Raw genomic sequence first — 144,179 nt, forward strand, 5'->3', positions numbered from 1 at the left:
AACCCAAACACAATCAGTAGCTTACTGATGCTCATGCTTGGGTGATACCTACGGGAAAGAACTGCTTAACCATTCAGCTCAGGGGTTGAACACATCACTCTCTGCCCTGCAGCCATGGAGAGACCCTAGAAGCTGGCTGTAAAACAAAGATGTGGGTATTTGTAGATTATTTAGAATGTAAAGAAAACATTGATAAGGAAGTAAGACAGGGAAGCAAAAGCAGCCAATTAAGGGTGCACCATCTAACCAGCTACCACCTTGCACACCCGGAGCTTAGTCCCACTGGGGACCCTCTGACATAGCGTGGGAACTGAAGTATTTATTCACCAATTCCCCTGTCAGTCATTGGTTGAGGCTGCACCCAAGGAGCACTCATTTCCTTGGCTTCAGGGACCAGTAAAAGCCCTCAGGAAAAAATGCAGTCACTGGAAGATTGAAGCCAGGCACTGGGCACCAAAGTGGAAAGCGAGAGGGATGTGAGCAGGCTACTAAATCTCTGCCATAGACACAGGCCTTCTATTAACTTTTGAAACTTCCTAACTTATTTTAAGTTAATATGGCTCACGTAAAACAACAACATATTTAAAGATTATGGAAAGGTGCAACTATTTAAAAAAAAAAAAAAAACTGGTTTCCTCCCAGCCTCTCAGTCCTATTCTCAGGGCTAACCATTTTTTACAGATTCTTTTTTTCTGTATATAGAACCTAGGTATTTAAACACATACGCACCCACAAAAGTTGGATATCCTTTTTTGCTACACAAATAAGGTCATAGTGACATAATTTCCTGTGGTTTGCTTTCTTCAGATAATAATATACCTGGGACATCCTTGAATATTAATACCTCTATATTTATATTTGCCTCAAACTTTTTTAATGGATACTAATATGAACATATCACTTAGCCTATTCCCTCTTGGCAAATATTTAGGTATTTGTTCCAATTTTTTTTGCTATCAAAGACCATGCTGCAACTTTGTTTGTAATATATACATATGTATACATACATATATATGTAAATATAAGATTATACAATGAACACGATATATACATGATAAATTCCTAGAAGTGAAATTTCTCAAAGAATACACATATTTTAAAATCTGACAAATCAGGGCACCTGAGTGGCTCAGTGGCTGAGCATCTGTCTTTGGCTCAAGTTGTGATCCCAGGGTCCCGGGATCAAGTCCCACATCAGGATCCCCTAAGGGAGCCTGCTTCTTCCTCTGCCTGTGTCTCTGCCTCTCTCTCTGTGTGTGTGTCATGAATAAATAAATAAAATCTTTAAAAACATAAAATCTTTAAAAACAAAATAAAATCTTTAAAAAACAAAAAAAATAAAATCTTTAAAAACATAAAATAAAATTTGACAAATCATGCCAAAGTAACCCCTAAACAACATTTCAGCAATTTACACTTCTACCAACAGTGCACAAATACATGTGCATTTCCTTTATAACCCACACTGGAAATGGTCACATTTTTTAATCTTTAGCAAATTAATAGGTTAAAATAGTATATCACTGTCTTACTTTGTGCCATCTTTTATTATAAGTGAGGTTACTCGATTATGTTCCTTTGCAACTTCACATACATCTTTCTAATATCCTGTTAGCCTTTTCCCTAATGTTTTGTAAGTACTGTTTATAAGAAAATACTTTCCACATTTGTATTTTGTTTTTATTGTTGATTATGGCTTTTTTTGCTGTATGAAAGTATAATATATCTGTGTTTTCAAATTCAATATTTTTATGTTCTGGGTTTTTGTTTCACAGTGTTATCTTCCTCAAAATTATTAAAAACAAATTCGACCATTAGTTCTCTAGAACATTTACAGTGTGATTTTTATATTTAAGTTTTTTTATATTTAAGTTTTTAATCTTTTCGGTGTAAGATGTAAAGTAGAAATATGGTTGCAAACATTTTTTTCCAATGACTATCTAGTGGTGTCTAATCAGATCTTTTGCTAAATATCTTTTATTCATAATCAATTACCAAATGGATTTAATTCTATTTTCTAGAGTATCCATTCTGTTTTAAATATTATAGGTCTATAATACAGTTTATTATCTGATAAGACTTGTCCTTTCTCTAATTACTAGCACTTCCCCATTTTTTTCCAAATGAACTGTAGTATTTTGTCAAGATCACAAAAAAGTTGGTATTTTATTGGAACTACTTGAATATCTCGATTAACTTAGAGAAAATTGTCATATAATATTCAGTCTCCTTATAGGATAATAAAATTTATTTTTCCATTTATTAGTGTTCTTCATGTCCCTAGCAAAGTTTGTTTTGTTGAATCATGCTTTTGTACCTCAGAGGCAGAAAGTTAAAAGACAATAATTATTCTCAATTATAGCAAACTATCATGTTCTGCTCATGAGAAAACTTAAGGCTTTCTTCATGTATTTCTGGCACCTTCCTTGCTGAATTTATTTCTAGGTAGTTAATTTAAATACATTCATAGCCTTGGTAAATGAGTTTTTTTATCCCATTATATTTATATAATTGTTCTAATTGTTTCTATGTTAACGATGTATTTTTCTGTATTAACTACATACATAACTACCTATCGGATTCTTTTATTGTACCTAAGACGTTTGTCCCCTAATTTATTCTTTTGGATTTCCAAAAAAATTATATCAGCTATAAATAATGACTTTTGAAGTCTACTATTTACACATTAATTCTTTTTCTTGTCTAATTGCATTTTCTAGTCCTTTTAAAATGTTAAGCAAAAATAATGATTATTGGCAATTTGTCTTGTTCCTGACTTCAATAAAAATGCTTCTAATATTTAAAGAGCCAAATTCCAATAAAATGAAATTTCTCAAAGAATATACACACATATATAGCCAAATTCATTACTAAGAATGATGCTATTTTAGGGTATCCCCAGGTGGCTCAGCGGTTTAGCGCCACCTTCAGCCCAGGGCCTGATCCTGAAAACCGAGGATCGAGTCCCACATCGGGCTCCCTGCATGGAGCCTGCTTCTCCCTCTGCCTGTGTCTCTGCCTATCTCTTTCTCTCTCTCTCTCTTTCTGTGTCTCTCATGAATAAATAAATAAAATCTTTAAAAAAAAGAATGATGGGGATCCCTGGGTGGCGCAGCGGTTTGGCGCCTGCCTTTGGCCCAGGGCGCGATCCTGGAGACCCGGGATCGAATCCCACATCGGGCTCCCGGTGCATGGAGCCTGCTTCTCCCTCCGCCTGTGTCTCTGCCTCTCTCTCTCTCTCTGTGACTATCATAAAAAAAAAAAAAAAAAAAAAAAAAAAAAAAGAATGATGGATGCTATTTTAAACTAAAATATATATTTGTATCACATTAAGGGAAAATTCATCTATTTCAACCATAAAAAGATGTTGAATCGGAAAAGTTTAGTTTTTCAAATTTCTTTTCATTGTTTTTAAATGTCTTTTCTCTTTTACCTATTTATATGGCAAATTATATTAACAGACTTCCTAATAATAAATTATCCTGGCATTTCCTGGATTGAAACAATTTAATCATATTCTTTTACCATTACTTGGATTCCATGTGTTGTATTTTATTTAAGAGAATGTTTTTAATTCACTAATAAAGCTTAAGGATTTCTTCCCTTTTTATGCTTTCCTTGAAAAATCTTAGGATCAGTGTTACACTTTTTCTGAAAGCTAGCAGAAGTGATAGTTTCCATTTTAAGAGTTAATCTTACACCAGCAAAGGAGTCTCTACAGGCCACATGATTCCTCTTGACATGACCTCAAGTATGAATATGGTCATAGTTCAACTTCAAAATATGTACTAAGCACCTATGTCTATGTAAAACTGTGCAAGTGGGAATTTGGCTCTTGAAATTAGTATTCAAAGAAAAAAATCTCACATGCTACTATATCAAAGTGTTGAAAGCGATTTTCCAGTTGTCTTGAAATTTAAACTAAAGCCCAAAGTAGAAAAAAAACAATTATGCATATAGTAGATACACAAACAATATACACCCTTGAAATACTTACTACAAGATAGAAAAAGTGGGGTTGTGACCCAAAGCCAGGCTTATAAGAGAACTCAAGATGTTTGAAATGAATACTGAGGCACTGAAATAAAAAACTGTCAACTGAGTCAGCAGTTTGGTGGCATTCCCCCAGCTTTCCTCATAGGTGACCTCTCCCAGGCTAAGTGAGAAAGGAGCTTCAAGAAAATCTTTTGTAGAGAATGGGTGTTGTTTTCCAAAGAAGGCACTGACACATTAACCTCCAACAGAGATGCTGAGCTGCGGGGACTCTCCAGTGTCCCTGGATAAGAGCTGAGCCTGGGGTAATTCCCAGGAGATACTAACAACATCCCCAAGGTGAAGATAAAAACTTGTGTAGACCATAGTGACAAGAAAAGGCAATAGAGTGGTTTATCCTTCCAGAATTTGGTCAAACAAGGATGTTATCCTCTCCTCTGAACTAAGGGTCACCTCATTAGCTACTATCTTGAAAGGTTTCTGCTGAAGGAGACTACCTGCCAGAGCAGAACAACACCAGCAGAATGAGGCTGGCAATATACAATCTTAAACAGGAGCTAAGATTTCTTAAGAGCTCAGCTAGAGAATGGATTTCCAACACTGAGCATCAGTGAGGTGCTAGAAATCTCCAAAGAACCCCTCCAAAACTTCCCAGAATGAGGGAGCCAACTTTCAGCTATCTGTCACTTGCAAGACACCACAACCAGATTTCATCTCCACCCATCAAGTCCAGCGTTGCCCTTTTAATTCTCATCTCATCCTTGCCCTAGCTCAAGAGGAACTAGGAGATAAACAGGAGATAAACAGGAGTAGATGATGAGTAAGGCAGAGTAATAGTAAAAGAACAAAACACCATATATCGTGCCCTGTTGGTCCACAGATTTTTGCATAGGGCTGAGGCTTGGTGGGAAGTGGAGGAAGGGAGAAATCTGGAACTGGAGGAAAGAATGAAATTGTGGTTTGAACTGGACTGGCCATTTTAATGCCTTAACAGGAGACAGCTCTAAAGCCAAAGGTGCCTGGAAAAGCTATGTGGTACAGCCAAAGTACTGCCAAGTTGTGAAGGAGACCCAACAGTTCATATCTGAAGGCAAAGGCACATGGCACAGTCAAAGGAATCCTTGAACATCTCTCTGGAGGGTTGACATCAGAGATTGACCCTTAGCTTTCACTAATTCCAACAGAACAAGCATTTCTTCCAGCACTGGAACAGATTGCAGCAATTTTCCTGAGCACGTGTGAAGTAGTTGGCAAAGTTTAGCAGCCCTGTTGTAGGAAAAATATGTACCCTTGAACACAAGAATCATACTTAGCGAGCAGGTTGCTCACACTATAAGAGGCATAGAGACACCCAGTCTGTGTGAGAGAACGAAAGATAAAAGATGATGGTCTCCCAAATGCTGTATACTCAGGACTAATTAAATGCAATGGTGAAAAAAAATAAAAAAATAAAAATATAAAAAATAAAAAATAATAAAAAATAATAAATGCAATGGTGAGCAGCATCACTTATTTGCCCTAGTTCAATCAATCACTCAGTCTCTCCCCACCCCACCCCACCCTACTCCCCCACCTCTGCATCTGGGTAGGTAAGAGTCATATGTGATTCAATTCCACTTACCTCTCTTTGAAAAGACCCAAAGGTTAGTAGCACAGGCCTCTCAATGAGTTCCCAGATAAGTGAGCGAAAAAACTATGTAAACAAACGTGTAGCAGGTCTTCTAGCAAAAGTCAGCTTAAGATCCAGAGGAGATACAAAGGATACATTCTGGCCTTCACCTTGAGGAAGACAGACTTCCTCAAAGAAATAAAGTGGTCTAGCCCAGCCCCACCACACTCAACAGGCAGTGCCAACCGCCCGGAGCAACATCTCTTCTTTCTGTTTACTTGGGTAACTATCACTTAAAATTGGTAGTAGCAAAAATAATACCTTTTATTTACAAAAAAAAAAAAAAAAAAAAAAAAAAACTTCTATGGCCCTTTCAAGGGGTTGGATGAGAAAATCCCCAAAGAGGTTGAGTCTTGCACCAAGGTATTAAAGTTGACACGTTTGGCAACCCAGTCTAGACCCAAGTGTGCTGATTCCACGCTCCACACCTCACTGCCTCTGAAGTAGAGAACCATTAATAAAAATTTGTAAAGCTTATTTCTTCTGGAATAATATTGTATTGACAGTAACTATAAGCAGGTACTGACATAACTATAAATAGGTTTTTGAAAGGAACTTGCAAAAATTCAAGGATTAGAAGTCCATAAACGGATGCTTATAGAAGCATAAGCCTGACATCAAAGACAACCACGTCTATGGGAATTTCAGGTCTTTTCTGGTTTCACCTTTATAATCGACAAATAAAAGTGTTAAGATATTTAAAGTATACACGAAAAAAAATAATAAAATAAAGTATACAGCATAATGATTTGACATACATGGGCATTGTGAAAGGTTCCTCTCATATAGTTAATTAACACATATTTATCTCTGTATGTGTGTGTGAAAACATTTAAGTTCTACCCTCTTAGCAAATTTCAATTACATAATACAGTGTTTTCAACCACAGCCACAATGTTGTACATTAGATCCTCAGACTTTATTCTACTTACGGCTGAAAATGTGTACCCCTTTATGAATCTCTCCTTATTTCCCTCATCCCCCCCCCCCCCCAGCCTTTGGCAACCATTAAATTTATGTGTAACTTAATTCTCAGCTCCAGAAACCTAGTTCAGAAGCACTATGGCAATTCCTTTCGTCTCTTGGAGTTGTTCCTCCAACCACATCAGATACGACGCCTGCCCTCTGACCTCCTGGATGCTTTACAGGACGCTTGAATGACTGACGTGATCCTGAGCTAGGATTCTCTCCTTAGTACGGACGTAGTGTAGTGTGACAAGGCTCTCACCTGGAAGTCAGGAAACTTTGATTCTAGCACAGACTCAGCCTTAGACTCTGCAAGTGATTCATGCAACTTCTTTGGGCCTTGGTTTTGCCACTTTTAAAACTGAATTAATAAGCCCCAACTAATGGGGGGAACTGGGTGGCTCAACTGGTTAAGTATCTGACTTGTTTTCCACTTGGGTCCTGATCTTATGGGTCATGGGATCGAGCCCTATATCGAGCCCAGCATGGGGCCCCACACTGGGCTCCACACTTGGGAGTGGGGGGTGCTGAGGGGAGTCTGCTTGAGATTCTCCCCTTTACCCCTCCCCCCCAGTTGCATACAAACACACACACAGACACACACACATTCTCTCTCTCTCAAATAAAAGAATCTTTTTAGAAATTGAATTATTGGGGCAGCTCAGGTGCCTCAGCGGTTTAGCACTGCCTTTGGCCTAGGGCGTGATCCTGGAGACCCAGGATCGAGTCCCACATCAGGCTCCCTGCATGGAGCCTGCTCCTCCCTCTGCCTGTGTCTCTGCCTCTCTCTCTCTCTCTCTCTCTCTCTCTCATTAATGAATAAATAGAATCTTTAAAAAAAATTGAATTATTTAAAAATAAATAAATAAGCCCCAACTAAGTTTTATCATGAGGATCTCAAAATCCAGATATCCCGCTGATATCTTCAAGGTATTGTCTTGCTTTCTTCAGGAACACAATGGGGAATCTGAGCAGGACTGTGCCAGCCTGGGAGCAGCATTTCATTCAAGGCCCAGGCAGGAGCACCATAGACAGACACACCCTTTGCCTCTTCAGCTGGCAATTGGCAGAAAGAGCCCTAGAAACCAGATTGTCTGACCCTACACCAACTACTCTGCCCACTCTCCTTCAAGCCCTTTGACAGGGCATATAAGGGTCCCCACTGATTGACCTTGATTTTCTTGTCTTGCTTTCAATCTGCATAATTTTAAGTTACACTTTTTAGCCTCCATACCCTGTCATATTCTTTTCTTACCACTCATATGCCTTTTCTAGCTCATTGCTTAAGATTGCCTAACAAAACCCTGATTGTTCTTTATAGCTCAGCTCAAATGACAGTTCTTTCACGAAATCATTCCTGATAGTCTCGAGGGTTGGCTCTCTTTCTTCATTATTTACTTATCTCAAAGCACTTACCACGTCTTGCTTTGTGTCACAATTGAGTGCCAACAGATTATAGATTCCTTGAAGTCCTTGGTTGTACCCAAGTACCCAAAAGAAAGCCTTCCACAAATAGTTTCAGTTCCAAGAACACGGCAACAATCAAGATAGACTACGCCATGCCAGAATAAAAAACACAAACCTCAACATTTCACTAGTTTTATCCAACAGAGTTATCAAAATCTTTTTTTTAAGATTTTATTTATTTATTCATGAGAGACACACAGAGAGAGAGAGAAAGAGAGAGGCAGAGACACAGGCAGAGGGAGAAGCAGGCTCCATGCAGGGATCCCAATGTAGGTTTTGATCCTGGGACTCCAGGATCACGCCCTGGGCCAAACGCAGGCGCTAAACCTCTGGGTCACCCAGGGATCCCCTCAAAATCTGATACTATATGTCCAATGTCCAATCCAAATTATTAGGGGAGCTCTGTCATCAATCTCTCAGGAACCAAGGCAGATCGAGGTTCTATCTCAACAAGGCTTCTCTGATCCTTAAGGCAGGGGCATGAATATAGAGAATCGATTGAGCCCTGGCTCTCAAATCTCCCACCCGGAGGTAACCCATGCCATTTCTTCTGACATTTCACAGGTTAAACCAAGTCACATGGCCACACTTACCTTTAGGGCAGGATAGAGAAGCGTGACCCTTCATTGTGTTTGCAAGAAAGAGGAAAATCAGAATATGGAAGAACACCTTAATGACACCACCATACACACCATGCTGTATATGTATCTCACCCTTGACTTTGACTCGTCTTGTTGCCTATGCCTGGATCATTCTGCTCACCCAGTTTCTCCCTTAATCTGAATAATCTCTTCTCATCCAGATATTTCCACTTAGAGTTCCCCTAAAGAATTTGTTGACCATAATAACCTCAACTTACAACCACCACCACTACCACCACCACCATCACTACCACCAAAGCTGGATAGGGTCCTTCTAATGTGCCCCAGTAGCACCTATAATTTTAAGGGATCATGGTCAGATTATACTGTAGTTTGGCTTTTTCCTTGACTCTTTCCCACTAGGCCAGAAATTGGCAAACTGCAGCCCAAGAGTAAAAAATGAAACAAAACAAAACAAAACAAAACCAGCCTGCTGCCATTTTTTAAAAATAAAGTTTTATTGGAATACCATCATGCCCAATCACCTACATGTTGGCCGTGGCTACTTTCACCCTGCAACAGAGGCATTGTAACAGAGACCACCAGGCTTCAAAACCCAAGATATTTACTATCTGGCCCTTTAAGAAAAAAAATTTCAACCCCTGCACTGGGCCATAAGCCCCTTGAGAACAGGGTTATATTTTCGGCACCTTTTGTATCTCAGCACCTAGCAGAACAACTTGTTCATAGGCATCCAATAAATGTTGTTTAAATAAAGAATAGGCTCATGAGTGTTCACCAAATTAAAATCAAGAACAAAGGACAAAGAAACGGGGAACAGAAAGCATCAGAACTTTACCTTTGGCAAAACAGACTCTCCGGATTCTCTGTTCCAGTGACACATCCTATCACCTTTTAGAAAATGAGTAAACACTGGGAACCAACATTAATCTTCTCAGTGCCGAGGCAACTAGAATTTTCCACAGCCTAGTTAGAACAAATTAAGCAACTGTGACACTTACGAAATGCTTTAAAATTACAAAATCACTAAATCCACATCCATTTGCTCTGTAGAATATTTCATTCTCTTTGATTAACAAATCTGACTTAAATGAGGTGCAGACCTTTTCACACAGTATTGTACAGCCTTCAAAAGTACCACAACGGGTATGAAGGGCCTCCAAGCTGAGTATCTAGGAGGTAACGTCAGTACAGTGGCTCAGAGCTTCCAGAAGTAAACACACGGTATCTGGGCCATGGTGATTTTACAGCACATGAAAAAAAAAAATCTTAAAATACAAGCAAATCTGGAAAGTACAGCATCCCGGCTTGTTTATAACAGCAATTTCAGCGAGTACAGATCCACAATTTATTTGCAAACAGATTAATTAATGTTTCAGCAGCTGTTTGCAGCCAGTCTGTGATCTCGCTGAGCACAGATGACACTTTTCTCCTCTTCTATTCCATAGGGGCGATTTTAGCAATGCTTAGATTAGGTTTTTACTGTATCAGCCCACATGATAAAATAAGTTGAGTCCTAAAGCAGCCAAGCTGGCTTTACAAGATTCCCAGGCCGCCACGTCTCTGGTGGGTCCCCCATGCCACCTTCCCTGGGCTTCCTTTTAATTATGGCCCCAAAATGCCAGTTTGCAAACAGATCTGCAAGATCAAAACCTGACATTTTTTAAAATTGTTTTTTCCTTCTACTTTTAGGTCCCTCAGGGTTGGAATTCAGCAATGTGTACCACTGGGTGTAATAAAAGCAAATGCTTGAATATTTTTCAGTAACCTGACAGAGAATAAACAAATGGGAGAACAAATGTTGAAGAGCCTACAAGTAACGCGCTGCATAAGCTAGGTGGATCGCTCCTGACAGAGCAATGCAGCTCTTCTGATTCTATTTCTCTTCTTGAAGGAAAAAGAAACAGAGAAGACAAGACAAAATCCCCAAAGCCTCACTAGGCTAAATTTCCTTATTCTCCTTTGAACAGACTACACAGATTTTGTTGACTAATTGAGATCAATCCCAGTTGTAAATCGCCTAGCTATCCTACAGCTTTAATTAAGCTACCAGAGGGAGCTGTTTATCAATTAACACTTGTTACAAATTATTAGTAATTATATGGACTTTGTGTATGCACCATAGCCTGCAAGACCAAAACTGCTTCCCGGTTGTTAGGGAAGCAAATTGAATAGCTAATGGGCTATTTGGGTGAAGGCACCAGTCATCCCCATAATTACAGGCCTCCTTTTTTGGCAGCAAGATTTAAGGTAAGTTCCAGCATCATCAGCAGTACTTGAATAAACACTGTAAATGTGTCTCTCATCAAGGCTTTCCCAGATCGTATTCACTAGTGGACTTCCTAAGATGGACTTTAGGTCTGTATTTACTTTTTGAGTAACAAACCTAATGAAGATGGGAGCATTAGGTAAAAGTTGATAATGTATTCAAGCATTAAAGCTACCTATTGCGGTATGCACTGCATTCTGTGATAATTTTAATTGGCTTAATTGAGATGCGCAAGCCTGATTAATGTTTAATTCCTTTATATTAAAAAAAAAGAGTCAAGTAGTTCGACATTTCTTCAATTATGTTAGATCTTTCTAGACTTCAAAGGAATGTTACATTAGACAGCTAGATACGGGGCGAACTGATTAAAGAATAAAGACTGCTCATTATAATCTAAGAGTACAAAATTGGTTTGTGTAGCCTTTGAAAGTCAAAATTATGAGCTAAAACTTGAGCTACAGTAATTAACCCAATTTATAGTCATTCTTGCTTATCTATTTGCTTATGATTAGTAATTTAAAATGATCCATGGGATTGATTTACAGATCTAAAACCCATCCAGGGACCCAAAACGTGTTGTTCATCATTCTTAAAAATGTTGGAGGAATAGATTTAGTAGCATTAGTAAACATCTATCACGCAGTGGAAAACACCAGCAGGAAAAGACTAGATGGTCAACTTCATTATTCCAAATGCAAAAAAAAAAAAAAAAAAAAGGCTAAAATATTTGTAAAATGTAATCTACTTACAAAAACATTTAGCTTAACTTGCACTTTCTGTGGTTCTCCAGAAAAAAACAAAGACAATGTAAAAAACTGTGGATTTCTAAAGGTGATCAACTCTTAATTCCTCTGATAAACGCATTTTTAAAAAGGAATATAGATGAAATTTTAATACGCTGTGGCATGAGTTTAATGACGTGTACCACAACTGCTTCTATGGGAGCCAGCCCTCTCTTTCACGTGCATTTTCCAAAACGCACATGGAATTCTAAATTCACTTTAGGAGATGGGATTACAGCAAGATTTGGGAGAAGTTGGGGCAGGAACCATTAGGGAATCAGTAGATAAAGTATATGTATATCTATCAGAAGTAAACATTCAGAGTGATTAGCACACTTGTTAAATTTTAAACATCTCCACCACCTCACTGATGCAGGGATATGAAAAACCGAAAGCCTTCCATTTGATCAGGGACACATAGCAATTGGGGCAGAAAGGAAATAGAATGCACACATCTTTTTGGCTTCTTTTATCTGTAGAAAATATAAACCACTTCATTAGGACCGAGTCTAGGGACTCCGAGCAAATCACACTTTCTAGGACCTTTACAATATTATGACTCTATGTATAAGTGAATGAGTTTGTAAAAGCATTTCCCGAAGTAGATTTCATGGGACACACATTTACCAAGATGCGCCATGAAAAGAAGATTATGCAGACAAATAAGTTTAGGAAATCTTGCACTATATCCTTCTCTTGAAATTACAATGCCTATTAGCATATTAACAGTTCTACATATTTCGCTAAAGAACATTTTTAATTGAATATCAGTAAATATCAGCCAACATTCTTAGCCCACAGAGATATTCTTAGTGTAATAATATGTATCGAAATAGAATACTGGTGCTTGCTTTTCCCAGAGTAGTGTTGATCACATATGTCCAAATAAATAAACTTCTCCCATCCCACCTATTTCACTGAGGGAACAAAACCATGTGCCACAGTAGAAAGCAGTAAGGTTTTATTCTCCAGTTGTTTCTGGCCCCTTACATTGACCTATATTTGGTATTCTATGTGGTGCATGTGCTAGAGTTCATGTACCTTAAACAGAGGCAAGAAATGTGTCCAGGAATTGGGGAAGAAAGGGTGAGTCATTTTTAAACTTCGTGAAAATATGAGTCCTAGACATTTCTTTTTTTTTACATTTTTATTTATTTATTTATTCATGAGAGACAGAGAGAGAGAGAGAGAGGCAGAGACAAAGTCAGAGAGAGAGGCAGGTTCCATGCAGGGAAATCGATGTGGGACTCCACCCCAGGACTCTAGGATCACGCCCTGGGCGAAAGGCAGGTGCTCAACCGCTAAGCCACCCAGGCATCCCCCTAGACATTTCTTACGGGCTAACCACACGCAAAATTAATAATTCCTTTCCCATTGCCCTGGGAACTGAATAAGCAAAAGGTAAGGCCCTACAGATCGAAAGAGAAATGATATAGGCATTTCTGTGTGTGTACACTCCCTAGCCATATCTGTTGACAGAGACTACAAGAAATGGCATCTCAATGTTGATGAACACCTCTAGCACCCAGATATTGGTTTCTAAGTGCCATTCCTCACTAAAGGGAATTAGGGCTCTGTGAAGAAACAACTAGTTCCAGGGCTGGGATAGGATATGTATAAGGTAAGCCTAGAACATCTTGCTATACCAAAGAGTGAGGAGTATTCAAAGACTAGTAAGAACACATTGGAGGACACAGAAGCCAGCTTCAAAGGGTTCTCTGCTAGCTCAATCTGGGTCAATCTAAACATCAAAATAATTAGAGTAACAAATTATAACCCATAGAATATAAGAGTATGTGAAACCATACAAACATCTATCAATCAGAAGGGAATCTTTCTTCTTCTTTGTGAGGGGAAGGGGGAAAGCTTTTCTTTAAAGTAAAATGCCAACTAATAAACATAGAAGGAATAAAGGAATCAAAGTCACCACTTGACAACTACCTTTGTGATACTTGTTTCAGGAAAGAATCATTAATGAATCCTGAAAACAGTAGGTTCTACTTTTTTTTAAGATTTTATTTATTTATTCATGAGAGACACAGAGAGAGAGGTAGAGACACAGGCAGAGGGAGAAGCAGGCTCCATGCAGGGAGCCCAATGTGGGACTCGATCCCAGGACTCCAGGATCACACCCTGAGCCGAGGGTATGCTCAACTGCTGAGCCACCCAGCCATCCCTGGTGGGTTCTTACTTCAATGAGAAATAAGATATCATAGTCTCAAAGCATTTTCCCACAAGATACTTATTAACAAAGGAAGAATAGTAACTTTATGGTGTAGAAATATGACCAAGTGATCAAAATTGACATTACTATTAATGAGACATTACCATTAATGTATCTGACATCAAGTGCCACCCAATATGATGCTCTGAGAGGCACACATTACTTCAGCTGTTTTCCTGCCCAAAATGTCTTTCTAATCATGAGGAAATTTCAAACAAACTCAAACTGAGGGAATTTTCCAAAAAATGACTAGCTTGTACTCTTCAAAAATATCAAAGTCATGATAAACTATTCCAGGTTAAAGAAAACTAAAAAGTCATGACAACTAAATGCAAGAAGTAATCTTGGATTGGATCTTGAATCAGATTTTTTTTTTCTTTTTGCCATAAAGGACGTTAATAGGATAATTGACAGAACTTGAATAGGGTTTCTTGATTAGGTAATAATACTAAATCCATGTTAATTTCCCGATTTTGAATTAGAGGGTAGTTAAGCAAGATAGTACCATTGTTTTTAGGAAATACACACTGAAATACATAGGATTATGTCTGTGACTTACTTTCACATGATTCAGAAAAAAAATGTGTGTAAGTGTGCATGCACACTCACATCTGGAAAGAGAATGAAGAAACATGGTAAAAAAAATATTAACATTTGAAGAATCTGGATGAAGGATATGTAAGAATGTACTGTTTTATAATTTTTCTATAAATCTGAAATTATTTCAGAATTCAAAATGAAATGAAGGGGGGAAAAGTTATGGCCCTGACAAGGAGTGATGGGAAAGAAGCCCTAGATTTGGGTGCTTAGCCAGCTACATGCAAGGCTGTTCGGCTGGATTCTCCAGGGAGGTGTCCCCTGATACTTGAAGGTTGTCCTAGCTGCTGGCTTATAAGGCCATCTTCCCCTCTGCCCTCCCAAACTGGCCCCCACCAAGCCCAGGTCCAAGTGGCTGCTACAGGACTCAACCCTAAAAATAACTCTGCACTTTCTTCCAAAAATACTTAGTTATAGGTATGTGTACCCAGGGCCACATGGCAATCCCAACTGCTGCTTGTGAGGCAAGGGAAATGAGGGCAGTGTAAAACTGTGGGTAAGCAGAGAGCAAAAGTCTTAGACTAACGGCTAAAAGGAAGAAAAAGGAAAGTCTTTGAGACTGCCCCAAAAACAAAAATTATTCTCTCCCTTTCAAAAGGCCACTGTGTTTTATAATGTGTCCTCTCACAGCAACAGCAGGCTGGGAAAACAAGAAAACCAAAGGAACCTGTAAGAAGGAAACAAGATGGCAATTACATGGAGTAGCTAAAATAATGGCACCCGAAAGAAAATGGGCACCAAAAAAATTAGAAATGGAGAAGTTTTGCCACTAGGACGCTTGAGTGCTCAGCAAAACAAGCTAACAATATAGGGCATTTACAATAGAGACATCTGCTAGGAGCAAATTATGGCAATAGCACAGACTCCTGGGACTGAATAATCTCCAGCTCCCTCTCCTTCCCACTTGCATCTTCATAGACTGAGTTAACCACAAGCACGTACACACATCACACACGGAGAATACAGATTTTTTGAGATTTTAAGCCTTTATAAATACTCTGCGTATTTAAGTTTTATTGTCTATTTTCCTATCAGTGGAATCTCTTTCTCTAAGAATGGTTACTGAGTAAGGACAGGATGTTGCTTATTAAGCAGATATCCCCAGAACTTCAAGAAAGGAGTAACGGGATGATCCCTAAGATGTGTACCAAGACCTCCAGGAAAAGTGCAGCTGGAGTGAGAGTAACATTGCTCTGTTAAGAAACACGTATGAATCAGAATCAAATTGGATTTAACTAGGAGAGGTGCGGGGATATAGAGCAACTAAAGAAGAAAAATTTTCTTGTTATGGTTTTGCTACTAAACCTTGGGAAGGCCTTGAATGGGTCATCCAAACATTCTTGGCTTCAACTCCTCTGGCCACTGAATGGAGAACTGGATACAGAAAGACAAGAGGTGGGGAGGCCAGTTAGGAGTCCATGGCTGTCATACAGGAGAGGAGGAACAGTAGCATGGGCCAGAGCAGTGACGCACAGGTGTCCCTATGCACAGATCTGTAGCACCTTCCTCAACTAAAGGCAAGAGGGAAATCAAGCCTATGCCTTAGACTCACTAAGCTGTTAATATCTGATTCATTCCCTCAGCATCTGGCACTAGGATTTGCTGTACTAGAGGCCAAGACCTGTGGTTGCCGATAGGACCTGCACAGTGGTAAGATGTCATCTCTGTACCCAGGGTGCTCACAGTCTGGCTGTGCACAGAGACAAGCCAATCAGCAATCATGGCGTGGTGGGATAAAGCTGTGGCTGGGGAGTTTGGGACTCAGGATTACAAATGAAGTCCAAGCAAGTGATCTTGGGAGAATCAGAGAGGACGTGCTGGAAGGGGTGATATGCAGGCTGAGATCTAAAGCATGTAAGTGAATCCCTCATTAAAGAGAAGTGGGCAAGATAGAGGAAGGGGAGATACAGGCAGACAGAAGAGCGGGGTGAAGGCTCAGAGAAGGGACAGAGATGGCAAAGGGCAGGAGCTGAAGGCAGCCTGGGGTGGAGAGGAGGGTGTCAAGGAGGAGTGAGTAGGCGGGAGCCTGCTAACCCAAGCTTCCAAGTTTGTATCCTGAAGGCAATGAGGAGGCCTGGAAAAGTTTCAGCAGTAAGAGAACAGTTGCTTGTTCAGTTAACAAATAATGACTGGGCACCTACCATGTGCCAAAGAAAGTTCTAGGTGCTGGGGAATTAGCGACTATGCAGGACCCAGTGAATGTAGACAACAATTACTTTGACTACCAAATGGAGAACTGAGTATAGAAGGACCAGAAGAGGGAAAGAGTGTCGGGGGTGGGGCAGTTAGGAGCTTATTTCTGTTTATTGGATGAGGACCAACACAGGTGTACTTTGTTTCATGGCACTTCCCTTTATTGTGCTTCCCGGATACTTTTTTTTTTTTTTTAACAAGTTGAAGCTCTGTGGCAATTCTGTGTCAAGCCAAGTCTACCGTCACCATTTTTCCAACAGCATTTGCCCACTTCGTGTCTCTGTGTCCCATTTTCATAATCCCTGCAATATTTCCAACTTTTCATTATCATATTTGCTATGGCGATCTGTGATCCGTGATTATAACTTGCTGAAAGCTCAGGTGATGGTTAGCATTTTCTAGCAATAGAGTATATGTTTTGATTAAGGTACGAACTTTTTTTTTAGACACAACGCTATTGCACACTTAACAGACTATGATATAGTCTAACCATAGCTAATAGGCACTGGGGAACCCCCCAAAATGCGTTTGACTTGCTTTATCACGGTGTTGGCTCTAAGTGGTCTGGCCCACACCTGCAGTGTCTCTAAGGTCTGCCTGTAGTAGCCTGGGCTGGGGTGGTGACAGCGCTGGCAACAATGTGGAAAACTTAGACGTCAAGGGGCCTAGGCTCCCCTAGCCAGGAGTTATTACCCCTGTGCCTAAAATTGGATAAGAACATTTGGTGATAAACAGCATTTAGCAGGCTACACACTTCATCCTTGAGGAGAGCAGACCCTTCAAGCCTCCGAGGGAAGCGTTAAATTACTGCTTTGACATCGAGCCCTCCATCAGGCACTTCACTAGGTTCGCCCATCCTTACCCAGGCAGACCATTATTAAAAGTACAGGAAATCAGAAAGAAAATCAGTCTGCCCGCCTCACCAGCCTCCCTCGTTGTATAAAAAGTCAATACAACTCAGAAAATGTCTGCTAAACATAACCTTTTTCTAAGTCACCAGAAATATTGTTGGCAGCTGCTGGTGACAACTTATTTCATTACATTCTAATGATGTAAACTGCTCCCTCAGGATGATTTAGCTTGCTGCAGACAAAATGCTTATTGCTTCTTTACTCGTGTAGAACACAAACGATTGCTGAGAAGCTCGAGCCCAGTATTCGGGATTTCAAGCTAACCTAACGGACCAGCAGCGTTCTGCGGAGAATAGAGGCGGTTTCACAGGAAGGCCTTTCAAAGGCCAAATTACCGCCACGCTGCATTCTACACGTGCAGGCTATTAATCCGGGTTTCATTCTGAAGCCCGGGACTTCGGAAGCCAAGGGAATTTCTTGGCCTGGTGCCAACCCTTCTCCAGCCAGAACTGGGTAATCAATAGATTCATTAGCCGGGGCTGCTGTGGGTAGCTCGTGGGAGGAGCTGCCTGCCTGGAGCCTGCATGCCGCCTCCAGCTGGTGGGGAGCTTCAAGGTAGCGATTTCTGAAGCTCTGCCAGGGGGCCGGGTGCTTCAGGATTTTCTGAGATGATTGTTAAAAGCAGGGGTTTGTTGGCCCTACCTGAGACCCGCCGAGTCAGAACCCCTGGGAGTCTGACCCGGGCATCTGTGCGTTTAACAAGCTCCCGGGGGAATGTGATGTGCAGCCAGGTGTGTCAGCATCTTTAAGGGACCACCTGGGCGAGCCCGAGTACGTCGAGCCAGGCCGTGTAGCCCGCAGACACGAAAGCATCCTGCTCGGGGTGTTCACCCAACCCCGTGGCTGAGCATCTCTTGCTACTCGGGCTCCAGCGTGCGGCCTACACTCCAGACGTGCCTCCTCTTGCCTCCGCCTGTGAGACCCCGGGCGGCTCTCGTAGCGCTCCTTGGCCACCCTTTTCTCAACTACAAAATAGGGATACCATCACAACCGACGGGGTTGTCTCAGGAATTTCAAAAGTTAATACACACGAGTACCTGACACGTACTTAGCAATCAACAGCTACCAGCTAGTTTCTATTTTTTCTGCCTTTATTCAGGTCTCACCTCTCCCCTCTTACTGGACAACCCTGTCTTTGGTTTCTTCCCCATACATCTCCACCCCACCCTCACATTTGCAAATCTCTGGATTCTGAATGGAAGCTTGCCCACAGGATCCAACCCTACCCTGTGGGGCCTCCAGAGGGCCACAAAACGCTCCCTGACACCTGGGAGGCACGATTCCTCTCCTGAGCGTCACCCCACACTGGTGCCCTCCATGCTCAGGCACTCAAGACAAGAGGAAATGCAAGGCGACACTCTTGGCCTGCCCTAGACACGGGAGCCTCTGAGCCTGTCCTGTTGCCTGTCCAGCAGTGAGGGGACTGCTACCACGAGGCGACCGGCCACAGGATTAATAACCTCATGTGGGTTAATGACCACATCTGGGCCAGGCTGTATGTTAAGGGCTTCATGCAAAAGCACCTGTGAGATACATACTGCTCTTCCCGATTTATGTCTGAAAAAAACTGAGGCTTGGAGAGGTTATGAAACTTGCCCGAGGTCACAGAGGTAGCAGCCAGGACCCTCATATGTGAAGCCAGACTCCAGCACTTATTTTTTAACCATTACACTAGGAATCCCAGACAGCTTGGTATATGTATGTGTATATGTACACATATATATTTTTTAATCAAAAAGTATTTGGCATTCCACATGGAAAGCTTGCTGCCTCAGACCAGCATTAGCTCAAGTCACGTCTTCTTACCTGTGAGAGACAATGCACCGTGAGGAAAAATACCAGGAAGGTGAGATATAGGTGGATGATTTGGGGTGAAGGTAAACTCTCTGAACCCCATTTTTCTTCATCAGTAAAACAGGGAGCTACCTCTCATGGTTGTATATGAAGATTAGACAATAAATGCAGAAATGCCTTAACACGGTATATTGCAACTGTTAGCAGTTACAATGATTCATTCCACTCTTATTTATTCAATTTTATTCAACATATTCATAGAACTATGTTCTAACTGATGGAGATGTAACTGTGAAGTCGACACAGCCGTCCTATCCATGTGGAGTTTAGAGTCTAGTAAAAAGGCAATCAGAAAATAAGGTAGTGGGTCGCCTGGGTGGCGCAGTCAGTTAAGCATCCAACTGTTGATTTCAGCTCAGGTCAGGATCTCAGGGCCATGGGATCAAGCCCTGCCTCGGGCTCTGCCCTGGGTGTGGAGTCTGCTTAAGAGTCTCTCTCCCCCTCTGCCCCTCCCCCACCCCACTCTTTTTCTCTCTCTACTGTAAACCAAAAAAAAAAAAAAAAAAAAAGAACAAAAGAAAGCAGGAGGTGCTGCATACACGACTCAACAAGGACACTAGTAGAATGACTACTCCTGACCTGTAAGGCGAGAACCTGTTTTCCTTCTTGGAAAAGGGAAAACCCACTTCAGGACCTGGAATGCACCAGGAAAGAAAGTGGGAAGAGATGATGGGAAGGTAAAGGACGGTCGGAGATATCTACTAGCATTTTGGTTGGATGTTGGTGCCTTTTCCTGGTGGGAGAAACAGTGGAAGAAATCATATTTGGAAGAAATGATTAAGTCGTTTTAGATGTGATGAGCCTGAGGGGCCTGTGGCTAGAGCACGCTGTCCACGGGGCAGCTGGATAAAAGGATCTGGAGCTCAAGAGATTGATTTTGCATGAAGTTATAGATTTGAAAGTCACTAGCATGTACTTAATACTTGAAAGCATAAAAGTTATTCAGAGTAAGAACAAGATGGTCTAGTTCAGGTAGAAAAAGAGGCTGCGAAAGGCTTTGGATTCTACTCCTCCCTGCTCTCACACGGACCTTATTCCATCACGTGTCCTATCCTCTTTTAATTGTTTTGTTAACTTCTCCCTTGCTACTTATGCCTTCTGTGGGCAATTAAATAAGCTAAGTCTTTATTATAAAAAAACCAAATAGCTTTTTTCTGTCCTGTAGCTCTCCCCAGTTTCAATCTCATTTACCCCCTGTCCTTCAGAACTAAACTTCTCTACAGGTAAATCTACAGTGGGAATCTCCAGTTCCCCACTTACCATTCACTTCTCAACCTACTCCAGTCTGGCTACTGCCTCTAGTCTCGCTAGGGAAGGACTCTCGCCAGGATCCCTCAGAACCTGTCTGTTGCTAAATCCAAAAGATACATCTTTGCCTTTATTTATCTCACTTGACTTCTCCATGGTTTTAGAGATTGGAAATGTCCATTCTCCCTCTTGTTTGGAATGCACTGGTCCCCTGGCCCCTTTAACATGACACTTCCTTGCTTGTCCTCTCCCCTGACTCCGTCCCACTCTACCTCTGTGCTGGCCTCTTCTTCCTCCATCTCTCTCAGATAATGCCATTCCTCAGGATGCTTTCCTCAGCCCTTTTGTTATTGTGCAAACACATTCCATCGCTTTCCCCAACCAGATATTTGAATCCATTCCCATGTTACTAGCTAGGATAGTCAGAATCCCAACTTTTTAACAGATGAGAAGGAAAAAATGATGACAGAAGCCACGAGTAATTTTTTTTTTTACATTGGGTTACAAGAAGTTACACTTATGTGATGGTTTATATGTTCTCTGAAAAGTAGCAGGTATCTGCAGAACATGTGGTAGATGGTGGTAGGGTCCGAGAGTTATTAGGAAAGAAGTCTTGAAATGTTGTGGAGGACTAGAAAGAAGGTTAAGTCAGGAAACGTAAATGGATAATTGAGAAATGCTGAGGTTCTAGTGAAAGCTGGGAAGGATGCTTTTTAAAGGTCTCCAATCTGCTAACACTTTCTCTAGCAATCTCAATACAAGCATGGAGAAGGCCATGAGTAGTTTGACCCAAGGTGGAACTTTCCAGGAAGGTTCTATAGAACCTACAAAAGGCCAATAAAGGGGCAAAGCAGTTAAAGATAGCAGCCAGAGAGTGGCAAAGTATTGGTCTGCAGAGATGTAAGCTGGGAAAAGAGAAACGTTTAAATAGGAGGGATTAGAGAATGAAAGTCTTAGTAAGTGTGGGGGCGCCTGGCTGGCTCAGTCAGAAGGGCCTGTAACTCTTGATTGCGGGGTCATGACTCTGAGCTCCACATTGGGTGTAGAGATCACTTAAATTAATTAAACTTTAAAAAAGAAAAAAAGAAAACCTTGATAAGCTTGAAGGAACAGCTGTAACTAATCATAACTGAACAGGCAAACTGGGAAGATTAGTGGGTCTGGTCAGAAAATTAGATCATGAATTTTATTATATCAGAGTTGGGACAGTTCTAGATGGTGACAAAGCCCAGAATATGGCCAAGGTAGTGGTTGATGATGAATACAGAAAATGGTCATTGGAGATGAGAGGTAAATTTATATCTGTGTAGGGGCCCAATTAAAATGTTGCTTGTACAAATTCGTCATCCCCCCACTCAGTGTTGTAGGCTTCTTCTGTGCTCTTTCCCGAAGCAATTCTATTATTGCCCTTATTCCACCATGCTCTACTTAGTATGGTCTCTGTTTATCCTCTACTTGTCTATGAGCTCTTCAGGGAAAGGTGTCAGATTGTCATCTTCCCACCCACCACAGTACACAAGGTCAATTAGCAAACAATGTTGAATGAATGAATAATTAGTAAAAAATGGTTTCAATGTGACTTCATAGCATTGTCCTCTTTCTCTAATTCCTGGCGTATTTCATTGTTTCTATCAATAAATAAAGATAACTATGCATTTCTTTTGTATTCATTGCTTTTTTTCACCGATAACATTTTTTTAACTTATTTTCTAAAGCTTTAGAGATGGAACCACGATCATTATTTTACCCTCAAATAATATTCCGTTATCACTTTTCCTCACATCAGAACCATGGCGAGGGCTTGGCTACTGTGGAAATGCAATCTTCAGATAGATCCTTCCTTGATATAGAATCATTATTTCATTCCATGAATGATTTATTAGTTGCCTACCGTATGTCAGCCAGGCCTGTAACAAGGCTCTGGGGATAGAATAGTGAACAAGACGATTACTTCCCTCAGTAAGATGTATAGACAGGTGAGGAAGCAGGATGATGGCCCAGCAATGGTTGTATCAGTCAAGATATGTTGCAGTAACCAACAATCCCAAAAATCTCACTGGCTAAAAGGCTACAGAGGTATATTTCTCCCATAGGACTATCTATCGTGTGTCTTGACAGCTCTCCACGACAGATGTCCTCCACATAGTGATTCACCATTGTGCCTCCATTATCAACGTGTGCTTTCAGAATTGCCACGGCAGAGGAAAAGAGAGAAGGATGTGAGCACAGGATAACTGTCAATTCTGCTCACAAATCAACCAAATCAAACCACGTGGCCACATCTAACTTCAAGAAGGTGAGAAGGTGCAATTCTCTCAGATGCTCAGAAGCAAAGAAACAGCTACTATTAGACAGTGGAAGTACCACTGCCACAGTGGCAATGCAGAAAGACAGATGCTATGGTAGGGTACTAGGGTCTTATAAGAGTTCTCGCAAGTCTTGAGGAGTCACGGAAGGCTTAATGGGGGACATAACATTTAAGCAGACACAAAGAAAGATAAATAAGAATTTAATAAGCTGAACAGATGGCGAAGGGAGGCAAAAGGATCGTTTTACGTAAAGAAAGCTTGGGAAGTCTATCCCCTAGCCTGGTCCTGCTAGTGCTCTAAAAGTTGCAGCCAATAACACAGATGTAAATGGTGAGGTAAGAAGAATCAGGGCTGGATGTATGTATGTATGTAGGAGCCCTACACACACACATACACATACACACACTCATACAATCATATATATTTTTTTAAAAAAAGAGGTATAGAATGGCTAAAATAAAAAACACAAGAAACAACAAATATTGGTAAGGATGTGGAGAAAAAGGAACCCCCATGCACTGTTAGAGTGAAAACTGGTACAGCTGACTGTGGAAAACAGTATGGAGGTTCCTCAAAAGTTAAAAAATAGAACTGCCCCAGGGTGCCTGGCTGGCTTAGTCAGTAGGGCATGCAACTCTTGATCATGAGGTTATGAATTCAAGCACCATGTTGGGTGTAGAGCTTACTTAAAAAATAGAACTGCCCTATGATCTGGTAATCACACTACTGGGTACTTTCCCGAAGACTACAAAAACATTTATTCAAAGGGATACATGCACTCCAACATTTATAGCAGCATTCTTTACAAGGCCAACATAGGGAGGTAGCCAAGTATCTAGTGATTGACGAATGGATAGAGATAGATGGATATTCTATCTAGAGATAGAGTAATAGAAATATTATTCAGCCATCACAAAAGAATGAGATCTCACCATTTGCAATGACATGGGTAGATCTAGTGAAATTTCTAAGTGAAATGTCAACCAGAGAAAGACAAATACCACATGATTTCATTCATAAGTGGAATTTAAAAAACAAATGAACAAAGTTAAAAAGAGAGAGACAAACCAAAAATCAGACTCTTAACTACGGAGAGCAAACAGAGGGTCACCAGAAGGGAGGTGGGTGGCGGGATGGGTGAAATAGGTGAAGGGGATTAAGAGTACACTTATTGTGGGGAGCACTGGGTCATGTACAGAACTGCTAAATCATTTTATTGTACTTCTGAAACTAATATAACACTATGTTTACTAGAATGAAAATAAACATTTTTAATGGAGAGGTGGAGAGAGGTGCCACTGGAGTTTTGATGAGAAGGCCTTCACCTCTAGGGACAAAAACACCATGAAGTGCAAAGGAATTCCAAAGTTTCAGAACAAAGCTCTGTGGAATCCACTGACAGGGACAAAGCTACTTTCCTAGCAACTGAGTCCAAGAGAGAGAAGTAACACTCTGATTATATATCCCAACCTCTTTTTCCTGATATCCCGCACCCTCAGAGCATCCTCTCTCCTGTACTCTTGTGTCAACCTCAAGTGGTTACTCTGAGGATCCAACAGCTTGAAGCTCATAGTTGCTTAGCACATAGTAAGATCTCAGTTAAGTCAGCTCTTACTCCGTGGCTCACACCGACTTAGGCACACTTCTTAAGCTGTACACTTTCACACCTCTCCGGTTGGGAAGAACCATCACCTCCATTTCACAGATGAGAAAACCATGAACGATGGTGCAATATCCCCAAGGATACACCACTAGTAGTGACAGGAGCCAAGAATTAAAGCTAGGATGGTCTTAATTTAGACGCTGCTTAAATGGTGTTTAAGTTACTACCAACAAAAGAACTGCCAAGTTCATTTAGAACGAGCAGGATACTATATTTGACTGAAATTTTCTTTATACTGGTATACACAGATGAAGCATTACGCAAGTATAAACCGGGAGCCAATCATAAAGCCCAATCAACACCGTGCGCAGCGATGGTGACCCTCTGGCGTAGACATCAAAGAGACACAGCTAAAATCTTCCAGTTTAATTTTAAAGTGTCCTCCTCATAATTCTATGACCCCTCCAAATTTTCATAGTTGGCTGGAAGCAACTCAACTCTCAGAGTCACAGATCTCTTTCACTCATCTGAACACACTTGTTAGTGCAGATTAGAACTTGTTAAAGATTAATTCTTAAAGCATCCTCAAGCTTCTTTTCCAACAAAAGAAACATCAATTATAGGCTCACACATAAACTTTGCCCCTTTCTTGAATACTTGCTGCCCTTTATAAATCTTAGATTTCTTCCCCTTGAGTATTCGTTCAAAGGAGAGATTTTATTGCCTCCAGGGGTTGTTAAACTGATTGCAATACTGCCTATTTAGAGCAGTTCAGTGGGAATTACGCTGGTTCAATGCTGTCAGACCTAGAATATAGCTGTCAAATAGCATTACAAGTAAAACACCCTTGATAAGAAATAATGACCAAATGTCAATCTGCTTTTCACTACCCTTACTACAGATTTCTGCCACACACACAAAAAAAAGCTATGTTTTACACATTATAGTAATAGCACATTTCTGATATTTCAGTTAAAATTCTAGCCGTGTTTTCAAGGACAAAAAAAAAATAGTTCCAAATGCACTCTGAGCTCAAAAATTGATGGAGGCATTTTTTTCCTTTTAATGAAATATTTGGCAATCTGTTTCAAAACTAACAAACTTTATTAATGCAAGTTAATATGATGTGTCTTAAACCATTTTTATATGTCAACTATATTTCAATTAAAAAAATTTTGTTTCAGGGCAGCCCCGGTGGCGCAGCGGTTTGGCGCCGCCTGCAGCCCGGGGTGTGATCCTGGGGGCCCGGGATCGAGTCCCGCGTCGGGCTCCCTGCATGGAGCCTGCTTCTTCCTCTGCCTGTGTCTCTGCCTCTCTCTCTCTCTCTCTCTCTCTCTCTCTGTCTATGAATAAATAAATTAAATCTTTAAAAAAAATAAAAAATAAAATAAATTTAAAATTTTTGTTTTGGCATTCATTCATTCATCCCACTGACATTTGTTGAGCTTCTAGGAATATGGCATTGCGCTGGCTGGTTATCAGGGTACACACATAAGGTTCCTTGTAAACCACTTTAATGGGTCTAGATTTAATCCTGCCAGTCCTGTGAGTAAATGAAAATTTTTAAGCATGATCAGATTTGATCTTTAGAAAGACTAATTTGGTTATAATATCATTCTCTTCTCTGTTCTTTTTCTTCATAGCACACTGATTATAATTCATAATCACATATAGGGTTATACCCATCTTCCCACTAAATTATAAAGCTATGCAACCCAGGTCATGTCTACTCTATTATTTTAGACACAGATCCCAGTACAATTACTCGCATAGAAACCATTTGGTAATTACTTCCAAGATAAAGTAAAAAAAAAACAAATTTATTGCAAGGGTCTGACATAGTATTTTAAAAGATCAGTAATACTGTTGTAGTTTATGGGCAGTTCATGGGAACCTAAAATAAAGCAGTGATATTGTGGCAAAATAAGACCCGAATGTATTATATATATATATATATATATATATATATATATATATATATATATATGTAGATGACATAGAAAAGTGTCTAGAATAACTCAAATTTCCAACCTGACCTAATGAGTATGGCTATGTTCAAATCAAAAAAGAAATATTTAAGAGTAAATGACCATTTATCAGCTATGTCCTGATGAAGTGTTTCTAAATTTTAGGTATTATAGAAGATACAATAAATACAAATAAAATGTAGTATGTAATCCCATAAAATGTGTTTATTATATCATTTTTAAATAACTTGGGGGGCACCTGGGTGGCTCAGTCGGTTAAGCATCTGACTTTGGCTCAAGTCATGATCTCCGAGTCCTGGGATCAAACTCAGCAGGGAGTCTGCTTCTCTCTCTCCCTCTGCCTCTGCCCCTCTTCCTTCTGCTTGTGCTCTCAAATAAGTAAAATCTTTAAAAAATAAAATAAAATAAATGAATTTTAAAGTACAGATAACTTAGTGATTTAATTAGTGATTTAATCCTTTCATCAATTCATGATCCAGTATCATACTGATAAGCAATTAATCCTTCCCCCTTTGACCCCACCCCCACTTTTATCCTCTCCATCAAGGAAAATTATTTTTAATCTGAAAGAATAGAGGATCAGTTCACTAATAAATTATGTCAAATCATTTCCTTTACTGAAAAAAGTTATGTCAGTACAATTGAAGAATATCATAATGCCCTAGATCTCAGAAAGATACTTGATTTGGTTTCCCAAACATTATTCACTTCCCCTTCATCCATTCTTTACTATACTTGTCATTCCACTGCTCAGAAACCTTTAATGGATCCTCCGCTGAATTTAAAATTACATTCAAATTCAGTAGCTCTGCAATGCCCGCTTTGAATCCGACCTGCCTTTCCAAATTATTTCACATACATGACTAATGTCACCCTACGAGCCAGTTTTGGTTTTTTCCCATCACAAGAAAATTAGTCTCATTACACTGTGATCATGGGGTGTTTTTTTTGTCTTTGACCAAAAAATAGACTGGTGGTTGTTTCACCAGACCTATTTCTCAAGGGCCTTTGCTATTTCTAAAAACCAAATTTATTCCTCCAAGCCCCACCCAAGAGGAAGAATTTTCCATTACTGAAAAATGTTAGTGTAATGGTTAATTTTATGTGTCAACTAGAGTAATATAATTACCAACAATAGCAAAAAGTGCAATAGGCTCCAGAGGAAATTCTAAAAGAGGTGTTCTATAAATAACAAGGATAACCTCATTAGAAGAGAGGTCTACATTTCCGAGATGACCATTTTGAAGGGACTTACATGTACCTAAGATTCTTTGACAGCTGCTAAAACATTGGTTTCTTTTCTTCAGAGTTTCCACTGGATTCTTAAAGTCTTTATTTTCTTTTTTACAAAGCTTTTACTTAACACAGATGGTTGGCTCCAGTTTGACACATTCTTCTCTTTCTTATTTCAATATTTACATTAGTTAAGGAACTTTTCAAATAGTGAAACACAACAAAATCAATATAGTCAGAAAAAGATTTTAATGTGTTCAATCTTCTCTATAAACAAACCAGAACGGAACAAGAAAATTTATTATGAGTCTTACAGAGTTTTTTCACTAGGACATTAACAAATAAATTGTTTTTAACTCTGATGTCAGTGTTAATTTTTTTTCCAAAGTTAAAACTCTAACATAATTAAGCATTCCTAACTTTTTTTGTGTTTTATTACTTTTAATCTGAAGACAAGAACATTTTCAAATAAGAAAAATATTTTTAACTGCAAAATAAAGCATAAAATACAGGAGATTTTCCTGTTAATGGAAATGTTATTCTCTTGAAGAAAATGTAACATCAGGCTTCCACTGTTACCTAGCCTCTCTTGAACATTCTACATAACTGGGAATAAAAAGAACAAGTACAGAATGGAAATGAGGGCATGAAACATAAAAATCTCAAAAGCTTTTAAAAATAAAAGGTTTTAAACATAAGGCAGGAGAAGAATGCTATTGTTGATTAAAGCAAATTACTTTCCTCATCACAGGAAATGAAATGCACAGCTTAGAAAAAAATGTTCCAGGTCTCTTTAACCACACTCCTGAGTTCCACTCACAGTTGCTTCCAGCAGTATGTCTCTTTTCTCACTTTGAGTATGTTGGGTCCATTATGACTCAGTGGTTTGGGTTTATTTGTTTATGTAATCTCTACACCCAACATGGTTCATGACCCGGAGATCAAGAGTTGCATGCTCTACCAACTGAGCCAGCCAGGTGCCCCACAACTGCATGCTTTCTGCCACCAGATCCCCAAGATCTGTTCTCCAATCTTTTCCTAATCTCTGGTCAACAACCTTCCCAAGCTCCACACCTTTATACTTTTAAGCAGAAAGCCTGTAGATGACCCCTGCCCCAACATTCTTGGAAGATGAGAGAAGTGGGGGTAATGGTAGAGAAAGATACCTTCAGATATAGAAAGCCCTTGTTTCCTCTCTCTCCCCTAGTTTATATAAATTTGAGCCCATTCTCCCCATCAACTCTAGCCGATCCCTCCTTATTCTCCCATTCCATCCATCCCACCTTGTCTGGGACTTCATGGCCTCCATTACCCTCCTTCTCCTAACCTCTTCCCTAACCTTGCCCTTTCCACTAGATCTTTTGCCTTGGCCTATGCAGATGTTCTCGATCTTGTTACTCCCTTTACCTATCACTCCTTTCCTTTAACTCCCAGAGAAATAGTCTACAGAGCTGTTTTCATGTCCTCAACTGGATTCGCTTATCAGTTCATCACAGTTGAACTTTTGCCTCCACCTGCAGCCCCGATACAGCACCTCTCCAAGACCGCTACTGTAATGGAGCCAGATCTAGTGTCTCCTTTGCAGTCTCCATCTCGTCTGAACTTTCTTTAACATCTGACTCATAGAAGATTCCTTTTATCTCAGAATTTCTGAACCTTATTTTTGTGCCCCTCTCACAGTCTGCTGAAGCCTGTGGGCTACTTGGAATATTATCCTCAAAGACATAAAATGAAATCGCTGGAATAACAAAGGAAACCAATTTATTGAAATACAGCTATAAAGATGTTTTCATTTGTGACATAGTACTGTGTACTGCTTTTTTAAAGCATTACATGAAAAGTCACTGGATCTAGTAACAACCATAATTTCAAAGTAGTGATGTAATATTCTCAACACCTTAATGTAGCACAAAAGCATCTGTAATTCCTATCAGTGAAATTCACAGGTACTATAAATACTACTATATTTACAAATTTAAAATTTTAAAAATATTTATAGTAAGTTCTATTTGATTTAAAGCTCTACATTTCATATTTAGGTCTTTTTTTTTTTACTTTTTTTTTTAAGATTTTATTTCTTCATTCGTGAGAGACACACACACACACACACTCCCTGTCTCACCAACTTTATCTCTAAAACAGTTGAATCTCTATTTCACATCAAATACAAAATTGAACTCAAGATGGATTAAAGACCTAAATATATTGGGGATTCCTGAGTGGCTCAGTGGTTTGGCACCTGCCTTTGGCCCAGGGTGTGATCCTGGAGTCCCGGGATCAAGTCCCACATCAGGCTCCCTGCATGGAGCCTGCTTCTCTCTCTGCTTCTCTCTGTGTGTGTTTTTGCTCCTTTTTTCCATTGGTTTGTTCTTATGTGTGAACCACATGATTTATCATAAAATAGCTTTGTACATGTCCCTTCTCTTTGTTATTCTTTTTCAAAAATATTTTAATCAGAACTCCATACATTTATAAATTAATAGACGGGGAGTTTGGTAGCTTTATAACGTCATCCCAGCATGTATAATCGCTCCATACATTGTGATCTTTTTTTGTTCCTTAACAGAGTTTAATTTTTTCTCTTTAAAGGACCTATGTATTAATTCCTAGATACTTTATTGTTTTATTGCAATTGTGAATAATATCTTCTTTTCCATCATATTTCTAGTCAGTTATTATTGGTACAGAGGAGCACTTTTGATTTTTTTTAATTGATATTATATCCAATAACATTGCTGAACTCTCTTGTCAGTTCTTACATGACTACTAAAATGCTGCTAGATTTTCTCTGTTGACAATTATATAATCCACAAGTGGTGACTGGTAGGTCTTTTACCTTTCCATTTTTTTTGCCTCATTTCTTTTCCTTATCTTATTCTATTGGTTAGAATCCCCAGTACAGTGTTGAATATTATAGTAATAAGAGACATCTTGTATTGTCCTGAATTTTTAAAAAAATCATCTTTGTTAAGTATATTTGTTGAAGGTTTCTGAAATGTGGTCTTTATTGTATCATATACACTTCTGTTGTCAGTTTTCTGGGACTTTAAGATTTTATTTATTTATTTGAGATAGAAAGAGAGCATGAACTGTGGGGAAAGGTGGGGCAGAGGGAGAAGCAGATTCCCCAGTGAGCAGGGAGCCTGACCCAGGGCTCAATCCCAGGACCCTGGGATCAGAACCTGAGCCAAAGGCAGATGCTTAACCAACTGAGCTACCCAGGTGCCTCTAAACATCTATTCTTAAAAAAAGTCTCAGAAAACTGCAGGGGCCTGGGACTTTTTTTCTGGGGGAAAGATCTTTGACTATCATTTCCAATTCCTTAGTCGTCTTTGGCTTATTCAAATTTTCTATTTGACATTCTATATTCTGGAAAAGTCTGTTTAGTTTTTTCCTTGGTTTTTAACTTTTTGGTGAATATGGGTCATAATATTCTTTAACAGTTTTCTAGTATCTTTAGTTTCTGTAACAGCTTCACCTTTACACTCCGTATTTTGCAAACTTTATCCTTTTCTGTTTTATCACCTCATCTATAAAATGGAGATAATGGTACCTTCCTCATAGAGTTCTTAAGAGGATAAAATTCATTAATAGGTATAAAAAGTTTATAATAATATGCAAGCATTAACAAGTTTAACAATACACTAAGCACTGTTAGCATTAACAGTGTTAGCTAACAGTGTTAGCTATTATTGTCTAGTTTATTGATATTTTCAGAGAACAAATTATTGGATTTATTGTCTCCAATTGGTGAAATTCTATTGCTTATTAAATTTGACCCTCAGTTTTGTGTTTTTTAAATTTTCTGTCCTTTTGATTATTTTTTCTTAGTGTATTTGACTTCTTTTTTTTTCCAACTTCCTGAGTTGACTAGTTCATCTAATTGTATTTTCTCTTCCGTTCTATTATGGCTATACAGTTCTTTCAAATCCTGTCTTGGTTATGTCTGGTAAATTACACTATGTAGTCTTTACATTGTCTTTCACTTCTATGTATTTTCTGAATTCCTTCATGATTATCTCCTTCTCAATGGTTTTCTGTTTTAAAAAAAATGATTCCTTATTTTAGTGCATCTGATCAAAGAAGATGGTTTGAATGGCATTGATGATTTGAACTTTACTGAGACTTGTGTTTGGTATATAGTAAAGTTTTTAAATATCCTATCCTTGCTAAAAAATAATTCGTACTCTCTTGAGAGTTTACATGTGTATGTACATATTGTTTACATGTATATGTACATATATTAGTTAAAGACTATCAATTATATTATTTATACCAGCTATTTTTGTTTTTTCCTGCTCAGTCTATCAGTTCTTGAAAGGAGTACATCAATATCTCCAATTATACTTCTTTTTTTCCTTTTTTCTTAAGATTTTATTTAAATTCAACTTAAGTAACAGTGTATTATTAGTTTCAGGAGTGGAATTTAGTGATTCATCACTTGCTTATAACTCCTAGTGCTCAATACATCAAATGCCCATCACCCAGTTACCCCATCCTCCCACCCACCCCCCCAACAACCCTGTTTGTTCCTTATAGTTAAGAGTTCCTAATGTTTTGCCTCCCTCTCTGTTTTTATATTTTATTTTTCCTTCCCTTCCCCATGTTCATCTGTTTTGTTTCTTAAATTGTCCAATTGTGATTTTTAATTAATCCATTTTTTCCCTCCATTGTTTGTCAATTCTTATCATTTCAATTTATTGTTCTTTTTACCAGTATACAATGCCCCTCTCTGACTCTAATGACATTTTTCACCTTAAATTCTATTCTTTAAATAGTGCTTTCGGAAGGCCTGGGTGGCTCAGGGGTTGAGTGTCTGCCTTTGGCCGGGAGAGTGATCCTGGAGTCCTGGGATCGAGTCCCGCATCCGGCTCCCTGCATGGAGCCTGCTACTCCCACTGCCTGTGTCTCTGCCTCTCTCTCTCTCTCTGTGTCTCTCATGAATAAATAAATAAATAAATAAATAAATAAATAAATAAATAAATCTTTCACGGAGGTCTTTTAAAAATTCCAGCTTGTTGTATCTTGTTCCCTGTGAAGACCCTGACACACTAATCTAGAAATTTGTATGTCAATCTTCCTTCTTTCTTAAAATTTACTTTATACTTTCTTCTTTTTTAAGATTTTGTTTATTTTAGAGAGAGAAACAGCATGAGTGGGGGAGGGGTAGCGGGAGAAGGAGAAGCAGACTCCCCGCTGAGCAGGGAGCCTAGCTGACAGGGAGCTTGACACAGGACTTGATCCCAGGACCCCAAGATCATGCATGACCTGAGCCAAATGCAGACGCTTAACCGGCTGAACCATTCAGGTGCCTACTCCTTCAATATTTTCTTATGGTAGTTCATGTTCCCCTAGGGAGCCAACTTACTGGTCAGCACTGTGCACTTTAAAGAGAGGAGCTAAATAAAGCCCAAAACCCAACTCATTCCCTTCTGTAAGAATGGGAATGGGGAAACTCTTCCACTGCACAGTGTCTGGCATTAAAATGTAGGTTTGGTCACTTCCCACTGCTGTTTGTTGTATCAAAGAACCATGTCTCACAAGAACCTCCACCCTGGTCTTTCTTATTACCTAGACCCTTGGTTTGGGTGGGTATAGGGCAATATAGAGATTTCTGGCTTTTGTTATCTGCTCTCATGCCTTGCCTGGCTCAAGTACAACTCTGATATTACTTCCCTACTCCTATCAGTAGCTGATCTAGTGATGCAATTTTCTTTTGATGATAAGGATGGTCATGACCTACTCAAGGCAATAAGGAGGAGGTAAAAAACTGGCACTACTGAAAAATTTTCCTCTGCCTCTTCCCTGTCGGTGGTTTACAATCTTCTTCTGCTCTGGGCCACCATTGCTTTCCTATTAAGGGGCTCAACTGCATTCTCTCTCCACAAAGATTCTCACAATTTTTATGTTGTTCTATCAGATCCAACAATCCTCTTCATGCTCTGTCACAGCTTCTATATTGAGTTCAGGAGAGGGAGAAATAGCTCATGTTACCTCACCACTACTTTCTCTTAATTATAAAGTATAACTCCCTTTTAAAAAGAGGAAGAGAACACATAACCATAGGATCCATATACCACATTATCCAGAGCCTCTGGCCTTACAGGGCAGTGTAATGGCTTCTCAAAGATGCAGCTGAAGGGATTCCACTTCCACTTTATATAGAAAGCTGGAAAAAGCATCACTACTACCTGAAAAGAAAAATCCAATAAAAGACAAAATCTTAACTTTTCTTAAACCTACTAAAGCTAAAAAAAAAAAAAAAAAAAAAAAAAAAAAAAAAAAAAAAAAACTAAAAATTGCATGGCAACCAAGTAGTCTGAAATACAAGGAAAGACAGACCTTCCTAAGGAGATAAAAACACAAATGTTAGCTCACTTGTGGCAAAGCATAGGAGAAGAGAATCAAGGCACCATACCAGAATATAAGTAGAATTCAACTAAAATTGTTAACAAATTGTTAAGCTGAGCATGCACTAGCATGAGTGTGTAGAATTACTTTTCTCTGCAGAAACAAAGAGTTCACACCATTCTTCTCCTCTGACATTAATTGTGTGCATTAGACAGGTTAAGGGCAGGGCAGAAGGCCAGGAAAAGCTTCCTTCAGCGATGCAGGCTAGGAACACACACACACACACACACACACACACAGGTACACAATTCTAAGCAAATCATATTCCAATTGCTAAAAAAAAAAAAAAAAGAGACAGAGAAAGAGAAAATGTAAAAGGCTAGAGAAAGATGCAGAAAAAAGACAAAATACACACTAAAGAAAAAAGATATGAGTTATAGCAGGCTGTTTGTTGTAAACTATATAATTAAGAAGACAAAATGGTGACATCTTTAAAATACTGAAAAGGAAAATAGCAAAAGGAAATACAAACAAACAACAAAAAAAAATGCCCTATATCCAGTGGAAAGATGTTTCTAACAAAAGCTGAGACAATTCATTGGCAGCAGACATCCACTCTAAGAAATATTTTTTAAAGTTTTTCAATAATAAGGAACGGGACATCAGAAACTTGAATCTATACAATGAAATTACATCTCCAGAGATTATTAAAATAAAGATAGGGCAGCCCGGGTGGCTCAGCAGTTTAGTGCCGCCTTCAGCTCAGGGCATGACCCTGGGGACCCAGGATTGAGTCCCACATCAGGCTCCCTGCAAGGAGCCTCCTTCTCCCTCTGCCTGTTTCTCTGCCTCTCTTCCTCTCTGTGTATACACTCTCATGAATAAATAAATAAAATCTTTAAAAAAAATAAAATAAAGATAAATGTAAAATATATTTTTCTCATTTTAATAGCACTAAAGATAACTGCCTAAATTTAAAATACTAATAATGAATTGAGGGTTCATCGCAAAGTATACATAGAAGTAAACTATAGGACAATGATTGCAGAAAAGACTGGAAGGAAAGAGGGACAGATTAGGAGTATGTTGTAAGGTTCTCATGCAATAGGTGAAACAGGATGAAACTATTTGAAGGTAGACTAATTAACTATGTACATTGTAAACACTTCGATGGCAAAAAAGAAATCTTTTAAAGAAGTATAAATAGTCTAACAATGATGTCAAAGCGGAATTTTTAAAAAAAATAATGCAAAAGCAGACAAAAAAAAAGAAGCAAAAATAATGGGACAAAAAAATCCACTAGCAAAATGGTATGTATAATTTCAACCATATACATTGTTACATTAAATGTAAACTACATAAATACATCATTTTAAAAACAGAGATGACCAAACAGTATAAAAAAGCAAAACCCAATCGCATGCTGTCTACAGGAAACTCACTTTAAACCTAAAAATGCAAACAGGTTAGGGGCACCTGGATGGCTCAGTCAGTTGAGCATCCAGGTCATGATCTTGGGGTCCTGAGATTGAAGCCCATGTTGGTCTCCAAGCTCAAGAAGTCTGTTTGAAGATTCTCTTTCTCCCTTTTCCCCTCCCCCCACTCATGGACACACCTGGGCTTCTCTCTCTAAAATAAATAAATAAATATATTTTAAATGCAAACAGATTAAAGGTATAGGATGAAACTATATATATATCTTGCAAAACAATTATTAAAAGAAGGCAGGAGTAGCTATACTAAGACCAGACAGGCTGCAAAACAAGAAATATTATAAGGAACAATGACATTATATGGTAATTCTAAATGTTTACATACCTAAGAGCTAAGCTTTAAAACACATAAGGAAAAACTTATAGAGGTGAAAGGACAGATATATTCACAATTATAGATGGTGACTTCAATGCTACAGACTTTAATAATAATTTTAAAAAACAAAAAACAGAAACTCAGTAAGTACACAGGAGATCTGAACAATACTATTAACTAACATTACATAACTGACACCCAATACCAACAGAATACACATTCTTCTAAATGTACATAGATATTTATCAAGAAATATTCCAGGTTATAAGTTAAACCCCCTAAACTTAAAATAATTGGAATGACATGAAGTATGTTCACTGGCAGTGACAGAATTAAAGTAGAACTCCCAGCCACAGATGTATCTAAAAAATTTCCCTAAATATTTAGAAATTAAATAATACACTTCCAAATAACCCACTGGTCAAAGCAAAAGTCAGAAGAGTAATTAGAAAATATTCTTAATGAAAATAAAAACACAACATAAGCAAAAGTTGTAAGATGCAGCTAACACAGTACATAGAGAGAAAGGTATGGCATTAAATGGCTTTTTTTACAAAAAAAAAAATAGGTCTCAAGTCAATGATCTAAGTTTCCATCTAAGAAACAAGAAAAAGAAATGAAAATTAAACCCAAAAGCAAACAGGAGAAAATAAATAATAAGGATAAGAGCAAAATCAATAAATGTGAAAAGAAGAAAAAGGGGCAAAAAGCTAGTTATTTGAAAAGATCAGTAAAACTGGTAACACTCCAGCCAGGCCGATTCAGAAAAAATGAGAGAAGATGCATATTACGTGTATGAGAAATGAAAGTGGGGCTATCACTACAGATCATACAGTCATAGGATAATAAGTGAGTATTATAGACAGTCGTACAGCCATTTATTTGACAAAAAAAAAAAAAAAGATGAAATAGACAAGAGTCCTTAAAAGACACAAGCCACCAAAGCGTACCCAAAAAGAAATAATTCAAATTTTCCTACATCTATCAAAGAAAATAAGTTTGTAGTTCAAAACTTCCTACAAAGAAAATCACAGGCCCAGATGGGTTTATTGGCAAAAATTTCTAAAACTTACAACAAATCGTTATCTTCCATAGACACAGACACAAGGGTCTTCACTAAATATTCGCAAATTAAATCCTGCAGTACAGGGACGCCGGGGCGGCTGAGTGGTTGAGCGTCTGCCCTCAGCTCAGGGCTTGATCCCAGGTCGCGGGATCGAGTCCCGCGTCGGGCTCCCTGCATGGAGCCTGCTTCGCCTGCAGCACATTTGTAAAATAAATATCCCATGACCAGTTTGTCCCAGGAAGGCAGGACTAGCTAAACATTGAAAAATCAATGCAATTCATCATTTCTAAAGACTAAAGAAGCAATTGTCGTCATCATCTCCGTCGCAGCAGGAAAAAGTCCCATAAGACTCAGCCCCCAGTCGCCATAAGCCCCCGCAAACCAGGAGCCCGGGAGGAGCCCCTCACCCCCTAAGGCGCCCGCAGAGCCCCGGGCCCACGTGGTCCGCACGGCCCAAGGCTGTGTGGTCAGCAGGGCCCCGCCGTCGGGGATCCGGGGATCCGGGGGTCCGTGTCCTGCTCCCCCGGCGCCGGACAGACCGACAGACCGTCCAGGGCCCCTGCTACCCCCACCCCCCACCCCAGGCCCGACCTCGGGAACCACCTCCTGGGCCGCCCTCTGCCTCCGGGACCAGCCCCCGCCTGCCTGGCGCTGGGCTCCGAGGGGTGACCCCCCCCGCCCCCAGACAGGCCAGCGGGACGCCCCAGGGGAGCCCGCCCCAGTCGCGGGGGTTCCAGCCCCGGACGCTGCACCAGCCGCGAGGGACCTGGGGCCGAGCTGCCCCGCGCCCTCCGTCTGCCCCCAGGGTCCCCCCCACCACGCAGGGTCCCCCCTCCTCGGCTTCCTGCACAAGCTGCCCCTGGCTCACGGGGCCTCCCGCCCCGGGCTGGGCGGGGGCGGGGGGTGGGGGGAGGCATCCCTCCAAACGCCCATCCTCCAGCACCCTCAGGAGCCTCCGGAGCCCACAGGCTTTGAGGGGCCCCTCTGGCACCACCCTGGGGGCAGGGCCTCTGGCTGAGGCTCTCCCTGCAGCCACCAGGCAGCTTTCTGACCACCCGGGAGCCTCTCCCAGGCCTGGACCAAGTGGAAACAATAAAGCTTTCACCAGCACAAAAAAAAATTATATACATATATTTTTTTAAAGAATTAAACTAAGCCAGTATCATACACCAAATACAAAAATTAACTCAAAATGGATTAAAGACTGAACATAAAACCTGAATCAATAGAATCTTAAAAAAAAAAAAAATGTGATACACCAGGAATCATACAGTTGGAAAGGACGTAGGGAAATTATAGTTTAACAATCTTAGGGCGATGGCTATTGAATTGTGTGCGTTTTGAAATATATTTTGGATATTGACCATTTGTGAGGTATATGATTAGCAAATATTTTCTCCCTTTCAGTAGGTCGCCTTTTCATTCTGTTGATGGTTTCCTTTGCTGCCCAGAAGCTTTTTAGTTTGATGTAGTCTCACTTGTTTATTTTTGCTTTTGGTGTCAAATCCACAAACTCACGGCCAAGCCTAATGTCAACGAGCTTACTACCCAATTTTCTTCTAAGAGTTTTATGGGTTCACGTCTACCATGATCTACCTCCCCCTCTGCTAATTCAGATTTCATTGTAGCACTTCACCCAAATAAGTAAATGTCGTCATATGGTTGAGCCACGAGCTACGGCAAGCGCTTCCACTGTGTGCCTAGTGCTAGGCACTGCCAGTTCCTTTATTGTACTTATTTTCTTCTTTGATCTGAGCTACAACACAATCTAACGATGAAGGCTTTGTTATTCCATTCTACAAATGAGGGGCATAGACAGGTTAGGGAATTTTCCCAAAGACTGAACAGTTATGAGGAGGCGGAATCAGGATTCGAACCCACGTCCAATGACTCCAAAGCCTAAGCTCCTAGTTACGCTACTTTGCTGAGCCCTGTATGCATTACTGTGCAATATTACCAGCAACATCTCTGTACCGTTCATTAGTAGACACTTCGGTGGAGCACTAAATGCCAGGCCCTGTGCCTGCGTGGGGAATACGGAGAGGAGCACAGCCCTGTGGCTGAGGAAATTTGAATCTAGTAAAGACTAAAGTATAGCCAGAGCGACTGGATCCAAATGCCAACTCTACTTCTGCGTGGTACGTAAGCTCCAGGGAACTTAATGTCTTGCAACTTCAGATTCCCTGCAGGGGAAGGAGGCTAAGAGCTCCTACCACACGGGGTTGTTGGACGGAACCACGGAGGCATTAAGGGCCTGGTGCCCAGAAACACAGCGGACACGCCATCAGGCTAAGCCAGTGCGATGACTGGTGCTGGCGCTGCGGAGAAGCAGGGCTCGTGGGAAGGCATCACCAAGCAGGATTCCTCGGGTCATTTAAAATTTATGCAGAAGGGGAAGCAATTCCGCTGGCCCTCGACAGAATCTCAGACATCATCACAACATTACGACAATTCCTAGGTGATGAAAAGATTATTCAGGTCACTTTTAAGGCATAACAAGCGTGTTGATTCGGAAATCAGAGTGTCCGTCCTGTGTAAGAAGTGCGGCCTCGAAGCTGGTTGCACGTGCAGCCGTCTGCGGGAGGGTTTGCGGAGAGCGGGCGGCGTTTAGAGTGCGCAAGACAGGCCTGGTCCTCTCCCTCTTCCCCCAAGTGCCTCCCAGACCTCCGCACTGCTCGCCTCCCCGCACCTGTCACTAGGTCTCTCACCCTGCCCGAGGCAAAGAAAATGGGTTGGAGGAGCCTTAAAGAGGGCCGGAAAGTTCTAATTTGGCACAGTCTTTGGGGGGGCCAGTTCCTTGCATTTGGAAACTTCTTTGCTTTGGGTGTTTAAAGATGAGGCTTCCTAACAACTTGATGGATTGTTCAAAGCCTCCCACAAAAGCATTTTTTTTAAAGTAATATTTGACTACTTTTCCTTTGTCAAAGGTAATGCATTTTTCTCTGGCTGGTCCCCGCTTTTCTCTCCAGCTGTCCTGGAGGGGAACCTCCAGGCGGCAATCATGGGGAGGATTGCAAATGATCCTGGACTAGTTCAGTCTCCCCCAAGCTTGTTCCTGCCATCAGGGCAGCTGGCTGACCTGCCTCTGCCTTTTACCATTTCCAGGCCAGACTCGAGAAGGAGTCGTGTCTCCCTAACTGCCAGAGACACACCGTCTCCATGTGGTCCAGAAGGACCCTCCTTGCTCCTCCTGGTGGGTGTGGAGGACTCACAGCAGGGCTCTTTCAAAAGATAGGGCGCTGTTGGCTCAGACATGTAAGTGTCTGCCTTCCGCTTGGGTCATGATCCCAGGGTCTGGGGATTGAGCCCCAAGTAGGACTCCCTGCTCAGTGGGGAGCCTGTTTCTCCCCCTGCTTGTGCTCACACACTCTCTCTCTGTCTCTTTCTAAATTAAATTTATTTGACAGAGAGAGAGCACAAGCAGGGGGAGCAGGTTTCCTACCAAGCAAGGAGCCTGATACGGGGCTTGATCCCAGGACCCCAGGATCATGACCCAAGCTAAAGGCAGATGCTCAATTGACTTTGGTTACACTGTGTCCTTTAAACCTCCAGACCTTTGTTCTTACTGCTTTCTCCCTTGGAATGTCCTTCCTCTTTCCTGTCTCATAAACTTCTTTGTCCTGTCCTACTCCCCCCCCCCCCTTCATAGAATTTCTCTCTATCCAGCTAGTTTATTTATTAGTTTATCAGACCAGGGATCTGATCCCGAACCACCCAGGGGCCCCATTAAGAAATCTTTAAGACAAAAGAAATCTCTCCTCATTTCCACTCTCCTTCAACATCCACAGTGTGAGTGGGTTGTGTTGGTTCTTTTTTTTTTTTCAGTCAAGAAACTCATGAAAATTTGCATCTTTGGATGACACCTCAGTTTGAAATTTTGTATTTATTGCATCTTTGTGCCTTGATCAAAACTCCCAAGGTAATATTCTGTTACATTACTTTTGTTATCATTTTTATCGAAATAGAAAGCAACTATCATCCAGTGGGGTAAGTGCTATACTACAAATATAAACAAAGTGCTACAGTAAAATAGAGGACAGATAAAGTGAATTTTATTAGGATTGAAAGAAGTCAAACATGAAAAGCTTCACAGAAGCGATGACATATAAGTTGAGCCTTCCAGGATCCACTTGTTCATTTAACAAATATTTATTGAGTTCCTATTATGTTCTAAACAGTACTCTGGGGTGGCTGGGATCTATCAGTGAACCAAACAAAGATCCCTGCTGCTCTCAATGTGTGTCTCTCATGGATAAATAAATAAAATCTTAAAAAAAAAATTCCATATGGCATCGGGGTGACAAGTAGCAACCTAAAGTGACCCAGTACCTATCCCAGGGTTGGCAGAGCGCTGGCGCTCCACACGGGCAATCCAACGTACACAGGGCCCTCGGACGTGTAACAGCGGAGCGCGGAGAGGCGAGCCCGCGGCTCTGCACGGTGCCCGGCAGGACTGGCACCTGCAGGTCAGCAGCAGGACCCAGGGGTCAGGGAGCAGCAGTGACATCACCTGGTGGAAGACAGGGCAGCCGAGCACTAGAACAGAAACGAGAAGCTTCTGCGCTCCTGCTTCACAGTCGGGCCAGGTAAAATGACAGAGGTTGGAAAGTGCTAAGAGGTACAGCAGTAGTGAGATAGGTCAAGAACCAAAGAAATATGAGTCATATTTGTAAATGTGGCTTCCTCTCCCACCCTTATCCCAGGTCAACCTGACTCGAGGAAACCAGCTAACGGCAGCATCCGGGAGGTGGACGATGCTCACCACGGCTCTAACTGCAACGGTAACTATCTTAAAGAATGCTGCTGGGATGGGCCTAATTTCTTTTCTTTAAATGCAAACCGTGGTCTCCAGGATAGAGTTGGCCCTCAGGCTAAAAATACCCCATTGCAAGCCCAACACCAAGCCTTCCCGGAAATAGCATCAGACCATCAGCAGTGAAGAAGTTCTTAGCTCCTTTCTTTAAAAGAAGTTGATCTAGGGACACCTGGGTGGCTCAGCGGTTGAGCATCTGCCTTCGGTCCTGGGATCAAGTCCCGCATCGGGCTCCCTGTGAGGCCTGCTTCTCCTCCCTCTGCCTGTGTCTCTGGGTCTCTCATAAATAAATTAAAAATCTTAAAAAAAAATAAAAGTTGATATAATCAGCTTGGAGGCATGCTCCCCCAAAGTCAGGCTTCAGATCCACATGCTGCACCCAAAGACAGCAATTTTGGAATCAAATTACGTTCTCCAACTTTTAAAAAGGGGATATGGTTTCATTAACAAAAAACTATAGGAGTTGGAGGGTGGAAACAAGCTGGCTTCTGAAGTTACAGCCAGACGCCCCTTTGAAAAGTGGGACTCTGCTGCCCCCTGCCTTCTACTATAAAAGTTGCTTAGGATAAAATCGGAAATCCCTAAATCCTGGAAGGACGTCTTTGTGTCACACACATACACAGGGGCACATGCACGTACACTGCACACACACTCCAAAACTTAAAGGCTCCAAAAGCATTCTCTGTCATCTCAGGCCCACTATTATCTAAACACTGGTCACCTAGGCACAGTGACAAACACAGTGAGGCCCTGCATGAATCTGCCCGACCGTGCTCATCCTAGAATAATTCTCTGACTCTAGCCATCAACCACATCCATGCTAAAGGGGAATCACCAACTCTTACTACCCAAGCTTTACTCATTCCTGGATATCCCTCGATGGCTCCCAACTCAAAATGACCAAAACCAGACAGCATTTTCCGTCACAAACCGGCCAATACGAGGATTTCCTTCAGGGGGCACTACTATTTTTAATGGCCCTACTATTCTCCAGTCACTCAAGTCCAAAAAATCTTATTCCAGCTTTGATTTCCCCCCTCATAGGCCCCCCACATCAAATGAACTGCAGGTACTGCCCTCCCCTATTAACAGCTTTCAAACCCACGGCTCCTCTCCATTGTCACCCTGGGCTGGTGCTCATTGGGCCACGGCTATTTCTATCTGGAATGTCACACTAACCTAACCGCATACTCCAGCTCATCCAGCTTTTCTTCACTCCAATGCATGTTAAAATTGCTGGCAGATTTGCCTTCCTGAAGTCCAGCTCTGCTCGTGTCGCTCTACCATTTCCCACTTGCCTCAGAATAAAAGCCAAACCCTTTACTCTGGCACCATCTGTACCACCTGCCACCAATTTCTTTTGCTACCGTGTTCAAGTGCCTTACACTGGAGCCACATGGAAGCACTTGCTGTTCCCTTGAGACAACTGTGGTTTTCTTCTGCCTTTGCTCCTGATACTTCTTCCTTGACTGCTTTTTCCTCCACCACCTCCACCCAGTTCTTTCCATCCACATTGTTAGCATCTCTCAAGTCCTAGGTCAAATGCCACTTTTTCCACAAAGCTTTCCCTAATTCTTTCACCTGGAGCAAATCAAATCTTTGTCTGAAGTCCAATCATATTTCATCTGCTTCTCTCTTCAGTACATAGGAGCAAATATTTATAGAGTTCCTCTTTTGTACAGGAACATACTAGTCTTGGCACCTCAGGGCAAACAAAAACTGATATGACCACACCCCGTGTGTCTTACAGTCTAACATTTACCACTTTACAACTTGTGTTCTCTTTCTGTTCATCTTTTTTTTTTTAATTTATTTATTCATGAGAGACACACATTGAGAAAGACACAGAGACAGAGGCAGAGACATAGGCAGAGGGAGAAGCAGGCCCCATGCAGGGAGCCCGATGTGGGACTCGATCCCGGGACTCCAGGATCACACCCTGGGCTGAAGGCAGCGCTAAACTGCTGAGCCACCCAGGGATCCCTCTTTCTGTTCATCTTATTTTCCCTTCTATGCTGAAAATTTCCTAAGTACAGCCTCAATGTTTCAATGTTACATTTACTTTTTTTGTCTCTCTCACACATAGTATCTAACACAGTGCATTGTCTGTGTTTGTTATTAACTTATTCAAATACTTAATAAAAGTATTAAATGTTCCTAGATGGCTGAATTTCAAGGTCATTACTTACTTCCCAAGTTCAAGAAATGGATTAACTCAAACTCTGAGAGTCTAACAACTTCTATAGATTCCCTGATTTAAGAATTATTCATCATTTATACTGTACTCAGATCAGATTTAAGTCACAAGCTTTGGAATGAGAGAGAATTAGATATGGATTACAGCTCTGCTCTTTAAGTGTTTAGCAATATGAACTGGGGTGTGAGGGGCCGGGGGCATTACTTAATCACTCTGAGCCTCAGCATCCTTATCTGAGGTTGAGTGAAAATAAAGTAATATAATAAAGGCAAGGCAACTAGCACAATCGCTGATATGTCAATGGTCGAAAAATTAAGGTTATTATTATTATTTGTCACTAGTGCTTTCCCTTAAATCATAGCATATCAAAAACATTCCCCAGAGTTTGTTGGAGAACCGACTCAGCAGTCTTTGCCAACACTCTTCCTCCTTGCCATCTTCCACCACAGACAACTAGGGATGGCCAAGTGACCCAGTTCTGACCAAAGAGAGATACGCAGAAGCCAGCTGGAGAATTTCCAGGACAATACTCACTGTCCCAGTAACAAAGATAGATATGCCTGGGGACTGCCTGTCCCTCCTTCCTCTTCCTGCGTTAAATGTAGATACACTACTTGGAGCTGCAACAAAATCTTGAGATAAGGGAAAGGCCAAAAGAACCAATATGCTAACTTACAGGACATTGAGCAGCTGAACGAATATCAGCAGTTATCTGATTCCAGAATCCTTGTTATATGAAAAAACTAAACCTATTTGTTTAAGCCAACATAAATTAGTTTTTGCTACTTGCAGCCAAACACAGCTAAAACCTAGTCGACTTCCTAAAGCAATTTAGGATGTATGTAAGAGAATACTATAAAAGGCAAATTAATAATAGTTACATTCTGCAAAGAATCTTCAATGCATAAAAGTCAAATAATTTATCAAAACTTTATATAGGAGGGGTTCTATCTTAAGGTCTAAAAGGGATTCAAATTAAGCTAAGTACCATCCTGGGACAAACTAATCTTGAGAGAAGAGCTTCCAAGAACCCATTAAGAAAACCTTTAATTGTCAAGGAAAATTTCTCTGATTATCATTCAGCTATGTCTCCTGCTCTAGTCTCTATTGGTTCTACCTAAATAGAGAACTGTGAGTGAAAATAGTAAGATCTGTATAATCATTTGGATTACCATTCAGCAAATATTCAATCCCCTTCACCTCCACTATAAGTGGTAGATTTCCCTACCCTTTGACATTAGTCTTGGCCACATGTCTTGCTTCAGTTAATGATATGTTTGAAGACGTAATAAAACCAGAAGTTTAAAATATGCTAGCAAGATTGAGCTTTTTGAATCAGGTAGCCACTGATCCAAAGGAAATGAGAATATGAAACAGACCTGATCAGATCTGCAGCTTGACATCAAACCTAGCCAAGCCCAGCCAAGATCAGCCCAATCCCAGACAAAGTGCAGGCTCATGAGAAGAAACAAATTAATATATGTATATAGTTATATGCCACTGAGTTTCAGACAGTATGCAGCATTAATATAAAAATGACCAAAAATATGACTCTAATAAAACTCTCTAAGAAACATGTGCACATGTTTCCCTGCTTTGGATCTCTCTAAAAAGTAATTATCAACTGGAAGCAATTTTACTCTTAGGCAAACATTTGACAATGTCTAGAGACATTTTTGGTTGTCTTAAACTGGGGAGACTAGCATCTAGTGGGCAGAGGCCAGGGATGCTGCTAAACATCCTACAATTCACAGGATACCCCCACAACCATGACATATCCCATCCAAAATGCCAATGGTGTCAAAGTTAAGGAAACTTGTCCTAATACAATATGATACAAATAAGAATTAGACATATTTTCCCAAGTTGTCACATACCTCTGCTTAGCCATATGTGGCTCATTGATTGCTTAACTATGTCAGTATTTACGAGTGCCCACCACCACTCTTATGTGCCAAGTATCCACTGCTGAATTAAAAGAAAATATTCCTGTTTTCTGGGGGCTTACATTCTAATAAAAGAGACAAGTAAGTGATGAACAGATAAATACAATGATTTTAGATAGTGGTGGGTAGTGAGCAGGTAATGGGATGATTGCATGGGAAGTCAGGTCTGAGAAAGTTGCAGTTTAACAGCTGAATGATGGAAGAGACTCGGTCATGCAGTGCTTTGGGGAAAAAAACATTCTGGGCAGAGAAAGCAACAAACACAAAGCCCATGAGACAGAAGCAAATGTGCTGTATCAGAGGAGCAGAAAAAAGGCCGGTGTACCTGTGGCATAAGTTAGGAGATGAGGTCGAAAGACATTTGCAGGATCACATACGGTATTGCTGGCATGGTTTCAACTGTAGATTCAAATGAAGGTTTTAGAGATGTCATACATTGGGGGACTTCAGTGTCTGGCAGGGACTGTGCGCAGTGTGAGCAAATATTCGGGAACATATGTGGGACTGTTCTTGGTGCATATGGAAAGCTGGAATGGAGAGGGAGGGAACTTCACAGGGAAACTAAAAAGAATAAGTTAGCAGAGAGGAGTGAGAGCAGGAGAATCTGAACTATTTTTGTTACTATATGCCATCAGCCCTACAGACAGCTGAGGGACTCTAATCAAACTCAGGGATGCATCAGTAATTAGAGAAAGAAAGCTATTCAACGTTTTTTTTTTTTCTATGCAAAATCTTGTGCTTTCTTGGAATGCTGCCTCTCTAGGTTCCTGGCAGGCCTTTTGTTAGGAAGAGATCCACTGAAAAACAGCACTGCCTCCTCATTACTTCCAAATGATAATCCCACTACTGTCCACCCCAAATTTCCTCCTCTGGTGTTCTAAGCATGGCAAAAGCTGTAAGAAAGCATTAGGCTGTCTGAAGCAGAAGGGAAAGCCTGAAAGTCTACAGGCCATGATTCTACTATGCCACGTTATCTAAAGGAGGTTTCTAGGGGATCCCTGGGTGGCCCAGCGGTTTAGCGCCTGCCTTTGGCCCAGGGCGCAATCCTGGAGTCCCGGGATCAAGTCCCATGTTGGGCTTCTCCCTCCCTCCTCCTGTGTCTCTGCCTCTCTCTCTCTCTCTCTCTCTCTATGCCAAAAGGAGGTTTCTAGATCCTACATAATTTTTATTTACTTGGAAACCAGTGATGTCAGACGTGAATGAGTAGGCCATTCCCGGATCATAACAGTCTTTTAATCATCTGTAAGACTCCTAAGAAAAGGATTATGTCTGTTTTTTCATAACTGTGTCCTCAGCTCATAGCATTAGTGTTTGGCACATAGTAAGCACCCAGTAAAATTAGGTGAATAATGATTCATGAATAAAGTCTCACAGGCTTATAACAATTAAGGAGATAACACGAAGCAAAATAAAATAGCTGCAAACATCTATTTTTTTTAAAGGTCTGTCATTTTATAGATATATACTTCCAAGACGAAAATAACTGTAACATCCATTCATCTATCCAGGTCAAAAGAACATCTACCATGTGCCATCCACTGTGCTAGAAGCTAGAGGTAGAAAACAAAAGAAAAAGATACAGACCTTTCTGGGAAGCAGAGACTTACAGCCTCTGGTGAAGAGAAGAAGAAAAGGTCAAGAAAGCTCGGGAATACTTCCTAGAACAGCTGAACCTAAAGTGGCTTTTTTTCAATCCTAATATTATCAAGCAGATCATTGAGTTCAATTTCATACCTACCTGCTTTTACTGTATCTAGACAAATGAGGGGTTCTCAACTGGGAGAGATTTTGCCTCCCAGGGACATTTGCCCATGCACAGAAACATCTGAGAGAATTAGAATGTGTCATGCAAATAAAAACATCAGTTGACCTTGAACAGCATGGGGGTTAAGGTTGCCAATCCTCTATACAATTCAAAATCTATGTATAACTTTAGATTCCCCCAAAAGTTAAATACAGTGGCCTATGGCTCACCAGAAGGCTTGATGGTAACAGTCAATTAGCACATAATTTGTGATGTTATGTAATCTATTCTCATCATAAGGAAGCCAGGAAAAAGAAAAATGTTAACAAAGTCATAGGAGTTATTTACCATAGTGTACTGTATTTATACAAAAAAAAATTTGTAAGTAGACCTGCACCATTCAAACCTGTGTTGTTAAAAGGTCAACTGTTTAGCATTTATTTGAAGTTTTTCTAATGCAATTAATATGACAATAGGAATAACTTAATAGCTGACTCAACTGTAAGTCAATACAGTACAAACAGTCAATTAGGGGTGCCTGGGTGGCTCAGTCAGTTGCCCATCTGAGCCTTCATTTTGGCTTATAATTTGGATCATAATTTGGAATTATGATCTCAGGATCCTGGGACTGAGCCCTGAGTCTGCTCCATGCTCAATGGGGAGTCCGCTTGAGGATCCTCTCTTCCTTTCCCTCCCCCTGCTCTCTCAATAAACAAAAATTTTTGATAATAAAAATCAATTAGGGGTCCTGGGTGGCTCGGCTGGTTAAGCGTCTGCCTTCAGCTCTGATTGTGATCCTGGGATCCTAGGATCAAGCCCATATCAGGCTCCCTCCTCAAGGGAGAGCCTGCTTCTCTCTCTCCTCCTTGCTCACATTCTATCTCTGTCTCTCTCTCAAGTAAATACTTTTCTGAAAAATCAATTAAATTCTTGTTATGACTATCCATAAAACACTTAAGTCTCATGTACAAATGTTTATATTAGTCATATTCTTAGCATTAAATATCAAATGCAACGTCTCAGGAACACACTGCCTCATTAGAATTCCAAAACTGAAGATAATGTCACAGTTACATAGAAATTTGGATTCTTTTCTAGTTTTTAGCTCTAGGATAGAAAAGGCTTAGCCCATTCCGTTCGAGTATAAAATTACAATCATATGTTCAGCATCCGTTAGCTGGATACATTTGTTCCCTGTAGGAAGTTTATAACTTGTAAAAGGAGTTTTATGCAGAATACAAATTGGGAGTATTACATGACAACCTCTTGAGGACACTGAGTTGTGCAAACAACATCACTTTATCTGACGTAGTAGCTTTGGATTGGTCTGTGTGTTCACCCTAGGGTTGTCTGGAATTATAGATCAGGGACATCACTGTCATACCCCAGCTGCTGCAGAAAGCTACTGGAAGAAAAGGAGATTTATGAGTATTTTGATTGTACTGAACCAAGAATACAGGAGCTATACAACAGGGAGCTTGGTGGCTCTAAATTGTAGGCATTATGCAAAAAGAAAATGCAGAGTTGGGTGTCAAGGGAGTCCTCCAAGAGCAATAGGACATCTTTGTAAAATCTCTAAAGAATAAATTTAACAGTTATTAAAGAACACCACCCTGTTGCTGCAGGCACTGAACTTTATATTACAAGAAGAGATACAAGGGATTTTCAGGAAAACATCTGTCATTTAACAGTGATAGTGACCTCAGCACTGACAAGCAACCCAAATCCCAGTTGAGGAGAGTTATTTACCTCTTTGTGGTGGCTGAGTTTGAAGCTCTAACATTAGTGGGTTATTTAATATACCGGTCCGTTGAGAACCTCTGACGCAGAAGGAAAAAATTGTTTGGAATAACTATGATTAATAAGGTCTTGTATATGAGACACTCATGAATTATTTCCCTTTCATTATATTAAATTACCAGGTTGTGATTTTGATAATTTTAACCAAAGGCCTGTGCAAACCTTACGGAGTAAATGTAATGTAATCTTTAAAACACATCATGAAAGATCAAGACTATGTTAAAATGAATGTGAAAAAAAAAAAACCTGAATTACTGTATTTTTACCAAGAACTTACCAAGCCAGGACTTCCATTTCTCTTTTATCTTAAAAATAAACCAAAAATTTGCAGTGATATATTTAGGTAACAGTAAGAAAAACACTAAAATTTAAATGTTGAGAGCCAACTAAGCACTCCAGGTGCTGCTACGTATTTAATTTTTGCAAAGATCTGCAAGGAAGGTAACATTACCTTCGTTTCGTAGATGAGAAAACGGAAGCTTTTTTCATTTAAATGTTTTTCCCAAGATGGACAGATGGACGGAAGTAGAAAATGATACAGCGAGGGGAGGAGTTGGGGAACAGCAGGGAAGGAAGATCTGTTGAATTCCAGGGCTAATAAGCCATGTTACACTATGCTGCCACAAGAAATGACGTTTTTATTTGTGTCAGACATATGAATACTAAAATCTATCACTTGAAAGGGAAAGCATTAATACTGTAAGCTGATCATGAGCTCCCCCTATGCTCCATGCCTATATATCCAATTGCTTACTTGATATCACCGTATCATGGCAATGCCAACTTAACATGCCCCCAAATTGATTTATCATCTTCCTCACCTACACCTTTTATTCCCGTATCTCCTACCTCAAGGAAAGGTGTCAACATCTACCCAGTTGCAAAGAAAAGTGGATTAGAAAGAAATACACAAAAACTGTTAATGGTGCTATTATCTAGGCGGTTGTATTCTAGATGTTTTTTTATTCCTTATATGTCTCTGTATTTTCCAGATTCTTTTTAAACATTTACATTATAAACATGACACATGATTATATCCTTATTATGTAAAAAAAAAAGAAAAACAGAAATAAGCAGTTTTTAAAAAAAAGTTTCACAATGCAATTTCCCTCTTCACATGTAAACACTATCGTTTCCAACGTTTCTTCTATGTAAATATATCACTTTTATTTTTGTGCATTTCTACACAAATATATAGTTTGGAATTTATACATATATAGTTCTTCCAAGTAAAACTCTAATACATACATTTTAACTCCTTTTTTCCTCTGAACAATGTCTTGGAGATTTTTCCACCTCAAAACACACAGATCTTTCTCATGGTTTCCAATGGCTATAGAATATTGGGAGTATTGTTATGACTTTACATTTTAATCATTCCCTTGTTGCTGAGTATTTAGGTTCCCAGTTTCTCATTATTACAAATAATGCTACAAAGACCATTCTTTTATACTGTTTCAGCATTTCTTAGACACACTTTCCCCTGACATTTTTTCATCTCTCAGGCTGCGTCTTACAATTGATGGCATCTTACCACTATCAGCCAGGTGTTATGTTGTGTTAAAAACCTTGACATCTTCTGGCAAAAGTAAAGCATTAGCCTCAATACATTTTAGATGAAGTGAAATCAATTATCTTTGTATTCATGCACATTTCAGGCATTTGTGATCTCAAGCAAATGAATAGCTATTTATTGGTGGGATGGCTGGATCAAATAGTATGTGCATTTTAAATCTGGCTAGTTCCAAATTGCCCTCCAAATAAGATGAAACAATTTACTCAGCCATCAACCATGCAGAAGAAGGATTTTTTTCACCAAAAGTGGCTGTTAAGTCTTTGAATGTTTATTAACATAATGGTTGATACATGGGAGTTCTTTATTGACTTACTCTTTGGTTTCTTGTACATATTGCAAATATTTTCTCCCCCTTTACTACTCCTTTTAACTTTTGTTTAGTCTTTCACCCTGCAGTCATTTCCTTTATGTACCATATTTGTCAATATTTTTCTCTACGTCTGCTGGAGCTTATATCTTACTGAGAAAAACCTGTGCCCCAAAATTGTTTCTTACATTTTAATACTTGTGTAGGGGTTTTTATCTTTAGCTCTTTAATCCACTTGAAATTTATTTTTGTTGGTGGTATGACATAGGTAGGCCTTTTCCAGTGTGACTATTCAGTTTCCGAACCATTTATAGGCTACTTTAGCTTTTATCCGTGATTCAAAATTATACCTTTATCATATACTATATATTTACATAATATTGTTTCTTTAATGTTTCACTTACCTATTTATCTACTTGTATTTGATATAGTGTTGTTTTGTTATACATTTCTAGTAAGAAACATATGCTAAATTTTCTTTTAAATTTTGTTTTTATTTGCAGATGAACTTTTGAATCAGTTTAAATGGCATACTCTGCTAATAATACACTAATACCCATTTTGCCCTTTCCTCAAATAGAACCTCTGCTTTTTAGGTAGAAGGATGTCCTATCAAGTACGTACAATTCCCACCCTGTTGGCAGGTGCATTCATACAGCTGTTATAAGCAACGGAAATAATGTACAAACACAGGTGCAATTTCTGGGACCTTTTCCTACTGTGAAGGTGTGTGACTCTCTTCTCTTCTTCCTCTCCACTGATGAAAACAGAGACAGGATGAATGGAGATTAGGGGTTTTGAAGATGGCAGAACAACACAGAGGGAGCCTCAGTTTACCAATCCCTGAAAAAGGGCACCAACACCCTGCTTTGCTTACCTGAACTTTTATATGAAAGACTTCAACCTTAAGCCACTGTTATTTTTAACCTTCTCTTATAGACAACACTAAGTAACAAAATCCTATTCGAATTGTAACTCACTTATGTTCATTTGAGGATAATTAACATCTGGACATTAAATTTTTACAAAAAGGAACATAGAAAGTTAACTCCTCATTCAGGCATTTTATACCCTTTATTAAAAGGTGTAGTTTTCTTCATATGGAACTTGCACTTCTCCATAAAGTTTATACCTAAATAACAGATTTTTACTGCAAGTTAGATTTTTTAAAAATTACATTTCTAATTAGCCATAGTCTATAGAAAGCTATAGATTTTCATGTTAAACTGTTAAACAAAAGTACCTTTTATTATTTCTAATGGTTTCATCTTGTTTTGTTCTTGATAGACTGCACACAAAAGCATGCATGCCCAGGGGCCAGGGCCGGGGGCTGGCGGTAGCGGTGGGCAGTGGGAGAGGGAGAATCTTAAGCAGGCTCCACAACCAGTGCAAACCCTGAAGCAGGGCTCCACTTCATGACCGAGATCTGACCTGAGCTGAAATCAAGAGTCGGAGGCTTAACCGAGTCACGCAGGTGCCCCCATCTCTAATAGTTTTTCAATTAATTATCTTGGATGCGCGATCTCCACATCACACTGCCTGAAATAATAACTGTGTTCTCCCTCCTAATAGGTTTCTTCTCGTCATGTGATTGTACGTCCAACAGGCTTGTTCCTGTCTGAAATATGGATGTTTGCTGATTCTGATAGACATTCTCAGCCAAGTTAAAAAGCTTTCTATTCCTAGCCTGGCAGGATTTAAATCCGGATGGAGTATTAAATTTTAGCAAATGTTTTTCCAGCATCTGTTGAGATTATTATGTGATTTTTTTCATCTGCCTTTTTAAGTTACAGTAATAGATTTCCTAAAGTATTTGAAGTTACATTAATAGATTGTGCTTTATGCTTTGATAAACCCTACTCTTGGATTTAATTTGCTAATGTTTTTTCAAATACATTTGCTTCTAAGTGAGATGGATCTATAGTTATCTTTGATAGACATTATGAAATAAGGGTTCTGCTAGCCTGAGATCAAATTGAGAGGTATTTCAGATTTCTGTGTAACCTTGAAAGCTTAAATAAAATCAGAATTCTTCCTTAAATTCTCTAAAGTTGTTGTTTCATTTTAAATGCAAGCATTACAAAGACCATGGTTTCTTTTATATCTGGTTAGATTTTATTAACTGATTGCAATCTACTTGTTAAGTTCTAACTTACTGCATTGTGGTAACAGAACAGAGCCTGTATTTAATTTCTTCGTGGCCTGCTTCATGGTCATTTTTCATAGTATTTGAAAAAGAAATACTCTATTAAAGTTTTTGAATTACATGGTTCAAAATCAGTGTCAATTTTGAACTCTTCGGCCAAAAATTTCTTAAGAGAACTGTATTAAAATATTTAGCTGATAGTATATTTGTTTTTCATCAACAGTTTTTCATTATAATTTGATACCATGTTGGTGTAGCATTGTTTGGACAATTATTTCTGAATCCTTCCATATTCTTGATTTTCTAAAATATTTTTATTGTGCCCTTTTTCTTAAAACAAGTTTGACTCAAGATAGAATTCTAAATTCAAAATTTTCCCATTCACCTTTAAAAATAACAGCATCTTCTAGCATCCCAATGTACAGATGACAAATCTGAGACCAATGTGATTCTTTCTCCTTAAATTAGTTCTCTTTAGAAATTCTAAGGTTGTTTTCATTACCCTAAGATTATAGAAATTTGTCATGATATATTTTAAGTGTCTCCCTTTTTCATTATTTTTCCTCAGTACTTTGAACTTTAAATATGTGGTCAGTCTTTAATTTAAAAAAATTATTTTCCTGTTATTTTTCTCAGTCTTTCTGTTCTCAACTCCTGGATCTCATACACACACACACACACACACACACACACATTCATTCATTCATTCAAAAATATTTACTGAGCATTTATCCATGCACCTCACACTGTGATAGATGTAGGATATTCTCTATATATGGCTCCTAATCTCATAAAGTTTCATTTTAAATGGATGGTGTTTGCCTAGATCTTCTATCTCAACTTTTCTCATAATTTCCTTCTTCTGATCTTTTCTTCTATGATTCTGGTAGTATCCTTCAGTTTAAAATTTTGGCTCAGTAATTTGATTTTCAGACATGTTTATTCAAACTTGGCCTAAAACACATCTTTATTTTAGCAACTACTATTTTTTATTTCCAAGATATTTCCTTCTCATAGGTTTGCATTTTTCTATTTATTTTGTTTTCTAAGATTTTTTTTTATTTATTCATGAGAGACACAGAGAGAGAGAGAGAGAGAGGCAGAGACACAGGCAGAGGAAGAAACAGGCTCCTTGCAGGGAGCCCGATGCGGGACTTGATCCTGGTACTCCAGGATCACGCCCTGGGCCAAAGGCAGGCATTAAACCGCTGAGCCACCCACGGATCCCCTGCATTTTTTTAAATTAGTGCAATGACCTCTTAAATTCTTTGAAGACTATAATATATAATACTGTATCTAAGGATTACATATAAAAATATTTATAATTATTGCTTATTATTACATATAATACTAAATTTACTTTAGCATTTGCTAAAATATTTTTAAGTTTAAAGTTGCTGTTTACCCGTACTGTTGCTCTCTTCCTTAAATGTTTGTTGCTTCTATGTTGTCTGTTATTGGTAAATCAGAACGTAGGGATCAGCAAACTTTTTCTGTAAAGGTCCCATTACTATTTTAGGCTTTGGAGGCCACATTAGGTACCTGTCACATATCTTTTTGTTTTCTACAACTCTCTAAAAATGTAAAATCCATACAAAAACAGGCAGTGGGAGGATTGCAGATGGTGGTTTGTAAAACTACTAGATTTTTCGGTATTGTTACCTGGTTTATTTTCTCAATTTGAGTGAAATTCTGTGGCAGATTTTGATTACAAGGAACCTGGATTTTAATTGTGTGAAGGAGGAGGGAGGATTAAGTTGGAAAAATGGATAGCCACTAGGTTTTACTGTTTACCCGTTTTCTAACTATGAGGAATCAAAGCCCCTTATGGTATCCACAAACACCTAGGGCATTAGCACACTTTGATGGCTGCTATATATATGCTCTGGAGTCTACTACTACAGATGTTTCACTCTAATTAGCAAACAGCAAGCTGTGGTATGGCTTCTGATTGGAGGAGTATCATGGACCAAGACTCCTAAACCAGGGACTAGCCTAACTACTCAGTCCTTCAATAACATGGCTTACCATACTACAGCCACCCACTCTGACAGTTGACTCTAAAAAAATGGAGGTGTAGGCCACCTGGGTGGCTAAGTCGGTTAAGCATCCGATTCCTGATTTAAGCTCAGGTCATGATCTCAGGGTTGTGAAATCCAGCCCCATGTCAGGCTCCACACTGAGGATGGAACCTGTTATCAGATTCCTTCTCTGCCTTCTCCCTTTGCCCACCACCCCTCCCCTCTTAAAAAAACAAAAACAAATAAATAAAAATGGAGGTGCTTCCTTAACTTTCATCTCTATGTGGACTGAGGCTCTCCGTTTCACCAAAATCTGGTTCCTTCTTTGGTATCTTCTAGAAATGCTTCACAGAAACTTTGGTGTCTTTCCAGTGTTGTATGAATCACTGCATGGTTTCTGTTATTTTAATAGAACTGTAGAAGTATTGAATCCAATATGTCATTTTGATCTAGCCCTCTCCCCAAATTCATAATTTATATTTATCTAATAACTAAGCTTATACTTATACTTGTTCCCTTCTACACTCTTGGTCACCTAGGAGGCCATCTTATCACCAACAACTCTATCTCACCCCTACCTCAAACAGTCTTTTAAAAAAATTTTAAACAAAAACTAGTAAAATCAGGAGAAGGAGAAGGGAAATGCGGGAAGAGACTAGCATGACTGCTTCTGAAGAGGCCCAAATTGGTGGCAGCATGGACTGAATTTACCACACCCAAGGCCAGCCTTGCAGGCCCCCTGATTTTGTCTGCATACCAAATAGAGAACCAGCTATCTGGGTAGGAACTATCAAATAAAGTCACACTGTTAATCTAAACTATAAATAGATAGATAGCTAGATAGATAGACAGATAAATATAAACTGTAACTATCACAAGGACTAAAACACTTCTGCCTGCATGACTACTCCATTTTCTGTCCATCAGAACTACCATGGATTCCAAATTGTAATCAAGTTTGTCATTAATGCCTCTGAAATGTATGCTCAAAAATGGTGAAAGTGATAAATCTTATGCTTAGGTGTATTTTACACATACATAAAGTTTGTATTTACAGCAAGGACAATTTGGTAGGCAAAGTAAACGTCAAATAATGTAAGTCTGATAATAAGATAATCTGATACTATCTATGTCTAGTTAAAAACAACCTTACCAATAAAAACAGAATTCTCAAATACATTTTGCCGTGCATTATCGACATTTGCCCTTGTAGTTCTTTTTTCTGTATATCCATGACTTTTGGTATACAAATTGCTGCATATATTTTATTTTCACCTCATTCTTAGAAAGCGTTAATGGCTTTTTAGATATGCTACATAATACTGTACTATTCTAAAATATAATAGTATATTATAAAATATTAATATATTTAAATTTAATTAAAATTAAATAATTATAAATACAAAATAAGTGTATTTTATAATATGCTATAGCATAGTCATATAAAATATAAGACCTAGAATTTGTAACACAGATAGTTAAATCTTGGCAACTCTAAGGAACCATTCTGTCTCCTGAACCAGGGTCATAAATTCAAATGTTTACAGGCACAGGCAATTAATATAAATATGTTAAGTCTGAGACACAAGGTTGGAGAAGCAGGAAAGGAACAAAACATACAGAACTACAGATGCCATACTAAAAGAATCTGGATGTTCACTGACATGTACAAAAAGCCAGTGAAGAATTTCAAGTAGAGAATGATACAACAGAGAGCTTGTTGTATGGGAAAACAGTTCTATTACTAGAACTTCAACTTCTAAGAATTACATACTCTAATGGGAGAAAAAGAACAAGAACAAAGTCCAATTTTCTGACTCCTCTAAAAATTTGTAACAGATCATTCCAGTGCTTTTGTAAGATATTATGAGAATTCCCGAAACCTGTGCCTGTTGACTAAAGGGCAGAAACTCCTGTTTTGATAGATGAGTTATAGGCACTAGAAATCTGAGGACACTAGAAATGTTCTTGAAATGCAATCACTGAACACTACCATCAGAATGACTTGGGTATCTATTAAAATACATCACCCCTCAATCAATTAATCAATCAATATAGTAAGAAAATAAAATAAAAAATAAATAAAATAAAATAAAATATCCCCCAAAAATATGGTCTAGTAAATCTGGGATACAGGTGGCCCCAAATCCTTACTTTTACAAAAATTTAAGAACTACTGCCCTTTGTTTCCTTAGGAAAACCTCTTCTGAAGAGTGAATAAAGGGAACAAAACCCATTCTCCTCTTAAAACTGATCTTGCGGGAGGCCTGGGTGGCTCAGTCGTTGAGAGTCTGCCTTCGGCTCAGGGTGTGATCCTGGAGTCCCAGGATTATGTCCCACATTGGACTCCCGCAGGAAGCCTGCTTCTCCCTCTGCCTATGTTGCTACCTCTCTCTCTGTCTCTCATGAAAAAATAAATAAAATCCTAAATAAAAAACCCATAAAACAAAAAAGAGCTTCATTTAAAAACAGAAGGCTGCCATGGCTGGTGAGAACAACAGTATGATATAAAGCAGGAACACTAAGCCAGTCCTGATTACCATGATAAGGAGTTTGGATTGTACAGATACAAAAAGCAGGAGATTAGTATTATCCAAATTATATTTTTAGAAGATTATACTTCTGTGTGGAAAACTGAATCTAACAGGGCAATACTAGAAACAAGATTAGTTAATGAACTATTTAGATAGTCCAGGAAAGAGATGATGGGGACTTGAAGTGGGATTGGTAGCAGCAGATGTGGAAGAGGGGGCAGATAAATTTTAGAAATAGAAAACACAGGCTTTCCAATAGACTGGAGGTGGGACATAATAAAAAGGGAAGACCATATAGGTCAGATGCTGCTAGGCATCCAGCTTAAACAACTGTATGAGTTGTAAATAAATTTCTTTGATTATTATAACTACATGTTTAGCTCTTTAATAAACAAGTAATATTTGGATAACAGAAATTGAAAGATTATTAAAGATATCATAAACTCTTATCACAACAGTACTGAAAATATAAACTCTAAGGGTCACAAAAATTAATCTGTCTGCAAATTAAACTATCTATAAATTATCTAATAGGATACACATAAATTTGAATTTCTGAAGTAAGTACAACAAAATATACTTTATTAATAATAATACCTCGCAAGTAAGCTAGTCTGAACAAAAGTTTTTACATGTTTCCCACAAAACCTACTAATTAGATGCTATTTATCTTTTATTCTAAAACATTTACAGGGCACCTGGCTGGCTCATTCAGTGAAGCATGTGACTTGATCTCGAGGTTTTGGAATTTGAGCCCCATGCTGGGTATAGATTACTTAAAAAAATCAAATAAATAAATAAATAAATAAATAAATAAATAAATAAATAAATTTCTTGGAAGTTGTTACACACATTCTTCTTATACAGGATTCTTTCTGAAAATTTTAAATCTTAAATTACTAGGGCCACCCTTTAAAAAAAAAAAAAAACACCCTCCCTACTGCAGAAAGAACCCACTAATTATAATCCAAATGGATCTGTTCTCCTTTTATCTTACCCTTACACAAATATTTTTAAGTAAAGGAGAAATTAAATAAAAAGTAAATAAATGAGAAACAAGACCACTGATCAAGTCCTACTATATTTAAAATTTTAACTCCTGAGCACAAAGGCTTTCTGAAGCCTATTTAAATATCAGACTCTTAGCTGGGATCCAAATTTCTCCAGTCTTCAACTAACCTTCTCTTACTTGGCTATAAATCCCTATAAGTGGATACAAAGGATTTAAAGCGTAAAGATAAACAAATCTAGCTCCCAACAATGAACCCATATTAGCCCCCAAAAATGCAGTTTTAAATGCTTTGTATGCAAGAAGAGAAATTACCTCTGAAATTCTACAAATGCCTATATGTTCATGCACTTAATGCTTTAAAATTACATAATATTCCCATATATTCATCCACTCAATACCTCAAAATTTTTGAGAAGCTAACTTATTTCACTGCAAGTCCCCCTCTCAAAAGAAGCCCGAATAAAGATTCAAAGAAACAAGAGCACTACTTTTCAGTGACAGAGATGGTCATGTGAAAATAGACCATCTATCAATCTCATCTTCTTTTGCAGTGTATGTAAGCCTACAACCTACAAAAAGTTTAAAAAAAAAAAAAAGAGAGAAATATTCAAGAGAGAAATACTTCTTTTTTAGAAAAGAGATAGTTTGCTTCTTGGTTCTTCAGCTAAAAACAGACACGACAAAAGAACTAACACAACTATAAAAATCATTTGTATCCAAATGTATTTTCAAGAAGATTTCAAGATCTGACACAGGCACAAAGAAAAGGAATTAAAACAAGTATAAACAAGTCAGTTGTAGACCGACCTCAACTTGAAATATGCTAAAAAATATTTTAGTAGTACTTTTAAAAAATGATTGAAGTAATTTTTTTAAATTCAACTCTTCTCATTTATGTGAGCTAAACTCCTACATTAAGGCAAAAACCTCATTTTACTCATTTAATTGATTAATGGTTTCATTTAAAATTGCTAATCCAGGGAAGGTTTTTGTAAAAATCGTTTTATTGCTACAAAGGGAAACATGGTCACAAAAAGCCTTTAAGCGTATCTTAACGCAAATTACTATTCAATGTCCAATGCCATAAAAAAATACACAATCAGAGCACAAAATACTTGCCCAATTTATCTCTTCTAGGGTAAGTATTCAAAACATTAATGCACACTTGAATATATACTCCCAACAGCAGCATTTAAGTTCAAATGATTAAGTAGATATACTAACAATACACATCTGTTATCCTTAACACCAATAAAGTAATAAAAATTAAGCTTAAAAATTATACAAACAATTTATCTAATCTAAGTTTGGTAGCTATAAAAACTAAACTAAAATAGTCTTACCTTCATTTTATTAAACAAAATGGCAAACATTTAGAAATTATATAAAACAAATTTGAATGTGTGGAATGCATGCAACATGGGTGTTAATTCTCATATTTTAAACTATTAAAATTCTTACCCTTTTCCATATTAGGAGAGAAATTTAAAGCTTCTTTTAAATCTGACTAACACCGTATATTTAATTTTCTTCAGGTTGGTCAACAGGGAAGTTAACAGGCTCTTCCTTTGCTTCTCCTTCCCCCACTGCCTCTCCTTCCCCCACTGCCTCTCCTTCCCCCACTGCCTCTCCTTCCCCCACTGCCTCTCCTTCCCCCACTCCCTCTATGTCCCCTGCTTCCTCTGTGTCTCCCACTCCTTCTTCTCCTCCTCCTTCTCCCACTTCCTCTGCTTCCTCCACTTCTTCTGCTTCCTCTACTTCCCCTACTTCCTCCTCCTCTTCCTCCTCCTCCTCCTCTTCTTCAATAGGTTCATCAATTTTTTCTTCCTCTTCCTCATCTCCTTCTATTTGTTGATCTTGAGAATGATCTTGAATTTCAAAAGGATTCTCACCCTAAAAAGCATAAGGAAAAACAGCTTTTAAAATCAGGACATTAAAAAATAATAAATAAATAAATAAATAAATAAATAAATAAATAAATAAATAAATAAATAAAATCAGGACATTCATCTTTGTTATCAGTGAACTTATTTGCTATGACATTAAAAATACAGTTTGAAACTTTTTATTTTAACTTATGACAAATCCACTAAATATTTATTCAGTATTTTCATATCACTATGGGTATATAAATTACTAAAAGCATTACTATACATTCCATAAACTGGAACAGTCAAAGGCCACATTTTCCTAACTGAATTTCTAAAATCATATGACAAAAGTAAATTTGTGAGTTTTAGTAGGAAAAAAGTAGATAAAGCAAAGATTTATGTTCTACTAAATTATGCCACGATTCAATCTACTACCTACTGTGGCAGGATCTCTATAAAACACTCAAATGAAAATCAGGTCTTTTTAAAAATTCAAATGAATGAAAATCAGGTACCTATTGGATACACCTTACTTTTTCTTTATGGTAAGTAGATAAATATTTAATTCACTATGGGCACCTGAGTGGCTCAGTCGGTTAAGCATCTGGCTTCAGTTCAGGTCATGATCTCAGGGTCCTGGGATCGAGCCCTGCACTGGGCTCCCTGCTCAGCAGGGAGTCTGCCTATCCCTCTCCTTCTGCCCCTACTCCTGTGGTCTCTCTCTCAAATAAATAAATAAAATCTTTTTAAAAAAATCTGTAATTTACTAACATTCACAGATACAACTTAATTATTTTAATTTTTATAAATACTTGAATTATGTGTCTGGATTGTCTCATAAACTAGGCCATATCAGAAGGCTATATTAATACAGTAAGAAATGAAGAGGCGATGAAGTTTATTAAACAGTAAAGTATAAGACTGGTATTCTAGGGCAGCCTGGTGGCTCAGCAGTTTAGCACCCCCTTCAGCCCAGGGCGTGATCCTGGAGACCCGGGATCCAGTCCTACATCGGGCTCCCTGCGTGGAGCCTGCCTCTCCCTCTACCTGTCTCTCTGCCTCTCTGTCTGTCTCTCTCTCTCTAATAAATAAATAAAATCTTTTTAAAAATAATTAAAAAAAAAAAAAAAAGACTGGTACTCTACTTCAAGATCCATCAGGTAGAAAGCATATAGGATGAACTGAAGTTGCAAGAGAAGAAATATTAGTGAGGGAGTTACTCTAATAATTCAGGAAAGTGTAAAAGATGTAGCGGCATATTAACAGAATATGTAAATTAAGATGGGGAAAGTGGAAGAAGCAAATATATGTTCTATATAATTAGAATTTAATATGTCTAAATGTCTAAGAGGCAGCTTTAAATTCACAATTCAAGAGAGTTCAAAGTAAGACATTTAAATTTGTGAATTGTTTGCACAGAGTGAATACTGAAGCCAGGGAAATAAGCAGAATAAAAGGGCCAAGGAAGTAAGAATAAAAGCGCTGATGATAAAACCCACTGAAAAGTCAATGCTTATACACAGGGACAAAAGTTAGAGAGAGAAAAAAAAGTGCAGGAGGAAACTCAGGATAGTAAAATATTATCCAGCAAAACAAAGTTACAAGAATAAGTGACAGATTAACAGTGCCAAATAAAACAGGTAATACTAGAAAAAAACTGAAAAAGGTCACTAGAGTTGATAATTATTAAGGTTGAATGAGGGTACTTGAGGAATTTATTACACTATCCCTTTTATTTTTGTATGTTTAAAATAGTAAATAACAAAATGTTAAAAAAAATGTATTTGAAAATTAAGTTACCAGTTATCTTAGAGCAGATCCAAAAGTAGATGTACATGAAATCGGACAGCAATGACTGCCTAAGAGTAAATCTTCATTATTGTTCTAAGCTCCCAAAAACCACAAGTCCACATTCCACACTCTGAGACTCTAATTCAGTCAAGAATTAAGAGTTCTCGCTAAAAACCCAAGTTCCTGAATCAATTTCAGACTTTCTGAATGAAAATTTCCAGAAGAGACATCTGCTGAACTGCATACTTAGGAAGCATTTCACGAGATATTAATCAGAAGTCTGGGAAACTCTTAATTCAGAAGGTCTTAAAGGGGGTGCCTAGGCAGCTTTTTGTTTGATTTCAGCTTCACAGGGAATTCTAATTACCCATCTCCAACTGACAACTACCAGGTTAAAGAATGGATAATATAGAGAAATTAGAGAGCGCAATGCAAGATAAACTACCTATTTAAAGTACAGTGATAAGAGAAAGGTAAGATGGGAAGGGGCAGAGTATGAAAGGTTAAGTCGTTTTTAGTTTAGGGACCTTATGATTATAAGCATGCCTGTTGCAGACGAATAAAATAAACAGGGAACAAGTAAGATGCCAGCAAGGAGAAAGAAAATTGATGAAACAACATAGGTGAAGGGCAAAAAGGGGGTTATCTTTCTTCACAGATAACAATAAAGGTGAGACTAAGGTACATAAATCTAACACAAAAAGGAGAAAACTTACAGTTCACATCTAATGTTCTCAATCTCCCTAAAGCAAAAGAAGTGGTAAGAACATGGGAAGTAAAGGGATAAGGATGAAATCTAGAGTGGAAAAGCTTTGAAACAATCACTGAAGGAAGCCCATTATATTGACTGGTAAGAAGCAAAATTACTGTGAACTGCAATGACCATCTAGAAAACACAGTACTGGTCCAATTCCATGACATTTGTAGCGAGACCGTTAATAAAGGCAACCATAGACACAGGCACAGTGCTGGGAACTGCTAAGTGGTAGAACAAGTAAGTGAGGAATTTTAGAACAGCAGCACTGCTTTGTTATAAGGTCTGACCATGAAGATCCAGGCAAGGGTGTGAAGGTAGAACAGGTGATACGGTTGGAGAAATGGGAGAAAGTGACAAACTGGTTATTTTCATAGGACAAAGATTAAAAAGATATTTTGTCAAACAGAGAACTTAATGGTGAAAGAGTTTTAAATGAGGACCAGAGCTAAACATGGGCAGAGGATGTTCTGTGGAATAACAACAGGGAAGACAGCAGAGAGGAAAGGTGAACAAAGGGATACCAGTGAGTAATGGGACACCAGTGCTTCTTGAATTTTAACATGTTTATGATTCAATTGAGATCTTGTTCAAATGAAACTGCATTTCTAATGAACCCCCAGGAGATGGCCAATATTGCTGGTCCGTGGATCACATTCATAGGGAAAAATTCTAGAAGAGTTCTCAGTTCAGGTACTTTCTCAACAATATTCCCATAAGCAGGACACTCTATGAAATGACTCAAGTGTAGCTTGAGAAGTCCCATTTGTATTCTTATCTCATTAAATATTACTTTCATACATCAAAAGAAACCATCATTAACTTCTCAAAAGTTTGTGATATATAGCAAGGATAAAAATCAAATTTTTTTCTTATTTAACAATGACGCTCTTACCTTTTTGATGCCATATCTCCCCAAAAAACTGAATTTCAGTTAGGTCTGTAGTCACTATTTTTTTTTATTGCATTACTCTGTTATAATTTTTGCATTCACCTTTTAAAAACGGTATCAATAATGTAGTTAAAATGACAAATATGACATATTAGAAAATAGGACCCCTCAGGGATAAGCTGAAAGAACTGAGATTTATTTAGCTTCTAAGTCACTTGATTGACGTGTATGTTAATGGTCATTAAATATATGTATCAGGCTTTTTCACAGAGCACCTGTTAATCACTACAATAGTCAAAATGAACAAAACTTCGCTAATCCATAAAATCAAGATTTAGTTACAAATATATATATCACATTTACAAATTTTCAACATAATGGCTCTCTTCACTGTAGGATGATTTTAAATGAGGTATTATCTTACAAAGACTCAAAAGCTAACCTCTAAAATAGTATTATTCAGAAACTTGACATACAAGTTCTTATTTGTAAAGTATATACAATATGTAAAGAATTTTATGTGAAGAAGGAATACCACAATAACATATAGTTTAAAATTCTAACAAGCAGTGTACCAGGTGTACCCAATTGTTCACATCTGCATTAACTAACATTTGGGGCAAACCTGCTGGCCTCCTGATTCTATGAAGGAGCTTTTTCTGAAGCAGCATATCTGACCTCCTGCTTCCCCTCCAACTTCTATCCAAGGAAGAAGAATAACTTATCCAATTAGTACGCTTAGAAGAAGAAACTGGGCATGTACAACTTAGCCTTTCTGGGTCCCCTCTTTTGGGTCTTCCTAGCAACAGAAAAGGTACATTCTAGTCTACTGTAGGCCACGTGGTAAACTAGAGGAAGCCTACTGCTGTCTACCTGAACCAGTAACAGAGGCTGGGGAGAGGTTAAGTTTATCTAACTTAGAAGTTTAATACAGAAGGTCCACAGTAAGTAACTACACACATAAGACATATCCCCTAAGTCGCCCTTTATTTAAAAATGAAGAATAAAGCTGACATTTTGAACTTCTATCAGACTCCTGCATATCTCTCAAATGATCCACAGTTGAGAGAGAGATAAGGGAGGAATGGCCTATTGTTTCCTCACCCAACAATTAGGAAAAAAGATATTTTATCTACATGCAAGATATTAGGTAAAATTCTTCTTAATATTGCACTATATCTACACATCATAGTTACTATGTCACCATTTAATTATAAAGATACAAGGATATAACCTAAAAAGGTTTGCCCTAATATCTTACCTTAACAAAACGTTCGTATCGCGCCTTCACTATTGGATTATTTAAAATGCTCGTAGCAGTCAAGACACTCTCTCTTTTTATTTGCTCCTTGTAAGCCTATGAAAAATAGAATACACTGAGGTACTTGAAAACTATTCCATGAAAACATTTCTATAATTAATATTGTATGTTCAAACTATTAGACTTAAATGATTTACTTTCTGGCAAATTAAGCTATAAAGCAACAACGGCTACTGTGACCACAATCTAAATCAAATCATCCATGGATTCAAAGAATAAAGATTCAATAAGCCAATCAGAGTCATTAAAAAACAGTCACCAAATAAATGTCTAAACCTACTAGACAGTTGCTTTCTCTCCTTCCTACTCTACATGTACTTCCCCCTGCCCTAACTATTCCAATTACTAATTTTCATGCTATCAAAAAAGAAAGAATGGGGGTATCTGGGTGGCTTAGTCAGTTAAGTGTCTGCCTTTGGCTCAGGTCATGGTTTCAGGAGCCCCAGGATCAAGCCTCGCATCAGGCTCTCTGTTTGGTGAGGAGTCTGCTTCTCCCTCTGCCCTTCATGCCACTTGTGCTCTCTTGCTCTATCAAATAAGTAAATAAAATATTTTTTAAAAAGAAAGAATAATTTTTCATGTTACTGGAGTAATTAGTCCTCCTTTGGACTGTATTTAGCATAAGACTATATTATACAAAGGAGGAATGGTAATAATATGGAATGTCTAGTTACCAAAAAGGTGTCAAGAGAATATCAAAAGAGAAGAGAAAGGACATTTTTTTATTTTTATCTTTTTTTACGTTTTTACTTAATTTTTTTTTAAAGATTTTATTTATTTATTCAAGAGAGACACACAGAGAGAGGCAGAGACATAGGCAGAGGGAAAAGCAGGCTCCATGCAGGGAGCCCAACGTGGGACTTGATCCTGGAACTCTGGGATCACCCACTGAGCCAAAGGCAGATGCTCGACCACTGAGCCACCCAGGGGTCCCAGGACAAACATTTTTTAAAGGAGATATGTGCTTAATGTGGCTAACAATGTCTGAGTTAAATGAGGACCACATTCATACAAAACATAAATTTAAGACTCAGGTATGCTCTATTTAAAACTTAAGTCTTTAGAGGAGCCTGAGTGGCTCAGTCAGTTAGGTGGCCGACTCTTGATTTCAGCTCACGTTATGTTTTCAGGGTCCTGGGACTGAGCCCCAAGTGGGGCTCCACACTCAACTGAGAGTCTGCTTCAGGATTTTTTCGCTCCCTCAGCCCCTCCCCCTGCTCACTCACACATGCTCTCTCTAAAATAAATGAATAAATAAATAAATAAATCTTAAACATAAAACTTAAGTCTTTGATATTTGAATTTTTAAATTTGCTTCTCAAACAAGCTAGTTTCCAACAATATAAACTAGCTTGTTTGAAATTGGACTTTATAAAATCAACCAAAATAAAAGCAGAAATACACCAATCAAAAGAAAACAATACATTTTTCCAAGAATTTTTGAGTAAGTTCTAATCAGAAACATAATGATTGATAGTAACTGATAATACTAGTTTATTTTTCCCAGCCATCAGGGGGATGGAGGCCACACATTTTTTTTTTAAATCTATAATACACACAGTCTCCCTCTCTCTCTCCTTCCCTCCCTCGAGGCCTCCCTCTTCTAATTTAAAACTGTTTTGTATCAACTTAAAAAAGGGGGTCAGTCCAAGGAGTATGATTTCCTGAAGCCTTACATTATATAAGCTTACACTAGTTAGGAACCATTTTAAGTGTTTTTCATACTTTAACTTAATCTTTAAACAGTCACGTAAGAGTAAAATGATTATCCACCCCCATTTTACAGATAATGAAACTTAGACAAAGAAAGGTTAATTCATTTGCTTACCACATGTTATATATAGTGAACCAGAATTCAAACCCACAAATTCTTGCTTCAGAGCCCAATCTTAACCACCATGCTTAACTACTATGCTATACTGCCTCTCTAGGTATCTTTACAGTTTTTTACACATGAGATTAAGAAAGCTGTATGCAAGCAAGTAGCTATGAAACAATGGCCTTTAAAAGACAATAAAAGATTGATGAATAATTCAATGACTTCATTAAAACAGATCAAAACTTACCTGCTTTCCTTTGATATGATCAGGAGATTTTAAGTGCTGCTGCACTGAACCATGTAAAGCAGGGATATACACACTGCATGCACTGCAGTGAACAGTCTCTACTTTCATCATGTGATCATCTGCAGTAACACCTAACCAAAAAAAGCCAGTTATTAATAAGAAAAGTAATGATTTACACATATTCTTATTTCTGACAAAACAAGTTGTTATTATTTTGTTTCCATGGTTATTTATAACCCCCTTCATCTAAAAAAAAGGATCAAAGTATGTAGGTTATGTTGAGTTTTTCTACCACATCTCATAAATCGGCATATAAATATATATAGATTAAAAATATGGATAAGAAATAAAATTAAAAAGTATAATTATATTTTCTAATCATATTATCCAATCATGTTTTGAGGCCTAGAAGTCCATCTCCCAAATACATAATATAAAAGAAGATAAATGGTGATTTTGTAGTAAAAAAAAGAATTTCCATGATAATAAATGTGGGTGGACAAGGATAGGGAAAAAGATGTCGAAATTGGATTCACAAGAAACAAAATATGACTGGTGATCAATATTTATTACTGGTGAAGGTATAAATATATGCAAGGGAAAGGTGTGAGAGAAAATGGCATTTTATGGGCATTTAATTCAGTATGGCTGGGGCACTGAGAATAAAGAAGAGACAAAAGAGAAAAAGAGCAGGGCCTACACCATGGAGATATTTGCATACCAAGCATAGGAATTTGAAGTTTATCCTATAGAGGATGGGGAACCAGCTAAAATTCCTTTTTTTTCCCTTGAAGTAATATAATCATGCAGTAGAATTAGAGGTAAGAAAGACTGGGAGTGAGGAAACTAGTTAAGAAAATAATATAATTGCCAAGAGAACAGATAGAGATTTGAACGAATGCAATATTTAAAGAAGTAAAGAACAGACTTAAACGATATGTAAAGGACGCAACTGGGGATCCCTGGGTGGCTCAGAGGTTTAGCGCCTGCCTTTGGCCCAGGGCGCGATCCTGGAGTCCCGGGATGGAGTCCCACATCGGGCTCCCGGCATGGAGCCTGCTTCTCCCTCCTCCTATGTCTCTGCCTCTCTCTCTCTCTCTCTCTCTCTCTCTCTCTCTCTGTGTGTCTATCCTAAATAAATAAATAAATCTTTAAAAAAAAAAAAAAAGGACGCAACTGATAAGATACAATACTATAGATGTAGTAAAGTAAAATTACTTAGGACTAACTTTATACTTCTGGCTTTGATCGTGGGGGCCATCCTCCAAGGTTACTAAAAGATAGGTCTGTTGAGTTTTTGTTTTGTTTTCTTTATGGGATGGAGGATGTTCAAAGAGTCTACAAATTTTTTTGATACACTGTTTCTGTAAGACTGTTAAAGAGAGAAGTTAATAGGCAGTTGGATGTTTGAGACTAGGGTTCAGGAGAGATCTGTGCTAAGGATATAAATGTATAGGTAATCAACATAGAGGTGTTAATTTAAGCTCTGCACATGAATCATGATGAATCATGAGGAAAGAATACAAAAGAGAAGATAATGGAAATAAGGATAGAATAGTCCTTAGTTCCAATACCAACTTCTGAAAGCCTTGTAGAGAAAGAGAAGCACAAATAAAACGTCAGAGAAATAAGGAACATTAGGACAGTGAGATACCACCATGGAACCTGGGAGAGAAAGCAGATTCACAAAGAATAGTGAAAAATGTTGCAGAAGATAATGATTCAGAAGAACCTACAGAAGCTGGTGTTGGGAATCTGATAGAGCAGAGCAGTTTTAGTAGACCACTGGTAGCAGAAAGTGGTCTACTGTGGAGAAATAGTAATGGGTAGTAAATAAACAGATTGATGTGGACTATGCTTAAAGCAGCATGGTTGTTCAAGGAGAAAAGCAGGTTTTAGGGGAACTATTGTCTATTTTTCTTTTCCTTTGTTCCTTTGGAGATTTTTTTTTTTTTTTTAAGATGAAAGCATAGGCTTCAGAAACAGAGAAAGACAAACTAAAAAAAAAAGGAGAGTTCATTATTAGAGCAAAAGTCCTTAGAGAGATGAAAATGAATAAAACAGAGGACAGATGGAAGAATTCACTTCCATATAAAGGAAAAGCTGATTTTCCTTGCAAAACTGAAGTGAGAGATGTAACAGTAGACAGTGATAAACTTGCAAACATGGGAAAAGAAAGTCAAAGGAGTTCATCTCTAATAAGCAACTCACAGCTACCACATATGATTATGAACATGATCACTCTAATGGGCATCATTTACACTGAAATAGGGTATAGTATGTAAAATATACATGTAAAATTCTAAAATAATTTGTTTAAATACTTACCTTCCATAACATCTTTTTCAATTAGTTTAACTACTTCTGTTTGATTATTTGTCTGTTGCTTACGAATAGATGTTTTCTTGAATTTATTCACCATACATTCCTATAAAACAAAATAGGGGGAAAAAAAGTTTTCAGTGAGCTCTCAGAATATGCTTAGCACCAAAGTCAGCCTATTGAAGATAACATCTGTTACATAAGAACTAATGTCTGTTCTGAAGGAGTGTACAATTCAGTTGAAACAGACTATCATGAAATATAAAGAAATTACTCAGACACTTATAAAAAGTATTTACTTTCAAAATGTATTTTATATCAACAATAGCCAAAGTATGGAAAGAGCCCAAAGGTCCACTAACTGATACAATGGATAAAGATGTGATGTGTATGTGCAGTGGAATATTACTCAGCCATCAAAAAGAATGAAACTGTGCCATTTGCCATGATGTGGATGAAGCTAGAATGTATTATGGTAAGTGAAATAAGCCAGAGAAAGACAAATACCATGGGATTCCTTTCACTCATATGACAAATTAAATTTAACTTGGAAACAAAACAGATGAACACAGAAAAAGGGTGAAAAAAGGAGCAAGGGAAACAAACCAAAGGAGACTCAACAACAGAGAACTAAGAATTGAAGGAGGCGGGTGGGGGATGGGCTAGATGAGTGATGGGTATTAAGAAGGGCACTTGTTATGACTGGGTGTTGTATATAAGTGATGAGTCACTGAATTCTATTCCTGAAACCAATAGTGTACTGTATGTCAACTAACTAGAATTTAAATAAAAACCTTAAAAGAAAAAAAAATGTATTTTAGGCATAAATAACAAGAGAAATCAAAAAGAGCTGGAATAGTTAAGAGGTCTTCTCAGGGCATTTGAGTACTTAAGACCTAAATGACAAGTAGGAACTAGTTAAGGAATGAAATTACAGAAGAAAATATTCTGAGAGGCACACAATTCTGCAAGGATATGGAGGAATGAAATAATCACTCTATTTCTAACCTTGTAACAATTCCATGCTTTTGCCCAAATTAAGTGTGTACAATTAGCAGTCCGGCTCTAATCCCGTCCTTACACATCCCTGGCCCCAACTATCCTCCCCTTCTCCAAAACCCATCTATACTCTCACTCCTGGCCCTTCAACTTAACTGTGCCATCTGTGGATATACAAAGTGTGTTCCCCTTTCAATTACTGTTAGTTCACAGAGGGTGGCCGCTGTGTCTTTGGTCCCTGAACAGCATCTTTTCTCAAGTATTCAAGAAAAACTGTTGAACTGGTGACCACACGCTGATAATATAAAAGATACCAATAGACACCCACTCTCTGGCTCTGAATTCATATTGCCACTTAACCGAAAGTCACACTACTCTGAGCACGATCTTTCAAAATAAAAAGGAGTTGTGATGAAACAATGAATGAAAGTACCCAGAATAGCAAAGTACACAGTAGACTGTCACTGAATGATACCTGACCTACATCAATAAATAGTTGTTAAAAGAATTCTTTTCCTGACACCTCTGCTAGAAACCACTGTAAAAAATAAAATGTTCTCTCACATTACAAATCTAATATTTATTACAGAGGAATTAACATCTAATTCTGAGTTAATTTTTTAAAAAAAAACTCTTTAAGTAAACAAACTAAAAAAAAAACCAATAAACTAAATCTTTAGAAACTTAAAATGGGAGAGAGATGGGAAATTGAAAAAGTAAAAAATAAGATAAAGTGCTTCTCGCCTTAAAAACAGCTACTTAGAGCGTCTGGGTGGCTCAGGTGATTAAGTGTCTGCCTTTGGCTCAGGTCATGATACTGGAGTCCCAGGATCAAGTCCCAAATGAGGCTCCCTAAAGGAAGCCTGCTTTTCCCTCTGCCTCTCTCTGTCTCTCTCATGAATAAATAAATTACATCTTTAAAAAATAAATAAAATAAAATAAAAACAGCTACTTACATGCAAAAACTCCATAACTACTTTATCAAATTTGGTTTGTTTCTGAATATGATCTAGTGTTTCTTGGTGTGAAGGACTTTCCAGATGTAGTTCAATATCTTTTTCTTCAAACGTTCGGAATTTACAAAATGAACACGTAAATGCCATTCTACAAAGAAAAAAAAAGTTTTTCTTTAAATATTGCTTTATTTACTTAGACTTCCTAAGACCATACCAATGAAACTAATTTTACCAGCATAAATGATTTCCTTTATTCCATTTTACAGTTGATCTAAATTTAGCTGAAGTCAGAAAAACCAGTATTTCTCTAAATACCTATTTGAACAACACTGTTACTATACCACTTTGCATTTCTGGCCCACCCTGGAGCTTCTGGGTACAATTGATGGAATCAATGGATCTATTTTATCTAGTCCTAAACTATCCACTTCAAGCCTAGACTAGTTAGAAAGCCAAACCAAACTTCAAAAAATATCAAGTCCCAAAGTTCCACTAACTTACTTTATATTCTGTTCCACTCTCAAGCTTGCAATCCACTAAGGCAGTATCAACAAAGCCAAATGGAATATCAGACAACCATAATTCACTCCCTTAGAGCTGTTGGATGAAAAAAAGCCTGCCCTCTAAGGACCACTTCAGGATGACTGATAAGCCTGAACTAGACAAATTTAGAAGCTCAGGAGCCACTCCACTATGAATTTCCCGTTTTCCTCCCATGAAGTGTTCCTGTCTAACATATTCTTGTTACTTCCTTTTCCTTGAATTATGACAACAGTTTCTTAACTGGTTTGTCTCCAGTCTCTATTTTCCAATTAATTAATTCTTTATACCACTATTATATTTATTTTCCTGGTTTAAATTATGGGACCTAGAGCCTACTGCTGGGGTTATATCCTCTTATGTGACATTGGTCAAAATTATTTAACTTCACTGGGTCTTAGCTTTCTTGTCTTATTGATATGAGAACCCTTACAGAAGTATTGTGAGGCTTAAAAAAATTAAAATATAGAAAGCCCTTAGAAAAATCTCTGGCACATAGGAATAATCTGATAAATTACTGTCACTTCCTAAAGCTCAAAAGACTTCTTTGGCTTCACAGACTTACACCTCAAAAAACAAAGCCAAAACACCTTCAGTTGGCATTTAAGAAAGTTTTTAATCTCTCCTGTTTCCTTCTGGCTTTACCCATTAAATACACCGTATGTTTTCACTTTTTAGATTACATTTTCATCCCCCAATAGATTCATTTTCAATCTACACAGCTTGCCATTTCCTGAATATCAATGAAATGTCCGTTTCTTTGCTATGACCTCGAGCCATGTCCTCCACCTGGGCTGCCAAACAGCTCCTACGCAATCCTACCCTTTATGAATCAGTTCAAATACTGCCTCCATCCATGTCCCTGATTTTCTTGCACTCCTACACTACACTCCTGCTCTACACTCCTGCACTCCTAGTGTTCTCTTGTAAGACACTTTGTACTTCTCTTTTGGCACTCTTCCCCACATACTGTTGTCTGTCTGTACTTCTCACACCTCTGTCCCCTTCCCCCCCCAGATTCGCTTCTTATTTTATTGAAAGCATTCAATTATCCAAAAAGAACATATCATAAGAATAGTTATGTACTGTCAATCTCTTATCCTCCTAAATCAAAACTGCTGATAAATTAAAATAATTTTAGACTATTTTACATGATTCTTCTCCTTAAATGACAATTTAATTGAACTGACATTCTTTGGTTTATATCATCAGATTTATATTTAAAGTTATGGAGGAAATAGCTACATGAAAGTTCGGTTCTTCCATTTTCTCCAAGTCACACATTTATTATATTAACATGGGTATATTCTATCCAAAGCTACAATTTTTAAAGGGGCAAGTATTCATAGGGTAAATACAAAAATTAATCTTATAATGTAAAATCTTCAGATTCCTACACGCCTTATAGAGTTCGTTTTAATTTGTTCCCACCCCTGTCAAAAGGAATTCTACCCACAGTGGCAGAGAGAGATACCACAAAGACCAAAACTAGCAGCTTCTTAAAACTAAAACTTCTTTTCATAGGTTAATTCTTAATAAGCTTAATCCTATTGTTTCTCAAGTCCCAACAAATTATGAGTAACAAATCAGAAAGAACATGGGGAAAAAGTTATTAAAGTTGGACACAAAGATTATATAAGTACAACATTATACAAGAGGACCTTTGAACAACAAGAGTTTGCAAAGCACAGGTTCCCTGTATGCAGATTTTTTACAGCACAGTTCTGTAAATGTATCTTCTCTTCCTTAGGATTTTCTTAATATTTTTTTTCTCTAGTTTACTTCATTGTAATAGAGTATATAATACTGTATCATACTAAATATGCGTTAAATCAACGGTTTGTATTATCAGTAAGGCTTCTAGTCAACAGGTGGCCATTAGCAGTTTTTTGGGAACCCAAAATTACACATGGATTTATGACTGTGTGGAGGGTTGGCACCCTAACCCCCATGTTGTTTATGGGCCCAGTATAATACCGAGCTTGCTAAAATCAAAGACAGTCTAAGCAAACAAAAAAATCTGGGAATTAAGACGCAAGTGAATTTTCTTTTACTATATTTTACATAAATAAAATCAACATAATGTTTTACTACACTAAAACCAAATAGTGAGAATCCCTGGGTGGCTCAGCGGTTAAGCGCCTGCCTTCAGCTCAGGGCATGATCCTGGAGTCCCGGGATCGAGTCCCACATCAGGTTCTCTGCATGGAGCCTGCTTCTCTCTCTGCCTGTGTCTCTGCCTCTCTCTCGCTGTGGGTCTCATGAATAAATAAATAAAATCTTAAAAAAAAAAAAAAAAAAAGCAAAACTACATTCTGAATAGAAAATACACTGAATTTACTTTTAAAATTTTATAATCCGGGGATCCCTGGGTGGCTCAGCGGTTTAGCACCTGCCTTTGGCCCAGGACGCGATCCTGGAGTCCCGGGATCAAGTCCCGCGTCGGGCTCCCAGCATGGAGTCTGCTTATTCCCCTGCCTGTGTCTCTGCCTCTATCATAAATAAATAAAATCTTAAAAAAAAAAAAAGTAAAATAAAATAAAATTTTATAATCTTGGGACACCTGGGTGGCTCAGAGGTTGAGCCTCGCTCAGCCTTCAGCTCAGGCCTTAATAATCCTAGTTCAGGGATGGAGTCCTGCATTGGGCTCCCTGAGAGGAGCCTGTTTTTCCCTCTATGTCTCTGCCTCTGTGTGTCTCTCATAGATAAATAAAATCTTTTAAAAATAAAATAAAAATAAAATTTTATAATCTTTATTTTCCTAACATAAGTAGTAATTTCAGAGAAAGATGATGAAAAATATATCAATTTCTGCCCTTTAAAAAAGTTTTCTTTTAGACTTTTTCATGCATATTTTACATGTTGTATATATCATTTTTTTCTATTTTGCCTGTTTTCTCCATGTTACTACAGGTTTTATAACCTTCATTTTCAAGAATGGCCTATAAACCCATAAAGGCAAGTGTCAAAACTTAAACATACTTGACTACTTGTTATCGCTGGTATTTGTTTCATGTTTGGAGTTATTATAAATAATGCTATCATTGGCACCTCTTTAGATTAAACTCTGTAACACTTTTATATTATTTTCTTAGAACACAGACTATAAAAAAATTCAAGACATTTTAAAAAACTGCTAAATTGGGGGCATCTAGGTGGCTCAATCAGTTAAGCTTCCAACTCTTGATTTCAGCTCAGGTGAGGATCTCAGGGTCGTGAAATCAAGCCCTGTGTTGCGCTCACTCCAAGTTGGGCATGGAGCCTGCTTAAGATTCTCTCTCTCTCTCTCTCTCACTCTCTCTCTCTCCCCCTCTGCCCCTCCCTCTTTCCCTCTTAATAAATAACCTACTAAACTGCTTCCCAGTAATTATAATCATATTATTTGGTTACTAGCAAAATTATAATAGTGTGCTTTGACTGTATCCTTGTTAGTATATCAATATTGTTTTTCCCCTCACTAATAAAACACCATGCTATTATTTAAATTTCTAGTTTATCTTACAATGAGTTTCAACATTTTCCGTAAAATTATTACATAGCTGTTGTTCCTTCAGCCAATCAACACTAGTTGGGGGATGCTGATGGCTCAGCGGTTGAGCGTCTGCCTTCAGCTCAGGTCCTGATCCCAAGATCCAGGATCCAGGATTGAGTCCCGCACCAGACTCCTTACGGGAAGCCTGCTTCTCCTTCTGCCTGTGTCTCTGCCTCTCTCTCTCTCTCTCTCTCTCTCATGAATAAATACAATCTTTAAAAATAAAAAACACTAGTTGGGGGCGCCTGGGGGACCCAGACAACTAGGCATCCCGCTCTTAATCTCAGTTCAGCTCATGATCTCAGGGTTGTGAGACTGAGTCCCACATCAGGCTTCTTGCTGAACAGAGCCTGCTTAAGATTCTCTCTCCCTCTGCCTCTACCCCCACTCTCCCTCACCCTTTCTCTCAAAAAAAGAAAAAAAAAAAAGATACTAATTGGATGACATTTATCTTAGACATTAATCATTCCTTATGTTTATGTTTTCCAAGTCCATTTGCTTTCAAGTTTTAAATTTTTATTTAAATTAATGTGGTCATTATTTCCTTTATAATTTAATCTGTAACTTTTAAGCCTAGAAAGACAAGACTTCTGCAGCAATTATTTATAAATATTCTATTTTAGTTTCCTGTTATTTTCCATTGTATATGTTCTTTAATCCACCTGGATTCATCTTCACTGGTATAAGAAGATCTAAACTATTTTTCTTCTTATTGTTCAGCTGTTCAATTTTTTTAAGTAGTTTTGCTTCTGTTTCCAACCTCTTTTTTATTATATATTCTTACATATAATACATATGTTTACAAATTAACAATCTTCTTTTACCTAATACCCAACCTTCTTTGGAATCAAGATTGATGACACCTGTTATATTTCTAGTATTTAATTTTCCTATCCAAGAATATCACTGTTTCCCTGTACTCAAATCTCAAGAAGACTTTGTGGTTTCCTTCATGTTATGACATGTATTTCTTTTTAAGAATACCGTATTTCCAAGTATTTTTTATTTTTAGAATACCATTATGAGTGGAACTCTTTTTTCTTATGTTTTCTAAATGGTGACTGCACATAAATACCAAAAATCTTTTATCAAACCTTTTCATTTGAACCTCATGAATGTTTTCACATTCCAGTTGATGTATCTGCACTTTCTAGGAAAATGTTTTTGTTTGTTTTTTAGGAAAATGTTTTTTAATGAGACCAATTTTCAGACTCTACTAAACACAAACCTGTATCCATCTCCGTATTTCTCACTGTTTTTTTCTCTTCTGCGCCTTTGTTTCTCTCGTCGAGCCTCAATTCGTCGCTTTTCTTCTTCTTCATTTTTAGGATCAGTTTTTGCTAGAGTATCAGCAAAAGTCAAAACTAAAAATCACTTTTCCATTCTCCCTTTTAAGTTTCCACTTCATAAAGTATAGACATGCAAGGTTTACTTGGTGACTACAATCTAAATTGAACTCACCAGAGATTAACCAGTATTTCTGAAATTTCATTCATTTGAATACCATTATCACGAATTCAGTGCTTTCAGATATTTTCATGTTCATATGACAAACTACATAGTAATCACAATTGTAGAAGTAAGTCTGTGAATCACCTAGTATAGTACTAATCAGTCATTAACAATAAAATTACCCAGAAATACTTTTTAAAAATGCACAAGCCCTGGGGCATATGGGTGGCTCAGTTGGTTAAGCCTCTGACTTCTGGTTTCGGCTCAGGTCAGGATCTCAGGGTTGTGAAATCGAGCCTGTGTCAGGCTCTGAGCTCAGGAAAGAATCTGCTTGAGATTCGGCCCCCCTTCCTCCCTGCTCCTCCTCCCACTTTTTTTTTACTTGTGCTGTCTCTCAAATAAATAAATAAATAAATAAATAAATAAATAAATAAATAAATAAATCTTCAAAAAAATGCACATACCCTTATCTACCTCTTCCCTAAATCTTTATTTAAGGTGGAATCAGAACATCTATGTGTTTTAAAAGGCTTCTCACATGACTCAGATTCAGAGTTTTGTCTTGAGTATTGTATTTATCATTAGGAGGTATCGTTGAGGATACAGTATTGTCCCATTACACAGAATCTCCTTTAGAGGACAAAGTTAAGTTATTTTTCATGGTTCCTGGTACCAGGATAAGGTGTGCTTCTTCTGGAAAATTAATCTTTTTGCTTTTGCACTAAATTTAATCTTTTGCTTTTAATTTTGTGGACATGACAACTCCAGAAATAGTCACATTTTCTTCTTTACATTGTTAAAAAAAATCAAAAGCCAATCTGAAAATACAATTAAGAAACCATTTCATTTGTTAGTATCACAACAAGACTAAAAGAAGTATAGAACTTATACTTCAAAAACTATAAAACATTGTTGAAAGAAGTTAAAGATCTAAATAAATGGAAAAACTAAATAAATGATGGTTCAGAGATCTGAAAACATTGTTAAGATGGTTATACTCCTCCCAAATTGATCTACAGATTTAGCAAAATCCCGGTCAGAATTCTGACTTCTTCACAAAAAAATGACAAGTTGATTCTAAAGTTCACAGGGGGGGCAGCCTGGGTGGCTCAGTGGTTTAGTGCCGCCTTTGGCCTAGGGCATGATCCTGGAGTCCCGGGATCGAGTCCTACATCAAGGTACCTGCATGGAGCCTGCTCCTCTCTCTGCCTGTGTCTCTGCGCCTCTCTCTCTCTCTCTTCTCATGAATGAATAAATAAAATCTTAAAAAAAAGAATCTGCCATTTTATATATTAATTAATTAATTAATTAATTAATTAATTAAATAAATAAAGTTCACAGGGAATAGCAAGGAATCTAAAATAGTGGAAACAATCCTTTAAGGAGAAACAAAATAGAAAGACTCACACTGTGATTTCAAAACTTGCTACAAAGCCATGGTAATCAAGACCTTGTGGTATTGGCACAAGGACAGATATATAGATATATAGATCAGAAGTGAAAAGCCAGACATATAGATCAGAAGTGAGAAGCCAGAAATAAATTCGTATAACTATGGTCAGCTGGTTTTTAGCAGGGATGCCAAAATTATTCTGTTGGGAGAGAACAGTCTTTTCAACAAATGGTACTGGGCAACCAGACAGCCACATGCAAAAGTGATAGTGCGAAACCTAAATGCAAAAACTATAACTATAAAACTCTTAGAAGAAAATACAGGAGTATATTTTCATGACTTTGGAATTTGGCAAGGAATTCTTTAAAAAACCAAAAGAATTGAGCAACAGGGACACCTGGGTGGTTCAACGGTTGAGCATCTGCCTTTGGCTCAGGGTGTGATCCTGGATTCCCGGGACCAAGTCCCACATTGGGATCCTTGCACAGAGCCTGCTTCTCCTCCCTCTGCCTGTGTCTCTGCCTCTCTTTCTGTGTCTCTCATGAATAAATAAATAAATAATCTTAAAGGAAAAAAAAAAAAGAACTGAGCAACAACAAAAAAAATAGACAAATTGAACTTTATCAAATTTAAAAACTTTTGTGCTTCAAAGGATACCATCAGAAGAGTACAATGCCAACTCCGAGTAGGAGACAAAATTTACAGATATGAATACATCTGAAAAGTGACCTGTCTCTAGAATATATAAAGAACTTTGGCAACTCAATAAAAAGAGAGCCCAACTGAAAAGTGACCAAAGCATCTCAACAGGCATTTTTCCAAGAAAAATACATGAATAGCCAAAAGCAAAAGAAAAAAAATGCCCTTCCATTAATCACCAGAGAAATGTAAATCAAGACCACAATAAGATACCACTTTACACTACCTCCATGGCTAGAATCAAAAAGACTGGTTAGTCTTTAGTGAGGATACAGAGAAATGAGAAATCTCATACACTGTTGGTGGGAATGTAAAATGGTGCCAGCTCCTTTGGAACACATGCTGTTCCTCAAATGATTACACAGTTACCATATGACCCAACAATTCATTTCTTAGATATATCTAGGATATATGAAATGAAAACATGTGTTCACACAAAAACTTATACACAGATATTTACAGCAGCATTATTCATGGTAGCCAAAAGGTAGAAGCAACGCAATTACCCATCAATGAATGAATGGATAAAGAAAATGATATATCCATACAACAGAGTATTTCCAGCCATAAAATGGAATGAAGTACTGATACATGCGTAACTTGGATGAATCTTGGAAGATTATGCTAAGTGAAAGAAGCCTATCACAAAAGTCCACATTCTACATGACTTTTTTCATATGAAAGTCTAGAATACAGAAATCAATAAAGGTAGAAAGTAAATTAGTGGTTGCTCTGGGCTATGGGGTGTGAAGGGGATAATGCCTAAAGGGTACCCGGTCTCTATGAGGTGATGAAAATGTTCTCAAATTGACATGGTGATATTTGCATATATCTGTGAATACACTAAAAACCAGTGAGTTACAGACTTTAAATGGGTGAATTGTAGGCAGTGAGTTACAGACTTTAAATGGGTGAATTGTAGGGTTTGCAAATCACAGCTCAGTAAAGTCTTTTTATAAAAAAAAGTTCAGAAGCAGATTACTGTTACTTATCTATGTTGTTCTATTTTATTTTTTAACTTTATAATGTATTTCTACATGAAATCAAGTACATTTGACCAAATTAGATGAAGTCAAGGACATACCTAAATAAAAGCCCAGGAAACATCTTTTTCGGCACTCTTTATGAAAACATGTAGCAGTAAAACAACATACACCAAATATTTTGTCTATTTTTACTTACACACTGAATTACTTATTATTTTTTTATATTTATTTTTGCCTTGATGACTGAAAAGTACTGTGTCTTTCCAGGTAAGGTGAAGTGTGAGTCTTCCTATTTTATTTTTCTCTTTAGGATTGTTTCCACTATTTTGGATCCCTTGCAATTCCCTGTGAACTTTAGAATCAACTGGTCAATTTTTGCAAAGAAGGTAGAATTCTGATCTCTGAACCATTTATTTGGATCATTAACTTCTTTCAACACTATTTTATAGTTTTTGAGGCATAAGTTCTACACTTCTTTTGTTAAATTTACTCCTCAGTATTTAGTCTTGATGCTAACACAAATGAAATGTTTTTAAAGATTTATTTGAGAGAGAGAGAGAGAGAGAGCGCGTGCGCACGCGCACCAGCAGCAGGGAAAAACAGATAGGGAGAGAACCACGCTCCCTGCTGAGCAGGGATTCCGATGCAGGGCTCGTTCCAGGAACCCTGAGCTAAGATCATGACCTGAGCCAAAGGCAAGATGCTTAACTGACTAAGCCACCCAGGTGCCCCTTAATTTCATTTTCAGATTGGCTTTTGATTTTTTAACACTGTAAAGACGGAAACATAACTATCTCTAACAGTTGTCATGCCCACAAAATTAAAAACAAATTAATTTTCCAGAAGAAATACACCTTTTCCTGGTACCAAAAACCATGAAAATATATGAATAGCCCCTTTGTCCCTTAAGAGGATTCTGTGTAAAGGCACAATACTACATCCTCATCGATACCACCCGACAATAAATATAATACTCAAGACAAAACTTGAATCAAAATCATGTGAAAAGCCTTTTAAAACAGATGTTCTGATTCTATCCTAAATAAGCATTTAGGGAAGAGGGGTGAACAAAGGAATGTACATTTTTAAAAAGGATCTCTGGGTAATTTCAATGTTTGTGACCAATTAGTAACTATACTAGGTGATTCACAGATCTAGTTTCTACAATTGTAATTACTATGCAGTTTGTCAAACGAACATGAGAAAATTATCTAAAAGCACTAAACTTTTTAAAAACTGGAAGTACCTTAAGCCATATCAGTTATGTTTTCTTACTTACTGGGTGATTTGCTGAGGCTCATCTTCTCCACAGGCTTTGTTAGCTTGGGTTTCTTGATAAAGGTTCCACCAGGCTTATTAAATGGTTGCATCATTTTTCTCTTTATTCCTCTTGCAGCAGCAACTGTCACATTGGTGGGTTTGTTTTGATAGTCAACAACAATTCCAGGTCTATGAATGCTTCCAAAATCACTCATATGCTGCAAATTTGTGAAATCAAGAAACATTAGCATAACATCCAAAGATAAAATATGAATTCAACACAAATTTTATGTGTTACCTATCTAATAATTTTCACCTGAAAATTCCCCAGAATGTAACTAAATTTTACATGTCCACTCTGAATAAACACATTGAAAGGCTTTGTAAAATTATTACATGAACCCAAATCCAGTGAATTAGTATTTTTATTTCCAGTAGAACAAATAAGGATACTTCCTACCTATTTTTTAAATTTTTACCATTCAAAATTACTTGAGATCATAAACAACATATGTGCCTGTCAGAATATTACCACTTGTACAACTCTCTGACAACTCCTCTTCAGAGTTCCTAATTGATGTTTTCCCATGAAAAGACCTTAAAAGACATCTTTATTTCACTAAAACCTGGCTTAATACTAAGATGCATAAAGAAGACCATATTTGAAGTCTGAAGTAAAAAAGATCCAGAAATCACTTAGGATTTCTCCCTGTTGAAAAAGGGAATGAGAAAGCGAGATGGAACATTAGTATGAAATAGGAGAGTTAAAGCATAACCATGCATCAACTTCCAGGACACACTTCAGATAAAGAATTACATCTGACGTTCCATTCACATTCTTACCTAGAGAAACATATTCTGACCCAGAAGCCCAAGAAGTGAAAGTTTACAGACGAAGAGTCATGCAACCAAACGACTCTTGTGTCCCTTCCTCTTCTCCTGTCATTAACAAAATCCACTACACCAAGAGGCCACATGTCCATAGAAATTTATTCTGCTAATCTTACTTTTAGAAGATAAAGATTGAGGAGTAATCTGAAGAGAAGGATCCAGTGGGAATTGTACAAGTGAAGATTAAAAAAGAAAAGTCCTGTTGGTTCATCTACTTCATTAACAGGAGGAAAGAAAGAAAAGTCCATTCACACTTGAATGGTGAACACAAAGTACAGGAATGCCTGTTTTTCTATTGTGAAAACAAAATTAATGTTTGAAGTCTCATTAAGAAAAAAATCATTTGCCTAAAGTAATACAAAGCATGGAAAATGTTATGCATTTTTAAAATTTTCAAACTGGAATTGATTTTCAATTTCAAAAGCCAAAGCCTATTACCCCAACAATTTTCAATTAACCTACAGTCACTAATTATGGTGGAATAGCAACATATCAGTTGCTTACATTTGTGTATTATACTTAGGAATCCCTATCTAACCTAGGAGACTTGAATAGATTAGTGTTACCAGATAATTTATAGAATCACATTAGAAATATCCTCATTAATTATCCATTAAAGGTGCAATGCATTTTACATAAGTAAAGGGTAACTGTTATACGTGCAAAATTTCTACACAAAAGTAACAAACTACACTCATGTACCAAAGGCTAATAAAAACGTGTGCCCTACTACGTATTTTTTATCAGAAGTTCTTTCCTCTGCAAAGAGAGAATATTAAGAGTAACTGACTTAAAAACAAAAAAAAACAAAAAACCCCCAAAAAACAACATTTCTTACATTAAAGCAAGAATACAATATCCTTCATAGACCAAACTACAAAACTCCACAATCTACATACACTTAACTAGGTAAAATTTCATGTCCACCAAGTTACGTAAGAACGTAAGTCATTATCTTTATACTATGTCCTGAAATAAAACACTTGAAGACTAGTATATTTACTCATGTAAGCAATAATTTATAAAATATTACTTCCTAGGAAGGAACCAGAGACATGTTTGTACAGGTAGGAACTTACTTCTCAATAGTAAAATCTTATGACACAAGGGAAAACAGAACACCCAGCAACAGGACATATATTAAGAGAGTGAGTTAGTAATTATACTGACCACAAATCGTTCTACAACCTATTAAACATATCAACTTCTTCACCATGTAAACATGGCTAAGCTACCCTCATCTATCCAGCTTTTAGTCCTTTGTGTTTAATGTGAAATATGGAGCTCTGAAGAAATTCTATGTGCTAGAGTTATAGCAGCAAAGTATAAACATTTTTTCATACATTGCACCTTTAACCTACTCAAAAACTCCAAAGGGTTCAGTTACCTTTTACAATAATCCAAGAACTGTCCCACCAGCAAAACTGCTAGTGTTTACAAGGAAAAATGCAACTCCTTTTAACCCCTTTTAGACCAAAACCTAATATCCTCACCTTTTTAATAAAGGGAGATTTGGCAAAACTTACAATCATCTTACACTGCCACTTATTTTCTGAAGTGCTGGAAAAACTTTTACAGGCAACCTAAGAATTATGCTTATGATTCAGCTTTTGCTTTAAAATACACTGGGATGAACAGTGTTTATTCTAGATGAAAACCATGGTCTTGAAAGGGTTTAAAAGAGTGACTAGTGAAAAGAATCTGAAAAGATTCTGTTGTACTTACTCCTCGGCCTCGGCCTCTGCCTGTTGATGGTCCTCCAAAAGCATCATAGTTTCTGCTTCCAAACGTACTTTCAGGATAAGCAGGCGTTCCTCTCCCCCGAGAGCCTACAGGTGCAGGCTTCATATGGGGTGAAGAAAAACTGCTGTAGGAAGAGTAATTCTCTCTTCCTCTGTCCTCCATAAACCCAGGCCTCAATTTTGAACGGGAGTAAGGTGCTTCCCAGCTAGACCCGCCCTGGTTTCTACCTCCGAAAGAGTCAAGGCTATTCCGGTAGGAGCTCTCAAATCGACCACCATAACTACCTCCGAAGCGGCTTTGTTCGGGTTCATTAAAACCATAGCCAGATCTGTACAGATCTCGCCCACCCAGAGAAGACCTGGAGTCGTAAGACTCATAAGGTCCAAACCTGGAAAAGTTGCACAGTGAGGGAAAAAACAAAAGTAAGCTTACTAATGTTAGACAATTCAAAAGACAAATTATCAGATGACATTTATCAACTAAAATTCATTTATACCATACTGGTTTGCACAGTTCTACTTTTATTCACACCTGATTAGGGCTGGGCAGTTCAACATGAGACCAGATAGAAAGCTATCTGAGTCAGTTTTTAGATATGAATTGAGGTAAGTAAACCTTAGCTTAAAAATCTGCTTTATAGCAGCTTTTCTATTTTATTAAGATTTGTCTGTCAGTATTTAAGCCCAGCCCTAGTCTTGGAAAAAGTCATTTACTAAAGTTCACAAACTACTCAAACTTTCTTCGAATCCATCCCTAGTAATGGAAAATATTAAATATTTACAATATTTTGGCTTTCAATAGGGACACAAATTGAAGACTACACCAATATAAGCTATTTGTGACACAGAAGAGATCCTTTTGCACCCCTAATAATCTATATCACAAAACTGCTTCATTGTGTCTATAGCAGTCAAAATTTGGAGAATTATCTCTGGTTAAGAAAATTTTATATCCTGCCCAACTTTTGGTAAGGCCAATAATCAATCCTCAGTTACTTTCCACTTGTAGACTAGCAAATCTAACAAATCTAGAAGAATAAGCACATAAAATAGAACATAAAGTAAAAGACCACCAACATATACCCTCTGCATATAAATTTTCAAGGCAGATGAGAAAGAATACATTTTATGTCTTCAATAATTTAAAAAATTATTTCCTGGCAGGAAATTATCACATAAAACTACTCTAAAAAAGGGGAGCACACAGTCTCCTCAAGGTTTTAATAGAGTCAACAGAAGACACAAATCATCTTACTTCTCACAAATCCAAAGCATGGATTACAAAAGTTGCTTGATATCTTACAACATAGTTTTATAAAGGCCCACAATTACACAGGAGATAAATGATAACATCTACATAGTTTATACACATCACATTTACAATGCAATAGGGCAATAACGGATATATTTAAACATTTAAATGTGTTACATTACTTCAATTATTTACAAATCACTAAATAGAATGTACTATTTACTTCTGAATTCTGGTAACCATATAAAAATTATTTCTCCTCCCAACTCTTTTTTAAAACATCTATCACATAAGCAAAATTGTTGTATCTTTTTATTTTCTTGATTTTCCTCTACTATAAACCATAATGGCACACTTGAAGCAGAAAGAAGGAATGTAAAGCATCTTTTGGTCCATCCTTAAGGAATCCGGTTCCTTCAACTTATGAAGAAGGAGGCTAGTTTCAAGTGTTTCCTAACTAGTTATATTTAGTAAAAATATCTGTGCCTCAAAAGGTACACCCCTTTTGCCTGAAATGTAGTTAACCCTAAGGTCTGTACTTAACTAGTGTTGAGCTTTACACAGTATCAACAGTAAAATATAAAAACAATATAAACTCTAGTGCATTAAAATAAGTGAAGGTATAGTATTCATAGCTTTGATACAAAGCTCCTAGCTAGAGCACAGTGTTTTTGGCATAAGGAGTATCTGCCAATAAATAACCTAGACATGAATTTAAAGAATGTTTTATAATTACAATAAGCTCTTACTACAACTTACTCTGAAATTAAAAGAATAACTATCTTAAATGTTTCTCAGAAACTGAATGTTGCTAGACTGGTTCATTTAAACCCATTCCAGTCAAAACCTGCTTTGCTGCCTTTACAGAACACCCTCAACTAAAAAAGATACTTTTAAAGCTCATAAAGAAAAAAACTTGACAAAGAATATTTCCAGTAACATTTTTTATCATTTGTTCAGAACATTCTGAATGATAAGGAATTAAAAATAAGTAAAATAAAAGGTTCACTACTGAAGACGGAAAATCTTACTCTATATTAATATGAAAATAGCTACTTGCAGTTTTCCTAAAATAATGTCTGCCAGTGACCCTGAGATAATTTTTATAACCATTAATTAACACCTTTATACATTTAAGGTGATTATTCAATACCAATAGTGAAATTCAAGTATCATAACATGCCTAAGGAATACTTAAATTAAAATATCCAGAATATTATAGTTATCTAATTATTTGGCCAAGTGATTAAGCAATTTACCTGCTACCCCCACCACCACCACTGTGATTGTCCATGCCATATGACTGGTTTAGGTAGGAGTCCATGGATCTTTGACCCCCATAGGATCCATGGCCATAGTCACGGTCCATCCCTATAAAGAGTTTAAAAAGAAAAAAATTAAATGCTGCTCACCTTTACTGGCACCAAAAAGAAGAATTTTTAGATAAATATCCTTGAATGTCAGACCTCCATATGATCCGGGGCCATAATCACGATCCATTCCTACAACAGAGTCAATAACAAAAGGTCAGTAAGATATACCATTCTCCTTGGGAATTTTTCATAAAACACAAGATACTCACACCAATTGTCTGAGATACTAATTCATCATTAACATTTAAGATAAAACTCATACTAGACATGGAAGGAAAAAAATTCACAGAGAATAATCTACTAAAAAAATAGATTTGCTAAGAAAATTTAATTGCCCAAAAAAACATTATCAACTTAAAAAAGTTCTATGTCAGAATTATTTTCAATTTAACCAATATTTATTTGACAGAGTACTACTTAAAGCTTCTATATTAGAATTACATAGTATGTAATCAATAATAAATAATTCCAATTCTCAAGAAAAGTCAGCATTGACTATTGTCAAAAAGAACAGTTTTTGTTTTTAGTTTTTGCATCTAACTGCTCTCAAAATGTCAAAAACCCAGAGGCAGCCACATTTTCAACTAGCCTAATTTCAATTTGTTCATAGATTAACTGAAACGGACATTTTTAAAAAGTAAAATCATGGAGTAGGGGGCCAATCTACAGTACTATGCCTTTAAGTAATAATGACTCAACAAACATTTAAATCCTCAAATACTAAAAATAAAAGGAATGAATGTGAACTCTAATGCAAAATACTCAAAAAATTCTAGTACATTAAGGGTACTGAGTATATTTTATTAAACTGCAATTCCACCTACATTCCAACCTCTAACATGAAAAATACAACAAAAGAAGTAATAAAATGAATTTACAATTATAAAAATGAAAAAAATTTTAAATCATTTAGAATGTGTCCTATAAAACTCTTCAAAATCCTTCATTACCACCCTCCCCAAATTTTATGCACTAACAAATACAATAGTATATAGAGAGCAAATACCTTTATATTTTTTAAACACTAAATTACAATCACTTAAATATTTTTGGTCCTAACAACAATGACAATAATAATGACAACAGTAACCACTTCACAAAAATATGACTCAGAATCTTGCAACTTCAAAGCTGGACGCAACCTAAAGGATAAAATTCAATTTAATCTTATTTTATAGATTAGGAGCTAAAATCCAAAGGGATGAAATGATTTTCCCGAAGATCAATAAATATCCACCCCTCTAGCTTTAACGCTGTTGCTTCTATGGGAAACACTTTCCTCTAATACTTCCAATATCTGCTCCCTGAAATATTCTCATCTTTTAAAAGTCCATTTCAAATACTAACCCTTTCAATGATACTGTCTCAGTTGAGTATCTTCTCTTTCTTCTAAATATCTACACGTCTGTTGCTCTTATATAGTGCTTATGATACACTGCCAAAAGTAACAGTACTTTTGCTGCCAATGATAAAATTTGAACTTTCAAGTAAAATTTAGAATTTTATAATGCTTGTATGTACCAATATGCATGAGAGCACAAAAAGATTATCAATATACAAAAAGCATCACCGAGCTCTTTTATCTTGTATTTTTCAAACTAAGACTTCATATGGGGTGTATAATTTACATTTTACAGCACATCTCAGTTCTAATCATCCCCACTGCGAGTGCTCAACAGTCACATGTGGCTAGTGTACCATGTTCACAGTTCTAGACTAACAAAACAGGCAATTATTTATCTTTAGAGTTGCTAACCTATGTTATCTCAGATAGAGGGCAATTTTGAAATTGAAATAAAATTTTCAAAATAAAAAGCCTTCTTCTAAGCTTAAGATAATCTTAAGGAGTGCCTCAGGTGGCTCAGTCAGTTAAGCATCCAAATTGCTTTCACCTCAAATCATGATCTTGGGTTCACGATACTGAACCTCACCTTGGGCTCTGCACTCAGCACAGAGTCTGCCTGGGATTTAGTTTTCCTCTCCCTCTGCCTCTCCCCTTCCTTCATGTGTGCTCTCTCTCTCAATAAATAAATAGAATCTTTTTTAAAAATAAAAAATAATAATAATCTTAAGATTTAGGTTCAGTTAGGTACACAAAGCAAAAAGTCTTGTATTTTGTTATTTCTGCTAGTTTCAACTTTGAGCTTGCAGAGGTTGCCTTTGGATACTAAATCCTTTTGTTTTTTAGTCAGTTTATTTTTATTTCACTATGGAGTCATAAATTACTAATATTTATTGAACACTGTGGAGTACACAAAAATTAGGAGAACCGCCTTTACCTAGCAATGACTTTGGCTTATTGTTCACAGTACTGTTACTATTCAGTTAACTAAAAAGAAAAAAAGGGAAAGTCTTTATACTTTATAAAGTGTGATTAGAGGAATATAGATTCTGTAAGATGACCGCTTATATATAAACAATATTCTTCCAGGTCACCAAAAGAACTTAAAAATCACTTTAAAAATAAAACTGTAGGGCAACCGGGGTGCTCAGTAGTTTGGCACCGCCTTCAGCCCAGGGCGTGGTCCTGGAAACCTGGGATCAAGTCCCAAGTCAGGCTCCCTGCACGGAGCCTGCTTCTCCCTCTGCCTGAATCTCTGCCTCTCTCTCTCTCTCTCTAATAATTAAATAAAATCTTTAAAAATAAAAATAAAACTGTAAGAACATTGCATCTTTACTATTAAGTGAAAGTAATTCACTCAAAAATAAAACTGACCTAATATTTTAAGACAAATCTATTCTATGTTTTAATCACTCTAATCATACAAATAAGCTCAACAAATGTTAAAACTCAGTTACAACTAAATCTTAAGGAAGGAGGTGAGGACTATAATAAGAAAAACAACTGACTCAGGATCAAAATAATTAACGAGTTATGTGACACTAGGTCTTGAATGGGACCACTTTTCACCATTTCCACGCTACCAGCATCCTGCTACATGCCACCAGCATCTCTCACCTACATTACAGCAATAGCCTCCTAACTGGCTTTCCTGCTTCCACTTTAACCCCCTGTTTATTCTAAGAAAACAGCCAGAATAATTCTGTTAAAGTTTAAATCATGTTCAACACTCAGTAACTTCTCACTTGCTCCCATCTTATTCAAAGTAAAAGCCAAAGCATTGTAGTGAACAAGGAAAATTTTGCTCTATTGGGGACATCTGACCACATCTGAAAGCACTTCTGGTTGTCACAACCAAAGGGCAAGTGCTGCTTACATCAAGTGCAAAGGCCAAGGATCCAGCTAAACAGTCTACAATAAGACATTCCCCACAACAGAGAATTATCTAGTCCAAAATGTCAATACTGCTGAGGTTGAGAAATCCTGCCCTATATACTTCTTATCTTCACCATCCACTATTCCCCCCCTTATCACTCCACTCCAGGTATACCAGGCCCCTTGCTGTTCCTAGAATACAGTAAGTATGCAGCCATTTTGGCACCTGCTGCTCCATCTGCCCGGAATGCTCTTCCTCTGTATCTGCACTTCTCAATCCCTCCACTCTTTCAGGTCTTTATTTTCTATCATCTCTCAGATATAAACAAATTACCTTTAATTTTCAATGCCTCAGGCTACAACTCACCACTCTAACCTAGTCTTAAGACTATTCAGCAAAAATCACCTGCTCTGGTCAAAACATTCTTCTTAAGTCTAGGGGCTCCTGGGTGGCTCAATTTGTTAAGTATCCAGGTCTTGATCTCAGGATCATGAGTTCAAGCCCCATATTGGGCTCCACGCTGGGCATGGAGCCTACTTAAAACAAAACAAAACATTCTTTTTTTTTTTTTTTTTAAAGATTTATTTATTCATGAGAGACACACAGAGAGAGAGGCAGAGACACAGGCAGAGGGAGAAGCAGGCTCCATGCAGGGAGCCCGATGTGGGACTTGATCCCTGGTCTCCAGGATCACGACCTGGGCTGAAGGCGGTGCTAAACCACTGAGCCACCCAGGCTGCCCAAAACAAAACATTCTTAAGTCTCTCTGAGGCACAATGTACTCAGCCCTACCTTTATTTCTGCTTTCCCTCTATCTGGAATACTCTCCCTTTTTTGTCTGCTATTTATATAAAAAGAGTTACTATGAAGCAGGAAGGAAACATGGAAACGCCAGAAACACAACTTTCTTCCGAGAAATGGTGTGGAGGAAATCTGGAACTTGATATGCTTTCCAGTACCTTTTATTTCATCTTAGTCACGGGAAAATACAATGCTAACAATGAATTATAGTGTGGCTTCATTTGGTAACTACAAATCTTTTACTTTCTACATCTTCTTAATAAGTCTTTCCCCAATACACACCTACCACCACCACCCCTCTCCTCCATTTTTCCCCTAAGCAATTATTACCATCTAACACACGATATGTTACTTTATTTTGTTTACCTTATATTTCATCCCACTAGACTGAACACTCTCCACAGAGGCAAGAATATTTATTCATTGCTATATTGCCAGCTCCTAGAATAGTATCTGATATATAGTGTTCACTCAAGAAATATTTGTTAAATGAAGTGAAATTAGATCTCTGAAATTAAAATCCTCATTTATAAAATGTAGATAACCTAGACCTCAAAGTATTGTCAATAATGCTCTTTAACCAACAGTGCATTCCAAAATCATTCAGAGTACTTTTTCATAACATGAACAACCAAAGACCACTTGTCTAAAAATTAAGATTCAAGAGGACCAGAGTATGAGAAACATTCTGAAAAAGCTCTCTAGGGGAATCTAACAATCTCAGTGTTGGAATTTAAATTAAGAGGAAAAAATGAAAGTGGTAACATTAGTAAAACATTAATCCCAAAAGGTGTATGTGCCCCATGTTCACTACAGTTTTATTCACAATACCTAAGATATGGAAACAACCTAAGTGCCCAGTGAAGGATGAATGGATAAAGAAGATGGGGTATACATATACAATGGAATAGGACTCAGCCATAAAAACAAATGGAATCCTGCCATTTGCAACAACATTTGAGGGCATCATGCTAAGTAAAGCAGATTACAAAGAAAGACAAATACTGTATGATTTCATGTGCAATCTAAACAAAAGAAAACCAAGCTCATTGATACAGAGAACAGATTGGTAGTTACTAGAGTGGAGGATAGAAGCGGGCAAAGGGAATCAAGAGATACAAACATCCAGTCATAAAAAAGTAAGTCATGGGGATATAATGTATACCATGATGACTACTGATGGTAATACCATACTGTATATTTGAAACTGCTAAAAGTAAATCTTATGGGGCACCTGGGTGACTCAGTTGGTTAAGTGTCTGCCTTTGGCTCAAGTCATGATTCCAGGGTCCTGGGATCAAGCCCTGTATCAGGCTCCCTGCTCTGTGGAGAGCCTGCTTCTTCCCTCTCCTTCTGCTCTCCCCTACTTGTGCTTTCTCTATCACTCTTTCTCTGTCTCTCAAGTTAATAGACAAAATCTTTAAAAAAAAAAAAAAATTACTGTTTTCATTTCCCAAGTTTAGGGTCTTTAAAATCCTAATACCTAAATTTCTGAAGTGGCTTTTTTAGCTAATTTTCCAGTTTTGTGTTGTTTTTTAATTTTATTTTTAAATAATCTCTATACCAAATGTGGGGCTTGAATTTACAACCCTAAGAAGCGAGAGTCACATGCTCTATCAACTGAGCCAGCCAGGCACTCCTAACTTTCCAGTTTTTAATCTACCTAAGTGTGGATACAAATCAAGCTTCCTCTGATAATTTTATTTTGTCACTCTCCTGTTCAAAACTGTATCCTTGGCACCTGAGTGGCTCAGGTGGTTAAGTGTCTGCCTTCAGCTGGTGGTGTGATCTCTGGGTCATGAGATGAAGCCCCGCATCCGGCTCTTGGATTAAGTGGGGAGTCTGCTTCTCCCTCTCCCTTTGCCTCTCCCCCAAAACTTGTGCTATCTCTCAAATGAATAAATACAATTTAAAAAAAAAACAAACAAACAAGAAAATGGTTCAGGGAACCTGGCTGGCTCAGCCAGCAGAGCATGCAACTCTTGATCTTGGGGTTGTAGGTTCCAGCCCCAGGTTAGGTGTAGAGATTACTTAAAAATAAAAGCTTAAAAAAAAAAAAAAACTATTCTTCAGCACTCAATATATACTGACTGCTTCCTATATGTTGAGCCTTTTTAGCTCATATCAAGTACCAAGTTTCTCTAAATTCTTAGAGATGATACAAAGAAATTAACTGGACTGTAATCATTTTTATAATGAAAGCACAGCTAGCTTTATTTAGTAGTATATTTGCTTCAGTTTTATTTTGAAAATATATTCCGTACGACAGTTGAATTTTCCACTTCCCTGGCAATTAGGATATGTACTTCCACTCTGGGGTCTTTTTTTAACCTCACTGAATTGTTCCACATATTTTTTTATGTTATCATCCTGTCTGGCAGAGCCTTAACTTCAAAAACTGTCAAAATAACAGCCAATTGTATTCTGCATGCCTCTTACGATTTTATCTACCTCGGTAGTCACAACTCTAAAGTCACGCGTAAATCAATAAATATTCAAGCTTCTTTATGTGTTCCTCTAGACAGCTCTTTATATACTAACACATTTCAACACATTAAAGCAAATGACCTCAAAAACAAGGTCAAAATGCATTACATTAGACGGAACATAAAACCAAGCCAATAATCCACTTAATCTACATTATTCAAAGCCTCTCATTCAGCAAAAATAACTCAGCTAGTTTCCTGTAACTCATCACTCAGAAGGTAGTCAAGCCCTAGAATAAATTAAATGAATCATAATTCAAATAAAACAAAGAGTCAAACTAATCTGAATAGCCCTAACTTTTTCTGATTCCAGATGCCTGGTTCAAATACATAATATGACAATGTGAACACTGAGTGGTAATACATCAAGATGCAACACAATGATTGAAACAAGGGAGAACTGGCTTTTTACATTATGGGCATGTAGAGAAGAACTGAAATGCATTCCCTTAATATACTTAAGAGCAAACGAAAGAGGATACTCACCATTAAAGCCCTGATAAGTATTTCTGCAAGCAGAGTGTGTGTAATCTATGAAGACACATTTAACAGAAAGAAATTAGTACATTATTAGCAAAAGCCTGAAATTACATACTCATCTATTCAAATCAAACACAATTTTTAAAATGCTATTAACTCAGTTATCTGCAAAAATGGGATATAAATAATTACAAATATTTCACATGGGAAAACATAGATCTCTTTCTCTTCATTATCTCCCCAAGACGCAGGTTTATTATCCAAATTATGATAATGTAAAAATTAGCTTATAACACCTGATATATAATAACTACCAAGAGGAATCCAATATTGATTTATTCACGGTAACAAAGAGAAAGTCGATAGATTATGTACCAAAAATTGCAAAACGGGCTGAGAACTGACTCTATGAAGCACATAATTTTTTCAGAGTTAATACAGTTCTTGTGCCTATTTGCTCTCTAAAGTTTTCAAGATCTTATTTGAGACTGCATATGCACATGCGTATATGTGTGCCTGGGCTGTATCTACCCAGGATGTGCCATCACCAAAATCCGTATTGGCAATTTCCGTCAAAACTGACTTGGCAATTGTTAAATCCCTTAATTAATGTTACTAATAAATTAATAAAGGGCAGGAAGTGAGTACAGTGCTCAGAGAATCCAGGTACACTACGCAGGATCAGACTCAGATATATTTTTAGTCAAATTCCACTCCCAAATATAGCAGTAAAGATGAAGAGGAAGCAAGAGAGAGGGGGAGTATTCTCTCACAGACACTGTTTATAATTTTTATTACTGACATTGTCTGGAATTTTAGGCTCATGGGGACAATAGAAAGCAAACAAACCAAGTTTCATTTTTGTTTTTCAATTCTCTACAGAAAATGGATTCCCTGGGGAGGGGTGGGGGAGGGGGGGCCACTCCCATTGTTCCCTCCCCCCACCTCGGGAGCTCGTCCGGTGCCTTGGGGGTTGGTGCTGTCAACAGACTTTAGCACGAAAACACAGTTCATACATTCTTAAAGTTTCATTCCCCGCTTGGGCACTTCGAATTCATGGTTTAAAGGTATTTATAGCAAAAGGAGTCAAAGTTCAACCAAAACAAACAAAAAATACCAGAGGGTGCTCCTCCTCGGCGCTGACCTTCCCATTCCGAAATGATTTTCAAGGGTCCACAGAAGGGCTATCATCCCAGTACCCCTTCCTACGCCTAGGGCTGGTATAGCTTTAACTCTTTGTGGCATGAAACCCAATCACAGATGCAAAGATCATGTGGCCAGACTCTCGGGCTGAGATCACACTAGGTAACGAGGGTTAAGTAAAACACGGTTCGGGTCGGCTTTGGGACTCACAACCAGCCCGTCAATCTGTTGCATCAGAAACGGCTGGTTGCTCAGGGTGAGGCCGGGCTTCACGGTGCAAACCCTCCCGTGCCCTCTCCCTGATCCTGTCCTTGTGGACGCGCATATTTTATCTTGACGCCAATTCCCATAAAAGTTGGGCGAGGTAGGAAGGCAAAGGGGAGGCCCAAAATCCACTCTCCGTTGTGAGCCCGAGAACATGGTTTCAAGAACTGGCGTGAGAGACACGCTGAAAGGAACCGCTGAGAAAACCAGCGGGTTTAAACGGCTGGTCCCACGCCGCCACGGAGCCTGAAGGGCACGCGGCGCGGGCCGCGGCCGCGACCCCGGCTGCCTGGGGCCCGGCCCACGCACAGTCCCGAGGGAAGCCGCCGCGGCTCCCAGGACGGCGCCCGCGCGGGGCCGACCACCGGGTGGGCCGGCGACCCCGCGTCTCCGCTCTCCACCGACGCCCTTTAAACTCGCCGGAAGCGGAGACGAGCGGACAGGGCTGGGACCGAGCCTCGGCCAATTCCACCCCGGGCGAGGGTTTACGGAAACGGACGGGCCGGGTCGCCGCCCTGCGGGGGCGAGACCGCGGGAGGCCGGGCGGCGGAGGCCTCGCTCGGCCCTCGGCGCGACCCCGGCGAGCTGCAGGCGCCGCGGCCGGGGCGGGTCCGGAGCGCGAGTCCGGGGCCCGGGGCCCGGGGCCCGAGGCCGTGGCGCCCCGGGTGCGCCCTTCCCCGCGGCGAGGCCGGCCCGGAGCTCCCGGGTCCTCGGCGGCCGCGGGCGCCGGGCAGGCGCGACAGGGCCCGCGGGTCCCCGCACAGGCCGATTCCGGGCCTGGGCCCGCGGCGGGCGGCCGGGCGGGCGGGCGGCCTCCGGGCCCGCAGAACAAAGCCCACACGGCCATCTTGAGACCGTAAACAGACCCCCGGGGCGGCCACCCCGCCTCCCGCCCGCCCGCCCGCCCGCCCGCCGCGGCGACCAGCCACAGGCTCTGCTTACCGTCCTCGAAGTCCATGGCGGAGGCTCGGGGCTCACGGGCTCGGCGGCGCTGGGCTGAGCTGTGGCCGGCGGCGAGCACCCGCGACCCGCGGCTCCACACCACCAGTCCGCGCGACCGAGAGCGGCGCTACCGGCCCGGCAGCCGCAGGCCACAGAGAGGCTGGGGGGCGGGGCCGGCCGGCGCTGCCAGCCGCCGCAGCGCGGCCCGCGATTGGCTGGCGCGGGCGGGGGGGCGGGCCGTCGGGGGGCGGGCAGCGGCTCCGCTGAGGCGCTCGCGGGTGCGGACCCTCCCGGAGCCGCCGAGGAGGAGGGAGGGAGGTGGGGACAGGAGCGCCGAGGAGCGGCCGGGGTCACGGGGACCGCGACCTGGCTGTTGCGGAAATGCTGGCCGCGGCCCGCCATGTTTGATCCTGGCAAGAGCGACAGGACCGGGTCGGAGCACCTTCCGCCTGCCCGAACTACTAAACCACGTGCCGACCTTTCGCTCTTTATTGGCTGGTGATGACTGTACCGAAGGGGGTCGAGTAGCTACGGACTTTCGGCCGCGGAGACGCGGGAGTCCCGGACGCTCTTCGCAACTGCGTGAGCCCAGGAGAACAGATTGCCGAATGGGAAATAATCATGGGAGCGATCCAAGACAAGCTATTAGCAATTTCTGGATTTTAGGGCGCCAAGTAAAACCGTGGTAAGAGTTCAAAGACTGGGAAGATTCGGGGCAGAAGTCATCCAGAACTTGGAGAACGACCATGCGCAGACACCAGCGCCAACCGGCTTTGCGCTGTTGTCACTTTGGAAATAGTGGTGGGGAAGTGGGCAGAATCATTCACCCTCGGGGCAACATGGAAAAAGACAACTGTTTGTTCATTGTGACCCTGGAGCAGCTTAACTCTAGGTTAATTTTTTTTTTTTTTTATTAGAGCAAATAATGTCAACAATGAGTTGATCACAGGATGGGAAACCATGAATCCAAACCCTCTTCTCTTCTTTGGGGTCCGATCAGCTGCTGGAACCAGGTTCCAAGAAGGCAGCCTGTTGGAAATAGGACTGGAGGAAAAATCCCGGGATACACTATGTGTATTACTGGAGCCCCAAATCTCGACAGGGCATTGTTTCTTCCTCCTCCTCCTCCTCCACCCTGCTTGATTCACCCAGTTCTCCGCCCTTGTTTTCTTCTTTCTTTTTTCCTCCTATACATGTTCTCTGTTCACCTGAGCTGAACATGTTGAAAACCGAACTCATAATTCCCCTCCTCAAACCTGCTTATCCTCCTTTATTCTTTCATCTCTGTTAGTGGTGTCATAAGCAACCACCCACTAATCCTAGCCGGAAGCCTGCACAATTCATCTAGTTGAGACACAGGCCTCCCTCGCCCTCCCTCCCCAGTCCAGATGAAGTGCTTCATCTGCTTATTACCTCTTAAAATTTATTCAGCTTGTTCCCTTCTCTCCATTCCTACTGCACCACCTGCAGTACCAGTACTACTCTCATTCTCTTTCTCCCAAACCATTGCCGTAGCTTCCTAAATAATTTCCCTGCCCTCTGGCCTTGACCTTCTCAGGGTTCTCAGGGCTGCAGTGCTCTGAACACCAATCTGCACATGTCCTCCAACATCTCTATTATGGATTAGGTCAAGGCCAAGCTCTACAACCTAGAGCACCTGCAGCAGGATCTGGCCACTGCCTGACCAGCCATCTTCCTACATTTCTCCCTCCTCCTCTCTCATACTCTATTCCTTCTGGGGAGCAATTTTAAGTCACTTCGCAAAACATCCCTAGGCTTTTTCATGCCACTAAACTTTTACTTACACTTTTCTCTCTGCTTATTATACCACCCAGTTAACCCTACTCATTCTCAAAACGTAGTTCTTCCTATAAGAAATGTTCCCACATCCCATCCCTGCACCCTAAGCCAGTATTTCTCAAATATTAATGTGTGTATGATTCACCCAGCAATCTCATTAAAACTCAGATTCACATTCAGTCAGTCTGGACTGGAGCCAGAGAGTCTGCATTTCTCACACGTTTCCAGGAGCTGCTGCTGCTGGTGGTCAAACCATACTTGGAGTAGCAAGGCCCTGAGCTAACCTCTGTTATCGCACCATCTCCCTTGCATGAATACTCTGGCTTTATGTCTATCCACATTAAAAGCCCTGTGATATTAGGACCAAGCCATCTTAGTACATCCTAAGCGCTGAGCCCATATGTTTATCAAGTCTAACTGAGCTCTCTTGATGTTTTTAACTACTTTTTTTTCTTGGTATCATGGCAAAGGAATGGTTTGTAACCTGTGGTATTTAGGGCTTGTTGTGAGTATAAGGAAATAAATAATTAGGTCACTATTTGTATTTTTGTGTTATGTGCATGTGTGTGCATGCACATGCATACACACAACCATACACACACACAACCATACACACTCACTCTCTCTCCTTTCTCTCCTGAGAGAGACTACCAGTCATAGAACTTCTAACTCCAGAAGAAATCTGGCCTCAGCACAAACTCATGGAGAGCCAGGAGACACAGATACCTTCTCCCCTTCCTTCCTCTTTCCCAATTAGATGTTTCGTACAGAGATGGCAATAACTGAGTAAGCCCAGAAGACCTGAGACACCTTGCAATACCTGACAGTCTGTCAAATCATTCCTTAATTCCTGTATCGAACAAATACTCTTTGTGCCAAACATCATTTTCTTCCTTCACTGTTATTATCTCTTGCCTATTCCCCAGAAACTAATCAGACTCCTGGGCCTGTTCCCACTTGCTTAGGCTTAGATTTCTACCCTGAGGGGCCAGTGTTTTGTACAAAGTCTTAGGCCATTCCATCCTCATTTGTTTCACAATAGGCAGCACGTTATTCAATGCCAGACCAGCAAAGCCTATTGGAAAATAAAAGAGAATTTTTTTTTTTTTAAGTGCAGAGGTTAAAAGGTTAGATCGGCTGAGGCCAAGAGAAGCCTACAAGAAGAAGGAGGAAACGAGGTGGGGGTGTTACACCTAAGAGCTCATCCTGAGGGATGTCCAAGAAGCCCCACCATCTCCTTCCCGAGAACCTGATAAGAGCTGGATGAGAGGACCCTTGATGACCCAGGGGCCTCTGTTCCTCATCTCCTAATCCTCCCACACACATTGTTCTGCTTCAACAACACGGGACCAAGTGCTGTTCCCCAGACCAGCCACGCATTTTTCAGAAGTCCCTGTTCACCTCGTTCTTTCTGCTTCTATTGTGTTCCCTCTCCTCCTCTGCCATTCTTCAAGGTTCAATATTCATATTGCCTCTTTTTAAACCTCTCCCTAAACTCGTAGTTAGAATCCTCTTCCCTCACTGAGTGAGGAAAAATTAGAGAGGAAGACAAACCACAAGAGACTCCTAACTCTGGGAAACAAAGGGCTGCAGAAGGGGAGGTGCGTGGGGGGATGGGGTAAGTGGGTGACGGGCACTAAGAAGGGCACTTGGTGGGATAAGCACTGGATATTATACTATATGTTGGCAAATTGAACTTAAATAAAATATTTTTTTAAAAATTGGTAAGAAATTTAAAAAATCGGTAAGAGATTGAGACAAATAAAAGCATTATGCTTAATTGTACTAAAAAAAAAAAGCCTCTTCCTTCTATGTCACCTTAAATACTGGTTAGCACAGTTAGATTCTTGTTGTAGTGAGTTAGTTATATCCTTGTCTAGCTCTTCGTTTACACTCATTGAGTGTGAAGACCCTTCTTTGTACCCTTCTTAGATGGCCTGTAGGTAGCACATTGGCACTGGGTATTGAGGAGGAGGAGCAAAATTGCCACCGAAGAAAAGACCCAATCAACCGAAATTGAACGCCCAGACCTTCATCTGCACAAAACCACAGCATCCCGTGATTATTTTGGAGAGTAAGTGACAGTAAGGTTACAAAGGGGGAGTCCAGGGATCCCCGAGTGGCTCAGCGGTTTAGTGCCTGCCTTTGGCTCAGGGCGTGATCCTGGGGTCCCGGGGTCGAGTCGCATGTTGGGCTCCCGGCATGGAGCCTGCTTCTTCCTCTGCCTGTGTCTCTGCCTCTCTCTGTGTGTGTCTCTCAGGAATGAATAAATAAATAAAATCTAAAAAAAAAGAAAAAAAAAAAAAAGGAGGAGAGTCCTAACTTCACAATGCTTTCCTCATTGGCTCCAAATAATTCTTCCTCCTCATGTTCTTTAGAGGATTCATAAATTCTTAGGGAGGTCAAGAACTAAAAATGACTATCTTAAAAGCAAAGCAGCCAAACTTAACATAAACAGCATAATTCCTACTGAGGGCTCTGAGCACTTATCAAAGGGGAGCTGGTTGCAGAACCAAAGCAATTGAAATCTGCTGAAAACAGCTGGTGTTGACAGCTCCAAATGGATGTGTTTTATACATATGAGAAGATGTCTGTCTTGATTTTAATATACAACTTCAAAATGATGCAGGTGTTTCTACAAGCTAAAAGGCATAGGCATTAAAATAATAATTAACTTTTATTAAGAACTATATATTAATAAATGTTCCAAAGCACTTTATATGTGTTGACTCATTTTATCTGCCTAAGAGGCCTATGATGTAGGTAGTACTATCACCCCTACTTTACCGATAAGGAAACTGAGACCCAGAAAGGTAAAGTTCCTTGCCCAAGGTCACACCACTGAAAAAGAAGTAGAGCCAAGATTCAGACCCAAGCAGCCTGGCTCCAGAGCCCCCATGTGCATCTCTATTTTTCTGAAGTGCCTACTCTGCTCTGCTGAACAGCTATTGTGGGCCAAGCTTTTCGATGAACACTTTACATGTCTTATTTCTAATCTTTACAGTAAGATAGGTTATATTCTTTCCAAATGAGGAAAATTAGAGAGAAAATTAGGTTACTTGTCCAAGAGTGCACAATGAACAATTACTGGTTCCATATTCACGACAAATATTATACAGTCGTGCATCGGTCTATTGCTGTATGGAGCCAAACTTGTAGGTCCAATATCGTCATCAAGGTCCTCAGGTTAAAAAAAGATTTTTGTCAATCCATAGATCATCTTGCAAAATTGTACACAATGCAGTCAAAGAGTCAATGTAGCAAGGAAGTGATCATGAATGCTTTAGAGTTTCCCCACTTTGTCTTGTACTTTAGGTCTTTCTCAGACTCGAAAAACTCAGTTTCATATGCATTTCCTTCCCGAAAAAGCAAAGTAAGATTCCAAAAGTGCTTTCAAGATGTAATAGTATGGGGCACCTGGGTGGCTCAGTTGATTAAGCGTCCGACTCTTGGTTTCGGCTCAGGTCATGACCTCAGGTTGTGAGAGGAGGCCCCACTTTGGGTTCTGCCCTGGGCGTGGAGCCTGCTTCAGATTCTCTCTCTCCCCCTCTCTCTGGCCCTCCCCTTACCTCCCCCTACCTGTCTCTCTTTCCCTCCCTCTACTGAAAAAAAGGCCTGCAAAATGTAATAGTTACCCTTCCTTCCTCAGGTATGTATTACATAAGGTATACAATTCTAGAAAATGAGGTTTATTCCCTTCTAGGGGCTCAACTAAACCTGTGAATTATTGCTACTCATTTTATCTTAATGTGCTCAGTCCATCATAAATTTTAATTTTCTGAGTAAATTGAGAGCAAGCTGTCTGTGACATCTGTCAACCCCACTGATTGCCAGAATTGATGTGATAGATCTGCCCTGTTGGGAAGGTGTCCCCTTTCTTCCTGGCTCTGCTACATGTGTCTCTCCCAAAGCTGCATGCTTCATTGAAGAGGATGATTTTCCCAGAGAAAGGAGGACAAGGATCTACATGGAGTCAAGTTCTCTTGTTGGACTATCCCGAACTCAGTAAGCAGGTTATCCCACTGGCTGTGACACTTCCACTAGATAAGGGGCCACTTGAAGGTGAAGCTCTCATCTTTGTGTCTCCAGCCTGCTAGCAGCATACCTGGCACACGGTAGACTCTAAAATGTTTATTGAATGAATAAGAAGGAAACAGACCCACAGTCAGCTCCTGTATTTAAAAAGCTTCACTTCTACGTTAGGGAAACAGATGTCAATAAAAATGCAAACAAAATTAAAACATGTATACATACCAGCTAATCCTCTTCTTTGGAGTTCTCAGCCAACACGTATAGTTTACAAACAGTAAAAGGGCACAGTCCTAGGAGACCCAGTAGAGGGCACCACACACCAAATATAGTCAAGGTTTGACTCCAGAAAGGGGGCACGTGTCTTTCTAGTTCCAGCTGGTTTGAAGTGTTCTAAAGGGAAATGGAGTAGAGAATATTCCTTCGGGCCTCTTCTCTAAAAGCACCCGAATTACTATTTGGGGTCAATTGTGGATATAAATTTCCCTGTTTGCCTCATTTCAGTAGATTTTGTTTCTAGAGATGATCTTTTAAAGCACAAAACAGTGGAAAATGCTTATTATAATGGTAAATTTGAAGAACAAAATACAAAACTGTATACAGAATCTGGTAACAGCAATGCCAATAATTTTTTAAGACAAACTATAAAGATAAAATGGAAAGAAAAATCGTAAAACATGAACAGTGATTCTTTTTGTGGTGACTTTTTACATACTCACAGGCATGCATACTTACTCTTCTATATTCTCCAAATTTCTTTAGTACTTTTTAAAAGACATTTATTTATTTGGGGGGGGGGTCAGAGGGAGAGGAAGAAAGAGAGAATCCTAAGCAGAATCTGCACTGAGCACAGAGCCCAATGCGGAGCTTGATCTCACAACCCTGAGATCACGACCTGAGCCAAAACCAAGAGTCGGATACTTACCAACCGAGCCACCTGGGCACCCCTTTTTGCACTTTTATAACGTAAAATATGTATTTGATACAACACAAGATGTAACACGTATCAACAATTACTTCTCCTTAGCCAAGTGTTGTTTTTCATTTTCTTTATAGATATAATTATTGTTGGGGATAGGGAAGGAGCTTCTATTGGCCGTTTAAGTCGGTGGTTCTCAAGCCTGGCTCTACTCTAGAATCATCCAGGGCACTTTTAATAAGTGCCAGTATTTAGGCTTCACTTTGGAGATTCTTATTGAATGATAAACCTAAGACAGTTACCACTTTTGATTTTCCAGACACTTACAAGAGGTGCTATTAGAATACATTGTCTACTGTTTCAGTAACTTGTGTTTATTGAGCAGATGTCAAGTCTAGAAAAAGAACTTCAGAGATTGAATAACCACACATTAAGCGATCGATCCATGTGTGGGAAATGGTGTAACAACTACACCCTGAGTTGGGGCTGGTACACACACTTGTACGTCTCACAGCTCGGAAAGCTGGCGTGGATCCATTATTCCCTGTAACTACCCTGCAGCCCTTGGGAGGTAATTAACTAATGACAGTGAAGGGCTTTTCAACTGAAACATGTTGTATAAACGCTAAACACAGGAAACACGAGGATTTCCACCGACTGCCCATACTTTTCAACCAGACACAGTTGATGCATCCTCCAGCCAATTCCCCTTTGCAACTGAAATCTTCCTAATCCTTATTTCAAGGGAAACAAAGTTGTTTTTTTTTTTTTAATGTCTTTCCTACAAATCAAAGACCTAAGCTTACCCCTTTACTTTCTCAGAAGTGAGGTTTCTGCCTCAAAAAAAACACCACATGGTAGCACGATTTGTGTGAATGGCTGGTTGGTTTGGATCACCGAAGGTGGATTGTACACAAAATGGGTCATATTAGGTGGTCTAGTATGAGGCCTGGCACCATCCACACAGCATCTTTGGTTTGTTTGTTTGTTTGTTTGTTTATTAAGGTTTTATTTATTTATTCATGAGAGACACAGAGAGAGAGAGGCAGAGACACAGGCAGAGGGAGAGGCAGGCTCCATGCAGGGAGCCTGACGTGGGACTCGATCCTGGGACTCCAGGATCACACTCTGGGCTGAAGGCGGTGCTAAACCGCTGAGCCACCCAAGGATCCCTCATCTTTTGTTTTAAAGCAAACAATTTTTTAAAAATAAAATAAAGCAAACAATTTGTGCACATGGCAGTAAATGCAATGGTATAAAAGAGCTTCCAATGAAAACCAACAGCCTTTGCTCTGGTCCCCTCTGCAAAAACTCTGGTTTCATTTGGGCTGAGATCATTGGCATTTCCTTCCACTGCACTCTTAGTATCTCTCTTCCTAGATTACCAACTTTTTTTTTTAAGATTTTGTTTATTTATTCATGAAAGACACAGAGAGAGAGGCAGAGACACAGGCAGAGGGAGAAGCAGTCTCCATGTAGGGAGCCCGACGTGGAACTCGATCCCAGGACTCCAGGATCACGCCCTGGACTGAAGGCGGTGCTAAACCGCTGAGCCACCTGGGGCTGCCCAAATTTCTATTTTTTAAATAGAGTATCCATGCATTTCCTTTTCTAGAAAAGGAAGATATTCCCCCTTCCCATTTTGGGGAGACCAATACCTTCCTCTCGTTTTTTGCTCCACTTTTCCTCTGCCTTTCATTTTTGTCAGCACCACTTTACCACCAACAAACTGTTAATGTTTACATTCTGTACTGCAACCACAAAATATTCTTTTCTACTCTGTCTACAGGTTGACTTTAGAAGCTAAAAGCCTATATACTTTCTTCCAAAGTGTACAGTGTGAATGGGGGAGCGGGTAACTTTACAATGGAGAAGTCTGGCAAACACTACCTCAGCCAGGTTATCAAGGTCAACAAGAGTGGTAAGTTGATAAGTCATGTTGATAGTAGGCTTCCTTGGTTTGATGTGACAAAATGGCATTTTACCTTTGCAGTGTTCCCTGCAAAACCCATAATCCCGATCTAATCATAAGAAAAACATTAAACAAATCCCAAATGAGGGACATTCTACAAAATACCTGTCCAATAGTCCTCAAACCTATCAAGGTCATTGGAGACAAGGACAATCTAAAAAACTATTACAGCCTAAGGAGACAGGATAACTAAATGCAATTGGAATGGAAGACATCAGGGAAAAACTAAAGAAATCTGATAATGTATGATAAAGTATTAACTAAAGTTAATGATAAGGTATCAATATTCATTCATTAATTATAACAAATGGATAATACATAAGATGTTAATAATAGAGGAACTCTCTATCTTTACATTTTTCTGTAAATCTATAACTCTTTTAAAATATAAAGTTTATCGGGGTGCCTGGGTGGCTCAGCAGTTGAGCATCTGCCTTTGGCTCAGGGGGTGATCCTGGGGGTCCGGGATCCAGTCCCCCATCAGGCTCCCTGCATGGAGCCTGCTTCTCCCTCTGCCTGTGTCTCTGCCTCTCTCTGTGCGTCTCTCATGAATAAATAAATAACATCTTTAAATAAATAAAATATAAAGTTTATTAACATATAAAATAATGGAAACAAGCCAATATGCTACATATATTTTATGATCGATACGAACATTGTTCAATATTAATATGCTAGGATGACATTTCCCATGAACTCACTGTTATAACCCCTGGGTCTCTCAAATGAGGCTATTTCTAACATCAAGGTCAAATAGCTTGCCTCTTACACTCTGTTAATTGCTTATATTCATGCCTGACTGTAGTTCGCTTCATGTGTGGCCTCTGACTTTATTGTTCAGGATTTGCTTTTTCCCAAGTTTTCCAATTGCCACTTTATCTTGCATATTCTAGCCCATGGCACTTTCTGCCTCACCCAACCATACCGTCCCCTTTCACTTTTTATCTTTCAGATATTTTTTTTAGATTTCTACTCTGTGGGCTTCTACCCCTTCTCCTCACACACTTTTTATTTTCATACTTGTTTATGTTTTTTCCAGTGGAGTCTTAGCAGGGAGGTAAGTACACATAGGCTCACTCTCCTGTCTTGAAAGAGAGGCTTTTTTTTTTTTTTTTTAAGCTATTTAGAAAGAGACTTAACTGACTTTTTTTTTTTAAAGATTTTATTTATCTATTCATGAGAAAGAGAGAGAGGCCGACTCCCCACAAAGCAGGGAGTCCCTTGCAGGACTCGATCCTAGGACCCTGGGATCATGACCCAAGCGGAAGGCAGATGCCCAACCGACTGAACCACCCAGGAGCCCCATTGAAAGAGAAGCTTACTTGTCTTTTGTAGTTTCATCTGCAGTCCTGATGAAGAGTGAACTAGCTGAGATCGGGCTTGAAGAAAAGAAAGTAGCTTTTCCTCTGAGAAAACACCAAATGGATGACACTGGTGCTGTGGGAGGGCCCCGGAGGGCCCAGAGCCCCTGGTATGGGAGCAGCACCCTGGCTGGGGTCTCCCCCATGGTGAAGCCCTGGCAGAGCCGGGATGGAGAAGGAGGAGTGTATCCCCATCACCCAGCTCGGCCGCCTGGTCAAGGACGCGGGGATCAAGTCCCTGGAAGAGATCTGCCCCTTGCCCGCCATCAGGGAGCCTGAGATCACTGACCCTTCCCGGGGGGCATCCTTCCCGGATGAGGTTTCGAAGATGACGCAGCCCCTTGCTGGCCAGCGATTGGGGTTCAAGGCATCTGTTACCGTTGGAGCTCACACTGGAGCCGTCTGGGGGTAAGTGCTCCCAGGGGGTAGCCACCGCCCCCCTGGGGGGCCACGATCTGCCGAGCTCTCCATCATCCCCATGCACAGGCGACCAAGGGTACAAGGTGGCCAAGCCCCGCTCTGTCCCAGATGAGGTGCCCCGGCCCTGTCCCCAGAGGGCCGGCCTGGCCCCGTGCCCAGCAGCTGCTGATGCCGGCCAGGCCCGACGACGGCACTCCTGGCCAGGGGCTGCACTGCCGCCCTGGGCAACTTGGCCCAGGCCCGTTGCCACCATTCCCAAGACCCACAGCTCTCTCACCCTTGACCTCTGGAAAGACACGGTGATCACCAAGGAACTCACTGGCTGTCTTGTAGGAATCCACAGCAGAGTGTCCGTGCAGAGGCCCCGGGCGCCAGCTGTGCCACCACATGGTCTTATACGAGAAAAATAAAGTGGGGGCACCTGGGTGGCTCAGTCGGTTAAGCAGCTGCCTTCAGCTCTGGGCATGATCTCAGAGGCCTGGGATCAAGCCCCGCATCGGGCTCCCTGCTCAGTGGGGCGTCTGCTTTCCCCCTCCCCCCCTGTTTGTGCTCACTCTCTCTCATTATCTCTCTCTCATAAATAAAATCTTAATGAAAAAGAAAGTGAATTAAAGCCTGTTAAAAAGAAGGAAGGGAGGAAGGAAGGAAGGAAGGAAGAGAAGCATATAGAGTCATACTCTGGCCAATATGTAGTCCTTAAGGAGAGATAAATAGTGCATTGGCTCAATCACTGGCCTTCTTGCCACCAGATGTTCCCAGAAGCACATTGTTCTGACCAATCAATCCTCATACTTGTTTTTAAAGAAACACATGAGTGTAGAAAAGTGAGTTGTTTTTAAAGGAAGGTGCCCAGAGCTTCTAAAACAGACCCCTACAAAAAGCACATGCCTGTTTGCGTGGTCTTGGACGAAGGGAGTGCAACCTGTAACAAAGAATTACAGCAGAGAGTCCCAGTTGTCAGGCCTAAAGGGCATTGGAAGATCATCTAGCTGTAACCCAAACCTTTGACTTTTCAGATGAGGACAAGGGGGTATTTCTCCAAGGTTACTTAACAAGTGGAAGCCATAAGGCTAGAAAATGGGGAAGGTTAACTGGAGGAGCTTTCTGACACACACCTCATGCTGAGTCTACTTGCTGTTTTCCACTCGCTTCTCTACAATTTCCACCCCTCCAACCACATCCTTTCAGAAACTCTAAAAAGAGGTATGGAGAGAAGGGCAGGATGGAGTAGGAGGATAAGACGGCTGGAGCCGGGAAGGGGTCTGTACCGGTTTTTTTCCAGGGATCTATTTGCCCTGGCTGGGATCAGTGGACAAAATTACTAACTCCAAAGACTCCCCCTTCTTCCTTCACTTCTTCTCTTGCTCCAAACCTGCCTGGGAGAGAGAGAATACAAATGGCATAGTTTGGCTCTAGTTGTTCTGACAAAATATGTGCCCTGGCCCTACAGATTCATGATGCTCTTACAGGAGGAAGTAGAGGTCCTATTTACATAGTATACTATTCTCCCCAAAGCTGTCTTATGATCTAAGCCTTTCCACTGATACAAATTGTTAAGGGAAGAAGGGTCATAACTTTGTGATGTTTTGCTCAGGAATTAATATAAGACCAAGGAATTTGTTCCCATGCCGTTTAATTTCCTTGTTGTTTTTTTGCTTCAGGAAACTGAAGAGGAGAAAGAAAAATGTTCACAATATACTTGGCTTCATTTAATTTTTAAAGCTGAAAGTAATGAAGATGTCCTACTGCATGTCCTGTCATTGTCTTCTACAGCTCTACTCAGACATTTTCCCAGGATGACCAGTGGAGTACCAGCGGAGGGTGTAACTGCAGAGCCTAAGGAAGCTCCATTCAATCAACACTCATGGTGCTAAAAAAACAAAAAACAAAAAACAAAAACAAAAACAAAAAAACACACTCATGGTGCTAATGTCCTCCACCATCCTCTGAAGCCCATGGTGAAAATGCACCACTCCTTCCTAGCAGTCAGCTCTGCGATGCACGGAGACCTTACCTCTGCGTGTCTCTGCTAACTCTCATTAATTTTTCTGAAAATGCAGGACAGCTGTGACTCAGCAAAATTTCTTGACGGACAGCTTTTGTCTCCCTTAGCAACTTCCCTCTAGCCTTCCAGATTCTTGTCTTTTGAGCTATACCTTGCCAGAAAGTTAGAGGGTTCAATACCAGAATCTTCTAATTTCTTACTTAAGAATATCAGCAAGTGTGAGCTTGAAAATGAAGTCTCTACATTGAAAAAATTCATTTTGAGGTTAAAATGAAATATTCAAAAATCTCAAAGAGGGTCCCCCTCAAAACCAATAAATGCTTAAATAAACACGATGAGACAGCCATATAAAAGCTATTTAAAAATAAAAATATATGGTTAGGATGAAATAGCTGGTTATTACAGCATGCTTGATGCTATTAATAGGGGTTAATTATTGGTGTTAAAATATATTGGGGGATGCGTTGGGAAATCAGAATACAGATTGGATAGTAAATAACCTTAGAGCACAACAATTTAGTTACATTGCTAAGTTAATTGTATGATGGACATTTAATACATCTCTATTAATGCACCAAAGAAAACTCACAGAATGAGTAAAGGGTGGGTGGTGGTTAAAGTATACAGGCACAGGGGTGCCTCATTGGCGTAGTTAGGTAAGCATCTTGTTGGTTTCAGCCTAGGTCCTGATCTCAGGGCTGTGAGATCAAGCCCCAAGTCTGGCTCCATGCTCAGCACTGAATCTGCTTAAGATTCTCTCTCCCTCTGCCCCTCCCACCCTCTCTAAAATAAATAAGTCTTAAAAAAAAAAAAAAAAAGAAGCATATAGGCACATATATAGCTGGAGTTCAGATCCTAGCTCTCCATTCAGTTCAGTGAACTTGAAAAGTTTCTCGATCTATAAAGTAGAAATAACAATGATGACCAATTAATAGTGTCATTGTTATAAGAATTAAATGAAAGAATCCATTTAGCACACAGTGCCTGATAGTAGTAAGCACTCGATATATGCCTTCATTATTACTCTTGACAGATTTTTATAGATTATTTGTTTAGGGAAGAAGTATTTTGGTATAAATGGTCAGCAGAGATCTGATGCTTTCCTTTCTCTCTACATTTCCCAATTAAATTACTTTAAAAGGGATAAGGGGCTTACTCAAGATGACTTTCAGAGTCCTTGCATGAGGAAACATAATATAGCAAATTCTGTTATCCAGGGCAATAAGAAAAAAAAAGGTGTTTTGATTAATCCAGTACTCTAATTATGTAAGTTTATAGTTTCTAAGGAAATGAAATATTGTATGCACTTGGTACAAAAACTGCACTAACCACTATTTAGTCTTATTCTTTTTTGTGGGGTTTTTTTGACATTTAAAAAATAATTCATGGACTTTATTAAAATTTAAATATATTGCCCTTTGGAAAACACCATTAAGAAAAGAAAAAGTCAAGCCACAGATTGGGAGAAAATATTTGCAATGCACACATCTGACAAAGAAGTCGTATCTAGAATATAAAGAATTCTTACAATAATAATAAGACAACCTGATTTTTAGAAGATGGGCCACATATTTCAACAAATACCTCCTAAAATAAGATATACAAATGGCCAAAAGCTTATAAAAAGATGCTCCATACCATTTGTCACCAGGAAAATAGAAATTAATGTGATAATCATGTACTATTGTGCACCCCAAAAACAATGGCTCTAATTAGAAAGGCTAACAAGTTAAGTATTGAGAAAAACATAGAATAGCTAGTGTTTTGCCCCACTGCTGGGAGGAAGGTAAAGTGGTACCAACTGCTTTGGCAAACAGTTCGAAGGTTTCTTATAAAGTTCACACCCAACAGAAATAAAAATATGTCTACACAAAGACTTCTACACAAATGCTAACAGTACCTTTATTCATAATAGCCCCAAATTGGAAACAATCCACATTTTCATCAGTAGTTGAACAGATAAACAAATTGTGGTATACCCAGGCAGCGGGGTAGTACTCGACAGGACACAGAGACGAACTACTGATGCAGGCAACACTGTGGATGAATTTCAAAAACATAATGCGAAGAGGAAGAAGCCAAACTCAAAAAAGCATATACTATTTAATTCTACTTACATGAAACTATAGAAAACGTAAACTATAGTAACAGAAAGCAGGGACACCTGGGTGGCTCAGCAATTGAGCGTCTGCCTTCAGCCCAGGGCCTGATCCTGGGGTCCCGGGATTGAGTCCCATGTCAGGCTCCCTGCGTGGAGCCTGCTTCTCCTTCTGCCTGTGTCTCTACCTCTCTGTCTCTCTGTTTCTCATGAATAAATAAATAAAATCTTTAAAAAATAATTTAAAAATAAATAAATAAAAAATAATCAGAGGGGTTATTGCACCACCTGGGTGGTGCAGTTAGTTAAGCACCTCTTTGTTTCCACTCAGGTCATGATCTCAGTGTTGTGAAATTGGGCCCTCATCAGGCTCCATGTTTGGTGTGGAGTCTGCTTGAGATTCTCTCTCCCTCTCCCTCTGCACCTCCCATTCTTTCTCTCTTTCTCTCTCTCTCTCTCTCTCTCCAATAAATAAATAAACCTTAAAGAAAATAATAATCAGAGCACTGCTAAAATGTCATTGCAGAATTAGTTATAATAGCAAAGAATAGGAAGCAACCTAAGTATTCATTAACAGATATACAGTAAAATCAATTATGATGAATCTGTACTACTTAATGCTGTGCAACCATTAGAAAGGTTGAAGGAGCACCTAGGTGGCCTGGTGAGTTAAGGGTCGGACTCTTGATTTCAGCTCAGGTCAGATCTCGGGGTTGTGAGATTGAGCCCCACATCAGGCTCCACACTGGACATGAAGACTGCTTGGTATTCCCCTCCCTCCCCACTGTAAAAAAAAAAAATTGAAGTAGTTCTATATGTTTAACATACTTGCTTATGACATATAAAATAAAAAAAGGTAGGTTACTCAATAGTATGCATTGTATGATCTCATTTGCATAAATATATCCTATATACATGTGTATGTTTATATGCATGAAAATTTCCAAGTGATTATACTAGTCTATTGAGTGTTTAACTGGGGGATTAACCATGAGGTGAAACATTTATAAGGGGGTTTTCCACTTTCCCATTTTTCAATGTTGAATCTTTACAATAAGCCACTTTTAGATGCATAATCAGCAAAAACAATAGTGACATTTCCTTTGGGAAAAGTAAAAAGGCAGCTGGAGGTGGCCTTGAACCTTCCAGGCATCATTATGAACACCAATCATTTTGTCCTCTCCAAGTGGGGAAATGCTGAATAATGGGGATTTCTAACTAGATACCAATAAGCATAGGTTTACTGTATGTTGGGAAGGGAAACACTGTTCCATTCTTCTGCCAAGCAGCTGAAGAAAGTGTGCCATTGATTCTATGGAAGGGAAACAATGATTATCAAACTTGGCAAGGTGGGAGTTTTCCATCTGAATTACTTGACCTATCTTTCCAAGAGAATCAGTCAATACCTTCTAGTGTGGGCAACAAACTGAGAGCATCTGCCTCTGCCATCCCTTTTGAAGATACTTTCGGTGGGTAAAACTAATAAAGATCAGGGCACTACACCACAGCTTTCTGTGCATATCCTTGGAATCTTCCTGAAGAAATGAGAATTTTGACAATCCTAAATGCTCAGACGAAACATCCAAGATTCCCCTTACATAACAGGCAATGTCAGGGCAATCCCAAGAAATACAGCTCAGTGCAGCATTGTTCTCGGAAGAGACTTTGAAAATACTGTCATCTACATGTGTCTTCTCAACTCTGCAATTAAATATTCACTTACTGCTTCCCATAGTTCCCCAAGTCTAGACACTATAATTATCATGACAATTTCTCCAATGTCCTAATTAACAGAGAACAGAAAGCCCTGGGAGAAGAAAACAAGGACCCCAGGACTTCCATTCAGCAGTCAGATCTGCCAATGCCAATGAGAGAATTAGCCAGATATAGAGGAGAATGATTCATCTCCTTCCTCACTTCCCTGTCTTGCCTTGTTTGCCCTTCCTGAGTGCTTCTCAAAGGAACATATATCAGAACTTTGCTTCTACTTTTCCTTCTCTCCTATTTAATCTTCCTGCCCTATGAGGCCCTATAGGCCTATCTCAGCCAGCAGAATTCAGTAGATAGTCTGCTGGACCCAGACATTCCAGCTTGCAGTGTGTTTTGGAATGCTTTGTTTTCATGAATAAATTGAATTTTTCCTATATGCTTCAGTACATTTTTGTGTGACAACCTGAACGGGAGCAACCTGAGCCTACTCGAACAGAGCCTAGTTTCTGATCCAGGACAGGAGGTCTGCTAAAGAATCTTGGCAGGCAGTCCTCTCTACCTTTCCTCCTGTGCCTTAAGGGATCCAGAGAGCTCAGCAAGTAAGTCACTGTACTTGGCAGGACCACTCCCTCATTCAGCTACCTCAGTGGTGAATCAGGGAGTTCCAGGGGTGCCCAGATGCAGCTCTGCCCAAGGTCAGAGCCACTTTTCATACAAAGGGCTTGATACTTACTGGCATCTACAGGATGTTTGGTTATGAGCTAAAACTCCCCAGTTGTGTGGGCTCAACCTCCCAGCCCTTCTGGGGAACTCACACCCAATATCATATGACTTTTGCCTATGTCACCTCTCCCTTTTCAACTCTGATATTTTAATTTCCTGTTTGCTTTTCTCCTGGTATTTAAAGAAATTTGGAAAGGTTAGTGGTAGAGAGGGGACCATCAGGGGGTGCCTGGCTGGCTCAGTTGGTGGAGCATGCAACTCTTAGATCTCTAGGTTTTGGGTTAGAGCCCTAAGTTGGGTGTAGAGATGACTTAAAAATAAAAAAAAAATTTTTTTTTTTTTTAAAAGGAGGAGGACTGGGATGCCTGGGTGGCTCAGTGATTGGGTGCCTGCCTTCTCGGCTCAGGTCGCCCTCCCAGGATGGGGGATCGAGCCTTGCACCAGGCTCCCTCCATGGAGCCTGCTTCTCCCTCTGCCTGTGTCTCTGCCTTTCTCTCTCTCTCAGTCTGTGTCTCTCATGAGTAAGTAAATAAAATCTTAAAAAAAAAAAAAAAAGGAGGAGGACCTTCAGTAAAGGAGAAGAGAGGCTCTGAAGAAACAAAAGAGTGTTCTCTATTCTCTGTCAATCATTTTACACACACACACACACACACACACACACACACACACAAATGTGTGTGCATGAGCTTACAAACACCCGTACACCAAGCACCCAGAGTCTTGTGAGACCCTGAGGATCATGACTCTGGCCAGCTACCCCTGGAAACCCCTTAACTCAGGGTAGAAGGGCATTCCTGCTCCCTGCTCCCCCGGCCCCCCACACTCCCCACTCCTTACATGTTTCCTGTCACTGTTCTCTTTTTAGATGAACTATTAATCTTTCTGAGAAGCCAAAACGAGTCACAAAGGCTTGAGGTTATCTCTTTCTGATAATAATATCATGAGCATAGTATTTAACAATTTACCAAGCCCTTTAACCTATGTGCTATCCTGTTCAAGCTTCACCACAATCCTGTGAAATGGGTTTAATTATTATCCCCTCTTTATAGAAAAGGAAATCTGAGTGCCCATCTGGTCAAGCAAAGTAGGCACGTGATCACACTGGGAGTTGGTCTAAATGCAAGTCCCAGAAGACTGTGTCGTCTGACGCTTACTTCTAGCATAAACTGCCCTGCCCACAGCCCCCCAGATCAGGAAAGTCAGGTTAGGCTGCTGTCTGTGCATCAGTGATCCCTGAGTGCACCAGTGGTGGGCACTGGCCTGAAGAACCTGTCCATCAGCTGGCTAATGGCTCATGAAGAAACCTTGGGCAGAGAGCTCTACCAAAAGGGACAGTGTGATTAAGCAAAGCCATTTGGACCAGCTCTTTCTGGCCTTTGGATAGAAGAATTGACCCGTTACTACATAGAGAAAAATAGAGCCGACATATCTTAGATGAAAAGCAGAGAGATCACAAGAGGGAGAAGGTACATGCTATGGGAGAGACAAAGGGAACAGCCAGGCCCTCGCACTGCCTTGACCCCTGATCAGCTTTCTGGTTTACTTTTGTATCTGTGATAAATCCTCTTTCCTGGATGGGCTCAATGTTTCTCTACTCCTTGTAACCAAGGGAGACTTTCCACTTTCCCCCCTTGCAGTGTTCCTTGCCTGTGGTCCCAAAGCAGTGGCCCCTGCTAGGTACTCAAAAGGAGGAGCAGGGTGGGGTGGGGCAAATGGGTCTCTCAAACCCCACTGTGGGAGGTGGACCGTCTTGCTTCCAGATTTTCTGCTGCTGTCCTTTCCCTCTGCCCACAAGGCAATGATCTGGCCAAGTCAGTAAACACAGTTCACTGCAGTCTCTCCGGTTGGACTGAGGTTGTTGGTGAGGCAGACGACACACAGAACACATCACTGACTCCAGGTGGCCAGTCTGGTTCTTTGAAGATCAACTTTCCAAAGATCAAAACTTCTGAATCGGAGAAAGTCATCTATGATAAGGCAAACATGTAGTTTTGATTTACAACTCTGAGGCTGTGTTCCAAGGGGGAAAGATTCTTATAAACAAAAGGGCAAATTTTTTTTCAGTGAGAAAATTCTTTCGAAATTATACTGCAGAGCAATGTGATTGCCTTAGAAAATCTGTTTTGTAAATACCTCCCTGTAACCAAAAGATGTAATGTTTGGAGGAAGGGAGATGTCTGGAGGAATTTTCTACCTCAAGGAAAGACTTTCCTCAGGAGGTTATATTTCCACTCATCTTGATCTTACAAAGGGGAAGATAATCTGATAGATGACCCGAAACTCGTCTTTGTACTCTTGCCTTTTTTTTCCCTCTTCAATTTTTCCTTTTCTATTTTTTCCTCAGCTATAACTCTTTTAAAGGTTCCCATGCATCATTTTTTATTGTTTAGACTTTAGGGAGGAGCCACTCCCTGACTATTTTGTACCTGTTTTAACACGAAGCCCTAGACTATAAGTGCCCCAGGTGTTTCAATCAGGGCACTTCAAAAGGCAGCTGTCTCTGTAGTCCGTGGAGTCCAATTGTCTAAATGAATATGATTCAGCTTGAATTTGTGGTAATGCCTAGAACATCCCAACCAGGTATATCCTGACATGAGGCAGACTGTAGAAAATACCTGCAATCCTTCAAAACTGAGGTAGAAACGTTCAAGCCCCTATCTTTCGCTACCAGGGAGATAGGGCAATGGATGGATCCGTTAGGGATGTGTTTGGTAGCAAATAAGAACAACAGGGGGGAGAAACACCTAAAACACTCAAGAGGGGAAGATTCAGTAGCCTCTCAAACAGTTGAGTCAGGACATAAGCAGGGCCATGAGAGAACCAGCTCCTTTCTTTACAATTCAACATCCTTAGCCAGTGGCTTTCCTCCCTGTGGTCACAAGATAGCTGCTGCACTTTCAGTTCACACGTTTAGATTCAAGGCAAGAACAAGAGAACAGGCATGAGTGGGGACAAAGGAAAAAACAAGTGCCAGGTGAATCTATCCCTTTAAAAAAGTTCTCCGGACGCCTGGGTGGCTCAGTCGGTTAAGCATCTAACTCTTTTTCTTTTCTTTTCTTTTCTTTTCTTTTCTTTTTTTTTTTTAAGCATCTGACTCTTGATCTCAGCTCAGGTCTTGATCTCAGGGTCGTGAGTTCAAGGCCTGCACTTAGCTCCATGCTGGGCGAGGAGCCAACTTTTAAAAGAAAAAAAAAATCTTCCCTTGGGGCACCTGGTTGGCTCAGCCAGTAGAGCATGCGTGTGACTCTTGATTTTTAGGGTTGTAAGTTCAATCCCCCATGTTGGGGAGATTTTAAAAATAAAATCTTTTTTAAAAAGAAAAAATAATTGGGGTGCCTGGGTGGCTCAGCGGTTGAGCGTCTGCTTTCAGCTCAAGGCATGATCGTGGGTCCGAGGATCGAGTCCTGCATCAGGCTCCCTGCGAGAAGCCTGCTTCTCCCTCTATGTCTCTGCCTCTTCCTCTCTCTGTCTCTCATAAAGAAATAAAATAAAAATCTTTAAAAGAAAAAAAAAAGAAAAGAGAATTTAAAAGTTCTTCCGGAAAGCTTACCCAGTAATTTCTGCTTATTAATCAGAACTGGGCCACATGACCCACCATTTTAGCAAAGGAATCTGGGTAAATAAATCTTTCTGTTTCCTGGCTTGCATAGCAGAGGGCAAAAGGAAAAAGGCTTTTGGTAAGCCAAGCCCCTGTGTCTGCCACGGAAGGAATGGTAGAGGAAAGGAAGTGCCCTAAGGTCACTCACTGAGATGGGAATTTCCTAGGCTTTTGCCCACCAACGTGAATGTCTCTTTCAAGACAAGACTTTGAAAAGATTTTCTGCTTAGTGCCCAGCGTTCTGTCAGAATGACTTGTGCATGGCCAGGCAGAGAAAAGATGCCTTCTCAGGAAGTCTATGGGTCGGCACCTGGGTGGCTCAGTGGTTGAGCATCTGCCTTTGGCTCAGGTCGTAATTCTGGGGTCCTGGGATGGAGTCCCACATCAGGTTCCCCACAGGGAGCCTGCTTCTCCCTCTGCCTGTGTCTCTGCCTCTCTCTCTGTGTGTGTATGTCTCTCATGAATAAATAAATAAAAATCTTTAAAAAAAGAGAGAGAGGGCGAGAAAGAAAGAAAGAAAGAAAGAAAGAAAGTCTGTGGGCAAGAAAGGTACTATCTGAACTGGAGATGGTCTGGCTGAAGAAAGTTTTGCACACTTCTGCTTGGCTAACTGCTACCTGATTCTTCAAGTTCTCGCAAGGAGAGCAATTCCTCCAGAAGGCCTATCTCAATTTTTTTTTCCTATCTTAATTTCTTATGCTGGATGATATTTAGCTGTTGCTAAATGCCCCCCAGATAATTTTAAAGTCATCTCTCGGGCAGCCTGGGTGGCTCAGCGGTTTAGCACCACCTTCAGTTCAAGGCCTGATCCTGGAGAACCGGGATCGAGTCCCATGTGGGGCTCCCTGCATGAAGCCTGCTTCTCCCTCTGCCTGTGTCTCTGCCTCTGTGTGTGTGTGTGTCTCATGAATAAATAAATAAAATCTTTTCAAAAAAGTCATCTCTCATAACATCTCTCTCTCTCTCTCTCTCATTTGTAAGCCTTGTTTGATGCCTTCTTTTCCCACTAGCCATGAAAGTTCTAAGAGGACAGAGTCCATATCTGTCATGTTCATTGATACTTCCCAAGCACTTAGCACATCTGGCATATAATAGATGCTTGGTAAATTTTTATTACATGGAATTAAACTGATCTGGCTCTCCTACTAATATATTGTGCTCTTCTGTAAGTGGTCACATTTATAACGATATAGTTATTTGTGTGATTATTTTTCTAGGATTTTATTTTTGTCATATATGTATATATAGAGAGTGTGTGTGCACACAAGCAGGGACAGGGGCAGAAGGAGAGGGAGAAGCAGACTCCCCACTGAGCAAGGAGCCCAATGTAGGGCTCTATTTCAGGGCCCGGGGAATCATGACCTAAGCTGAGGCAGACACTTAACTGATTGAGCCACCCAGGTGCCCAAGGATTTTTTTTTTTTAAAGTAAACTCTTCCCCTAATGTGGGGCTTGAACTCACGATCCTGAGATCAAGAGTCACATGCCCTACCAATTGGGCTAGCCAGCCACCCTATGTGATTATTTGTTTCAAATCTGTTTGCCCACTAACCTTTTTGTCCTATGAGAACATGGGACAAGTCAGTTTGATTCATTGATGTATCTCCAGCATCTTTCATATTATCTAGAATACAAGTACAGGTATATATGTTCCATGAATACTTGTTAAATGAATGAATGAATGAATGAATGAATGAATGAATGATTACTTCAGCTTCCTCGTGTGTAATAATAACTACTCATAAGTTACCACGATGATTAAGTACCTGGCATGTATAGAACCCAAAAATATTACTTCCTTTCCTCTTCACGGTGAACCCGTAGACTGAATCTCCAGGGGTTTGCCGTAAGGGTGTAAAAAGGAGAAGAGGGAATTCCAGAAACTTATCTGGGATTTGGCCCCAGGAATCTTAATCTGCAAAAGGTCTGTGACAGGAGGAAGAGGGTATATAAGTCGGCTAGGGCTCTCTACCACAGACTGCGTATCTTAAAGAGAGAAATTTATTTCCTTATAGTTCTATAGGCTAGAAGTCCAAGATCAAGGAGTCAGAGGCACTGGCTTCTTTGGAGTCTTCTCTCCTTGGCTTGTAGAGAGCCATCCTGTCTCTGTGTCTTCACATGGTCTTCTCTGTGTGCATGTGTATATCCTAACCTCTGCTTATAAGGAAGAAGAACCCATCACATTGCATTAGGATCCATCCCAATGATGTCATTTAACCTCAACTACCACTCCAAGGACCCTATCTATAAATACAATCACATTCTGAGGTGCTAGGGGTTAGGGCTTCAACATATGAATTTAAGGAGGACACAATTCAGCCCATACCACAGATCAATGGAAAATCTACTACTACTCTTCTCTCAATTCTGGAAACATGTCGTACAAAGTCCTCCAGTGGAGGTAAATATGTTTTGCTTTTTTTTTTTTTAAGATTTTATTCATTTTATTCATGAGAGACACGGAGAGAGAGGCAGAGACACAGGCAGAAGCAGGCTCCCCATGTCAGGAGCCCACTGCGGGACTCGATCCCGGAACCTGGGGACCACGCTCTGAACCGAAGGCAGACACTCAACCACTGAACCTTCACCCAGGTGTCCTGTAATAAGTTTTAAAATGCAGGAAACCTTAACCTTAATACGAATTGCTTCACGAAGTGCAATGCTTTCTGACTAACCACGTGCAATCAGTGACACAGGTGAGAGAGGAGGTGCAAGAATGAGAAAGAAGTAATTTCACTCACAAGTTGCTACTGGGAGGGGCAGAGGTCTGTAGGCCAAGGGATAATGATAAATAAAATTTATGAGACATCTACTATGTAATAGAGAGCAAGTATGCTAAGAATGAGCGACATTAGTCAGTTTCTTCTATTTATTCCTAATATTAACTCAGTGCAGCAGGTATATTGTCACTATCCTCATTTTATAGTGAAGGAAGTGTAGACCGGAATGATTAGGTCAGAGCAGGAGTCTGAATCAAAGTTCGTCTGAGGCCAGAGCCTCCACTGCTACTGTCTGGGGACAGTTTTCAACATAAGGACATAGCCCAAGGATAAGAGGACCAAAAGAGGTAAGAGGGCAACAAAAACAAACGTCTTCCGCTCTATGATTTTTCCAAGAATAAAAATTATAATTGCGCGCCTGAATTTGGACACGTGTGCTGGAGGCAGCCGTACTAGGAATATAAATGCCAAATGCCCTGGGATTTCCCCTCCCAGCCCACCACACTAGCTCAGTTTTGGAGGTGCGACTCTTGTCTATGCAGGAAGGGCTGGACTCAGCCCCGGGTATTCCCCATTCCCGACAGCCTGTGGAAACAGATCCTGTTCTTAAACTCCTCCGTGACTCAGGGCTTTCTCTAGGGCATGGTTCTCCACCCCACCAGATTTAATATTCCTTTCTTACAGCAAGTCTTTTCTAACACTTGTTTTGCCATCATGGAATTAAATTCTTAGATAATATAACCCAGCCACATATAATTTCAGAAAAAAAAAAAATAACACTATAGGGTGACCAACAGTCCTGGTTTACTTAGAAGTAGAGAAATTTCTGGGACACTGGATTTTCAGCACTAACTCTTAATTATAATATATAAGAGAAATAAAGTAGCTGAAAATAAATTAACATGCATTAGAAGCCTTTGCTTGGGCCATGTAGTCAGTTGCTTACACTTACTTACAATGCATGAGTTAAGAAATTAAGAAATAAGAAAATGTTTTTTATGCATCTCTGCTAACAGAAAAGTTGGATTTTCATTCTTAGAAGGGCTTAATTTTAATTTAATTGCAAGAAGTGTCAGATTTCCTGTGTTACGGATTTGCACATGACAGTTACAAATGCAGCCTGATGCAGTTGTATCATTCTGGTGACTCAAATCCCATGAACAGTATTTCCTTAGATATGCAATTTTCTGAAATGCTGAGCATTTCTTGATAAAGTTCCAAATAAAATAGTAGGATTTTCCCTTCCTTTAGTTGGTGATTGAATTCCCTTTTTATTTTTTATTATTATTATTTTTTTTTTGGTGATTGAATTCCTAAATGCTTCTCCCACACTAATCAGTTCTCCAACACCACCTGGTTATCCTGCACTTCAATTTCATTTTAAGACTAACTGAAGTTAGCACAGACCTCCCAAGCTAAGGACTCAGTCCCACAATATTGCTCCCCCACATAGAGACACAGAGAGTAGTAGGTCCCCAGATCATCCATACTTCTGCCTGAGTTGGCTACAAATCAAAGGTTCACCAGGACATCCTCCTTAAGTTAGACCATTTTCCAGAACAGCTCACAGAACTCAGAGAAACATTTACTTATGTCTACTAGTTTATTTTATAATTAAGGATATGATACAGTGCATCGATGAAGAACCAGATGAAGAGATGGGAAGGGGCGTGCTCTCAGGGCATACCCCTCTACACAGCACCTCCATGTGTTCACCAGCCTGGAAGCTCTCTGAACCCTGTACTTGTGGGGTTTTTATGTAGGCTTTATCGCATAGGCATGACCAATCAGCAACTCAATCTTTAGGCCCTCTCCCCTTCCCAGAAGACAGGGAATGTAGCTGAAAGTTCCAAGCTTCTAACATATTTCACCATCCTAAAGCTACCTGGGAACCCACCAAGGGTCCTACTGCGTTAGAACACACTCCTATCTTCTAGGTCCTACTGCGTTAGAACACACTCCTATCTTCTAAGAAATCCCAAGCAATTTGGGAGCTCTGTGTGAGAAACCAAGGTCAAAGACCAAATATTAAAGATGTTCCTAGTGTTTTTACCACTTAGAAAATTACAAGGGTTTTAGGATCTCTGTGCAAGGAGGGGTTTGAAACATACGTACATGCATACATATATTTCTATTATTTCACAGCTTGTTTGTGTGTGCACATGGAATTAGAAGATTATAAACAGGTTTTTCACCTACGTGAAACTTAATCTTGTGTTACATTTGAGAATCGTGTGATAAGGGACATTTCTTCGTTGTGTGGGACATCTTACGCATTGAAACATGTCTCTCCTCCTGGGCCCTGCCAACTAAATGCTAGTAGAGCTCAGTCATAAATTTCCAAATAGCCCCAACTGAGATCAACTTCTCTAGGGTGCCATTAGAGGTGAGGGAACCCCAAGTTGTAAGAGAACCAATGATCTATCTGTAGACTGGAGATAACAGCTACCTTGTGGGGATTGTAATTAAAATGAGATACTACATGGAAGTGCATAGCACAATGCCGGTCCATAGTAACCAGTCAATGAATGGTAATCATCCCAACCATATTCTATTTCTTAAACATCCCAAACCTACTCCAGTCTGAGAGCCTTAGAATTTCTACTCCCTCTGCCTGGAATGCTCTTTCCCAGTCTGGCTCCTAATCATTTACATCTTAGCTCAGAAGTTCCCTTATCAGAGAACCTTTCATAGCTATCTATCTAAAGTAACAAACTTCCTGCCTTCTTATACCCTACCACATGACCTTGTTTATTTCATTCGCAGCCATGGTCATGGTCTGAAATGACCAGATTCACTTGTCTACTTGTGTATTGTCTCTTTCTTCCCCGGGACTTGCCTGTGTCACTCACTGGTCTGTCACCAGCCTCTAGAGGAGGGCCAGACACAGAGTAAGGCCCCCCCCCCTAAACACTGACTGAGCAACTAGTATGATTCTTAAACCAACACAGATGTGGCTTCAACCTAAAACTCATCTAGTTGAATAGATCTTAGAACTAGAGGGCCGCCCATGAGCTCTTCCCGTCTAGCCTCTGGCCTCTCCCCTTGCTGCAGATAAGGCAGGGGAAGGAGAACCCTTCCTAGCTTGGACAAGTTAAGACCTGACCACAACAAATCAGCTGAGCCTAAGAGATGGGGTAAAAGACTGCTCACATACTTAGCCTCAAATATCCAGGAACATTACGTCTTTTCATCCGCCAGAGGGATCAGAACAACTAATTTAGGAAGAAGTGCAATAAAAGTAGAACTGGAGCCAAGGGTGAAGACGGGGGTTACCTAGTCCTTGGCAGTACAAAGAACTGTAAAGAAGACTGCCAGGGAAATGAGGAGGGCAGAAATGCCCATCTGGAGGACCAATTAAGTACCCAAACTTGTCTTAACGCCAGAAGCTATTGGATAGTTTGTTTGTCTACCATGGACTTTGAGAAGCCCCTAGAGAACTCAAATTTATGAATACATACATACTGGGTGCTTTCTATATGCAAATCAAAGGATGGAAATTAAATGATGATTGCCAGCTGATCTTGTTCCTGGATTTTTCTCTGAGGAGATTGGAGGGCCCTGTTTTTCAGTGATGTTTGGATCTCTGGATGTTTGCAGACTCTGGGTTACCAAAGGGCTACTACTCAAGAGAAAAGTCCATTTGGAGAAAAGTGCAATCAAACAGGTTGCAGAGTGTCTTAATCCTCCCTAAGTCTACATCCTGCCAAGGATGTAGATGTAGGGAATATCACTGCGGAAAGAGCAAGAGGTCTGGAATCAGGTGGACGCAGGTTTGCAATGCACTCCCCAATGATTATTAACGAAGACCTTAGATAATTTACATAACTTGCCTATGCTTCAGTTTCTCACTTTTATTTATTTTTAAAGATTTTATTTATTTATTCATGACAGAGAGAGAGAGAGAGAGAAAGGCAGAGACAGAGGCAGAAGGAGAAGCAGGGTCCCTGCAGGGAGCCCAATGCAGGACTCTATCCCAGGACCCCGGGATCATGACCTGAGCCAAAGGCAGATGCTCAACCTCTGAGCCATCCAGGTGCCCCATTTCCCACTTTTAAAATAAAGTTGGTGATACTTCTGCTACAGGGTTCATATATGGACTAAGTAAAACTGCAATGTATATGAAATGTTTTGCACACCTTTCAGGGGCTGCATGCCAAGCATTTATTTCCTCACCCTTAAGTGGGAGAGTGACAATTACCTCAAAGTGGGGGAACACGATGAAGGTTCCTGTAGAAGATAGCAAAGCAGAGACAAGAAGAAGGACATAACAGTGACTAACACAGGAAGAGGTCACAGCTGAGTTATCAAGTAGGCTAAAATTACCTTGGTTCATAACCAGTAATCGGGGGCCCCCAGTACAGCCCAGTGAGTCTGCTTGGCTTTTACACTCAGGAGACCTTCTTGCCCCAGCTCTACTGCTGCCTGTGAACAGGCTCCTTACAGGTAACGTGGCGTTAAGAATACCTGGCTCATTGTGAAAATATACTGAGATATAGGATGGAAGGCACCTGGCTCCCAGCGAGACTCTTCCTAGCCCTCCTTAACTGGTGGAGAGCTGCTGAGCCAGCGTCTGAACAGGAAGGGCCAATGAACGTGAATTTCACTTATTTATTAGCATTTCAGCCAAGATAGGCCAGGTTATGCTGTGGTTGCAAGTAACCCTAGAATTTCAGTGACTTAAAATGAAGATTTCTATCTTTTTTTTTTTTTTTTTTTTTAAGCAGGCTCCACACCCAACACGGGGCTTGAACTCATGACCCTGAGATCAAGAGTCACATGCTCTATGGTCTGAGGCAGCCCAGGCACCCTGAAGATTTATGTCTTCCTCCCCCTATTTTCTAGCATGGTCAGGGAGTCGCCCTATTCCACACCATTGTCATCCTCACTCCAGGCCCCAGGCTCACAAAGCAGCCACTTTCTGGAACATTGCTGGTTCCCATGACAAGAAAAAGATAAGACGGTGAAGCATCCTGACTTTCAAAGCTTCCACTCACATTTCAGCGGCCAAAGCCAGGCACATGGTGATACCTTCAAGTGGGTGGGAAAGTACAACCCACCATATGTCAGGAAGGAAAGACAACAAGAATATTTGTGAACAGGCTTAATGACTACTGTAGTTAAGGAGCAAAGACTTCAGAACGATTTAATTATCTCTTTTCCCAGAGAAAGACTTGCCATGAATTAGCTTGTTGAGAATTGGCATGGAACCAAGGATATGTTTTTCTTTTCTTGATGAAAATAAATTATTGGCAAATAATCTTGCTGGGTTATTGCACTTTTTGCAATATTTTTGGTTGCTATGCCCACTGCTGGGTCTAACTACACAAAGGTAATTTCTGTAGACTTTTTTATTGTATTGAGGAGATCGCCTTTTCATCACCGATGGGTCTCTGCCTCTCTCCCACGTAATAAAGGTGTACCTCCTTTATATTCTTTCCAATCACATTTTTAAAAAATATTTTATTTATTTATTTATTTGACAGAGCAAGAGAAGGAGAGAGCGCAAGTAGAGGGAGCAGCAGAGTCCCCGCTGAGCAGGGGGCCCAATGCAGGGTTCCATCCCAGGATCCTGAGATCATGACCCTAGCTGAGGGCAGACACTTAACTGACTGAGCCACCCAGGCGGCCCCCCAATCACATTTTGAAACCCCAAATTTCGTACAGCATCAAAAGCACTGAATACTCTCTTAGAAACCATGGATTTGAAATGGCCTATGCTTGTATGTGCATTTCTCACTCAGAGTTGGTTCTCTTGTGACCCAGAAGTGTGGGAAAATACTGCTTCCTTTCCACTCTATGACATGCAAGTGTTTCTCAGATCCTTCTTCTCTAGGAAGACTTCCTAAAACACAGGAGGTGTTCTGGTTCCCTATTGCTGCGTAACAAATGACCCCGGTACTTAGTGGTGTAAAAGAACAATAAACATTCAAATTTCCCACAATTTTTGTGAGCCATAAATTCTGAAGCAGCATAGCTGGAAGTCTTGAATCGAGGTCCTCCAGGAAGTTGCAGTTAAGATGTTAGCCAGGGTTGCAGCCATCTGAAGACCTGTCCGAGGTTAAAGGACCGCCTCCAAGACACAGCCAAAGATTCACTTCCAAGACTCACTCATACGGATGCAAAATTGGTGTTGCTGTTGACAGGAGGTCTCCATTCTGCTCTATGCGTGGCCTCTCCACAAAGCTATTTGGGGTCCTTTCCCCTGAGTAAGTGAGCCAAGAGAGGCAAAGACAGAAGCTGCAATATTTATCATGAGTGAAACTCAAAGGCACGCACTGTCACTCCACGGTGTCCCAGTAGGCATACACGGAGGGCATTATCACGGTATGATCACTGGGAGGCAAGGATCATTGGAGGCTGTCTCGGAGGCCAGCTATCTCAGGAAGGGACGCAAGAATTCTTTCAGTTCCCTTGAAATCCACTCCAAATATAAAAAGAAAAATTACAAGGTAAGTTCTATGAAGGCAAGGGCTTTTTTTGTTTGTTTGTTTTGCTCACTTACCCCTTTGAACACAACCTAACAGAATAGATTCTCAGTAAATGTTAGTGTAATGAATGGATAAGATGAAAAATCAGGAAATTTTTTTTAAAGTCTCAGTAAAACATCGTAAGTACTATACATATATATATATATATGTATATATATATATATATATATATATTATTTTTTTTTTTAGTTTCGAATGCGGCAAATGCCTGGGGTATGTGATACACAATGCCTTATCACAATGTAGACACCAAATAAACACTGAGAAAATAAGACCCCCTAAGTGCATTCCAAGTTGGTCCAAACTCATCAACTTTTAGAAGCATGATTTCATCAGGAAGGCAGTGGAACACAGGTAATAGACTCGGGGTTATTATCAGAAGTCAGATGAAAACCAGGATCCATCCTCTCTGGGCCTCAGTCTCCCTACTTACAACAGTAGAGGTTTGGGTAAATGATATCAAAACCACTTCTAGCATGAACATTCTGACATTCTTTGACCTCCATTTGAATTTCACCATACATATAAAACTAGGCCTATGCGAAATTATTTCTGATCAAATTTATTGATTAGATAGCTCTTCCACATGTGCTTGGCTTGCAACTAAAATGTGTACATAGGTCTGGGTTTGATTAAGGTCTATTAATCTTCAGTGGGGTAAATTATTATGTCTCTTTGTATAAAAATTCCAGAAGATTCCTGGGAAAGAATTTAATAGAAGTGAGAGTTTGGTTCAAAAACAATTTCTTAAAAATTGGAAGGGAAAGGTGATTTTAGAATCAGCCCCATGTGGACGCCTGGGTGGCTGAGCAGTTGAGCATCTGCCTTTGGCTCAGGGCATGACCCCAGGGTCCCGGGATCAAGTCCCACATCGGGCTCCCTGCATAGAGCCTGCTTCTCTCTCTGCCTATGTCTCTGCCTCTCTGTGTGTCTCTCATGAATAAATATGTTTTTTAAAAAAAGAATCAGCCCCATGTCTACTAAGCAATTACCTAATTTCATAGCATGTATTCATTCTGGACCAAACCCAAGAGATGGGCTGATACTAAAATATTAATACCTATTAATATTAATACATATTAATATTACCTAAATATTACCTAAAATATTACCTAAAATATTACCTAAAATATTAATACATATTAATACCTGCAGCTGGTTTTTCATGTATCACCTAAAGCTGAAAACAGCACTCCAGGAGCTGTCTGACCACAAAGGAACAGAATGCATTCCTCTACCTGGGGCTTTGGAAGGCTGGAATTTTATTTGGGGGGGGGGGTGCATTTTGTCACCTCTTGATTCATAGTGAGTTGACAATAATCAAAACTGCACCTAATGTTGTAGTCACCATGTCTTCGCCTGAACTTTGTATTAAACATCCTCTTGTTAGAGTCGTCCCATCGTTCTTAGTCCAGGTGTCCTTAGATCCTGCTTTGTGCCACTCCTGCTTGGCAGAATTTGAGTTAACATCCCCAGACTCCTCCCTTCTCCTGCCTCCTGTGTGGTCTCCTGCCGGACCCACCGCTGGCCATGGGAGCCCCATGGCAGAGTTCACACGAGGCAGCCTCCGCAGAGCAGGGTGGGCGGCAGAGAGTGGATCTAGAAGAACAAGGGCAAGACATTCAGCACATGTGGTCTTTTCTGGGTCCTTAATGAAAAGGTAGACCACCCAGGACCGTGAAGGGAAATCTTTTGCACAGCGCTAGAAATTTTTCATATGATAGTGATTAATCTGAAATACACAATCTGTATGGGATATATAACCAGAAATATTCTTTTCTTTTGTGAATTTTTTAAAAAAAATTATTTACTTATTCATAAGAGACAGATAGAGGCAGAGACATAGGCAGAGGGAGAAGCAGCCTCCATGCAGGGAACCTGATGCGGGACTCGATCCCGGTACCCCAGGATGATGCCCCGAGCCAAAGGCTCAACCGCTGAGCCATCCAGGCATCCCATTGGTGTATTTTTTTAATTTTTGTTTTTTTTAAGTAGGTTCCACACCCAACATGGGGCTTGAACTCACGAGGCCAAGATCGAGTTGCAGGCTCCACCCACTGAGCCGGCAGGTGCCCCTAACAAGGAATATTCTTAACATACTAATGCGGCCTTCTCCTAGTGCTTTTTTTTTTTAAGTTTTATTAAGATATGATTCACACATAGAAGTCACCAATTTAGTGTATAGATCAATGGATTTTGGTATATTCACAGTTATGCGACCATCACAATAATCAGTTTTAGAACATTTTCATCTCCCCATAAGAAACTCCATATTCATCATCATTCATGCTTCATTCCTCCTCAAACAGACCCAACCCCTGGCAGCCACTAATCTATTTTCTTTCTCTATAGATTTGCCTATTCTGCACATTTCACATAAATTGAGCTCTACAAAATATGGTCTTTTCATATTCGGCTTCTTTCACTAAGCATACTGTTTTCAAGGCTCATCCATGTTGCAGTATTTATCAGTGTTTCATTTCTTTTTATTGCAAAATGATAGCTATGAACGTCCACGTGCAGGTGTCTGTGCGGACATACATTTTCATTCCTCTGGGGTATGTGCCTAGATGTAAGAATGCTCTACTCATATGGGTCATATGGTAACTCTGTGTTTAACCTTTTCAGAAACTGCCAGACTGCTTTCCAAACTGGCTGCACCATTTTACATTTCTACAAGCAGCCTGTGGTGCTTCCATCTCTTAATATCCTTGCCAACACTTATTATTTGTCATTTTCATGATAGCCATCCTAGTGTGTGCATAGTATATCTCCTTGTAGTTGTAGTTTGCATTTCTCTGATTGCTAAAGACACCAAGCACCCTTATGTGCTTATTTGTTGTTGGCATATCCTCTTTAAAGAAAGGTCCATTTGGGGCACCTGGTTGGCTCAATTGGAGGAGCACGATTTTTGATCTTGGGGTCATGAGTTCGAGCCCCATGTTGGGTGTAGAGATTAGTTAAATACGTAAAACTTTAAAAAAAGAAGAAGAAATGTCCATTCAGTCTGCTGCCCATTCTTAAAAATTAGGCTATGTGATTTTTGTCATCAAATTATAAGGGTTGTTTACAGATTTTAGATATATATATCTCTTATGATATGTATGTTTGCAAAACTTTTCTCCCATGATGTGGGGTGTCATTTCAGTTTGTTGATGGTGTCCTTTGAAGCATAAAGTTTTCAACTTTGATGACGTCCAATTTCACTATTTTTTCTTTTGTGGAATGTGCTTTTGGACTTATATTCTAGTCCTGTTTTGAAAGTACTTTTTCTTAGCTTCCTGTTCAGGTTTAGAAAAATAGTTCTGATTTCCCTTTCCTGCTCTGAGTAACTTAGAATAGTAGAAGCTAATATTTACTAAGCACTTACTATGTGCCAGGTTTTAGCTATGAGTTCAGACAGCCCGGGCCCCAGGGCTAGTAGGGATTCATCCAGTCTGATTCCGGAGCCCATACATCACTGTCCTACTGGACGTATCTTCCTCATCTTGACATTTGTTTCATTTTTGCAGGAGGAAAACAGGGTATCTGCTGTTGGTGTTGGACAAGTTACACTGTCCATGTTCTTTGTTCCCTTCCCTTCCCTGGGGTGAGTCCTCCACCCCACCCTTTCTAGGACTGCCAGAACTTACAAAGTCTCCAACACACACATACACTTGTCCAAAAAGGCAAAACAACACCCTCGTTCATGACACAGGATACCAAGGCCCCAATGCCACAGCCAAAGCTGCCCGGACCCTAGTGATACTGAGTCTTCTTTGGTTGTGACAGTGTCTAGGGACTGACATCCAGGTGCAGCTCTGACCCTTCCTGCAAGTGAATTCCGCTCTGGGGTTACCTTGGAACTCACACTGAAATGCCCTCAAATTTAATACAGCTCAACTGTCCATTCAATCAAGTCTAATCACGCAGAGCAATAAATGACAGAAGCAAGACAGAGGAGCTCTCATTTCTTCCTCTCACTTTGGTGATATTGAGGTTTAGACTTCCACTTTAGGTTTTCTAAATAAATGAGGTGAGAACTATGTAACAGGAGGCCGCAGGCTTCTTCCCCTACACCCTGCCCTCTTTCCCCTTGTAATCCATTGCCCATGGGAGCCATTTGAAATTTCTTCAGAATGTCTCTCAGAACTCAGCCTTCTTCTCCTACTTCATCTTTCTTGCCACTGCGTCTGTTCAGGTCCTTCTGGTCTCTTAGATGAACTAACTGGACTCATTTCACAGTCTCCTCTTCAATCTAATGGAGTTGAAATGAATTCTCTCTTCATGTTGTCTTCCTCCGTAGATTATGAAATCTTTAAGGTCAGAAACCAAAGAGAATTAATTTCCCCAGAACTAAGCTGAGACTCTACCATCCAAAGGCACTGAATCAGCATTTACAGAAGGAATATTCAGTGCCGAAACGTGCCCAGCACCTGGAGTCACCATGAGATGTCGCATGAACCAGCTGTTTCAGAAACCCCTTCCTACCCTGCTATGAAGTGCATGGACTTTGCTAACATTGGGGGGGGGGGGGGGGTTGGATATCAAGCCAAAGTAGGCGTCTTGTCTCACATAATTCTTTGCAGGGGTCATCTGTTGACTTGGAAACTCCCCTTTATCCTAGTTGTGGGGGAAAGCCTGGACTGTGTCCCTCTGAGACCCACCTCTACCCAGGCCCACCAAGTGCTCAGGAAGTCGGTCATGTTTCCTAAACACATCCACACCCAGTATCCTGAGCCTAAACACCCCCTGAACACCGACGAAGGAGTCCCCAAAGAAGCCAGGTGAGCCTTTCGAAGTCACTCTAGTAGGAGAACCAGTAGTGATATCCGCTGGGTAACCTGCTGGCTCTGACCTCGTGGGGAGCAGTGGAGGTGAGCAGACAGGACCAGGGCTCCCCCTCAGGCCTCAGGGACTGACATCCAGCGATGCTGCATCGCTCCTGTCTGGTGCCCAGCCTCCGGGGTCCTCCTCACATCCTCTCTCTAAGTTTCCTAGGTAACACCTCCCACCCCTTTGCCACAGAAAACTGCGCCTTTCCTCACAAGACAAAGTGGGCCCAGGGGCTGCTGTCTCTCTCTCTCTCTCTCTCTCTCTCTCTCTCTCTTTGGTCTTTGGCTGCTGTCTCTTCAGTGCAAAATTAACGCCTTGTGCTTCAGCTGGATGTTGAGGAGAGACTCCTCTGCCCAGCCTGCCGCCAGCTCCACGCGGGACAGGGCTGGGCCTGGCGCCCAACACAAGGCGAACCTTCCAGGCCTCTCCCTCTTAGGCGGTGAAGGCTGCAGGCCGCGGCAAGTGTCATCCTGATTCACCTAAGGACGACTGTCTCTCCAGGGTCCCTATTACTCATCTTCCAAAGATAATGCAGGCCCGGAACAGAGGAGCCAAGTATTTTTCAACCATTAACATGTTTTTCACCTGGCCCTATGATGGAAACTTTGGCATTAGCGTGCTAAAGTCCTGTTTGTTTCCTTCCTGGATTTATTTCATTACAAAGGCCCCTTGTTAGTTGAGGATGTTTGTTTACTTCCTATTATAGAATTTCTTGATCCCCGAATCTCTCCCCAGATGGAACCGGGGGCGGGGAGGATCTCTGTTTATCCTGCCACAGCCGTAAATAAAAACTTAAAAGTTCGCCTGTAGAAGTAGCAAGATAATCGCAAAGGGAATGTTTGTGGATTCAGGGCCTGGATCTATAAAGCATCCTTAAGAAACTGACATCTTCAATTTCAAAGGAAATTGTGAGATTCCTAACCAACATGTGTCTTTTTGCCTAGGGGCTAGACTCTCAACTTGCCCCCCTCCATTTCCAGCTCACTATCTGCAAGATGAAAGGAGCCAATCTAAGATTTCTAGAAGATTCTTGGAATTCAATGTAATTCAATTAACATTAACATCTACTGAGTATCTGCTATGTGCGGCATTGGGTGGTAAAAATGCGATTTTGTGCCATTCAGGTAGAAAGTCCCATGGTTTCTTTTTTTTTTTTTAATTTTTTTTTAATTATTATTTATGATAGTCATACAGAGAGAGAGAGAGAGAGAGAGGCAGAGACACAGCCAGAGGGAGAAGCAGGCTCCATGCACTGGGAGCCTGACGTGGGATTCGATCCCGGGTCTCAGGATCGCGCCCTGGGCCAAAGGCAGGCGCCAAACCGCTGCGCCACCCAGGGATCCCAGTCCTATGGTTTCTATTACCTGCTTTGAGAAATTGTGCTGGAACAAAGGTTGACACAAAAAGTATTATTTCTTTTGCCTTGTCAACCTAGCAGCAAAGGAAGAAAACATTTTTCCAAAATGATTTATCCTAAAAACCCTGAGCCCTACAGGGGATTCTCATGGGATAGGTCCCTGGGGTTTATGGAAAAGCATTCCAAACTCCTTCTGCTCTTTCCTTCAGTAGCGACTTCACTTAACCTTGACAGTGACAAAGAAACTTCTTCAAGGAAAGATAACTTTAAAAGGAAAAAAAGAAAGATATGAACAATAATTCAATCTTAACCATTCTTCCAGCAGGAAATATGAGTATATTAATGGTATCAGAAAAATATGTTAAAAGAAGCTCAACTGGAAAAAGAAAACATAACTTTTTCTTAAATTCTTTCAAATGACAGAAATTATTCATGGGAATACAAAAGGGAGCAATCTGAGGGTAAAACATGCTATTTTACTGGTGGGTCTTTAGAAATACCCTAACTTTCCATCCATCCCAGTTCTAAGAAATCAACTTCCATTTGAAAAGTCCAGGCTTAGGCAAAAGAATCTATTTAACTTACATTATAATACAAAACACTGTTTGCCAGAGAACTTCCATCACTGGTCTGGGTAGCTGCTGCTTCTCTCCCTCTTTTTTTAATGATACATTACCAAATGATTCTAAATTCTCAGATGCAAGACTATACTCTCAAGCATCATTTCTACAGTTTGTTACTAGAGAAGTGTCCTAAACAGGTAGAGCGCTGGAAACCATGAGGAAGAGAGGCAGTGTTCTCTCCTGAGAGTGAAACTGGCTCTTCATGTTGCTTCTGCAACTATTTTTGTCACCGATGATCTTTCTTTTCTTCCTTTGTGAGAGGGAGGAGAGTGGCTTTGTGAGAGAGAGCCTCCTGAGGGGCTAAGGAAGGAAAGAAGGAAGAGAGAGAGAGGAAGGAAAGAAGGAAGGAAAGAGAGAAGGAGGGGGGAAGAAAAAAGAAAGAGGGAGAGAGAAGGAGGGAAGGAGGGAAGGAGGGAGGGAGGGAAGGAGGGAGGAAGGGAGGAAGGAAGGAAGGGATAAAGGGAGAAAGGAAGAAAGAAAGAGGATAGAAGGAAGGAAGGAAAAAAGAAAGGAAGAAGGAAAGAGGATAGGAGGAAGGAAGGAAGGAGGAAAGGAGGAAGGAAGGAAGGAAAGAGGGAGGGAGGGAGAGAGGAAGGGAGGAAGGAATTCTCAGATGCATTTGCCTTTCCATCTTGATTCCAATGTCAGATGTCAGATTCTAAATGAAATTTGCACCAGTAAACATGCAAACGGAGGCTTTAGAAGTAAGAGTCATTCTAGATAATTTTCCCTTTTCTATTTATGAAGATTCAAGTTTTGGTGTTTTTGTTTTTGCTTTGGTTTTACGTCTTGGGACACGGTGTCACCTGCTACTTACTGATCAAAACATAAATTCAGTTGTCATCCTTAATTCCCTTTCCCACCTCCCTTATGTCTGAACCACATACTTGTCCTGTCGGCTCTGCCACTGGATCACCATCTGAGCTGTCTGTTGCTCCTGATGTCCATTGCTGCTGTCCTGGTCCAAGCCACCAACATCTCACACAAGGGGTACCACTCTGGTTTCCTAAAACCTCTTCTCCTTCCACTCTTGCTCCCCTAAAATTCATTACTCCCATAGTGGTCAGGTTGATCTTCAAGAGCTTAAATCTGATCATATTACTTGATGTGGGACATGAAGGCAGAAGAAAAATTAAGTTTCCTTACTACCTACAGCCCATTGACAAGTCCTTGAAACAGGCAGGGTGCCATCCCTCTAGGGATTCAGTTGCCTCAATGTTGATACTTTGCTAAGGGCAAAAGGCAATCTTAGCCCAACCCCTAGAATCCTACTTTAACAAATAAAAATTCCTTTGGAGGGATGCCTGGGTGGCTCAGCAGTTGAGTGCCTGCCTTTGGCCCAGGGAGTGATCCTGCAGTCAAGTCCCACATTTGGGCTCCCTGCGTGGAGCCTGCTTTTCTCTCTGCTTGTGTCTCTGCCTCTCTGTGTCTATCATAAATAAATAAATTTTTAAAAATCTTAAAAAAAAAAAACTCCTTTGGAAACTTCCTTTATCTCTGCCCTCCAAGATACATGTTGGCAACCATCCACAAGCATATGACCCACTGATACACATCCTAAGGGTTTCATGACTAAGGGTTTATTGGATAGTAATAAATGACCTTTCCCTTACTAGCTAACCTCCTCAAGGTCCTGGAAACCTTGCTTCCAAAATCCCTCAGAGACATGCTATCCCTAACCCCCTCCCAACTTGAAAGTCTATAATGAACCCCTTCTCATGACCTCGCTGCAGCTCTTTCTGTCCATGGGTCCCATCCCCAGGATTTAATAAAACCACCTTTTTGCATCAAAGGTGTCTCAAGAAATCTTTCTTGGCCATCAGCTGCAAACCCTAAAGTCTTTCCTACATCATAACTCTTCGCCCCCTTGACATCTTCCATGTCTTCCATCACACTAAAATAAAATGAAACCTTCTGGCCTAGAAGGCCCTGTACTCTTTGACCTACTGCTTTGACCTTCTTGCATATTCCTCACCCCTTACTCATCACTCCCCGCCTCTATTAAACAGTATTTCTCTAACCCAAACATCAAACTTTTTCTCATCTCAGCACCTCTCAATTGTTGTTTCTTTTTCTAGAGCTCTCTTTAGATTCTTCTTATTGTCCTTTCTACCCTACGAGGACTCCATGGAATAGCACCATAGGGATCACTGGGAACCTTATAAGAGATGTAGAATCTCAGACACAATCCTCACCTTCTAAATTATAATCTGCACTTGTACGAGATCACCACTAGATGCATAGGCAAATTATAGTTTGAGATCTAGTTTAGGTCTCAATGCAATTGTTATCTTCTCTAAAAGGCTTAGCTGACCCTCAAGGCAAATTAGCTTCCTAAATCACTCTCTTTTACATGTATTTGTATTTTTTTTTGGCAGTTAACTCTATTTTATTAAAGATTTATTTATTTATTTTAGAGAGAGAGTGGGGCAGGGAGGAGCAGAGGGAGAGGGAGAAAGAACCCCAATCAGACTCCCTGCTGAGCACAGAACCCAATGTGGTCAGATCCCATGACACTGAGATCATTACCTGAGCCAAAGCCGATTCAGACTCTTAACTGACTAAGCCACCCCAGCGCCCTAGCAGTTACCTTTTGATGAAAATATCTTATTTATTAGCTAATATCTTTATTGGTTTCTCCCCCACTAGAGTGTAAGCTCTGTGAAAGCAGGGGCCATGTTAATGTTGTCCACTACTCTTTTCCCGCCTAGCCTATCTCATCAATACCTTTTGGATAGATAAATGAATATTCAAATACAATTTTAATCTTAATGATCAAAGAGATGGTGAAACAGAACAAGTTTGTGATTTGTGTTCAGCCGGCTTTTTCTGACATAATTATCAGCTAGAAAAATTTTCAATTGAATCAATTGTTTTGATACAAACCACTTGCAGTACCCTAATGGAATTAAAGGAAGGAAGGAAGAAGGAAAGCGGCAGGAAGGAAGGAGAGAAGGATGGCTGGCCTTGGAAGATGACATGGTAGTAAATGAAATGGATTGCAAAGGACTACAGCAGATAGCACCACAAAGGTAAGTAAGAGAAAATCATGGCAGGCTCTCCAACGTGATGTAAATTATGCTATTATTACTATTTCTCAACTTCTAGAGCTTGTAGAACATTGAAAATGAAAGCTTTATATTTCCTATTGTGCTGCCAGGACTATATCACCAATCAGTAGCAATAAAGAAGGAAAAAGTATGTTAACAACATGGTATAAAGAAAAACCTCAGTCCCATGTTTCTCCTTTCTTCTCATATGACCACATGACTACCATGCTCATGATGCCTTTGATACCAGATGTGCAGGATTTTAGGTTTTTTTTCCCTCTCACATCAAGCAATTCTGTGACACCAGCTGGGTGTCCCACAAATTAACTCAATTCTGACATTTACTTGGAGATGGCATCAGATCAGGTGAAGGGCTCAGTCCCATGAGTCTGAGCCCCCATTTCAATGCCAGTTTTAAGTAGTAGGTCATCAGGTTACCCGCAACTTCTGTTTGATGTGGCTAAAATCAGAGGTTCCCATGACCTCCACCCCCATTGATTTGATTATTTGCTAGAACGGCTTACAGAACTCAAGGAAATACATACTTTTACCAGTTTATTAAAAGATGTGATAAAGGATACACATGAACAGCCAGATGAAGATATACATAAGGATAAGGCTGGAGAGGGTACTAAGGCTTCATCCTGCCAATAGGTGAGGCGTTCACCAATGTAAAAGCTTCCCAAAGCCCATACTATTGAGACTTTATGGAGACTTCCTCATGATCAGTTGTTAACTCCATTTCTATTGAGAGTCAAATTGGATAATTAAACATCAGGGATTTGTGCCTTGCAAACAGTAGGCAATCAATACCTATGTACTGAATGAATTAAGAAAAGAATGGTTCCTTTTCCTGATCTCTTTCAGGATGGATAGCTCTGTAAACAAACTTAACACTCTCCTGGCCAAAGATGGAGAACAATGAAGAGCTGGTTGGAAGGGTATGCTTACAGCTCCTCAAGGAAACCTCCCTCTCCCTGCTGTGAAGAGCAAGGAGCAAGGAAGGCCTGGTTTAAGAATACAACAGGCAGCCCAGCCCGGGTGGCTCAGCGGTTTAGCGCAGCCTTCAGCCCAGGGTGTGATTCTGGGGTCCTGGGATTGAGTCCCGCGTCGGGCTCCCTGCAGGAAGCCTGCTTCTCCCTCTGCCTGTGTCTCTGCCTCTCCCTCTCTGTGTCTCTCATGAATGAATAAATAAAATCTTTAAAAAAAAAAAGAGCATGTACCTCTTCATCTTGTGGTTGTAAGTTCAGGCCCCATATTGAGTATAGAGGTTACTTAAAAACAAAGTCTTAAAAAAAAAAAAAGAATGTAAGAAATGTACAGTTGTACCATACCTGGTTTAATGCTCTGCTATTGCCTTCTGAGATTTTTAATATTTTTATCTTTTTTTAAAGATTTTATTTATTTGTTCATGAGAGACAGAGAGAGAGAGAGAGAGAGAGAGAGAGAGAGGCAGAGACATAGGCAGAGGGAGAAGCAGGCTCCCCGCAAGGAGCCCTGGACCCCAGGATCATGCCCTGAGCCGAAAGCAGATGCTCAACAGCTGAGCCACCCAGGCGTCCCAATAATTTTGTCTTTGAACTTGGATCTTACACATTGGTGGGACCAGGGATCATGTGTGTGAGTAGAGGAGATAGGTATAATATGAGTGTGTACTCTTCCTTGCTGTTCCATTTGCATGTGACATTCTTGATGTCCCATGAGCACAGAATTACCATGGATTCCCATGATGCCTGAGAGTTCAGTAATACTCAAGGCAAGGACAAGGTGAGTGAGCTCTGTCTATAACAGAGGGGGCTGTGCACTCAGAGTCCTGAGAAGACTTACTTTCCAGTTAAACCAGAACTTGATTTGAATGCAGAAAGAAAGAAATGGGACTCTAAATGTAAATAATGTTATTTAACAAATGACTAAAGAATCCTATCATATCCTTTCTTATTAATGTTACTTCCCTGTATTAACCAACTACATATGTAAAATATGATCACATAGAAAGGGAAAGATGAAAACCCAAAGTTCCTCCTCTTTTCAAGTCCTTTCTTACTCATCAGTAAACCAAAAGTAGAGTGTTGATAGAATGTATATGTTGAAATGAAAAGAGACGAGTTAGTTTTGTCTGGCACTTCCACTGTTCTGGTAAGAACCAAAGCTGCGTGCATGTCTGAACTACGAAATACAAATTGTGTAATTTCACTCTTCTGCATATAAGTTTAATAAGTTAGTTTTGTCTGGCACTTCCACTGTTCTGCTAAGAACCAAAGCTGCGTGCATGTCTGAACTACGAAATACAAATTGTGTAATTTCACTCTTCTGCATATAAGTTTAATAATATTCTTATATCGGTATTTAAAATGTACAGTGAAGGGAGTGGGCTAAATGAGTGAAGGGGAGTGGGAGATGTAGGCTTCAAGTTATGGAATGAATAAGTCACAGGGATGAGAGGTACAGCGTAGGGAAGGCAGTGGGTATTATAGTAGTGTTGTATGGGGCCAGGTGGAAGCTACACTTGTGGTGGGCATAGTGTGACATATAGAGTTGTCAAGCCACTATATTGTACATTTGAAACTAAGCTAGACTTCAACTTTAAAAAAAGGACACTGCATAATGTAAAGATGGTAAATTTTATGATAATCCAAAATTGTGATTTTTCCTTAGAATGACATTAAGTAGCAAATTAGAAACAGCATCACAAGGCAAGAGAAAAAATAAGGCAGAAAGAAGAAAACTTCCTCTTTTAAAAATTACTGTTTTTACTTTAACTTTTAACTTGCTTCCAGCTACAGTAGCAAACTCTCTCTCAAAGGGCTTTCTTAAAGATGAGCCTTCCTCTGTACCCCCTAAAAGCACCACAAAATATCTTGAACGTACAGAGTTGAGGACTTTCTCCATCTGGTGTGATTTCCCCTTGATGTGAAGATGTACTCATTAACCAACCCTTCTCTGGATGGAATGGCAGCTTACAGCTTGAAAGGTGATTGTTTTCTGTTCCCTATAGGCTAAACCACGGTTTGTCCAGACCAGAACAACCTGGCAACCACTGGTGAGATACGCAGATTTAAAGTTTAACTTTACACAAACAGTGCAGTGCAATCCAGGGCAAGGTCCACAGAGATAGGTCTGGCCACCCTTACCTTTTGGTGTCTTGATGGCTCTGGGTCACTGAGATCTTTAGGTTTTGGCCTCCATAGGGAGATTTCAAAGAGATAATGCTTCTTTTGGCTTGTAGACCTCATAGTCTGTAGCCAACTGGGTAACCAAAACTATTTCCCCTACAGAGCTCCTTAAGTGCGAAGCCTTGGGGAGGGAAAACATGAGGCAGAGGGTTCATTTCTCAACTGCACCCAAAAGGTTGCATGATGGCTGGTGGAAAGCCAGGCATGGGAAGTCAGAAGCTCTCTTCTTATCCACCATCTGACGTTGGGCAAGCCACTCTCTATCGCCTAGGCCTCTCTCCCCCCATCTATAAAGTAGGAACGATGATACTTACACTCCTTCTTCATGAGGCTGTGGTGAAAAGTAAAATTAAATGTTTGTATGGGAAAGTGCTTTTTAATGGTAGAAGTGTGTCCACAGTTCTAAAGCTGTTAAAGATGAAGGGTGTGGAAAACATTTTCAAATTAATGTTTTCAGTGGCTTAACAAATGCTTATTAAGCAACCTCCATTAGTCAGTTTCCATTCTAAGGTGATAGGGATACAGCAGTGAATAAAAAGAGGCAAATCTCTCTCTTTGTGTCAGATTTGTCATTTGTTCACCAGGGATAATGACTATGAAGAAAAGTAAGAGTGGAGTGGCAACTTCTCACTGGATCAGGTGGCAGGCTGCGACAGTCATGGCACCTAACCAATCACACAGTTACGTGTCTACCTCCTCATGCAATGAGCCATGCTGTCCCTGACTTGTTCATCAGGAACCCAGGCCCTGAGGAGCCCTGAAGCTTCCATTCTTGACCTCAGTCCAACATTCATGCTTAACTAGACTCTAAAACAATGAGATTTCCCTGAAGAGAGAGGCCCTGGAACAGCAGCAGTGAGGTTCCATCAGGCAGGTAAGGCAATGGCACACCCTTGGGTTCAGTCAGATGACTGCAGCTGTTAGAACCCCAGTGAACCCAGATGACCCACAGAATCATGAGAAATAATAAATCTGTGCTTTTAAGCAGAGGCCAGAGAAGGCCTCTCTGATAAGGTAATGTGTAAACGAGAGCAGAAGCAGGAAGTTGCTCTAGATTGAGGTTTGTGTTGTCCCCAAGTCATATGGTGAAGCCGTATCCCCCACTGTAGCTGTGTTTGCAGATGAGGCCTCTCAGGAAGTCACCGAGGCTAAATGAGGTGGTGAGCACGCACCAAGGAAAGGCTATGTGAGGACAGGGCAAGAAGGTGGTTGTCTGCAAGCCAGGAAGAGAGTTCTCTCTAGAAACCAAATTGGCTAGAACTTTGATCTTACACTTAAATCCTCCAGAGCAGTGAGAAAATACATTTCTGTTGTTTAAGTCACCCAGGCTATGGTATTTTGTTATGGCAGCCCAAACTGACTAAGACAGAAGCCACGCAGATATCTGGGGCAGAACATTCCAGCAGAAGCGACAGCTGGCATAAAGGTGCTGAAGTGCAGGCAAGCTGAATGCTGTACTGCTGGAGCATGGGAAATAGGGCCAGAACTGGGGGCCCTGGGCGTGGAGAAAGAAGGGGTGTGCAAATCAGTAGGCCGTGGAAGGACTTCGTCTTTTACTTGAAGTTAGAAGGAAAGGCTGCAGAGTTTGGAGGGATGCAGTGATATGTTTTCAAAGGACAAGCACTTCTGTAATATTTGTCTTTTATGTAACAATGAACATGTGCTCCTTTTGTAATCAGAAAAAAATGACACCAGAACATTTAGAGGACTACATAAGAATGAGCTAACAAGTACAAGCTGTGTCCTTTAATGCCAACATGTGGGTACAGAGGAAAGCAGGGGGAGGCAGAGAGGAATAAAAGGATGGGGGGTGTGGATTGAAGGTGATGAGGAGTGCCAGTCTCACCAGACCACTGGCCAGGGATTCTTGTCCTGTTCTCTGACTGTTCTCTCACTGGGAATTGCACCTCTGTGGAATGGTTTTGGGCAAAAGACAGGGGCAGGGAGCAGCGGGTAGGGCAGGAACAGAGAATAAAGCATAGACTGAACTCGTTCTTGATTTACCCCAGCACTTACCCGATGCCCAGCTCCTAAAGGGTAAGAGCTAGATTATTTCTTGAAGAAATGAATGCACTGATCCGAGTGGTTATTCTGCGCCCACTCTTCCATTCTTACCTCTCTTCTTTGTTAGTACAAGTGAATTCTAAAGGTGATCTTTAAATCGGAGTGGGTGTGGTGGTGAGTCGATCATCAACATAATAAAATTAAGGATTAAGCCCTGCATACCTCATGATCTGTTTATTGGTTTTAAAAATGTAACAGATTGAGGTGAACCTTCAAGTAAGGTTGAGATCTCACAGGTTCTCAGATAACCCTTTACATCTCATCATCGTTTTATCTAAGTGCGGACTGGGACTCGCAGAGTTAGAAGTGCAATGGAAAGACTGTAGGAGTTGTGTTATCTTGCAAGACCTCCATTCACTCCCCCTCCCGCTTCTTTGGCTGGCAGAGGGATGAATAGACAAAGATGCTCAATGCAAGCCTGGACACAGAATACTTTCTAAATGAGCATTCTGTTTAAAGTGAAAATGTGCTTTGCTATAAGCAACAGATGAATTTCCTAAACATTACGTAAAACCCACTTCTTTTTCTGAGTTCCAGAGGAGCTAACTGCTGAACAGAAGGAACTATTTTTTGTGTTTTATGAATGATCACCCCCTTAGTCATCTGTTCTGTAAATTTGGCATTTCATGGATCAGGTATTTTATTTTATTTTATTTTATTAAAGATTTTATTTATTTATTTGTGAGAGATACAGAGAGAGAGGCAGAGACATGGGCAGAAAGGGAGAAGCAGGATCCCCTCAAGGAGCCAGATGCAAGACTTGATCCCATGACCTCGGGATCACGACCTGGCAAACACTCAATCACTGAGCCACCCAGGCACCCTCAAGGATCAGGTATTTTAAAAACTCTTTGAAGGAAGCAACAACCAATTATGTCTGAGTGTAGAGATAATTTTTTATCTTCTTGAATAGATTAGAAAATTTTGAACATGTTCAGCCCCAATGACCAGTCTAGTGCAAGTTTCAAGTTAATGAAAAAGAAACACAAAATTCTTATCAGCCCAGTGAAGGGTGGGTACCAGAAAATGCCATTCCAAAATATGCCACTTTGGCATAAGGATTATTCTGAGCTGAAGGCAACTGAGAAGACACAGATTTTAAAAAACCCCCAAACTCTCTGCCCACCCCTATCTAAAAGTAGAATTTATATTTGCAAAGGTGCCCTGTCTCTTCCCTCTACTAGGAAGGACAGAAGTTAATCACTGGAAACAACTCTAGACCCTTATCAGTTCAGAGATAGCACCAGAGAAATCTACAAAACAATCTTCCTAAAACTACACCTTATCTACCATTCATTTCCCCAAATATTTGTCTTCCCACAATTTGCCACCCCTAGAAGCTCAAAGTCCTTTTGTTTCCTTGATACTTCACTAAAAATGTATTGTTCTGTTAAAATGCTATACAAACAACAAAACAAAGAGACAACCTACTACATGGGAAATGACGTTTGCAAATGACATATCCGATAAAGGGGTTAATATCCAAAATATATAAAGAACTTATATAACTCAAGAAACCCAAATAATATAATTAAAAAGTGGGCAGAAGACATGAGCAGACATTTCTCCAAAGACAACACACAGATGGCCATTAGACAAATGAAAAGATACTCTATATCACTCATCACCAGGGAAATGCAAATCAAAACCACAATGAGATATTACCTGTCAGAATGGCTAAAATCCAAAACTCAAGAAATAATAAGTACTGGAGAGGATGTGGGGGGAAAAGGAACCCCTGTGCCCTGTTGATGGGAATGCAAACTGGTCCAGCCACTGTGAAAAACAGTATGGAGTTTTCTCAAAAAATTAGAAATAGAGTTATATGACCCAGTAATTCCACTACTGGGTATTCACCCAAAGAATATGAAAACACGAATTTGAAAAGATATATGCACCCCTATTTGTACCGCAGCATTATTTACAATGGCCAAATTATGGAAGTGACTCAAGTGTTCATCAGTGGATGAATGGAAAAGAAGATGTGGTACATATACAATGGAATATTATCCATAAAAAAGAATGAAATCTTGCCATTAGCAACAACATGGTTGGACCTAGAGGGTATAATGCTGAGTGAAATAAGTCAGTCAGAGAAAGATAAGTACCATGTGATTTCAGCCTTATGTGGAATTTAAGAGACAAAACAAATGAACAAAAGAGATAAACAAAGGGGCAGCTGGCTGGCTTATTTGGTAGAACATGTGACTCTTGATCTCGGGGGCATGAGTTCAAGCCCCACATTGGGTATATATAGCTTACTTAAAAAAAGAGAGATAGGGTGCCTGGGTGGCTCCATTGGTTGAACATCTGACTCTTGGCTTCAGCTCAGGTCGTGAACTCAGGTTCATGGGATTGAGCCCAAGTTGGGTTCCTTGCTCAGCAGGGAGTGTGCTTGAGATTCTTTCCTTCTCCCTCTGCTCCTTTCCCCTGCTCTCTCTCTCTCTTGTTCTAAAATAAATAAATAAATCTATAAAAAAGAGAGAGAGAGAGAGACAAATAAACAACAACAAAACCAGACTAAAATACAGAGAACAAACCAGTGGTTACCAGATGGGAGGTATGTGGGGGAATGGGTGAAAGAGATGAAGGGCG

At 39.8% G+C, this 144,179-nt stretch overlaps 1 protein-coding gene and 1 non-coding gene across 4 annotated transcripts; one reads left to right on the top strand and one right to left on the bottom strand.

The window, feature by feature from the left end:
- Nucleotides 1-59,936: 59,936 nt before the first annotated feature.
- ZNF326 (zinc finger protein 326) lies at nucleotides 59,937-96,873 on the bottom strand. 3 transcript variants are annotated; one of them, XM_072754658.1, is made up of 12 exons: nucleotides 96,657-96,844; nucleotides 94,314-94,358; nucleotides 87,416-87,451; nucleotides 87,209-87,320; nucleotides 84,681-85,086; nucleotides 82,084-82,282; nucleotides 77,503-77,614; nucleotides 72,203-72,350; nucleotides 70,254-70,353; nucleotides 67,926-68,056; nucleotides 65,800-65,895; nucleotides 59,937-61,123 (listed from the first exon to the last, which is right to left on the bottom strand). In XM_072754658.1, the coding sequence occupies exons 1-12, from the start codon at nucleotides 96,670-96,672 to the stop codon at nucleotides 60,752-60,754; spliced, it is 1,773 nt and encodes a 590-aa protein (XP_072610759.1). In that variant the 5' UTR covers nucleotides 96,673-96,844; the 3' UTR covers nucleotides 59,937-60,751. The 3 variants fall into 3 exon arrangements, with proteins under 3 accessions (XP_072610759.1, XP_072610760.1, XP_072610761.1); XM_072754659.1 differs by lacking the exon at nucleotides 84,681-85,086 and having other exon boundaries at nucleotides 96,657-96,873; XM_072754660.1 differs by lacking the exons at nucleotides 84,681-85,086; nucleotides 87,209-87,320 and having other exon boundaries at nucleotides 87,362-87,451; nucleotides 96,657-96,818.
- A 36,502-nt stretch (nucleotides 96,874-133,375) lies between these two features.
- LOC112924533 (small nucleolar RNA U3) lies at nucleotides 133,376-133,598 on the top strand. The gene has a single exon (XR_003235914.1). It is a non-coding gene; the product is annotated as a small nucleolar RNA U3 (small nucleolar RNA).
- Nucleotides 133,599-144,179: the final 10,581 nt, after the last annotated feature.

This window comes from Vulpes vulpes, chromosome 3, assembly GCF_048418805.1.
Source record: "Vulpes vulpes isolate BD-2025 chromosome 3, VulVul3, whole genome shotgun sequence".
In the NCBI taxonomy this organism is placed as follows: Eukaryota; Metazoa; Chordata; class Mammalia; order Carnivora; family Canidae; genus Vulpes; species Vulpes vulpes.

Bases quoted from the DNA above. Each gene is read 5' to 3' on its own strand.
- ZNF326 (XM_072754658.1), bottom strand. The intron at 87,452-94,313 runs GTGAGTATCCTC...ACTCTGTTGTAG, and splicing joins TACTTATCAGGGCTTTAATG to GAATGGATCGTGATTATGGC. The intron at 72,351-77,502 runs GTTTGTGTTTAG...TTTTCTTTGTAG, and splicing joins AAATACGGAGATGGATACAG to AATGGCATTTACGTGTTCAT.